This window comes from Arctopsyche grandis, chromosome 3 (assembly GCF_051622035.1).
Source record: "Arctopsyche grandis isolate Sample6627 chromosome 3, ASM5162203v2, whole genome shotgun sequence".
In the NCBI taxonomy this organism is placed as follows: Eukaryota; Metazoa; Arthropoda; class Insecta; order Trichoptera; family Hydropsychidae; genus Arctopsyche; species Arctopsyche grandis.
In genome coordinates this window covers 36,962,708-37,106,886 of record NC_135357.1, presented here as the reverse complement: position 1 = coordinate 37,106,886, position 144,179 = coordinate 36,962,708, and the positions used below count along the sequence as shown (strand labels likewise).

At 35.6% G+C, this 144,179-nt stretch overlaps 6 protein-coding genes across 9 annotated transcripts in view; 3 read left to right on the top strand and 3 right to left on the bottom strand.

Moving 5' to 3' along the window:
* Positions 1–8,126, bottom strand: part of LOC143909339 (uncharacterized) — a 15,141-nt gene extending 7,015 nt beyond the window's left edge. The window contains exons 1-10 of the mRNA XM_077427263.1: positions 8,048–8,126; positions 7,165–7,213; positions 5,900–6,090; positions 5,611–5,817; positions 4,405–4,572; positions 4,203–4,321; positions 3,945–4,124; positions 2,144–2,312; positions 1,859–2,077; positions 1,357–1,411 (exon numbers count right to left, since the gene is read on the bottom strand). Coding sequence (XP_077283389.1) covers positions 1,357–1,411; positions 1,859–2,077; positions 2,144–2,312; positions 3,945–4,124; positions 4,203–4,321; positions 4,405–4,572; positions 5,611–5,817; positions 5,900–6,090; positions 7,165–7,213; positions 8,048–8,096 — 1,406 coding nt within the window. The 5' untranslated portion in view covers positions 8,097–8,126. The remainder of the gene's footprint in view (positions 1–1,356; positions 1,412–1,858; positions 2,078–2,143; positions 2,313–3,944; positions 4,125–4,202; positions 4,322–4,404; positions 4,573–5,610; positions 5,818–5,899; positions 6,091–7,164; positions 7,214–8,047) is intronic.
* A 5,148-nt stretch (positions 8,127–13,274) lies between these two features.
* Positions 13,275–26,405, bottom strand: LOC143909343 (modular serine protease-like). Of its 2 annotated transcripts, none has more exons than XM_077427274.1 (14): positions 26,302–26,405; positions 25,581–25,760; positions 20,923–20,962; positions 20,534–20,796; positions 18,608–18,632; positions 18,329–18,534; positions 16,737–16,800; positions 16,459–16,658; positions 16,155–16,361; positions 15,914–16,075; positions 15,269–15,396; positions 15,014–15,193; positions 13,761–13,929; positions 13,275–13,610 (listed from the first exon to the last, which is right to left on the bottom strand). In XM_077427274.1, the coding sequence occupies exons 2-14, from the start codon at positions 25,654–25,656 to the stop codon at positions 13,402–13,404; spliced, it is 1,929 nt and encodes a 642-aa protein (XP_077283400.1). In that variant the 5' UTR covers positions 25,657–25,760; positions 26,302–26,405; the 3' UTR covers positions 13,275–13,401. The 2 variants fall into 2 exon arrangements, with proteins under 2 accessions (XP_077283400.1, XP_077283401.1); XM_077427275.1 differs by lacking the exon at positions 26,302–26,405 and adding an exon at positions 25,860–25,923.
* Positions 26,406–30,723: 4,318 nt separating this feature from the next.
* On the bottom strand, positions 30,724–55,594 carry LOC143909342 (modular serine protease-like). Its single transcript, XM_077427273.1, has 14 exons — positions 53,547–55,594; positions 48,017–49,649; positions 46,560–46,599; positions 45,831–46,093; positions 42,120–42,144; positions 41,828–42,033; positions 39,671–39,734; positions 39,393–39,592; positions 39,053–39,259; positions 38,809–38,970; positions 32,482–32,609; positions 32,227–32,406; positions 31,298–31,466; positions 30,724–31,152 (listed from the first exon to the last, which is right to left on the bottom strand). The coding sequence occupies exons 2-14, from the start codon at positions 48,090–48,092 to the stop codon at positions 30,941–30,943; spliced, it is 1,932 nt and encodes a 643-aa protein (XP_077283399.1). The 5' UTR covers positions 48,093–49,649; positions 53,547–55,594; the 3' UTR covers positions 30,724–30,940.
* A 1,818-nt stretch (positions 55,595–57,412) lies between these two features.
* On the top strand, positions 57,413–77,053 carry LOC143923091 (zinc metalloproteinase-disintegrin-like MTP8). The gene is made up of 23 exons (XM_077446598.1): positions 57,413–57,516; positions 57,740–57,849; positions 60,270–60,425; positions 60,497–60,629; positions 61,563–61,696; positions 61,788–61,961; positions 63,092–63,261; positions 64,685–64,833; positions 64,913–65,057; positions 65,145–65,322; positions 65,409–65,549; positions 65,624–65,739; positions 68,310–68,568; positions 68,652–68,769; positions 68,871–68,963; positions 70,028–70,082; positions 70,995–71,200; positions 72,874–73,080; positions 73,151–73,315; positions 73,389–73,510; positions 73,591–73,770; positions 76,490–76,658; positions 76,802–77,053. Exons 1-23 carry the CDS (start codon positions 57,465–57,467, stop codon positions 77,008–77,010), a joined length of 3,441 nt encoding a protein of 1,146 aa, XP_077302724.1. The 5' UTR covers positions 57,413–57,464; the 3' UTR covers positions 77,011–77,053.
* A 3,510-nt stretch (positions 77,054–80,563) lies between these two features.
* LOC143910034 (ovochymase-2-like) lies at positions 80,564–111,015 on the top strand. Of its 3 annotated transcripts, XM_077428373.1 has the most exons (21): positions 80,564–80,701; positions 87,142–87,184; positions 87,375–87,565; positions 88,024–88,233; positions 90,161–90,194; positions 90,667–90,857; positions 90,937–91,143; positions 97,588–97,749; positions 97,831–97,949; positions 98,058–98,237; positions 98,311–98,479; positions 98,564–98,785; positions 99,003–99,057; positions 99,166–99,372; positions 100,853–101,043; positions 102,363–102,569; positions 104,360–104,527; positions 104,618–104,745; positions 104,825–105,004; positions 105,136–105,304; positions 110,649–111,015. In XM_077428373.1, exons 1-21 carry the CDS (start codon positions 80,653–80,655, stop codon positions 110,855–110,857), a joined length of 3,291 nt encoding a protein of 1,096 aa, XP_077284499.1. In that variant the 5' UTR covers positions 80,564–80,652; the 3' UTR covers positions 110,858–111,015. The 3 variants fall into 3 exon arrangements, with proteins under 3 accessions (XP_077284499.1, XP_077284501.1, XP_077284502.1); XM_077428375.1 differs by lacking the exon at positions 100,853–101,043 and having other exon boundaries at positions 99,166–99,368; XM_077428376.1 differs by lacking the exons at positions 100,853–101,043; positions 105,136–105,304 and having other exon boundaries at positions 99,166–99,368; positions 110,649–111,008.
* Positions 111,016–122,050: 11,035 nt separating this feature from the next.
* On the top strand, positions 122,051–140,050 carry LOC143909354 (uncharacterized). The gene is made up of 3 exons (XM_077427294.1): positions 122,051–122,284; positions 138,782–139,582; positions 139,659–140,050. The coding sequence occupies exons 2-3, from the start codon at positions 138,796–138,798 to the stop codon at positions 139,916–139,918; spliced, it is 1,047 nt and encodes a 348-aa protein (XP_077283420.1). The 5' UTR covers positions 122,051–122,284; positions 138,782–138,795; the 3' UTR covers positions 139,919–140,050.
* The last annotated feature ends 4,129 nt before the right edge of the window (positions 140,051–144,179 follow it).

Below are 144,179 nucleotides of genomic sequence, written 5' to 3'. Positions count from 1 at the left end.
TTGCCCTTACACAAATGGCTCTTCTTTGTCTTTCGATGTCACGGTCATCAGATAGATCCTCCGTCAGCAAGTGGCCCAGATACTTGACTTCCCTAACAGTTTCAAGATTACGCCCATGTAAAATAATGTTGGGGACGAAATGAGGACCTCGACCGTATCGGAAAATCAATACCATGGATTTACTCGTATTATACCGCATATTATGTTCTGCAGCATAACTCGAGCAAACTTCCAGGAGGCGATTCAGAGCTGACGGAGAAGGCGCCAAGATCACCATGTCATCCGCATAGCTGATGTGGTTACTGCATTTTCCTCCTATGTGGCAACCAACTCCAGTCTGTCGAAGGCGATGTGAAAGTTCATCAATGTAAAGGTTGAATAAGCCAGGAGACATTGACCCACCCTGTCTAACCCCGCACTTCAAAGAAGCGGGATCAGAGTATGAATTCCCTCAGCGTACAAGGCGATTCAGCGTCTAGAATTTTAGATAAAATGGTGGCTAGAGCAATAGGACGATAGCTGTCAATGACTGAAGCATCAAGCTTTGATGACTTGAGGACAGGAACAATATTCGTCCTTGTAAACTCTTCAGGTACATGTTCATGCAAATCATCACATTGAAAAGCCTTGCTAATATGATGAAGAAATTCTTACCACTATGCAGAACATGATCCGTACTAATGCTGTCCCAACCAGTTGCTTTCCCTCCAGACATTGACCTTAACGCAGTTTCAACTTCGTCGCCAGTTATGACGAAAAACGAATCTTCTGAGATAGACATAACCACAGCAGCCCTGCCCATCAAATCCGAAACAGACTCTTTGAAATGCTTGCTAAACATATTGGCAATACTCCGATGGTTGTAGATTCCATTAATATGTACCGGGATAGTACTGTTTACTGCTAAAATAGCATTTGTAGCATTCCAAAATTGCTTGAAGGCTTTGGAGACTTTTCTTCTGAAATGGCTGGTTTCGGAAAGAAACACGAATTACAAATTACGAAGTGATACGTCCTGTGCATCACCGACTTCAGACCCCCCCCCCACTTCACCGCTACCACACTACCCCGCTACACACCCTGCATTTGATTTGAATCCCCGCGTCTAGAATACTCGGCTGTGATTGGTTCCCCATACTTGTCCACGTTCTGTCCTGTACATATTTACATCGCCTCGGTTTTTATATATATTATAATTAGTCACCAGGCCCAGAAGGTACTGCGTATTGTTCAAAGGTTGTAAATGCATTGTTAAAGGTTTGCCGAACCTTTTTTACAAAGGATGCACAACAATGGAACAATGGATAGCACTGTGACTATCTTACCTCTAATTATAATACTGAAATTTTAATTTACCCTGGCACGGGAGCTGTAGAAACTTCAGTTGTGAATAGTGCAGGTTCAACGAACTCTGTCAATTAAAAAAGTTATTAAATATCAAGGCTGTATATATAATTTTATAATATATATAATTTTAGTTATAATATACATATATAATTCTATATTATTTTTTTTCACTGAACAATGTATGCATGTGAATATTAAATTACTAACACGTGTTTGTGACGAGAGTTACTCGACAATACTGAATATGCATATCCGATTGACAGCGTTTCTATTATATATTTGTATTTTTCTCGTGTTAAGTTCAAATTGAAGAATGAACCGATATTTGACAAATCTTTAAAATTTTATTAGTTTAATTAAAAGTTAATGATTATAGGGACTTAAAGTATTCGAAACTATTTTTTATCGCAGTTGGACTCGTTTTTTTTTTAACGACTCCACAGCCCTGTTATATAAACAAATACATAACCATGAACTTGAAATCACCAATTATTTAATAAAAGTGACTCACGGGAATATTTGTCGTAATTATCGAATGCATCGAGTATGAACTTCCTATTGTTGTAGAGACTAGTTACAACAGTGCTGGAGTTGGCCAGGCAAGTATCCCTTAATGGTCCCCCAAGGGCCCCCGTACTGATTACACCTATCAGGTACCACCGAAAGGTACCTTTAATCGGAACTTTGACGAGTGTACCGCCACCACTGTCTCCGTTGCATAAGGTCATATCTGCAAAATCATAATCTGATCGTAACGGTGCAAAAATCAACTTTGCCAGCTCACTTTCAAGCTTACTTTTGTCTGCACCGGTGATGCAGATCTTATTTGTTGTCACATGAGGGATGAACTCTTCTGGAATACTTTTTAGGCAGTCTTCACGACCGATTACTTTTACATCTGCCCGCAATAGCATTTTAGAAGACGACCTTGTGTCTCCCTCCTTTGTAATTCCCCAGCCGACCACCTATAATTTACCATTTCTAAGTTGTTTGTGTAGTACTGTAATGTGAAGATTGGACGATCAGTGCTCGTTGACCAATGGGTGACCGACATTCATCGCCCAATCTGTGATCGGAACTCACAGACCACTCAAAACACTCAAAACTGGTACACGAGAAACACAAACTTGTCTTTAACTATAAACTTCAAGTCAAGATTGACAATTCATACAGAAACACTCTCAGTGAGACCAAACTCACGTTTAATTAATAATAATATAAGACAAATAGAATTATGTAAGTAGGAATAAATTAGCATAAATAGTCATTTGCTGAAGACACTTACACCATTCTAATAAATATAACAATTGCGGATAACTACTAAGCATACTAATAAGCTACCCATGTTCAGGGATGGATTCAGGGATGGCTACCTATGTACATGAAAAGAAGTGCAGGAAAACTCTATAAAAATTACGCAACCACTGGTATACACACACTAACATTAAGCTAATAAGTACCGATTTTTAAATTTATATTTATCATTATTACCTGAGTATTTATTGTAATTAATAAATTTACGATGTATTAATTAAATTTTCTACTAATATAAAAATATTTTTTGTATATTAGAGTTTCCAACTGATCTCTTTTTAAAAAAAACTTGTCCTCTTTTTTGACAAAATTCTTTTGTTTTCTTTATTTGTCAAATATCCTCAGAATATTATCTTTTTTTATCCAGCTGACTTCAAAATATTTTGTAATTATTGAATTAGCATTTACCAACAATTAAAATATGATCTTTCCAATATTTATTTTTAATTTACAAGTACTACATTTGTATATAATTACTGCTATATATGTATATAATTACTACTGCGTATGAATATAATTACTACTTCATATGTATATAATTTACGTTACACTGTTTTGTAAAATAAAACGCTTCTCAATAGACTAGATTTTCTTATGTTAAACTGAACGTGAATGCACCAGCAAATATGAGATTTGAGATTTCAAGAATTAGTAAAATAATTCGGCTGTGGCGCTAAATATACAAATTGCTATTTTCTGACCATAATTTTTATAAATTTGAGTTTGTATTAAATTAAACTGGCATTTATTTCTATTTAAACCGTTTCGAATTTTTCGCATAAAATTAAATATTATTTTTAAAGAATGTCCTCTTTTTAACTTCTCAGTTGGCATCTGCATTAAATATGTTTGTTTATTTTAATATCGCCCCCCCCCCCTTGAAAAATTCCTGGATCCGTCACTGTCCACGCTCCGCACATACATACATACATAATATCCAATTTTGTTAGATAGATATGTAGGTTTTGGAACTTGCTTCTTTAAACTATAAATAGTAATCGACCCATTTAGGTGACGTCTATTATTTGTAATAACCAAATAAAAATAAATTTCCGCCACTCCCTTGTTTTTTACTAGACATGAAAAACTGACAACAAATATTGGTCTTTAAATATTCATATAATAATTAATATAAAATGTTTATCTTTTATTTATTTCAGAGTTTGGGAAAAACCAATCTATCGCCGGAAATAAACAGTGTCAATTTAAATTTGATATCTTAATCAAAAATACCAGGTTAATATAAACGGGTAGAGTATTAATATAATATTAATTTAACTAACTTTTACTTGGAGCGTTGAAGTTAAAAGGTATTCGTAAAAATCTCTATCGTTGATGTCAAGACATGCAGCATGAACCTCATTACTAAATTCGAATGGGGTTTTTAAGAGCAACATGGCGACATCAAGCTGATAATAATCACGATTTCCAAGATAAGACCTCGGAATGTGAATAGCTTTCACCTGTAGAATGGAAATCAAACAAATTAAACAATGAGGTGAAGAGGTGAGAATATCGCGAAAATCTAAATGCAACTATACCGAAGAATTTTGAATGTAATCATATTGATCTTTTTCTTGATGATCCCATTGCCTGTAAATCTTCCCAGCTGCGACGGCATACAAATTGTCATCTCCAGGGATATCGAAACAGTGTGCAGCTAACATATGTGCATATGTATGTATAAACATAAATTAGAATAATTAAATACATACAAATTAGAACAATTCCACAGAATCTTACCACTAATGACGATGTTCCTGGTGATGATCGTACCACCGCAAAACTGTTCATATGTTCCATTATTTTTGTTATACTTATAGACACCTAAGTGCCAAGGGGAAAATTTACGGTGCTCTGTTTGTCCTCCAATTACTAATCCAGTACCCAGACCATTCTCTTGACCACAATCTGGTTAGAATAACGCATATCTTCATTGAAATGTATGATAAAACCGCAAACGAAGAATGCGGACATGATAGAAGCACATCGAAAACATAATCGCACAACTAAAAATTTTATTTTTGTGTGTGCGGTTTTTCACACTTCTTGGACTAATCTCGCTTAATCAGTATTAATCGATTATACTGTTCGATAAATTACGACTTTTTTTTTGGTTCAGGGACGAGATATTACTTTTCTTATAGATCTATGCCCAGTGAATACGAATCTGGTAATAAAAAATGTTGATTGGCTCGAGATGTGTTTTTTAAATCACGCGATTTTTCTATATCTTGGTGTTGTTCGGTTGATCTCTCAAAATCTGTCAATTTTCTGTTCAAAATGAATATTGAAATCTATAGTCGGGTATTTTATCTTTTATTTTTAGTACTTTTTAACTTTCAAATCTCTCTAAATCGTCGTCCAGTTCAAATCAAAAGTCAAAAGTACGTATTTTCATTTGGGATTTTTTCCCAATGTTAATACTATTTTATATTGAGTATTTTCTATTGAAATATGTTTATTGGGATAGTGTTATAGCCACACTATTTTTTGTTTTCGTTTAAAAGGGTTAATTAAAAGTGTGCTGAATTTTAAATCGGTAAAATTCTGTTGATAACTGGCTTACCTCGATAAAATAAACTAATTTTTGTTATTAATCCACAAGAATTGTCGAAATGTGATTTTTCTAAGTGGAATTTTATTTAATTCTAATATAAAGACAATTTTATATATTATCCCTATTAATTCAATTCAGATTTGTGTAAATACTAGTACGAGCTTTTAGCTCGAAATTTTCAACATTTTTTATTACCAGATTCTTGTTTACTGGACATATGTAGATCTATAAGAAAAGTCATATCTCGTCCCTGAACCATTTTTCGTGTCGAACAGTGTTATTATTATCTCGCTTAATCGATTTTTTTCTATGTGCGCATTTTTTGGTTAATAATACAGATTTTATTGTAAATGTTTCTCTATTGAATATTTCCATCTTGGGTAGCTTACCGGGAGTGCATTCGTTCAAAGCTTTGTCCCATCGACCTCTTATACATGTCAACGTGTTGAGCTGTCTATTTGGGTATGTTGTATGATGTGGTTTGCAGCTAAGATTGACAATGGTGCCGTTTTTCATCGGTTTGCTGCAATTGATATAATCTCCTCTGAGGGCACAGGTGAAATCAACCGTTAAAGATCGCGGAGGTTCGCATAACTCTATAACACACAGACATGTCATGTTTAAATATGTATATAATGCATTTTATCCAGACACACATATTTTATTGATGGCTCTCACTCGTGCACTCCATATAAGAGTTCCAGGTTCCATCTGGACGACAGTAGAGGCTTTCACCACCCGTTTTTGAATAAACGTCATCGCAGAAGTATGTGAGGACCGAATAATGGCTAATGTTTGAAGCAACGGCTACAGTTTTACCATTGATCAAATAATATCCATGTTCAAGTCTTGGGGGAGCAAAGCAATTCCTAAAGCATACACAGGTTTTATTGAATTGGATATGTCAAGTACATATATATGTATAGGTACAATCGATGGTCTTTTCTATATTTCATGTGAAGATTATTTTTTTGACTAGGTATACCTACATATATCAGTGGTGGGTTTTTTTTAATCAGTTGCCAAATGGAGGAAAATAATATTTAAATAATTCAATTTTAATCTTCTGATACATCTGAATATATATGTATGTACATATGTATATAAACAGAAGATTTTAGAATTTTAACGATTATAGCACAATAATTCAAATGTATTTTCTCACTTTTGCAATTTAAACTTGACCCAATTTGTAATACTTTTAACATAATACACGTATAAAAATTCATTTTGAAACAGAAGATAAGATACGATTAGTGCTTATTTCATTTTAATGTCAAATTAAGTTATATTTTAATCGAATTATTTATTTATTATTTATTTATTTTCTTATTTTAAATGTTTGAGCTTTTCTTTTTTTTACCTATATGTGAAAATTATTAATGGTTTACTTAACATAATTATATTTTTTTTACTATCAATCTATGTAACTTAATAAACTGTAAATTTTCCAAATAAATAAATAAATAAATTATATTGAAAAAAAAAATTAAGAGTAACCCATGTATTTTGTATGTACTTTGCTTCTACATAGCTCAAAAATTTCCAAGTTATTTGACAAATTGATTTCGTGGGAAATATTATTTTGGTATTAGACTATTTTCTTCATTAAAATTATAATTTATTTTTAACAATAATATAAAACAATTATGTAATTTACAAATATTCGCATGTCAAACAAATTTTTCAAAATGCTTCGTGGGTTGTATTTCTTCAATCAAATAACAGATAAAATTAAAATAAAATACAATTTGCTCGAAACGTTGCATTTTTGCGCTAAAATAATATTATTTAAATAACATATTGCCCAAGGGAAACTATAATATTAATCAATAGCAACAAACATGGGTTCAATGATAAAAAAATGTTATTTACTCCTCCACATTTGACAGACATCTATGTATACATATATATGTTATAAATAATACATATATACTTTTTACCTAAGAAGTGAAGATCTATTTCCTTCTTCCCAGATATTTGAATTTGAAGCTGAAATAATTGAATGAGGTTAAGCCAGGTATTTGTATATAAAATTAAATGAATAACTATAATAATAATGTTACGTACGCTGCGGATTAAGCGAATAGAATCCCAGAGACTGTGTGACCGTTCAAGGATTATCTGTTTAACGGATATCTGTTAACGGATTAACTAAGTGCATACCGTGCGACTGGTATGATTGATTTCAAGGATTAGCGACAGGCTAAGTGCAAGTAAGCTAAGCAATGATTGCACTTCTCATACCGTGGGAATACATATCCGAATACGTGACTATACAGTAGGTAAACAGAATATCTCCTAAATCATCAATAAATGCTGTGAAACGACTGTTGGCCTTTTACTTGGATCCTCCACCCACCCCTACGCAACAATAACATACAATGAATAACTTCGACCAATTATTATCTCAGAATAAATACATTGCGTTTGATTTTACAACAAAATATAGATATTTTCTCCGACAATTCATAATAAAAATATACGCTTAGATTAGAACTCCCTCACGTTCTTATGTTATAGTATGTAGTTGCTCTAAAAATGCGAACAAAAGTTGTTCCATTTAAATTATAATATTTAAAAATGATTTTACAAATATCAAGTTGCCCACATCTCTTTCGGTACGAAAGAACCCCACACTGAAAATCACAGAAACACAAAAACCATATACAAAAATCCATACACCAAAAATTGCCCACGCGCACACGATAAAAAAGCGGACGAATTAAAAGTACAACATTTTTTCCATGTAGGTGTTTTTCCATATACGTTTTCATCACAAAACCATATATTTCATATGAACGTCGTAAATAAATCATAAATCACCTGATAACAGAAGCAGCAATGGGAGAACAGACAATGTACTCGACACCATGACTATTTATTGCTGGAGCTGAAGATGAATAAATTGAATCGCCTTGTAAATCTGCGGTTATTTTGCACTAGCAATTATATTTATCATCACATTTGATAACATTTGACCCACAAATAAAACTTACGTGTGTAGATATAAATTTCATATAGAAAACTGGAACAATTATTTTGATGAAATTTTTCATTCCACCTATTTCTGGCTTAAAAAATGCATCGAAATGTGTCTCGACTTTGGAAAAACTCATTTGGGGAATCAAATTATCAATTTCATCCAGTACAAATTCGCGCACTATTACCTAGTCGAATCCTACTCAATACGTTAAGGCAGCGGTTTCCAAACTTTATGCTACACGCCTCCCTAAAAAAAAAATTTTTTTGCCGCGCCTCCCCACCTTTTATTTTTTAATAGATATAATAATATAGACACGCTTTAAATAATAAACCTTTATTTTAAAAAAAATACTTAACCCTACAATAGACAGAAGATTAAAAAGGTTTTGTTATAACTTAAATTTATACAAACACGTATATTTATTTTTATAATAAACTACATCTAACACATCAAAATTTAATGCGACGGATGTTGTTGTTTGTTGGCACAAAGTTTATCAAATCTTGGGGGCAATATGGAGAGTGCCACTCGTAACTACTTTTCGACTATTAACCTGGCTCGATATTTGGTTTTCATTGCAGCTAGTGCCGAAAAGCCCGTTTCGCATAAATAAGATGTTACAAACGGTAGAAGCACTTGCAATGCTTTTCAATACAAAGATTCATCCAAAATTTAATTATGGTTTCATTTTGAAACTTTTGTTTTAGTAAGCTATCGCATGATAATTCTATCAATTTTTCATTTTCGATGGTTGTCAGCTCGAATTCGTCTTCTTCATTGTAATTAAATGGATTCTGTATCCATAAAAACTTTGAGAAATCAAGGTCTTTGAAATAATTGGAAAAATGCAGCACTAAACCATCCAAGTGGTCAATAAAAAGATTTTTACTTGCTTCAATATTGGCTGTGGCCCAGAAATCTTTGGAAAGTGAAAACATATCCAACTCATTCTTTTGTAAATTTGATTTCCATAACTTCAACTTTTTAATGAAAGCTTTTACTTTGTCTTTTTGAACAAATGGATGTATTTATGATCCCTGCATTGATTTATTTAAACCGCTCAATTTTCCAAAAATTTCAACCAAATAGGCAAGTTTAACAATAAAATTTTCGTTCGTCCACAAATGTGCCTCTTCATGTTGGTTTTCTTCGAGAAAGGTTGCTATTTCTTCTTTGAGTTCAAACACCCTTTGAATCATTTTTGCACGAGATAGCCAGCGAACTTCACAATAATACAAAAGTGAGGTATAATTAGCTTCCATATCAGCACACAGCTTTGCGAACAGCCATGCTCTCAAAGGACTGTTCTTAATGTAGTTTATAATTTTTATAACTTTTGTAAAAATGCTGTTCAGTTCCTCGCTCATATTTTTTGACACTAGAGCTGCTCTGTGAAGCATACAGTGCGTCCAGATAGCATGTGGTGCTTTCTTTTTGACCAATGCTTGAAGACCTGCTTTGTGTCCGGACATTGAGTGAGCTCCGTCGGTACACAATCTAACGCAATTATTCCACTTTATGTCGTTTTCTTCAAAAAAGCTGTTTATTATATTAAAAATTTCAATGGATGTGGTCTTCCCAAGAATGGGTTTGCAAAATAATATATCTTCTAATAATTATTATTCGCGACATATCGAACATATGCTATTAAATGGGCATCTTTAGCTATATCAGTTGCCTCATCTACTTGTATTGCGAATTTTGAAGTACAAAGCCGAGAAACTAATTGATCGCAAATATCTTCAAATATATCATTGATTCTCCTTCCGACTGTATTATCAGCTAGTGGAATTTTTCTCAACTGTTTTGCATACGATTCGCCGAACATTATTCGAACCATATCAACAGCTGCTGGTAAAAGTAGGGTTTCTCCTATTATATGTGCTTTCTTACATTTTGCGATTCGGTAAGAGACATAGTACGAAGCCAATAATGCGTTTGGTGTAACTGAAAGTATTTTTTTGAACGTTTGCTTCTGAATATTTATCTCATCCAATTTTCTTTGAAAAAATTCTATGGGCTTTTCAACGTATTCAGAATGTAGAGTTTCTAGGTGCCGTTTTAATTTGACTGGTCTCATACTATCTGAAGCCAAAACTTTCGAACACAACAAACACATTGGTTTTTCCAAACCATCTATAATAACACTTGTGAATCCTAATGATAAATACGATGAACTGTATAGTCTTTTCTTCGAAGCTTTATCTCCATGTCCTTTTTTGATTTTATTTCCACTTGTATAAGCATCAGTATCTTCATCATTGTCGACTTTTCTCTTGTAATCACTCAAAAATTTATCCATTCGGCTAAAAAATATTTTATTGATATAATTTAAACAAATAATAATGAAATGTAATTATAAAAATATACTAACTATTATTTTCAGAAAGAAATCACGATAAAAACAATATCACATTCCGACAATACGCTTCAGTTGACACTTCAGCCACGAGTGACTTTTAAATTTGAGGTTATTGTTTCATGCAACTAGCGGTCGTTTTGTGCATTACCGAAAAAGAGCGTTTGCAAAGGCGCGATTTTTAAAATCTTCCTCTCCAGATATTTTTTATAGGAATTAAATGTAGATATAAAAATGAAAGAAAAATAAAAATAAACATTCATGCATTGAATTTTTACTGTTAAGCTACGATATGAAGTTTTATTTATTTGTAGATATTATGGTATGAAAATTATTTTTTTATAAAAGTTTTGGCGCCTCCCCTGGCAATAGTCCGCGCCTCCCAGTTTGGAAACCGCTGCGTTAAGGTCTAATGATAGGCTTAATTTACAACAAAGTTAACGATTATTGAAAAAATTGCGATCATGTTTATTAAAAATAAAATATTACATAGATACTGTAAAAACATGTGGTGGTGTTCTCTGTTATTATAAAAAAATTAAGGGTCGCAGAATAGGAGGCATATTCTGACTTATTTACAGCCACAGCAGGAGTACCACAGGGAAGCATGATAGGACCTCCTGATATTTCCTGAGTCGCAAGCGGAGGAGGAGTGGACCAAGGATTGAAAGATAAAACTTGACGAGCTCAAATCAATGCAAGTCACATTTACACTGTGACGAAGTGATATCAGACTTTCATCAACGGGTTACAAATTCCACAAGCTTATTCAGCCAAATATTTAGGACTGCATTTCGACTCAATGCTCACATGGAGGCGTCACAGTGTTTCTTCACAGTGTTCTTCATAATATGCTCTATTTTTTATAGAGCATATTCAAATCAATCAATAACATTCAGTATGCGGATGAAACTGTACTACTGGCCACTAACATAAATGATTTGCAAGCAACACTAGACGCAATTGTTTTGTATATGTAGCTCTAGAGCGGGGTTAAAATTGAATGTCAAAAAACTAAATGGATGATATTCATTAAACAAATAACTCTTTAAAAATTGACTTGATGGAAAGAATCAATCATTTCAGATATATTGGGTGCTATCTGGGTGAAACGTGTGAAAGTAACTATGAAATTCGTGTTACAGTGAAGCAGGTAGGTTTTAGTAGCACTGACCACCAACAAAGCTTTTTTATCACATTTTATCATTTAATCACCTTTTTGGGTCATTGGCACACAAGACAACTTTTAGACATCTCAATTTTTATCTGAGGTGGGGGAGGAGGTTAATGGTAATTTAACGGAAGACTACGACTTATAATTACATACAATATAAATATGAAGATATACTATGTATGTATGTATGTACATATGTATCTTTGAGATGAGAATATCAGAAATAAAATATTCCTTATTCAATATGCTCAGCAATAAAAAAACATGCCTCATCACCTGTGGGTCTGTATTAAATGTTTATACACAGCCTAACCGTTGTAATTGAGAGTGTTTTGTTTGTTTTGAAGTTTGTAATGAGCCGTTATAATTGAAAGTGGCATAAGTATACTTTTCTTAATTTCGAGAAATATTTCGCAAAACATTAAATATTAAAATTAATGTTTTGCGTTTAATAGTATTTAAAAATACTGGTGGGCTGTAATATGTTTATTCTGCTTTTCCAAGACTCTGGACATATAGAATTGAAAAAGTGATAACAGTTTGTGAATTTAGTTAAACAGAAATAGTGTTTATGGAACCCAAAATTGGACTACCACCAATTTCAAATATTACGGCTCATATGTATGTACATATGTAATAATACAACTTAAATTTGTTGTCCTAAAGGTCGGCCGACTTAAATTTTCAAATAAAAAAACATTATAATTATTTTTACTTTATTTTATAACAGAATATAATTTTTATCTAAACATTTATAACCACACCCCTTCTAGTTGGACGAAAATTCTGCGCCGATGATTTATTAATATTGTTGCGTAGGGGTGGGTGGAGGATCCAAGAAAAAGGCCAACAGTCGTTTCACAGCATTTATTGATGATTAAGGAGATATACGTACTGTCACTGCTCCGTCCAGAATGACATGATATCGCCTACGTACCGCCTTATAAGGGGTAGATCTCTCAGGACGTCTAATCTGTTTACCTACAGTATAGTCACGTATTCGGATATGTATTCCCACGGTATGAGAAGTGCAATCATTGTTTAGCTTTCATGCACTTAGCTCGTCGCTAATCCCTAAAACCACTTACACCGGTCTCACGGTCTCTCAGGACGTCTACCCGTCTTAATCCGCTCGCAGTTACTCGGCGGCTCTGTTTAGTATACGTTACAATATCTTAACATTTTCAGCTCCAGTAATTTATAAATTAAAATATCATTTACTGCAGCTGAAAGTCATTTATAATGTTATATTGAATCGAGTCTGCTCCTGAACTTTGTTTTAGTTGCAACATAATGTGAAAATCCAGAATCTCAAATTCGGAATGTGCTGGAAAACATACAGAATTATTGTGCTCAACTGTGGAAATTCAGAATTTCATAACTTTTTGGAGAGAGATGAAATTTTATCTTTTGTATTTAATAATTTTTATTAAATACTAGCTGAACCGGCATACGTTGCAATACCACAATAACGCATGCACTTCCCGTTCCCGTTCCCATTACCGTTCTTGTTCCCGTTCCCGTTACCGTTCTCATTAAAACTAAGAAGGATTTGTGATTCGATGAAACATACGTACATACATACATCCATACTGTTTAAAATATTCATATTGGAACTAAGATGGATTTGTTTGAATCGATGAAACATGTGATGGGTGATATTATTCATATTTATTTATTAAAGTGCTTAAGAAATTTCGATGCTTATATATAATAGTAAATATTGTATAGGAATTGGGTCGACAGGTTGTTCTGGTATCGTCAAGAGCTCCAGCACTGACTACACCCCTGATATACCATCTTGTGACACCTTTTTCAGTAGTGTTAAAGACTATGCCTCCGCCACTGTCACCACTGCATACTGTCGTACCTGCACAAAAAAATCAGTCACATCAACAACTAGAAACACACTAGGTTCATATTGCTTCATAGTCCCAACATCCAAAATTCAGAAAAAAGAACCTGAAATTCAGATTGACTTGTGATATGTCGGGACTACGATAAGTAGTTATGTACTTGCCTCTATCCAAGAAGCCGGCACAGAATTTGTCTGAAGTTATATACTTTTTGAACTCCTCCGGTATCCCATCTATACACTTGTCGTATTCCACCACCGGTACTTCTGCCAATTTTAATTGAGGCGATGCAGAGTTAGTATTTCCTGCTTCGGTCACACCCCAACCAACGACCTGTTAAATAATGAACAAATCTATTTACAGATTAACAAACCTAGTCTTCGTTAGACATCTGTTAATGAGATAATTCGCCAAATATTTGTTTATAGCTGATAATCTAATATATATTTTTTCGAAAGAGACTTTGTAAGTATTATTGGTTAGGATTCGGTTGGGAACTTCGAAAACAAATCAAAATTTTCATGATATGTGGACGGGGGACGGGGGGCGCCGGGGGCGAAGACCCGAGGGGTGCTGGAGGCGAATGTCCCCGGTGACGCGCTGGGGGCATTCGCCGAGGGGGAACTTCGTAAAAAAAACAGTTTCTATGACGATTCGATATATATTTTTTTCGATTCAAATAAATTAAATAAAAAAAATATATATATTTACTATTAGATTCACCATGTTTAAGCTGTTTATATTACAAATACTGAGCGAAGCCGGGTAAAACAACTAGTCTAATATATAATTTCGAAAGTGACTTTGTAAGTATCGTTGGTTGGGCATCGGAAACAAGTCAGTTTCTATGTCGATTTAATTGGTTGAATTTATATTTTTTTTCGATTCAAATAAATTGAATAATAAGGGAAACGTAAAGGAGGTTTGTAAAAATACCAATAATTTTATTTTACTACCGCCATCTATGTTTAAAACTAAAAACTGGATAGACGTCAATCACTTTTTAGAAATTCAAATTTCAAACGCGTCTTACACGATATTTTTGCACCATCGTAATGGCGGAGGATCCATTTACTTATATTGATGACCAACATGAGCAATATGGCAAAGTATGAAAACGATCGGATAAGAGTCAAATTTAAATACTGAGCGAAGCCGGGTAAAGCAACTAGTTTTCTATATAAAAAAAGTCTTTAGAAAAAAACAATTTTTTTCATAACATGAAAATCAAGTAAATATACATATTATTGAACCTTTTTTACTATAAAGTTCATTGGCGTCCAACAAACTTCCATGTAATTTTGTAGTCTAAATTCGGTATTTAATTTAGTATTTACCGGTTTACCTGCCGGTAAATTTACCGGCAAACCGGTAATGAACTTTCAATGCATACAAATATGAATTCAGCTTTACACACTTTTCCCACGTTTCCAGGTAAGAGCTGTAGGTTGTTGAAGCCTTGATCGATAAGATCGATGCAAATGGCATGCACCATATTGTGAAAGTCGAATGGAGTCTTGAGAATCAAAACGGCGAGATCTTCTTGCAGGCTGTATTTGTGGCCGCCGTATCTGACCGGGACTTTAATCGTCTCAATCTGGAATTATAACTGAAAATTATACACGGCAAACAAACAAATTGTAAAGCATTTGACACACTTTTAATTATTTACGTCAGATATTTGCTTATACGACGCGTTGTCGTCGATCTCATGTATCCAATCTCTGTAGTATTTTCCAGCAGCAACAGCATAATTTTGAGCATTCTGAATCAATCCACCGATGTCGAAACAATGAGCAGCTTCGTTTGAAATGAAAATTATATTATAATTAGACTCTCAATAACTATTATATTATATATAACAAACGAATCGAGTAAGCAAATTTATCAAATCGTTAATAATATCAAATATCCAGGTCTGACCAGCAGCACAACAGATATACTCAGAAAAATATTTTCAATCGAGGTCAGCTCATGGGATCGAACCTCTCGACGCTAAGCAGAAGCTTAACGATCGAGCTATGCTGCTGGCAAATATGTTCAAAGCATATGTTCAAAACACAACACAATCAAACAGATGATTCAAGTTACAATTATGTGCGTATGTAACAATGAAGTATATAATCTTTTACTATCGTTTTTTTTTTGTTTTTGAAAATATTCTCTAATACAATAAATTTTTAAGAAATAAAGCATTTATGTAGAGTTTGCCGATGAATTTCTACGTTTGTGGTTACTTTTAGTTTGAGACTATTTAACCGACATGCAATAAAGCAATTACTAATACATCTTTGGGTTCAAATTCAAAATTACATACCGCTGATGACAATCTTTCTGCTGATAATTGTTCCACCGCAAATTTGAGAGAAAACTTCATCCGTGCCGTAGCTATAGATGCCGACGTGCCAAGGCGACCCACCAACAATCTCTGCTCGGCCACCTAATACATTTCCAGCACCCTCTACTATCTGCCCACAATCTGTCAAAGACATATGCGTATTTGTCAAACATTTATATAAATATGTGTCTAAATAAAAAAGCTCGAAATTAATCAGCACCTGGTCTGCATTTTGGAGTTCGGTTGTCCCATACGCCGTTTTTGCACGACAACACTATCAAATTTCGTTCGAATGTAGGCACGTGGTATTCCTTGCATATTGTGGTGACAGTTGTTCGATCTGGCAATGTATTATTGCAATCAATAAATTCACCTCTATACAAACATTTGAAGTCAACTGTCGACGACTCAAGCGGCGCACAGAATTCTGTAAGAATTTCAAAGTTTCGTGAATATTTTATCAGGAACATTTAGTCTTTGATCGTTTTGACGTTACATCTACAAAATGTAGGATTAAAACTCACTGACACACTGCACTTCATCGCTCCATTTTCCACCTTCTTCACAAAATATATTGCTGGGTCCATGTAGACCGAAGCCAGGATTACACGTATATATTACAATTGTGAATGGATCAACCAGTGCTCCAGGAGGCATCTCTTGATTTCCAACCTTATATTTACCATTTTCTGGATAAGCTGGCAACGCGCATTTGTCGGATCTCCTTAAAACAAATCAAAACAATTCATGTAATTTAAGTATGTGTTATATGACCAGCTACTATAAATAATTGAGTATATACCCTGTTGTTCGTGTGTCAAGGGTCGTTGGTTTACTGGTTGTGGGAGATGGTGGAGCGTTATCACCTGTCAACATGCATGTGAATTTTATACAATACACCGTCTCAGTGGAAATATTAGAAAACAGGTTACTTAAACTATGTAGAAACACTTGAAATTGATAGCTGTCTCCACTTGTTCAATCTTCGTGCAGCTTGAGCGCATGCGCTTTAGAGTTTTGACAGATTACACGGGAACTGGTTGGTGTCTTGCAACTTTTCGTGCGTCATGTCACGTTACACACGTCAAATCAGAGGAAATAAGTTTAGTGGACTGATTGGAGACATAATAGCTAAGCGAAGCCTTTGGTTTTATTTTTTTTTATTTATAAAGTAAGTACATGTCGATTTTCTTTGGAATAACTCATCATCCATAACTTGCCTCTTTATTTTTAATATCCAATGAAATTAAAAATAGAAAAAATATTACTGTACAATAATTAAAGTTGAAAGTAGCACCAGTCCACCTACTATTTTATATGTATTTAAGTTATCGATTATTAATTAATCAGTGAGTAAGGACAATGTGTAATTTATGCATAGTAATATGCAAGGAAAAAATACGATTGTATTTTTTCAGCGAGCAGAAGTTTTTTACTAGCGTCTCTTAGCTCGCTTTAGATTTTTTCGTCTGACGAAATTTGGGTACTTATCCGATCGTTTTCAATTTTTGTCATTTTGCTCGGTTTGGTCATCAATATACGTGGAAATCAAACCCGCCATAACGATGGTGAAACGTAATCGTAATAGACACGTTTGAAAATACTCCATTATCGTTTTCGGTGACTCTTCCGATAGTTTTTTCCCTTTTCGCCCCCCTCTCGCTATGTCAGATTTTAATTATTAAAACGCCTATAAAATTTTCTTTTTTCCCTCGATATTTTATAATATTTGCATTATATGCTCTCTTTATCTCTCTTATATATTTTTAATTCACTCGTAGGTTGTATAATGAATGTTAAATAGCGTGATGTTTTGTCGAATAGCGTGGTGTTTCGGCCAAAAGTCGAATGACGTTTATATCTGTTATTTATATCTACGCGTGCCGACAGGTCCTAATCACGTTACTTCATACAGGTTTACATACATATAATTAGTCATTCTGAATTACATATCATCAAATACGATGGTCTTTTTGGACAGTACGATACTTTATAGTTCTATTCTCGAAACTTCTGACCATTTATTCAAAAATATACGGTTATATTTCAGCGATAGTGGCTTTGAGAACACGAACGAATAGTAATAGGAAACCATGCATGAAACGTTTGCCAAAAAAGATGAAAATAATCGATATGATTATTACAATGTTTAATTAACATTTTTCGCATACCGTTAGTTGCTAATCGCTGCTTTAAACGATTATGGCTAATACTGGGTTGACACGATGCAAGTAGCTTGGGCGAGTTACTTGGATCGGATAACCTGTTGCCACGCTGCGAGTAACTTCCAAGCTACCCATCCAAGTTACTCGGTCCACGCTACTCGCATCTTGTCAACTCGGTATAAATGACGTTTCTTTCCCCGCAAAAGCTGAATTTAAACATGGTACTCACTCTCGCATCGAACGGGCTCACCCCAAGAACCATCTTTCCGACAGACGACGAAACCCTGTCCAACAAGATTATATCCATCTTCACAACTATAAGCAATTTGGGTGAAGGTGGAAACACGTTCGCCTGCAGTCACCGGAGTTGTGGGCCCAATTACGTCATAATAGCCATTTTCCGGTTGTTCTGGTAGCACACACGAATCCGTTATGCTACGCAATTCAAACTCAAAATTAAAAAATTAAAAAATCAAAGTAAGTGGTTGGATGAGAAACGGAAACTAACTTTGAGGTGATCTTGCCAGTGGTTTCTGAAAGAAAAAAACAAACCGAAAATCATTTTTATAACAACACAATTTTCATTTTCAAAAACACGTCAAGTAGCAATTGAACTCATGCATTTTCAATTGCTATATATTATTTGAAAATAAGAAGTACACAGTAATAATCCAGTGCATCTCAAACTTTTCAGTTTGGTGGATCAGTAAAAAAAAATTCCAAACGGTGCCGAATAAATTAAAAATTTTTCTTTTTTTATGACTTTTAAATTTGTAATATTAGCCAATTCTATAAGGATCTATTAACTATTACATTTACTAAAGAAATGCAAAAGTAGTTTTTTTTTTAATTTTATGAGATTAAATTATTTAATCTCACAAAAATTAAATATTTATTTATTTAACATACTTGGGGGAGGCGGAAAAGCCGATAGATCCAAGTGGTTTGATTTATACATATGTAAAGTAAATGAGAAAAAAGTAAAAATACATTCAAAATGACTATGAATAGGAGAGAAAAAAGTAAACAAGAAACAGAAATAAGATATTGGGAAAGAAGAATTACAGAAATCTTTTAAGTTTAAGAAATACATCAAGCTTATTCTTAAACATATTGTTACGTACGCCGCGGATTAAACGAATAGAATCCCAGAGACTATGTGACCATTCAAGGGTTATCTGTTATCGGATTAACTAAGTGCTTGCACTTAGACCAACGGATATCTGTTATCGGATTAACTAAGTGCTTGCACTTACTTCCAGGATTATATCTGGACTCTAAGTGCATTTAGGCTAAACAATGACCGTTATTAGGCTTTTCTCAGAATCGGTACGGGGAGACCCAATGTCGTGGAAATACATATCCGAATACGTGACTATACAGTAGGTAAACAGATTAGACGTCCTGAGAGATCGACCCTTTATAAGGCGGTACGTAGGCGATATCATGTCATTCTGGACTGAGCACTGCCAGTGCGTGTATCTCCTTAATCATCAATAAATGCTGTGAAACGACTGTTGGCCTTTTACTTGGATCCTCCACCCACCCCTACGTAACAATATTAAGGTTATCCGAAATTAAAATATTATTGGCAAGACTGAAACCACTCTGTTTGAAAAGAAGGAATCTCTGATCAATTTATTAGATTCAAAATAAGTCAAAGCGAGTGACCTATGAGGTGAATTTTTTCGTTGAATGTAATTTATTTATTTATTTATTTATTTATTCTAAACAGACCATTGTGGCATAACAGGAATTCCTAAAGCGCCACAATGGTCAAAAAATATAACACAAAAACAAAATAACAATTAAACATAAACATAAATACATCCATACATAAACATAAAAAATAGCATTTATAATAACAGATAAAGTAAAAATATCAAATAAAATATAGCATAAGGAATGCCTTGCACCTACAGCCAGTTTCAATAATTCAAAAATTGGACATATGACATTTATAATGATTATTTAGCATTTTAAAGACCTCGATTAAGTTATTCTTCTCGTCTCCAGTGTCGTGAGATTCATTCTTTTCAATCTTTCGTTATAAGACAGTGAATTAAGTTCAGAAGGAATCTTTGTAATTCTCCTTTGTACCCTTTCGATACATATAACATATTTTTTAAAAATTGGATTCCATATGCTAAAAGCGTATTCTATGTAGTTTAGGTCTGATAAAAGTTTTGTATATGTTTGATAATAATAGATACAAGGCTAGAGTGCAAATAAAAAGGTCCATCATAAAAATTAACAAAGCACGGCAAACAATTACCAATGAACGGCACGCTTCCGATCCTATCTCTATTCATGAGCAATACATTTCTTTATTTACTAAGAGCCAAATCAACACCCTGTACACGACCCTAGCCTGCGCATATTTTCTGTGTGAAATGGAACAACCTTTGCATGCAGAGAATTTGAGATAACTCACTTTTGCAGATGATGTCGTGACTCCACTTGCCTTCGTTGAGACATACGACAATACCTCTGAACGTGGAATCTCGCGCCATCAATTCGTATTTATCATTACAGTGGTATACCAGCAGGGTTGTTTGTTGCACCTTGTCTCCGGGTGATCCCTTCTCTCCGATCATGTCATAGTTGCCATTTTCGGGCTGGGCGGGTAACGTACAACTTGGACTCTCCGATTTATCGACATCGCTTATTCTACTGGTTATTAGGCTCCCGGGCTCGCTAAAATTACAAATGTTCTTTTAGCATTTTCTCAATCACTTGATTGAGCAAGTATACATACAACAATGCATAATATTAGATGCGCAATAAAATCTAAATTTTAAAATTAAAAAAAGCCATCAATACCCAAAATAGACTCTGTCATCATTCTGTGGAGCAGCAAATCCTTAAACAAAAACAAAAGTTTTTTATTCATTGAATTAAATTATTTTTTTGTTCTTAACTGAATGAATTGTTACGTATACTAAAAAGAGCCGCCGAGTAATTGCGATCGGATTAGGCCGGGTAGCGTCCTGAGAGACCGTGAGACCGGTGTAAGTGGTTTTAAGGATTAGCGACAAGCTAAGTGCATGTAAGCTAAACAATGATTGCAGTTCTCATACCGTATTAATACATATCCGAATACGTGACTATACAGTAGGTAAACAGATAAGACGTCCTGAGAGATCTACCCCTTATAAGGCGGTACGTAGGCGATATCATGTCATTCTGGACTGAGCAGTGACAGTGCGTGTATCTCCTTAATCATCAATAAATGCTGTGAAACGACTGTTGGCCTTTTACTTGGATCCTCCACCCACCCCTACGCAACAGTATCATATGAGCCGTTATATTTGAATGTGGCTTGAGTCCAATTTTTAGAAAAACGAGTTTAAGCTAGAATTAGGTAAACACAGATATATTTTTGTATATTTACGAAAAAAATAGTATAATATCCTAATGAAATTAAAAATAGATAAAATATAATTGTACAATAACACTGTTCGACAAATGACGACTTTTTTTTGGTTCAGAGATGAGATATGACTTTTCTTATACATACATAGATCTATGCCCAGTGAACACGAATCTGGTAATAAAAATGTTAATTCGCTGCTCGAGATTCGGAGATATATACACCATCCAAATAAAAATGTTTCAATAGAAAATACAATGTATAGATATAACTTTCCTATAAGTAACATAGTGCTGTTTACTCAAATGTTCAATTTCTTCTCGTACATGAGCAGCAACACTATTTATCACATTTATCGATTTAATAATTCCAACAAATATACAAGATATAGTTTGACCAGAACACTATCCCAATAAACATCTTTCAATAGAAATACTCAATATAAAATAATATTAACAGTGGGAAAAAAGCCCAAGTGAAAATACGTACTTTTGACATTTGATTCGAACTGGACGACTACTTAGAGAGATTTGAAAGCTGAAAAGTATTACAAAAGAAAGATAAAATACCCGACTATAGATTCCAATATTCATTTAGAACAGGAAATGGTCAGATTTTGAGACATCTACCGAACAACACCATGATATAGAAAAATTGCGCGATTTAAAAAACACATATATGTCCGAATCTCGAGCCAATCAACATTTTTTATTACCATATTCGTGTTTACTGGGCATAGATCTATAAGAAAAGTCATATCTTGTCTCTGAACCATTTTTCGTGTCGAACAGTGTAATTATATGTAGTTGAAAGTGGCGCCAGTCCACCTACTATTTTATTCTTATTTTTATATGTATTTAAGTTATCGATTATTAATTAATCAGTAAGTAAGAAAAATGTGTAATTTATCTATAGAAATATGCAAGGAAAAAATACGCCATTTGTCAGCGAGCAGAATTTTTTTACTAGCCACTTCGTAGCCCGCTTTCGATTTTTTCGTCTGACGAAATTTGGGTTATTATCCACACTCTTCCGATCGTTTTGCTCAGTTTGGTCATCATAATATGTATGTGGAAATCAAATCCGCCATTGCGATGGTGAAAAATAATCGTAATAGATACGTTTGAAAACACTCCATTATAGTTTTCGGTGACGTCTATAAGAAAGTTACCGTATTTATCCACACTCTTACGATCGTTGTTTACCTGTTCGCCACCCTCTCGCTATGTCAGATTTTAATTGTATAAACGCCCATAACTTTTTATTTCTTCACTCTATATTTTATAAAATTTGCATTATAGGCTCTCTTTATCTCTCTTATATATTTGTGCTTCACTCGTAGATTATATAATGATTGTTAAAATGAATGTTAAATGGCTGGTGTTAAGTCGAATAGCGTGGTGTTTCGGCCAAATATCAAATGTCTATTACTATTATTTTTTATGTCTATTACTATTATTTTATCCATCGTACTGGCAGAATTGATTTAAATATCCATCGTTGACCAAAGTTTCAAAACGATCGAAAGAATGTAGGAATTTCGCCCGAACCATTAGCGAAATGAAACATACATAGGATTGTAAATAAGAGATAAGAGAGATAAAAAATGACGACTTACACGAAAACCATGTGAACTGTATAAGAGGTATGTAAAAATGGCAAAGTATCAAAACAATCGGAAGACTGCAGGAATATCGAAGTGACACTGAATCGATATCGAAGTGAAAACATAGTAAATTGTAAACATAGTAGGCTTGTAAAAATAGATTGACGTCACTTTTAATTATAACGGGTTTTATGACGATTTTAGGGTAATTGGACTATTCGTCACATTGGGGTGGTCACAAAGAAAATTTTTGCCATGAAAATCGCGAATACACAATATTTGGCACTCAAGTTCTCGTTACTATGATAGTTATCGTTAGTATGATGGACTTTTCGGCTGCCAGATGTTCCGTTATAGAGATTTTAGTGACTTTGTGACGAGTAATTTGTGACCAGTAATCACCGAACCCGATTTTAGTTAGCATTCGCATGTAGATAACTTTTAATAGGTTATCGTATATACATTTTTATGTATAGTGTTATTAATCCAAAATAATAAAAAAATTAGTATATTCTCACTTCTATTTATGCTCAATTATATGTGTGTATGTACATACATATTTATACATACATATAGACGAGGAAAATTTGTCTATATATTCATTTTCAAAAAACTTACTTAGTACTTACATGTACATATGTAGTATGAAAATAATAATATTTGGTGCCTCTTTAGTATGCGGTGTAGCTTCACATTTTTATTTTAATATGCGGTCTCACTTTTCAGTTCTTGCGTGTGACAGTGACACTGAATAATATCGACCCAAACAACCTAATCTTAAATCAACAAGGCCAACCCTAACTTAACCTAACCTAACCTATCCTGACACTTAAATAAATAGGTGTTGGCTGATAAGATTTTCTTTTTTGTGAAACTATTGATGAAATAAAACTTAACAAAAATACCAATAATTTTATTTTACTACCGCCATCTATGTTTAAAACTAAAAACTGGATAAACGTCAGGCACTTTTCAGAAATTCAAATTTCAAACGCGTCTAAAACGATATTTTTTCTCCATCGTAATGGCGGAGGATACATTTACTTATATTGATGACCAAAATGAGCAATTTGGCAAAGTATGAAAATGATCAGATAAGAGGCAATTTTTTTCCTGAATTGTAATCGTAAGTGAAGTATAAAAGAGGTGTGCAAAAATTATAGTAAACAGGTCGTTGCTACGATACAAATAAAAACAAAACGTCGATTCAAATGTAGATCGCATACTAAAGTAGCACCCAATATTTTATCGTATACTTAGCGTTATCACGTAAATTCAAAAGCAACAATACATACCAATATAATATATACATACATACATGAGTAAATAAGTTAAATTAAGTCTGTTCTTAACGCACCGGTTTAGGTATATAGAAAATAAATTATTATTTTTAAATTTGTATGCCGAACGATATTCGATCTTCCAAATAGTATTTAATAATTATATTCATATTCAAATGAATTTTATAGAATCAATCGTGTAGTGAAACGACCAATGATAAGAAATGTCTCGTACCGAAACGACCAATGATAAGAAATGTCATTTCAATAAACAAATTTAAGATTGAAAAAAAAATAATGTAAAAACATATGGTATGCACATATTTATATGTTACAGTGAAAGCATATTTCAAGTGAAAATATATATTTCACCAATTCAAGCAGTGAAAATGTATCATGTAATGAATTTATAACGTTTAAATCAAATTTAACCCAACATAGGGCCAACCCTTACTTAACCTAACCTATCCTAATCCTTAAATAATACCAACACTACTAAATCTAATCTTAAATGAATAAAACCAACCCTGAAAATGTAACTGGTTATGATTTTCACCGAAATGTCAGTGAAAATATATTTTCACTGTGACATACTCGTATATATATACATATGTACATATGTATAAATATGTACAAAATTATAATGAATAAATAAATATGTATGTACATATTATATATCAGATTATATTGATTATAAGGATTGTAAATAGGTTTTTGAGTTCTTTTTCCTATTATGCTGTAGATTAACATTAGAATAATATAATACTATGATTACTAACCAAATTAAATTAAATTGTAAAATAGAAAATGATCAGTAGATCAGTAGCTATTAAAATAGATATAAGATGTATTGTGAACTTATATAATTTCGTAATAATAAAAAGCATTTAAAAAGAAAAAAAAGAAATATTATATTGACCGTGTACGAATGTTCAAGAATAAAAATAAAATATAAAATGAAGGCCAAATATAGTTTTCAATATATGATTTGATTGCAAATGTCACTATTTATCAATTTTTTTTTATCAAATATTAGTTATTTAGCAATATAAACATACATAGTACATACGAGATACGATACACACATATATGCCATTAAAACTGTTTTTTTTGCTTCGTCGGTGGAGCGAGAGAAAAAACAATACATAACCACAAATGAATGAATTCAGTTAGTGGACAACGATGTGATGAGAAGTGATGTTATGAAGGTCGTCGTGATCACCTGGACCTGGGGATAGTAGCGAGGTCAGCAGCACCAACTTCACTATTGATCGAGGATTCCATTTCAGACGATCCATGCTGACCAGCTCCGGAATAAGACTACATGAAGTGTGGCTCTCGTATCATGGTAACATTCCGCCTGATAATGTTTGACCTGACGATACCCTGACCTGACGACGCACTGCAAAGAAAACAGGTTTCATGTAACACTGAAATGACCGCAGAAATATACATAAACCAGTTCTCAGTGCAAATTTGTTTCGATTTCAAAATAATATACGATTTTGAACTCGGCTTCAGATACACGAATGAATCTAAAGCAGCCTGTACCTAGTGTTGTAAGAGAATATTCTCGGATAACGAGAATATTCCGAGAGTATTCTCCAAAAGATTATTCGAGAATTTTGTTTTTTCTTGGTTATTTATAGTTTATAGTTTTGACCATTGTGGCATTACAGAAAGAACAATGGCCTAAATTTGATAAAGAAGAAAAACAAAAGATAAAATACATAATATAAAAATAATAAAGCAAAAGCAGAAAAACATGATAAAATAAAATAAAAACATCTCTAGATGTTGTTTAGCTTTTTAGATGATTCTTTGACATTTTTTCCTTCTGACGACACTGAGACACCACCACCATGTACGTTTTCCGCGAAATTCTCACAAGAATGCTTGTTAACTCTGGAAGCAATAAATTATACATATATATTTTGACGAACCTCTTTTTAGTTCAGAAACGATTTGGTCGTGTGACAAAGTTTTTGGTCGTGTGACACTTTTCCGTAAGCTGCCCAACCGTACGAAATTATATGCGAACCAGAACAAATGATTCGATTTTTTTTTTTTCGATTCATAGACGCCGATTTGATTTTTTTCGATTCAATGGATTCACCCCCGCGGGGGCGCAAGGGGTGTAGTTCTATGGGGACCCGCCAGGGGCGCCACAAGGGGCGCAGCCCCATGGGGCCCCGAAGGAGGCGCAGCCTTATGGGGCTCCGAAGGGGGCGCAGCCACATGGGGCCCCGAAGTGGGCCCAGGGGGGCGCAGCCTCATGGGGCGCAGCCGTCATCGAACAAATGATTCAATTTTTTTTTTCGATTCATAGGCGCCGATTTGATTTTTTTCGATTTAATGGATTCAAAGTCCGAGCGGGGGCGCAAGGGGTGCAGTTTCATAGGGCCCCGCCAAGGGCGCCACAGGAGGCGCAACCTCATGGGGCCCCGAAGGGGGTGCAGAGGGGCGCAGCCTCATGAGGCACAGAGGGGCGAAGCCCTTAACAGAAATTGCTCATGGGGGCGCAGAGGGCAAAGCCCTAGAAGGCAAAAGCTCAGGGAGCGCCGTGGGCGAAGCCCTAGAAGGAAAAAGAATTTAATTTTTTTAATTTTTTTTTTTTAATAAAATGTTTACTATTAGATTCGTCATGTTTAAGCGGTTTATATTATAAATACTGAGCGAAGCCGGGTAATACAGCTAGTAATAATATAAAAAATAGTTTACATATTTTAAGTTGATTTTTTGTGTATTATTTATTAACTTTTCCGACTATAAATTTGCTTTGAAAAAAAAAGTAGGTGGTGCTCGCCGTCCTACCGATATTTTAGAATGTGCTCTAGGGTACAAAAAGGTTGGGAAGCCCTGCACCAAGCCTTCACAAAGGTTTTATTACGCTCATAAGATGTTGCACATTCTTAATTCGAAGAATTATCCAAAGTTATGTCATTTCAACAAATTTGTAAAGTTAGGTGGCTATCGAGTCATTTTTCGTAGTTATTATAATGTTTTAATAGATAAGTGCAAAAAAAATTCTCAAATTCGCGTCTTGATAACGATTTTGAATTATGTTTTGGATGAACTATCATCAATGTGCAAATATTTTCAATAGAGAACTATGACAAAATTCCAATTTTTACTATTTTTAAAAAATTCGGAAAAGTCAAATAAACTGGTAAAAAAAAGACTTTTTATTTCAGACAGTCGCTATTTTGCGAAAAAATTTTTGTTTGACTTTTCCGTAGTTCATGCCATAGCAGCATTTGTTTGGATTAAGAATTAATTTGCTTTTTTGATTTTGAATTACTAGGAGGGTTGGAATCGTGTTAACCAGGGCGCACCGTTTTTTTGAGACCCCTCACTTCATCAGCCTGTAACTTTTTGAATTTTGAATTTTTCCTTTGATTTTTTTTATTTATTCTTCAAATATTAATAAATATTTGATAAAATAATGGCTACTAAAATATTTTTTGTTTTTTTTTATTGCAACTGAAAAAATACCTAAAATTCATGCATCTAGACTAGAATACCCCCTTAAGGTGCACGCAGATTATTATATTATTAAAAAAATGGCAAAAAAAAGTTGGTGTACTTTGTAGGTTAAGAAATTATTAAGTATAAAAAGTAAAATATTAATATATAATTGTATTGTATGGCCTCATACTGTATATTGCGCTACGGTGCTTAATCTACGAGTATTTAGTGGATTGTGTATTGATAAACTGCAGAAAGTGCAGAATAGAGCAATACGTGCAATTTTGAATGTGAGGAAACGTAAGAATGTTAGAAGTATGTTAGATGAATTGAAATGGTTGGATATTAGAAATAGTCTTAAATTAAGCACTTTAAAATTTGTATATAAGCTTGATAAGAATATATTACCCAATTTAATATAATCATATAGTTAAGAATAGATATATTAGATATTTTCCACAGAGGTGTTCAAATATACAATGCCCTTTCTGAGAGCATTACATTGAGGAGCTAGTAACATTGGTGCTTTCTTGAGGTGTGTTAATGGATACCTCTGTAGAAGATATGGGTGTTAATTTTTACGTATTATAATTATATATGTAAGTTTAATAAAATGCTATGTTTGGAATTATATTATATTATTTTAGGATTACTAATTATAGTTTTGTTAATTTTGTCAACTGTGTTATATTATAGTTGTTAGTTTTAGTTTAAAATTGTTGATTGTGAAATTGTGAAATAATTTTCTATTTAATAATAAATAAATTAAATTAAAAAAATATATTATATCTTAACAAAATCATTTCCTTAGATTCATCTATATCACCAAAAGCACGCAAAGTAATTTTGGAATACAAATAGTATTTTTAGTGCTGATTTAAAAATCTGTAGTAAAAAGATTTTTTTTTGTGGGTTAAAACATCCTAGCTGCATAAGTCTGCTAATGATAATGAATGTATCGAGTCTGCTCCTGAACTGTGTTTTAGTTGGTACATAATGTGAAAAATAAGTATCTCAAATTTAGCATGGGTTGGAAACCAATCAAATATATTCAAATATATTCAACAGTGGAAATTATTTATTTATTTATTTATTTATTTTAAACAGACCATTGTGGCATAACAGGAATTCCTAAAGCGCCACAATGGTCAAAAAATATAACACAAAAAAGAAAAAAAACAAAATAACAATTAAACATAAACATAAATACATCCATACATACATAAAAAATAGCATTTAATAATAACAGATAAAGTAAAAATATCAAATAAAATATAGCATAAGGAATGCCTTGCACCTACAGCCAGTTTCAATAAATATGTAAGAAACAACTACAAATACAAAACATCCCTGTAAGGCCCAAATGGAAGAGAGTTAATCAAAATTTCACTCATAAATCACAATCAATCATGAAAACAATGATGAGCGCAGACTACCAGATAAATGGGTTAGAGTAATTTCCGACAATTTACGCTCACTAAGGTGGAAAATATCACATTCAGTCTCGGCAGCAACGATTTCATTAAGAAGTCGGATAGCTCTTGGAATAGGAGCCATTCGAAAAAGGACTGTGCGGGCAGGAGGTACAGCCAGCAAATGATGATGTCTACCACGCACATAGTGATTAGGGACATAAAGCCCCAACTGCTCCAGCAACAACGGGCATGACGTATTACCACGTAAGAGCAGGAGAACGAAACGAATTAATGAGAAGTTTCTCCGAAGTTCAAGGGAATTATACCCAAGCATGCCCAAAAGGAAAGGAGTGGGGTATAGATATGGGTAATACCCATATTCTTTCCTATATAGGAAACGAAGAAATGCTTTTTGCACTTTCTCAATCATCAGAGAGTAATTTGCTTCATGCGGATTCCACACAATCGCATTATACTCTAGCTTACTTCTCACAAGCGAATTGAAAAGCAAGCGAGAAGACAAAGGATTGGAGAATAATCTTGCATATCTCAAAACAAATCCAAGTCGACGAAAGGAAACGTCAGCGACTTTTTTGATATGGTTGTGAAAGGTGAGCTGAGGATCAAAAGTTATACCCAAATCGACAATAGATTCCACACGCTTCAACAAGACGGATCTAATGGAATATCCGTGACAATAGAGTGAATGTGCACGTCCATAGCTCATAATTGCACATTTGTTTAAATTAAGTTCAAGGCCTAAACTAGAACTGAACTCCAAGACAGCGTTAATATCAGCTTGAAGGAGAGAGGCTTGCCTCTAATCCTTGACAGCAAAAAATAATTTAACGTCGTCAGCAAACAAGAGACATGATGCATTACATAAAACTCTAGGGAGGTTATTAATAAGAATTGTAAATAGTAATGGGCCTAAAGTGGACCCCTGAGTAACACCAGATCGAGTAAAAAATGAAGGAGATTCATAAAGACCATATCTAACAAATTGCTTCCTATCACTAAGATAAGAAGCAAAGAGTTTAAGAAGACGCGTTGAAAAACCCACTTCAGCTAACCTGATCAAAAGAGCGTCATTATTGACTTGATCAAAGGCTTTACGAAAGTCAAAGTAGGCTACATCAACTTGCTGACCAACGTCAACTTTAGACATGATCAAATGTGTGAAGCAGGCGAGATTAGTGGTAGTGGAACGACAGGGTGTAAAACCATGTTGCTCATCACACAATAATCTTTTAAACTGCGCAAGAATCAAACGGTGAAGGATGATGTCAAAAATTTTGGGATTAATAATTAATATTTAATAATTATAACTGGTTATAATATTTAATATTATAACTGGGTATTTGAAGAAATATGAAATTTCATCTTATGATTTCAATATGGATTATATTTTCGCAAAATTCTTGTACACTGGGAAAATTTAGGAGAAGCTATATAAAAATTTAAGACTATAAAAACATACACATTTTTTTATATTAAGTGTGTTTTTATTATTGAAAAAGTACAAATGTGCAGACATACAAATAATAATATTTTAAATCTTAATATTAATATTAAAACTAAGAAAGATTTGTTTGATTCGATGAAACATACGTACATACATATATACAGATTATAATATTTATATTGAAACTAAAATGAATTTGTTTGAATCAATGATACATTGGATGGGTGATATGTTTCATATTTCATATTTATTTATTAATTTGGATAAGAAATCTTTTTGACTAAATATGGAAGTAAAAATTGTATAGGAATTGGGTAGACAGGTTGTTCTGCTATAGTCAAGAGCTCCAGCACTAACTATACCCCTGATATACCATCTTGTGACACCTTTTTCAGTAGTTTTAAAGACCATGCCTCCGCCACTGTCACCACTGCATACTGTCGTACCTGCACAACAAAATCAATCATATCAACACCTACAAAAAAGCGGACTGACTTCTAACTGCTGCATAGACCCAGCATTTAAAAATCAGAAAAATTAATATAAATTTCAGATTGATTTTGATATGTCAGGACTACGGTAAATACTTGCCTCTATCCAAAAACCCAGCGCAGAACTTGTCTGGAGTTACATACTTTTTGAACTCCTCCGGTACCCCATCTATACACTTGTCGTATTCCACCACTGGTACTTCTGCCAATTTTAAATAAGTCGATGCAGAGCCAGCATTTCCTGCTTCGGTCACACCCCAGCCAACCACCTGTCAAATAATGAAAAAAATCTATTTACAGATTAACAATCCTAGTCTTCGTTAGAACATCTGTTTGCCAAATATTTGTTTATAGCTGATAATCTATAAACTTAAAATCTTAAGTTTATATATATATGTATATATATATATATATATATATATATATATATATATATATATATATATATGTTTATATATATATATATATATATATATATATATATATATATATATATATATATATATATATATATATATATATATATATATATATAAACATATATATATATATATATATATATATATATATATATATATATATATATATATATATATATATATATATATATATATATATATATATCAGTGGCGTGCGCTGAAATTCTCTCTCTTTTTTTGTCGTACAGTCTTACTTAATGTGCACGAACGGGATACAAGAGGAACAGGCTGTTCCTCTTGTATCCCGTATATGTACATACTATTGGAAATTTTTTACTATAAGATTCTTTAGCCTCCAACAAACTTCCATGTAATTTTTCAGTCTAAAATCGGTATTTAATTTAATATTTAATGTATGTATGTACATACATACTTAATAAGGATTCAAAATGAACCATAATTTCCATTCACCGGTAATTCACGAAATATTCGTTTAAAACCGATAATATTCTTTTAGAACTATTTATAAACAGAGCATGACTTTGAGTAAATTTACTGGAACTTTGAGTAATGAATAAAAATCCACTATGCATAAAAATAATTTACACACTTTTCCCACATTTCCAGAAGCCAGCTGTAGTTCGTTGAAGCCTTGATTGAGAATATCGATGCAAATGGCATGCACCATATTGTGAAAGTCGAATGGAGACTTGAGAATCAAAACGGCGAGATCTTGTTGCAGGCTGAATTTGTGGCCGCCGTATTTTTTCGGGATTCGAATCGCCTCAATCTGGAATTATAATTGTAAATTAAACACGGCAAACAAATAAATTGTGAAACATTCGACACACAATAAATTATTTACGTCAGATATTTGCTTATACGTCGCTTTGTTATCGATCTCATTTTCCCAAACTCTGTAATATTTTCCGGCAGCCACAGCATAATTTTGTTCACTCTGAATCACTCCACCGGTGTCGAAACAGTGAGCAGCTTCGTTTGAAATGAAAAAGATATTATAATAAAACTCTCAATAACTAATTATTATTATCATTATTATCTTATATATAAAATCGAAACAGCGTCTGTAATTCGTTTCTGATTGGCTGGATTGGTCAAAGACGTTTGAAATTGGTCATTTAAATATTACATATAATAAAAAAAACCTATGATTTATTCATGGTTTTCATTTAATTTCCATTTACCGAGTGAAGCCGGGTAGCACCACTAATATAATATAATAGTATACGTATATCATACATATTCAATTAGAAAATTAATCAAATTTTTCATTGTATACATACATTTTATAAAATTGGTTTATTTATTTACATTAGACCGTGTATTTAATTTTTATACATTCTTCTTCTTCTTGTTAATGCCTTGTCCGCATCCGGACGTTGGCGACCACCTCGTCGATTATTTGAATATATCCGCATCGGTCTTCAGCGGCTCGGAACAGCTCTTCGGCGCTCATATCGGTCCACATGCGCATGTTTCGAAGCCAAGATAACTTTTTCCTGCCAATCCATTTTTTTCCTTCTATTTTCCCCATGGTTATCAAACGGAGAAATTCGTATTTTGGACCCCGTATCATGTGTCCGAGGTACTCCATCTTTCTCCGCTTGATGACAGAAACAAGTTCCCTTCCTCTCCCCATCATGCCGAGGACAGCTTCGTTTGATATCTTTTTGGTCCACGGAATCTTCAGCATACACCTATAGACCCACATCTCAAAAGCTTCAATGCGGCTGATCATCTTGGTTTTCAGAGTCCACGTCTCACATCCGTGTAGTAATACTGTCCAGACGTAGCTCTTCGCGAATCTCAACCGCGTATGAAGATTGAGATGCTTGTTTGTAAGGGCCGCCTTCATTTTTACAAATGCTGTTCTAGCCATCTCGATGCGGATTTTTAGATCTTCATCTGGGTCCATCTCTTCATTCAGCCAGGTACCCAGGTATTTGAATCTTTTTACTCTTTCTATCACCTCTCCATCCAAGGTTAGATTCCCGGTGTCTGTTTGCATTCTATCTACTATCATAAATTTTGTTTTCTTTAGATTTATGCGCAGACCTCTTCGATTGCTTTCTTGATGTACACGGTCTAGAGATCTTTGCAGGTCTGCTAAATTTTCAGCGACTAGTGCCGTGTCATCAGCATATCTTATATTGGTGATCGTCTCGCCGCCCACCTTGATGCCCTCCGCCTCTTGGAGAGCATCGTGGAAGATGGATTCGGTGTAGGTGTTAAAAAGAGTAGGTGATAGGATGCATCCTTGCCTGACGCCCCGTTCTATAGGAATCTCATCAGTGAATTGATCATCGACACGTACTACTGCAGTCTGATTCCAATAAATATTTCGTAGCAATCTGACATCTCTGTCATCCAGGCCAATATTTTTTAATGTTTCCATCAGGCGAGCGTGTTGGACACGGTCAAAGGCCTTTTCAAAGTCTATAAAGCAGATGTACACAGGTTTACGGACTTCTCTGCATCTTTGGAGTAGTGTTTTCATACAGAAAAGGGCCTCTCGGGTACCCAAGCCTTGTCTGAACCCAAACTGCTCTCTGCTAATCGCCTCTTCACACCGTGAGTAAATTCTGCCCTGTATTATCTTTAGTAGGATCTTCAATGTGTGACTCATTAGGCTAATTATTCTGAAGTCGCTACACGTCCTCGCGTTACTCTTTTTGGGCAACGGGATAAATATGGATTGTAACCAATCGCTAGGTACTTCGCCTGATAAATATATTTTATTATAGAGTTTTGTTAGATTTTCTATGTTATCGTCGTCCAATAACTTGAGAAATTCGGCAGGAATCAGATCCGGTCCAGTAGCTTTCCGACTCTTTGCTAGTTTTATAGCATGTTCCACTTCGGATTTCAATATATATGGTCCCGTTTCTGGATCTTCAATATGCCCTCCGGTTTCTCTATTGTCTTTAAAGAGCAATTTTGTGTACTCGGTCCATTCTGATTTCTTCTCATCCATATTTAAAATGATTTTTCCATCTTTATTCCTAAGGAGTATGAAATCTTTTTTTCTGAATGATCCTGTTGCTTCTTTTAGTTTTTTATGTACGTTAAATTCGTCGTGTTTTTCTTGTAATTTTTCAATTTCGTTACATTTATTTTCCATCCATTTTTCTTTGATTTCTTTAATTTTCCTTTGAATTTGGCGGTGAATATTTTTATATTGTGTTGGATTATTATGTTTGTGTTTTCTACGTTCTTCCATTAAATGTATAATTTCATCCGTCATCCAAGGTTGTTTTTTATTAATTATTTGATTTGTTTCAAGAAACTTTTTCCCAGATTGGGTCATTGCTGATTTCATACCTTCCCACTTTAAGTTTACATTACTATTTTCTTCAATACATTTTTGTTTAAAATTTTTATTGAGATCTTTTGTAAATTGTTCGTGGATCGTAAGATTTTTAAGCAGCTCTAAATCCAATCTTGGTTTAGGTTTTGATGCTCTTAAAATCTTTTTCAGTCTTATCTTCAATTTCCCACAAAGTAGATTATGATCGGATGCCACGTCTGCACCAGGGTAGGTTTTCACCGATTTTATACTATTTTTAAATCTACTGTTTATCAAAATAAAGTCAATTTGGTTTCGCACAATATTATCAGGACAGTCCATTGGGGATTTCCATGTGTATAATCTTCTTTTAGGTAGCTTAAAGAAAGTATTCAAGATAACATACTGCTCTTCCTGGCAAAACTGAACTAGTCTGTCTCCTCTCTCATTTCTTTCTCCAAGTCCGAAGCGACCAGTTATACCCATTGTTTCTTCGTCTCCAACTTTGGCGTTGAAATCTCCCATTATAATGTTAACATCATGTTTTTTCGTATATGTCATCAATTCTTTGATTTGTTGATAAAATTCTTCAATCTCATTTTCTTCTTTATCAAAAGTGGGGGCATACACTTGTATTATGTTAACATTTATAGGTTTTCCTGCTAATTGTATCATCATGACTCGTTCAGATAACGGAATAAAGTTTCTCACACTTTTACTGATGTCGTCTTCCAGAATCACAGCAACACCATTCTTATGAGTGCCGTCAAGCGATCCCGAGTAGTAAGTCGTATATCCATTGCAATGCATCGTTTTTCCTGCTCCAGGCCATCTAGCTTCGCTTATGCCGAGCATCTGTATTTGGTTTTTTTTCATTTCTATTTGCAGATTTTCAATTTTACCTGCTTGATACATGGTCCTAACGTTCCATGTACCAATTTTTCGTATGTTTTTATACATTGTAGATACCTATATTGTTCAATAATATTAAAAATATTGCACATGACCTAGGGGATAAAATTGTTTCTTTCCAAGCGCAGTTCGCTTCAATGGAATTATATACAATAAATCCAAAAATAAATTTTAATAATTATATGAGATTTTATTAAATATGTAGTTCGTAAATATTTTTATCTCGATGTCCAATTTGTGCCAAAAAGGTAGAAGACCTTTAACCAAATGTGTGTAAATCAAATTCAAATTAGTTCATAGGATATTGCCAGCTATTTCAACATACTAATTTATTTTTTTTATAAGTAAAAATTATTGATGTATTATTTATCACTTCAGTAATCTATGAGTGATTAAAAAAAATTAAATTAATATCTAAATATATTTGTATTAGCAAAGATCAAACAACCATATAAATAGTATAAATTAAAAGTTTTTATAACTGTAAACATAATTTGTCTTAAGAGTACAATGTTAACCGCTTAGACGCCCAGCCGACGCGCTGAGCGTGTAATAGATACAGCTGTTTGCGCCTTAAGGCGCTTTGGGCAGCTAAGCGGTTAATAGACCACGAAAAAAACCAAACTCGAAACTGAAACTGTTAATCGCAGCTGGGGTTTCGCAGGGGAGCTTGCTTGGCCCACTCTTGTTATTCATATATATAAATGACATACCTATTCCAAAAAACCGTCACATAACCCTATATGCAGATGATACCGCTTGCTTCACAAGTAGCAAAAAACCAGACACTTTTCGTAAAAATCTTGAATTTGCAATTAAAACAATGATGGAACACTTCACTAAGTGGAAAATTCAAATTAATCAAACCAAAACAGATGCGATATTCTTTAGTATTAGAAAGTATAAGCCAAGTTCAGATCTGAAAATCCCCTCTAGAGAAAGTCTGAAATGGCAATCAGTAATGAAATATGTAGGAGTAACCTTCGATAAAATAATGATATGGGCACCTCACATTGAAGCAGCGAAGTGCAAGGCGATGCGGGGTATATCCTCAATATACCCAATATTTAATCGCCATAGTTCCTTTTCAACTCAAAATAAAATAAAATTATATCGCGCGCTCATATTACCATTATTAACATATGCTTCACCTGTATGGAATAACGCCTCGAATACTAACATTTTCAAGCTCCAAATAATACAAAATAAATCCCTAAAAATAATTTATAACACACGCATATATACTAAATTGAAAAAACTACATATCATAAATAATATTCCGTTAGTTACAGACATTAATAACAAACTAACCAGTAGATTCTACGACAGAATCACTAATAACCATACTAACACACTTGTGAAGAGTCTCGATGATTACAACAAAATGTCTATACCAGGTATAAACACAGATTACATAAACACGGTCTGCTTTAGATCGTCGACTTTAGAGTCTTTAATTAATATTATGTATTATGAGCATTTATAAGAATTGTAAGTAGGTTTTTGAGCTCTTTTTCTTATTATGCTTTACATTAACATTAAAATAATATAATACTATGATTACTAACAAAAAAAAATGTAAAATAGAAAATGATCAGTAAATCAGTAGCTATTAAAATAGATATAAGATTAATTGCGAACATAATTTAGTAATAATAAAAAGCATTTAAAAATCAAAAAAAACACTAAATTGTGCACGCGATAAGACACCGAAAATTGTGGATTGATTGGCCATCATTGGCTAGCATTTCTAATTGAAATACATACATGTATGTATATTGAATATTTGAAGCAGCTTCATGAGTATATGCAAGTTAGATTTAATGATATTATATATCTAAATATTCCAGATTGGGTGATTGATCCATCTATTATGAATGCAATTGATATTGATATCGCATTGCAAGAAAGTCTGATAGATCTGCAAAGTAATATGAATGCACAAGTAAGATTTAAACTAAATAAAGATATTTTTTGGATCAGCACTGAAATAGCGAGTATATTCTTACAGCTTTGTTAGAAGGCAAGTTTGTATTTCACTGCATTTTCTACATCTTATCTCGTCGAATCTGAATTTAGTCGAGTTATGCATCTCCTCTCAAAAGCTCGTAACCGTGTTGATATTGTAAAAAGCCTGTAAAAACCCTTGATATTGTGAAAAAATAAAAAGTTATAGGCGTTTAAACAATTAAAATCTGACATAGCGAGAGAGTGGCAAAAAAAGGGAAAAAACGATGGAAACGGTGTGGACAAATGCGCCAATGTGGACAATAGACGTCACCGAAAAAGATGATGGAGTATTTTCAAACGTGTCTATTACGATAATTTTTCACCATCGTAATGGCGGACTTCATTTCCACATATATTGATGACCAAACCGAGCAAAATGGCAAACTTTGAAAACGATCGGATAAGAGCCCAAATTTTGTCAGACGAAAAAATCGAAAGTGAAGTAAGAAGAGGCTAGTAATAATAATAATAATAATAATAAAATGTATGTAAAGATCATCATCTCGTATTTCATTATAAGTTGTGTTCATAATGAAATCAGCCACAAGGATCACACTAAATAAAATTATCTTTCAATATATTACATATTGAAAAATTTATGATGCTTAAAAATATATTACGTGTGTTCAAATTTGTAATTATAAAATAAAGTTTATATAATATATAATATTTTTAATATGTACTTTTTTTTTTAGAGAAAATATGAGGTGGGAGGCACGGAAAAATATTTAAAGCAAAAGGGGGCCACGGTCCAAAAAAAGTTGAGAGCCACTGCTCTAGAATGTTATTCAACAAACGATCTTTTTTTATGAAATTTTTGTCAAATACAATTAATTTCTTAGAAATTACGTATTTGCCGATGAATTTCTACGTTTGTGGTTACTTTTAGTTTGAGACTATTTAACCGACATGCAATAAAGCAATTACTAATACATCTTTGGGTTCAAATTCAAAATTACATACCGCTGATGACAATCTTTCTGCTGATAATTGTTCCACCGCAAATTTGAGAGAAAACTCCATTCTCGTCTAAGCTATAGACGCCGACGTGCCAAGGCGACCCACCAACAATCGCTGTTATACCACCTAATACATTTCCAGCACCCTCTACTATCTGCCCACAATCTGTCAAAGACATATGCGTATTTATCAAACATTTATAAAAAATATATGTGTCTAAATAAAAAAGCTCGAAATTAATCAACACCTGGTCTGCATCTTGGTGGTAGTTCATCCCATACGCCGTTCTTACACGACAAAAGTTTCAAATTTCGTTCCAATGTAGGCACGTGGTATCCCTTGCACACTGTGGTGACAGTTGTTCCATCTGGCAATGCTTTATCACAATCAATAAATTCACCTCTATACAAACATTTGAAGTCAACTGTTAGCGACTGGAGTGGATCACAGAATTCTGTAAGCATTTCAAGGCTTCGTGAACATTTTATCAGGAATATTTCGTTTTTGTTCATTTTGTCATTACTTCTGCTCAAACACTTTTTGAAACAATGAAGGAAATAAATAGAAAATGTAGGATTAAAACTCACTGACACACTGCACCTCTTCACTCCATTTTCCATCCTCTTCACAATATATATTGTTGGGTCCATGTAGACCGAAGCCAGGATTACATGTATATATTACAATTGTGAATGGATTGACCCGTGCCCCAGGAGGCATCTCTTGATTTCCAACCTTATATTTACCATTTTCTGGATAAGCTGGCAACGCGCATTGGTCGAATTCCCTTAAAACAAATCAAAACAATTCATGTAATTTAAGTATGTGTTATATGACCAGCTACTATAAATAATTGAGTATATACCCTGTTGTTCGTGTGTCAAGGGTCGTTGGTTTACTGGTTGTGGGAGATGGTGGAGCGTTATCACCTGTCAACATGCATGTGAATTTTATACAATACACCGTCTCAGTGGAAATATTAGAAAACAGGTTACTTAAACTATGTAGAAACACTTGAAACTATTTTTTTTTCGTAAATTGGAATTATTTATGTAATTTAAGTAAATGTTATACAACCAGGTACTATAAATAATTGAGTATATACCCTGTTACTGGTGTGTCAACGGTCGTTGGTTTACTGGTTGTGGGAGATGATGGAGAGTTAGCACCTGTCAACATGCATATGTACATATATTACATATATGTACAATGCACCGTTTCAGTGGATATATTAGAAAGCAAAGTTATTTAAACTATGTGTTACTACTAAGAAACACTGGAAACTTTTTTTTTACGTAAAGTGCGCATCGTGTAGCATCACTATTATTACTTAGAATTACTATCTGAATGGTCTTTAAATAATAATCTACCATTCAGCCTGATTAAGTGCCATGTTATTTCCTTCTCAAGGTCTCTTTCCCCTATTGAGTTCAGTTTTTTAGCCTTCGGAACTATCAATTAACACGAACTGACTCAACTGTTGATCTTGGTATACTGTTTAGGAGTGACTTCAAATTTTCGACTCATATTTCAGATATGTGCTGTAGGGCTACCAAAATGCTTGGATTTGTTCTGCGTAATTCTCACTTCTTCCAAGATCTGAATATAATGGTGTTACTTTATTGTTCGCTTGTCCGGAGCATATTGGAGTTTGAGTCTGTAATTTGGAGTCCTACTGAAATTAAATTCTCTCTCTTGATAGGAAGAGTTCAGACGAAATTTCTACGATACTGAAGAGTATTCAGAGGTAAGTGGAGTCAGGTCGAGGTACAAGAAAACACGCAGGCAGGTTCCAAGTCTTTATTGCTGCTCGTCCGGTGGAGGTCAGGATCCGAATGCCCCCGATCGAGAGCGTACCATACTTATATCAGAGAGCGCTCAGCGCATACACGTATTATCATTGGTCAAGGAGTCTGGCGCAGCCATTGGCCGCAACGCCCGACTCCACCATTGGTCGGCGTCACCATGACGTCATCGGTCTACGGGCGTCTGTCTTCATAACTTTACAATACCTATACTTGAAAAAGTATGGGTATTATCCGTATTTATTTCCCACAGCATTTCTGCAAGGTACATTGGGCTTTAATTCTCTGGCTTCTAGAAGGATTGTTGCCATTTCCAAATACTTCTTTGAAGTTTTAAATGGAGTTGTTGACAATCCTTCGATTTTATCAGAGCTTAAGTTTTGGGCTGAGACCGGTAGAGCGCTGCGTAATCGACGACTCTTTCGACCTATTTTTACAAGAACGGATACTTTCAAGAACTCGTCACTGGTGGAAGCTATCCGGTTCCTTAATGTGATTGATGAGCATTTTGACCTGTTCAACTGGCATGTTGATAAGCTGGTTAGTTTCTTGAGATTCAATACGAGACTATTTGAATGAGATGAATGATTGGAATTTTTATTGCTTTTTCTTTGTTATTTTCTTTCTATTTTTCTTTTTTTTGTAAGACCGGTGTGATGCTTTGGGGCAACCTGTCAGGTCACACTGGTCATTTTATTGTTGTTATTATTTTAAAATAATAATAAATTATATAAATAAATAAATCACATATGGAACTTGATAGCTATGTCTCCACTTGTTTAATTTTCGTGCAACTTAAGCGCATGCGCTTTAGAGTTGAACGGACAGATTACTCGTGACGCGCACCCACTTCCGAACTGGTTGGTATCTTTCAACTTTTCATGCGTCATGTCACGTTACACGCGTCAAATCAGAGGAAATAATAAATTTATTGAACAAAGTGGAGCGAAGCCTTTGGTTTTCGTGCACATCGTGTGTTTTTATTTATAAAGTAAGAACATGTCGATTTTGTTTGGAATAAAACATCATCCAAATTGCCTCCTCGCCTTTTTCTTACAGACTATCACTCTATGCTCGAAGCCTTTGACCATTTATTCGAAAATAAACGGTTCTATTTCAGCTTGGGCGAGTTACCTCGTTCAAGCTACTCGAATCGTGTAAACCCGCTATAAATGACATATATTTCCCCGCCAAAGCTAATTAAAAATGGTACTCACTCTCACATCCAATGGGCTCACTCCAAGATCCATCTTTCCGACAGACGACGAAACTTTTACCAACATGAGTATAGCCAGATTTACAACTATAAGCTATTTGGGTGAAGGTGGAAACACGTTCTCCTGGAGTCACCGAAGTTGAGGGCCCAATTATGTCATAATTTCCATTTTCCGGTTGTTCTGGTAGCACACACGAATCCGTTATGCTACGCAATTTAAACTCAAAATTAAAAATTAACAAATTGAAAACTCAAAGTAGGTGGTGGTTGGATAATCGAAAATGGAAACTAGCCTCGAGGTGATCTTGCCATTCGTTTCTGAAAGAAAAAAAAAACGAAAATCATTTTTATTAAAACATAATTTTCATTTTCAAAAACACGCAATTTAACAAGTAGCAATTTAACTCATGCCTTTTCAATAACTGTATATTATTTGAAAATAAGAAGTATAAATATTTTTTGCACTATCCTTCCTGATACGTTAATTCAATACATCCCGAACTTTTCAATAAAATGATTATCCAAACAGTGCCAAATAAGTTAATTATTTTTCTTTATATGACGTTTATATCTGTAATATAAGCCAATTCTGTATGGATATATTAACTATTACTTTCAGGGGTGACTCGTCCATATGAACTTCAGATCTACAGCACCCCAACTACTGTTTCTTCTCGAGAATAATGTCAAATCGAGAATTCTCATTTCAAAGGGGTTTGTGTATTTGATTGCAAAATTTGTTAACAATTATCAAGCACTCACATCTTTGCTTAGGTAATAAATCAAGCCATTCGGATAAGAAAAAGGTTAGTGCCAGATGTTTGAAAATATGGATAATTTCTTGTAAAGTATTCGAAATGTAAAAAAAATTTGATGATTTTCTATTACTCTATCCGGCCTTATCTTTCCTTTGGTGATCTAAGAACGCGCTGCGATAAGAGTCGGAAGAATATAAAATTATTTAGGGATAATTTTATTTTTAGGAGCTTTTTTCGATAATCCAAAAAGGACTATTTTTATATTGTTTTTGTAAAATCAGCTTTTCCATACAAAATAATCTCCTGAAAATCTTTCAAAGCAAGACAAAGAACATAATAAAATAAATTTGGGAGTTAACATTTTTTTTCTGGGAAAAATCGACGTGTTTATTATTGTTACGTACGCCGTGGATTGAGCGAATTGTACTTAGACCAACGGATATCTGTTATCGGTTAACTAAATGCATGCACTTACTTCCAAAGCTTATATCTGGACTCTAAGTGCATTTAGGCTAAACAATGACCGTTATTAGTTATTTCTCAGAATCGGTACGGGAAGTCCCAATGTCTTGGAAATACATATCCGAATACGTGACTATATAACAGGTAAACAGATTAGGCGTCCTGAGAGATCTACCCTTTATAAGGCGGTACGTAGGCGATATAATTCATTCTGGACGGAGCAGTGACAGTGTGTGTAACTCCTTAATCATCAATAAATGCTGTGAAACGACTGTTGGCCTTTTACTTGGATCCTCCACCCACCCCTACGCAACATTATACTCGAGTGTTCTAGAGAATTTCAATGATCTATTTTTGTTGGTTTCGTATTTTTATTCAAATTCATAATAATACATTAAACAACGTGGATAGTCCCGTTCAAATTAGCCAGCAGTTTGGCTTTATGGTAGCGTATATATTTAGCACAGTGGTGCTAAATATCGCAGTGGCGATCGATGGTTCGACTCGCCAAACTGCTGGTTAGATTTGGGGGTTTTGTGACTCCAAATCGATCGTTTCTCTATCAGAGTTTGCCAATTTTATATGATCATTGTGGAAAATTGGTAATAGATCATTTCCTGTTGTCACGAAAATCTTTGTGTATAATTTGTAGAAATTATGCACAGAAATTTTAGATGTCTAGATAGATGTCTCTATAACTTCGTGTTTATTATGTGTATAAAAATTGTAATAATAATTGTGCACAAAATCTAAAAATAATCCATAGATGTCTCTATGATTATTATTTCTGTATTTGATCAATTATTGTACATATTCGATGTTTATTGAACGTACTTTATACGTTGTTGACTGACCGTTCTCGTACACTCGTCGCATTGGAGCGATCTGTAATGACGAGTGTACATTGATTGTAATAAAAAAAAATAAAAAAAATAAATCTAGGGAGAGCGGCTGTCCACCCCAACCCCCACCCCCCCTCCACAAATGACGCCCCTATGTTAAATAAAATTATTAAATTTTATTTGTGAAAATAGTAAGTCATCCGAAATATTTTGTGAATTATTAAAACTTAATTTAGTAATTTTAAGTAAAGACTAATTGGCTTATTCTAAAGAAAAAATGGGGAGAATGAAGTTTATATTTACGTAAATATATGTATCTACATAATTTAAATTGGGTTGGCATTTGTTGATTTCATGCAAAACGTCTTTATTTAATTTTTGATTTGTGGTTTGTTGTGAATGAAATTATTTATTTTTAATTATACAACATGCAGCACCTCCAAAAATATTTTCAACGAGCCACCAATTATTATACACCATAATACTAGTAGTTATAATTTTTGTTCATTAACCCTTTGAGTGCTGACGTCTTTTCTGTTGAAAGCCCGCCACGCTGAAAATTTCACCAATATTTCCAACTAGAATTATTTAGAAATCAAATAGAAAGCAGGTATAAAAATTTTAGCTAATCCAAACAAACCCTAGATAACTTCCGTCGAAGATTTCGAGTGTCGTAAAGGTGTGTTTAGACTCTCTAATATATCTTGCAACAATATAAATTAAACAAAAAAAGTACATTAATCAATGTATTTTTCCAAAACTAGTTCCATCTTCTTCATTGTTGTTAAAATGTAATGCTCACAATCTAAATTCCAAGCCACAATCTAAAATACTCAACAGTTAGGAATGTATAAATTCAGAAATCGCGGTGTTAACCAATCTTTATTAACATTCACACAGATTACACGACCCATGATCAATGCATTTTTTTTTTTAAATGCTACCTGGAAAGATATAGCGGGTAGTATTCTTGTTTATTTTTTACATACTCAAAATACAACGCCGTATCGCCGTATCGCCGTATCGCCGCCGATCGGCGTATTTCAGGCTTATGTACTTGTTGGCAAAATGCCAATTGGGGTTGGTCAGCATTCAAAGGGTTAAATATCTTAAAAAATGCAATAGTTGTTTTTTTTTCGTGACATTTAATTATAACTTAATTCTCGCTGAAAAAAGGAAATGTAGCCAATTTTGGAAAATGATACCAAATTATATATGTATTTACATTTGAAAAGACAAAAAAACTTATGCATATACATGCAGACAAAAAACCTTATGCAAAATACATATGCATATACATGCAGAGTCGACGAGGGGGGGAGGGGAAAGGTTATGCAAATAACCCGGGCCAGGATTTTGAAGGAGGCACAGGGCCCTCACAAATAATATGTACATTTTTAGCAAAAGTATAAAAGCATTATTTGGTATTTATACTTTTAGGGTTTTTTGGACACTAAGCAAAATGGTAAAACTGCTTACCTACTTATAGTAAAATATAAGTAAGCATAGTAAAATTTAGGGAAAGATCTGTTTTGGTGTTCAGAATGGTCAGTTCCCTCACCACAATATCCAAAACAAATTAGTAAAATAACCTTTGGCCGATTCAGGCAGGATGTACTAGATATATTATGTATTTTGTAAAAATCTATAATTGGGCTCAGATGTTGTTTTGTTATATTTATTCTTTGTTTTTATGAATGTCTACATATGAGGCCTGTTGATTTTTCAATAAATAAATAAATACCGATACGTTAAATATCATGCAATATTGAAAATTTTTATCATAGTATCATGAACTTTTAAATGAATAAAGAATTTTTGAGATATTTTTGAAGCAAGATTGATTATGCTTATAACATAATTGGCAAGGGGTGACGTTTTATCTTTGCCAACGTTTTATCTCTGAACAACCCTTGCATGCAAAGAATTTGACACAACTCACTTTTGCAAATTATGTCGTGACTCCACTTGCCGTCGTTGAGACAAACGACAACTCCTCTGAAAGGGGAATTTTGCACCATCAAATCGTATTTATCATTACAGTTGTAAACCAGCAGGGTTGCTTGTTGCACCTTATCTCCAGGTGATGCCTTCTCTCCAATCATGTCATAGTTGCCATTTTCGGGTTTGGGGGGTAACGTACAACTTGGACTATCCAATTTATCGACATCGACTATTCTACCGGTTATTAGGCTCCCGGGCTCGCTAAAATTTCAAATTCGCTTTTTAACATTATCTCAATCACGTGATTGGGCAAGTATGTACATACATATATGTTACAGTGAAAGCATATCTCAAGTGAAAATATATTTTCTCCAATTCAAGCAGTGAAAATGTATCAGAAAATGAATTCACAACGTTTAACTCTATAAATTTAACCCTAACAACCCAATATTAAATTAATATGGCCAACCCTTACTTAACCTAACCTATCCTTACCCTTAAATAATATCAACCCTAAAAATTTAATATTAAATTAATAAAACCAACCCTGAAAATGTAACTGGATATGATTTCACTGAAACATCAGTGAAAATATATTTTCACTTGAAATAAAATTTCACTGTCACATATGTACATACATACGTATATATAAAATACATAATATTAGATGCGTAATGAAATCGAATTTTAAAAAATTTAAGAACCTATGAAAACAAATAATCAATACCCAAAATATAATCTTTCATCATCTTGTGCAGCAGCAAATCCTTAAACAAAAAAAAAATATATAAATTGTTATTATTACATGTGATTTTTTGTTTGCAACATAATATATCATATTACCATTTAATAATCATATTTATCGTATTTAGATAACTTTTAATAGGTTATCTTATTTATTTTGTTATTAATCCAAATAAAAAAGTTAGTATATTCTTCACTTCTATTAATGCTTTGTTATATGTACGAGGAAAATTTGTCTTTATATTCATTTTTTTTGAAAATTCGAAAAACTTGATAGGCTTTTTCTAATGCCGAATCCGTATTCGGATGCAGACGACTTTCATGGACAGACATCTATAATAGATCATCTTATCGATAAGATCGATTATCGAACTTATCAGTAGAGGTGGGCGCGGAAGCGTGCTTTTTCCAGGAAACAGGGCGTTTTGGGTCTATTTTCAAGGAAACAGGGCAAACTACAAAGCTAGAGAGCATAAAAAAAGTTCATCATAAAAAATGAACAAAGCACGGTGAACAATGAATAATGAACACCGCAAAGTTGGTCCGCTCTTTACTTATCAGTAAAGCCCGGACCCAGAGGGTGCCGCGTATTGTTCAATTGTTGTAAATGCATTGTTAATGGTTCGCCGAACGTTTTTTTTTGGACTCTAACTTTGTAAATAGAGCTAAACCGCCCCGATTCCTGGAAAAAGCACTGTGTCTATCCGCAGTCTACTTATCAGTAGAGACCGGCGGAGAAGATGCTCGACGGCTAAAAAAATGGTTCAGTATTGTCATTTTCTAATGTCAACCACTTTTTTTTGCTCTCCTGCTTTCTCGAACAATGGAGAGGTCTATTGTTATTTTTTGGCGGAAACCTGACCGCTTTACCAGGATGCTTTAACCCACCAAAAATGGTTCACTATTGTACTAAAAAGCAAGAGAGCAAAAAAAGGTTGACAATAGTAATTGATAATAGTGAACCATTTTTTGTGGGTTAAAGCATTCAGTCCGCCGAAGTCTGCGTATCAAAAGGGATGAATTAATGGTTGAAAAAAATTTTTTTATTGAAAACAAAGGTGATTTACGAAGTAGGAAATCCTCGTAGTCAAACCACCAATGATAAAAAAAAATCTCATTCAAATGAATGAAAATATTAAAAAATGAGATGTATGTATGTGTGTATATATGTATAAATATATATCGAATTATTGACAGTTTATGAATGTTCAAAATAAAAATCAAAATAAAAGCAAAACATACCTTTCACGATGAAAAAAAAAAATTGGTTTGGATTGACAATTTCTCAATACCATATTATCAAATATCAGTTATTTGGCAAAACATATACATATATTATGTACATTCATACAAGATACAATAAATAACCACAAATGAAATCATTCAGTCAGTGGACAACGATGTGATGTGAAGTGATGTGATGAAGGTCGTTGTGATCACCTGCACCTGAGGATAGAAGCGAGGTCAGCAACACTAACTTCACTATAGATCGAGGATTCCATTTCAGACGATCCATGCTGACCAGCTCTCGAATTATACTACATAAAGTGCTCTCGTATCATGATAACGTTGTTCCTGATAATGTTTGACCTGACGATACCCTGACGACGTAATTCAAAAAAAATGATTCCACGAACACTGAAATGTCTGCAGAAATACATATACACAAACTAATTCTCAGTGAAAATTCGTTTCGATTTCAAAATAACATTCGATTTTAAACTCTGCTTAAAATACATGAATAAAATACATAATCTAAAGAAGCCTGCATATACCTACCTGATATGTTATCGGAAACAAAAACGATATACAGGTTTTCCATCTAAAATACAAATACCTTCCATTTCAAATTAAATATTTATTGATTGCGGCTGTGAATATTGATAGAAATGTATGGCATGAAATTATTCAGCACGCCACAGTTAATTCCAATGTTTTTTTTTTGGGACTTTCTTGACAGATTGAGTAATAATCTTGAAAAAGTATGGTTAGTGTTAGACAACAGCAGCATCCACCGTACCCTAGAAGTGCGTGAGCTGGTTGAACGTACAAACCATTTTTTAATTATCTTACCTCCATACTCACCAATGATGAATCCCATTGAAGAAGTATGTTCTAAGATTGTATGTTCTGCCAGGAATTTGCTTGCAGACCCATCGATCAGATTAAATTTGGTGGAGATCATACAAGATCAAAATATTTAATTTGAAATGGAAAACTACAAAGGTATAAAACAGTACAAAAAAGTATTAGTAATGTTGGAATCTCCGTTTGAAAATCGGTATTAAGTTCATTTATTTTGTTTATCGTAATTTCTACAGTAGATTATAGAACTGACATTGTCAAGCAATATAAGGCTTTTCGCAAAGAAAATTACGTCAATTTTCGATAAACCGGTTTCACAGCCTGCTCTGCATATTAATATACATATTATATATGCAGCAGTGAAATGTTGGTATTATTGGGTACTTATTTTAGAATTTACAGCGGTTGTAAATCATGTATAAATTAAATTAAAAATAAAAAGAAATACATTGAGAGAATTATCTGAAAATCTAATAAGAAATCCAGATTTTAGATTTTTCTAACACCAGATCGACAATTCCATACCTTTTCCAGGAAGGAGGAAAAGGAAGTAAAAAATGTCGTGCGTTGCAATCCGAATTTGCCAGAGGCTGACGTAAAAGATGATATCGTCAGACAGGGATTCCCAGTATCCAAAGTTATTCATATTGTTACGTATACTAAACAGAGCCGCCGAGTAATTGCGATCGGATTAGGCCGGGTAGCGTAGCTAAACAATGATTGCACTTCTCATACCGTGGGAATACATATCCGAATACGTGACTATACAGTAGGTAAACAGATTAGACGTCCTGAGAGATCTACCCCTTATAAGGCGGTACGTAGGCGATATCATGTCATTCTGGACTGAGCAGTGACAGCGCGTGTATCTCCTTAATCATCAATAAATGCTTTGAAACGACTGTTGGCCTTTTACTTGGATCCTCCACCCACCCCTACGCAACAATATGAAGAAGAAGGAGCCTAGGAGCAACGCCACAGAGCTATACTTGGTGAACGATAGCTTCAGGAGCTGTAATGTGTGTGTGTATGCTGGGTGACCAGTGGCTGTGTGTGTGTGTCGTCGTCTCTATGTGTGTTCAGCTCGCTCTGGAGCACGTGCTGGAACAGGGCGGGGTGGGGAATTAGACAAGTCAGCTCGGGTTATCCTCGTTTATTGACGCATAGAATGGCGAGCCGGGGAGTTTGCCGGCGCCTGTGCCCCTCTATGGCGGGGGCTGTGGATGAGTACGCTGGCTGCAGCTGGTCACTGGTCAGGCAAGGTAGACCAGCTACGCCAGTACCGTCTCGGCCGGCGGATGGCGGGCGTCTCGTCCGGCGGATGGCGGGCGTCTGGTCTGACAGATGAGCGCGCCTCGTAAAAATGAGTGCGCGCCCGTAAGAGCCCAAAACACGGCCATGTGGGTTTGTTGGCTCGGACATACTCCCCGGGGTTGGAATATTCACAATATTTCAAGAAAGTTAACATAATAACAAAGCAGACAACAAACAAACAGAGCAGTGGTAACAAACATCTTCTTAGGAACTAAAGCCAGCCCCCATGGTTAAAAGTGCAAAAAAAAACATTATAGCACACCGACAAAAAAAACCAAACCAACTACTACAAGGGTAAAGTGTCATTAGCAACCAAAAGAAAACAAAACAAACTTAATGGATACAGCGTCAATTAGCGCACCACAACCAAACCAACTACACTGGCACAAACACAAAATTAACTTAAAGGATCAAGCGTCAATTAGCGCACCACAAGCAAACCACTACTATATTGGCACAAACATTTTTGTTATAAGTTTCACACAGAACAAGAAAAAACACAAAAGACAAAATTATATGAGGGAGGGAGAACAGTGAGTGCACCCAGGCCTAGTCGGCTGGTCAGGGGGCCAACGAGCGTCTCGCCAGCTGCCCTGTCGGTGATGCCCCTCTGAGTGCACAGGGTGATAATTCGTGCGACGCCGTCGTGCCCAGGAAGCACCAACGTGACTCGCCCCATGTTCTGCATGCCGCTCGGTCGGTAGTCGAGCTACTCGTTGGGCTGACTTCCTGGTGTTGCTGTTGAAGGAGTGTGCCGCACTCCTCCAGCCACCATCTCTGCCCGCTGCTGCAGATGCTGGTGCGGTAGCGCCCGTGCTGCGGGCTGATTGAGCAGATCCTCCCGCTGTTGAGCAACCAGTGGTTCGCCAGCTAGGAATTGACCAGGAGTTTTTGGAGCTGGGTTGGGAAGGTCGGATGAAATGAGGAACAACGGGTGCGGGTTTACCGCGGCTTCTTTTAGAAGCGGGTTCCCTAGGTTTTGGCAACGGAACTCTTCGGTCCGCCGACGGATCACGAGAAGCTTTTTGATGGCAGTTCCCGGAGCGGTTGGTTGTTGGGACTGAGCCCAGTTCCCCACTAACAACCCAGCCGAACGAAGTGTTCAACAGGTGAATGGTAGAGCCCCGTTCGCTGGCGAGTGAGGGAGGAATGGAAATATTCCTCCTACCGTTTTTAAGGGACTGATGGAATGCCAAGCATCCGAGGACCATGTCGACTGCCCCCGGCGAATCAAATGTGGGGTCAGCCAGGTAAATACGCTGGGGCAACCCCAGCCGTAATTCCGACAGGTCTCTGGATGGAACATTGTTCGTGATCTTAGGGATCACTAAAAACTCCATCTCCTTTATTTTGGCATGGCTCCTCGACCCCCGAGGAGCAACGTGCAAGACTACGCCCTGGGAGATTGGCGTTTCCTTACAGCCTACCCCGACCATGCTTGCATTCAATGCATGCGGTTGGATGTTCAACCGCTGACGCAGGTCATTGGAGATGATGTTCATCTCTGACCCACTGTCGAGCAGTGCTCGACACTTATGCCAACGCCCATCGCCTCCACGGGCAGACAACACCACTGTGGATAACAGAATGGTGCGAGGGGTTGTTGCTGCCCTGACGGTTGAATGCAGGGAATGAAGGCTAGGCGCGTGTGGCGCTTCGTTAGCGACGCTTGCAGCCCTTGGGACAGGAGCAGCGTTGAAGTGTTTTGGAGTCCGAGTAAACTCGGCGTGCAAAAGTGTGTGGTGTAGGTTGCGACAGTGGGAGCAACGAGTTTGGCTCTTGCAAGCTGTCGTCTGGTGGCCAGGACGCAGGCAGTTCCTGCAGAGGTTTGCCCTTCGGACCAGGCTGATTCGCTCTGGTGGGGCCAGGTCCCGGAACGAGGAGCATGAGTGGAGCACATGTTCACCCCGACACTTAGGGCAGGAAACTGCCTTGACTCTCTCGTGATGAGCGGAAGTCCCGGTAACCGCCTGTATGCACGGACGCGGCTGGTGCATCCTCTCGATGGCCTCGCCGTTCATCTGCACTTGGCACTGAAACCGGAGGAACGTGAGAAATTTGTCGAATGTCCAGTCCTCGTACTTGACCGATTGCTTGTCCCATTGCCGGGCAGTGTACCGGTCCAGCTTGGACGACAAGGAAGATACGAGGATGTCGTCCCATGTGACGACGGGGACGCCCATGGACCCGAGGGTGCGGGTATGCATGGTGATGTCATCCAACAGCCGCCGCAACCCTTGACCGACGTCATGGCCCACAGGCTCAGCGTTGAGCAATGCCTGGACGTGTCTCTGGACCAACAACCTCTTATTGTTGTACCGGTCCTCGAGAATGGACCAAGCGGTGGTGAAGGCCCCTTCCGCACAGTCGAGGCCGCGGAGAATGTTGCGGGCCTCACCGGTAAGACTGGCAGTAAGATATTGGAAGCGGACTGAATCCACTTTACTGCCGTCTATTGCGGCTTGGAAGCGTTGGGAGAACTGGGGCCAATCTTCGAGCTTCCCATCGAATGTTGGCAGTTCTAGTGCCGGGAGACGAATGGGTTGGTCCACTGGGGGAGTAGCGAGTTGGTCAACAGTGCGACGGACGGTTTGATCGACCGGGAAAAGGTCGCTTGGGGGGGAGGTTCCTCCCGACAAGGTGATGCTCTTTGCGGCATCTAGTTTGTCCAGCACTGCATCTGTATATGCCAAATAGGCGTCCTCAAATTCGTCCCATGTCAGCGCGGACTCCTCCGCCTCTTTGAGCTCTAACGCTTCTAACTCGGACTGCGTGTCCAAGAAATCGAGACGCAGCTGGCGCGCCTCCTCGAGCTTATATTCGAGTCGGGTCACGCTCGGCGGTAATTGGTCGACCAGATTCGTGAGCTTCGTCAGCCTTCCCCGAAGGGCGCCACGACGACGTCGCAATTGAGTCGTCATGACTTCGAGAAACTGTGAGGGGTGAAATGATATCACGGGGGGGGAAACCCGCGCCGTGAAACAAAAAGGGGGGGAAAAACCCACGCCGTTAAACAAAAGGGAAGCGGGATTACAAGATGGCGGACAGCCAACACAAAGGAATAACGGGAGAGACAAAATGGCTGACGACCAACCTGGTATGCCGACGACAGAGTCCAGCGCTGTAGATCATCCCGACTCGAAGGACCATGAACGATAGCTTCAGGAGCTGTAATGTGTGTGTGTATGCTGGGTGACCAGTGGCTGTGTGTGTGTGTCGTCGTCTCTATGTGTGTTCAGCTCGCTCTGGAGCACGTGCTGGAACAGGGCGGGGTGGGGAATTAGACAAGTCAGCTCGGGTTATCCTCGTTTATTGACGCATAGAATGGCGAGCCGGGGAGTTTGCCGGCGCCTGTGCCCCTCTATGGCGGGGGCTGTGGATGAGTACGCTGGCTGCAGCTGGTCAGGCAAGGTAGACCAGCTACGCCAGTACCGTCTCGGCCGGCGGATGGCGGGCGTCTCGTCCGGCGGATGGCGGGCGTCTGGTCTGACAGATGAGCGCGCCTCGTAAAAATGAGTGCGCGCCCGTAAGAGCCCAAAACACGGCCATGTGGGTTTGTTGGCTCGGACACTTGGTGTTCTTCGAGCCATCGGTATTGGCAAAGAAGATAAAAGAAATTTGTTACACAAAGGTTAGTGTCGTTAAGTACACAAACAAATCACAAAATGTTACTCAATGTTTCAGATGCCAAGAATATGGACACGCTTCGAAAAATTGCAAGTGCGTCAAATGCGCCGGCGCTCACCTCACCGCACAATGCAGTCAATGGATAGTTACCCCTGCTGTCTGCTCAGGATGTTCAGGATCTAACCCCGCTAACTTCAAAGACCGTCCGAAAAGACAGAGCTATCTGAAAATGCTGGAATCGAGGAAGAATCGAGCATCAGTTGTCAAAGCCAACCCCTGGAAACTCCCAGTGGTGCAGTCACAAAATATCCCGGTCATTAACGATCATAACTTCCCAAAGCTACCTACCATTAAAACTCCTACACCAAATATCCTAAATATCCCTAAAAACCTCATCAACCAACCAATCCCAACATTCAACCAACAACAGACCTAACTTCCATGGCGTCTATGGCGAAGATGTTGAAGATCCTCCAGGAGATTCGTGCCAAGGCCAGCGGTTGCACCAACAAACTAGAGCTGGCACTCATGCTTGTCGAATATCTCGATATCTTCGATTAACGGAAGGCGCCTGAAAATAGCTTGGAATGCTCGTGGACTTAAGAATAAGATTGACGAACTAGAGTCGGCGATCGGTGAGACCTTCTTAAAACCTCATATCCGTATTAACCTACCTATCTTTAACTGCTATCGCGAAGAACAGCATGGAGGGGGAGTTGCCATTTTTATAAAATCCTCAATTAAACATTGTTGCGTAATAACCCCGCCACTAAAATATCTAGAACTAACCGCCATCGAACTAACAATTAACTACACCCGTCACATAGTAGCATCCGCTTACAATCCTCCCCAAAAACGATTATTGGTATCCAATCTTAACAAAATATTTAACATTGGTAGTTTGGTAGTGGTAGCTGGTGACTTTAATGCCAAACATCCGTTATGGAGTTGCGTAAACACTGATCAACAAGGCACAACTCTTTTTAAATACATTCAACTAACAGATACAATCTTACTTCATCCGGATACATACACACACTATCCCACAAATAACTCACAACTATCCACACTAGATCTTGTCCTCTTTGCTACATTTAAAGAATGTATAGGAATCGGTTCGACAGGTCGATCTGCTCTCGTCAAGAAGCCCAGAACTAACAACACCCCTGATATACCATCTTGTGACACCTTTTTCGAAACTTTGAAAAACATGCCTCCGCCACTGTCCCCATCTGCATACTTTCGTACCTGCGCAACAAAATCAGTCATGTCAACAACAACAAACACACTGACTTCATACAGCTTCATAGTTCAACATCCAAAATTCAGAAAAAATAACCTAAATTTCAGATTGACTTTTGATATACCGGGACTGCGATAAGTACTTGCCTTTATTTAAAAAGCCGGAGCAGAACTTGTCTGGAGTTACAAACGTTTGGGACTCTTCCGGTATAACCTCTTTACACTGTTGGTACTCCACCACTGGTAATTCTGCCAATTTTAAATAAGGCGATACGGAGGCAGAATTTCCTGCTTCGGTCACACCCCAGCCAACCGCCTGTTTAGTAATGATAAAATCTCTTAAAAGCTTTTCAGTCCCAGTCTTCGTTATAAATCATACATTATGTATGATTTATGACGAATGTATGATACTGTTACGTACACCGCCGAGTAGTTGCAATCGGATTAGGCCGAGTAGCATCCCAGAGACTGTGTGACCGCTATAATTGGTTTAGAGGATTATCTCCCCCGAATGCACTTAGCGGGGGTAGCGATAACTCGGGGTCGCATTCCGATAGAGTTCTCAGAACCCACAGCGGTAGCGTGGGACATCTAGTACGTGTCCATAACAATAGGCAAGCAAACCGGACGTTGAAGATGCCTTAAGCGACCGACCCGTTATAAAGGCGGTACTTAGGCGATATCAAGACATTCTGGACGGAGCACTGCCAGTGCGTGCATCTTCTTAATCACCAATAAATGCTGTGACACGACTTTGGCTTTTTAATTAGATCCTCCACCCACCCCTACGCAACAATACATATGTGAAGAAAATATCATATTATAGATTTTTTTTATTTTTGTCAGAAAACTTATATGTATGTATGTACACAGTGGTGTCACCTTAATTTTGGAACAACGGGTTTCCATTTTTTTTTCTATATTATTTGTTTTTTTTTCGAGTCAGCATTACGTGAAAATTTAAATAAATTGAAATTAATTTTTTTACGTAATAGTGACTTGGGTGAAAATTTTTCTTATATATTAAGTGAATATTATAATATTTCAAATAATTATTTGTAAAAATCCATGCAATAACATACAATACAACTTACAGATAATTTTCCTTCCCAATCGACATTACACTAACACAATAAAGATAAATTTTACACTAAATTTTAGTCTAAATATGTATGTAAATGAAAATAAAGTCTAATAGAACCGAAATAAAAAAATACGCCCATTTCGAATTTCCACAAAGAATTTTGCACGTGCTTGAAAAAAAATTGGAGTCTTCGGCTTTCTTTGGATGTTAAATTACGACTTGAAAAGTGTTGAAAATTGAAAATTTTTTACCTTCACCTTTACGAGACACGCGTAACTAAATAACACGGTATTTATGGAATTGACAACCTTCTTAATTACGACTTTTTTTCTTTTTATTTCTTAAGTGTTCCTTAAAATTACCGTACAAACAGATTCTATTCACAGATTTATTTTAAGTTTGAGGTATAACGAAAAGCCGTATAAACAGAGGTATATACGGTGTGGGTGTATTTACATTAACTTGCTAATATTCAAATACAAGAGAACCGAAAAACGAAAACCGGAACTGAACCGATATATATTTTTTAACCGAACTGGAACGAAAAAAATAACGGTTCGGGTCCCTGTCCATAATCGCAATTTACATTACTGTTTTTATTATTTTCAATAGATGTCACTAGCCAAATAAAAGTAAGTCAAATAAAAATCATTACTAATTTTCTCTCACTTGTAATAATTTAGTTCTTGCAGTGTTTCATAGGTGTCACTTTAAATTTAAAATTTGGAAAAATAATACTATAATATCTTAAAAAAAAATTAAATCTTTTATATATTAAGTACATATATGTATGTAACTATGTACGTACATACCTATATATATTTTGAATTAAAAGGACAGCGTAATTGATTTTATCCCAGACAAATAAGCAAATATCTTTTTAAATCTTTATACGTAGTACTAGTGGTTTTACCCGGATCGATATTTGTATTATAAACCGCTTAAACATGGCTAATCTAATATAGTAAACATTTGATTAAATTTATTTGAATAGTTTTAATTTATTGAAATTTATTTGAATATTCATTCGTTTTTTTTTTATTAAATTGATCGTCACGGATTCTACGAACCAAACAAACAAACAAACATACATATATACAAAGTCTCTTTCGAAATTATATACATATTAGATAATACATAATAATCGATTACCATCCATAGCTATATGAAGGCTGTTTTGAGCAACTCTCGTCCATGTCATCCAACACATTTCTCTAATTTCATCCAACCATCCCCCTTGTGGCCTTGCAACCTTTTAAATTCTCTCGGATACCATTCGAGCCCTTCTTTCCCCCATTGTTTTCGCAAGGTGAACTGCTTATTTCCTTTTCGATCTCTACAATATTAAACACATGTAAAATTATAAAATTATTGAACAAAATTATAAAAATACATAAAGATATCTGGGTTTACGAGTATTTATTAAGGGGTCAATGGTTATCAAATGTTATTGAATACGTACGTCTTAAATAACATACGGACAGTGAGACATTAAATCAAAAAGAAATCAGTCCATCTTCGGCTTCGGCAATAGTCATGATGCTATGGACAAAATCTGTTCCTCGAATTTTGCTGATTTTGGTCTCAGGTGAGAAAATGTCCAACTACTAGTCAATGGTTATCAAATGTCTAACTACAAGTCCACCCTGCTAGTTACGTCCATAGTATATCTATGACAGTTCCAATTATGTACATATACACAGTGATTTTTTTTTTATTTGGACATTTAATTATTACAGTTTTGTTTTTAATCAAATACTTGATTTATTTTATAAATAATCAATTAAGGTCTTTGTTTTGTTTCGTTGCAGTCCTTGAAATTGCAGGACAGCCCTCTGCAGATTTTAGAAGACACACAATAGTACATCCAAAAATATTTCACGGAAAAGAAAAGAGACAAATTTCGACAACTTTGCAACAGGTAATTAATATGACCCGAATTTTCTAGGCGCTGATTGATGACCCGTACTGGGACGATTAGAAAAAAATGTATCACTCTGGATACCAGCAGAGGTTTGTCCACGCTTAACGTAAAATATTGATCAATTCATTTTTACCACCTTTCAAATGGATTTTAGAATCATATCTTGTTATTTCAAATAATTACGTGTAATACATATGTATGTGCGTGGTAGAAGTCGTATGTAATTATGTGGCTTTTCCGCTTACCGCACGGTACTTTGGCGGATGGCTTCTATCCCAATAGCCATATACAATGAATTGTATTTATGTATGTGCTTCGAAATATTGTATCCCGATTTCGTCCTCCTCTCTGCTTGTGAATTGTCTCACAAACCTAACATATATAGATATGCTATTTATGAATCTAGATATGGTATTTATGAATCTCCTTCATTTTTTACGCGATCTGGTGTAACTCAGGGGTCCACCTTAGGCCCTTTACTATTTACAATAGTCATTAATAACCTCCCTAAAGTACTACGCAATGCTTCATGTCTCTTGTTTGCAGACGACGTTAAACTATTCTTTTCTGTTAAGGATGAGAGGCAAGCCTCTCTCCTTCATGCTGATATTAACGATGTTTTAGAGTTCAGTTCCAGTTTAGGGCTTGAACTGAATACTATTAAATGTGCCATTATGAGTTATGGACGTTCGAATTTGCTCTATTGTCACGGATATTCCATTGGATCCGTATTGTTGAAGCGTGTGGAATCTATGGTCGACTTGGGTATCACTTTTGATCCTCAATTCACCTTTCACAACCACATCAAGACAGTCGCTGACGTTTCCTTTCGTCGACATGGATTTGTCTTGAGATATGCTAGATTATTCTCCAACCCCTTGTCTTCTCGCTTGCTTTTCAACTCGCTTGTTAAAAGTAAGCTAGAGTATAATGCGATTGTGTGGAATCCGCATGAAGCAAACTACTCTCTTATTATCGAAAAAGTGCAAAAAGCATTTCTTCGTTTTCTTTATAAGAAAGAGTATGGGTACTACCCATATCTCTATCCTACTCCTTTCCTTTTGGGCATGCTTGGGTACTTGGGCTTTCCCTTGAACTTCGGAGGAACTTCTCGTTAATTCGTTTCGTTCTCCAGCTATTGCGTGGTAATACGTCATGCCCATTGTTGCTGGAACAGTTGGGACTTTATGTCCCTAATAATTATGTGCGTGGTAGACATCATCATTTGATGGTTGTAACTGCTGCTCGCACAGTTCTTTTTCGAATGGCTCCTATTCCAAGAGCTATTCGACTTCTCAATGAAATCGTTGCTGCCGTCCCTGAATGTGATATTTTCCACCTTGGGGAGCGTAGATTATCGGATGTTATTGTAACATATTTATCTGGTAACCTGCGCTCATCATTACTTTCTTAATTTGAATGTGATGAATGAGTGGAATCTTAATCTACTCTCTTCCATTTGGGCCTCGCTGTGTTTTTATTTTTTATTCATATTTTGTTGATTTATTTTACTTTTTCTTTCTCCTTTGTACATTTTATGTACTATTTTATTTGTATTATTATTTTCCTTTTGTTACTTTTTATTATTTTTTTATTCTGTTTTCTAATTTTTCTGTTTTTTTTACTTGTATTATCTTTGTTAAATGTAGGCCACTGTGGCGCATTAGGTTCTTCCTGTAATGCCACAATGGTCCAAAACTATTAATAAAATAAATAAAAAAAATAATATACCTATATATGTATACATATGTACATATATGGAGAATCTCTCTGATGACCGTGACATCGAAAGACAAAAAATAACTATTTGTGTAAGGGCTAATATGCTGGCAAGACGGTTTTACCACTGCAGTATGGAGGTTAAGAGACAATTATTTATGTCATTTTGTGCTAGCCTTTATATTGGAGAATTATAGACCAGATACAAGCGGGAAACGATGATGAAGATAAGGGTACAATATAATAACTGCTACCGTACTCTCGTACACAAATGTTTGTGGAAGGGCATGTGCCTCAATTTGAGGCCATTCTCAGGATGAGAGCGGCCTCTCTACGTCTTCGTATATTTTTGTCTTCTAATTGTCATCTTGCTGCTGCATCTTCTCATTTGCTTTCTTCACTAAATGTTCGATTGATGGAGCTACTCCACCGACCGCCTTAAATGGACTTTGAATTGATTGTTTGTTCTTATTATTATTATTTATTATTATTATCATTTATTACTATTATTTTTCAATAATGTTCTTATCTGTATATTATTTATATGGGCGTTAGGGATTGCACTATTCTCCCTATCGCCTGGAATAAAAACTTATTATTATAATTATTATTGTATGCTTGTATTAAATATGTGACTTTTGCATGAGTAAGTTTCACTTAATGAAGTGAAAAATAAAAAAATATTTTGATAATTTTAGGAAGGTCTCCATGCTCATACACTCACAATCAGTTATGACATCAACGGTGAAAAGTATTTACTTGATCTTCACCTAAATAGGGAATTGATACCGTCTAATTTTTTTGTACGTCATCAACTTCATGGAAAACATATTGTTCAAAATTCGACCGAACTGGTAAAGTTGTTTTATATTTTGGCTATAAATAAATTGTATTTATTTTAATGGAAAATATTTTATGTATATAGGATATAGATTTGTGCCAATATGTTGGTAAAATACGAGGAATAAAAGACTCTTGGGTTGCTCTATCGACTTGTAGAGGATTGAGTGGTGTAGTGTACGATGGAAAGACTATGCATTTCCTTCAACCCGGAAAAGGTATAAAGAAAATGTCTATTTATTTGGTCAGTAAATATGTATATCTACAGTACACTGTTATTATTGAATTTTTTGAAAAAAAATTTTTTTTAACTTCTTTTGAAGTTCAACCTTTATAATCTAAAAATTCTAATATATAATTTCGAAACAGACTTTGTAACTATGTAAGTATGTAAGGTTGGTTAGTAATATCGAAAACAAATCAAACTTTCTATGACGACGATTCGATATGGTTTCGATTCGATATATTTACTTTATTTTTTTTCGATTCAAATAAATTTAATAAAAAAAAACAAATGAATATTTACTATTAAATTCGCCATGTTTAAGCAGTTTATATTAAAAATACTGAGCGAAGCCGGGTAAAACAACTAGTAATATACATATATATAAAAACGTACGCGATGTATGTATGAATTCGGGTATGTGGCGGACGCATCGATCAGTATGTAGAAGAACAAAATTTAGAATGCCAGGAGTATATGTACATACATATGTTGTGCCTAAATATATATAATATAATATAATAAATACACGTAGGGCGCACAATCAATCAGCGTGCAGTGATCCACGTGGACTACGGTTTAGCGGGGAAGTGGGGGGTGTAGAGCGTCTGAGATGTGCTCCTGATATTGGGCACCTGACATGGACCGGGTGACGTCAACGTTATATGCACTGCGCGGGAACGTACACACATAAACATCCACGAAGGCATACACACACACACACACATTATATTTATATATTACATATAACTTTATTTTAATTCCTGTATCAATTCCTTTCCGAAATCACCTTACGCACAACACATAGTTTAAAATAATTTTGCGCATAAGTGCACGCAATTTTTAGTTATAAATAAAAGTTTGAAACAAATCTAGTCCTTTTTCAGTAATAATGAAAAAACTGTAAATGATTGTTCTTGTGTTTCAGAAAACAATTTGGATGATGCTCACTTTCTATATAGACATGACGATTTAGTCACAAATCATAAATGCGGATATGTAGGACGCCATAATGAATCAGAAAGCTCAAATCCAGAAAACGAATTTAAGAGTATTCCTCGAGTCAGTCATGATGTTTCAGATTACAAAGCATCCAAATTGTAAAATGCATTTTTTTACCTTAAACATACATAATACAACATTTTATTTTCAGCATAAAAGAGCTCCATTGAGTGCTGGATCTTCAATAAGGGGGCCGTACAATGCGAATGAAAAATCGCGCTATCTCGAATTAGTAATGGTAGTTGATAATACAGAATATAAAGCTTTGGGAAATCTCACTCGGGTGTATCAACGTTGCAAGGAAATGGCCAATATTGCTTATTCGGTGAGTTTAAGGTGGGATTTGTCGGCAGACATATCTTTCGCACGGTCTCTGGCTACGACATTCATCGTTAGCAGACCTGACGACAGACAAATCTCTTGACTTAATTTCAAAACTTTCTTGTCTATTGACCAAAGTGCATATGTATAATTCAGTGCTGTCAGAAACAGTTCCAGAATTGTTCCAGAGTTCCGAAATTGGGGTGACAGCACTGATAATATGTACATACATATGTATGTATGTTGACAAATAAAATCCTGATCTACGAGAAACCAATACGACTGACAGCTTGCTTAAGATCTGTCAGCCGATTTTCCTACAAAAAATCTCTTTGTGAATGATCTCCTGATACTGAGCACCAAGTCAGTTGCTCAGTATCAGGAGCACATTTCAGATGCACTACACCCCCCCCACTTCCCCCGCTAACTTGTTACCCCTCGTCTCCTCACCTTTAATGTTAAAATGGATGCTTAAAATGCACCTAAATATTTGTCAGAATGTATCGTCGTTTCTTTAATTGTTCAAACGTTATAGTCCAAGTGGACCACTTTAATTGATTGTGTGCCCTGCGTGTATTTATTATATTATATTACATTTTACATATATATATATATATATATATATATATATATATATATATATATATATATATATATATATATATATATATATATATATATATATATATATATATATATATATATGTATATATATATTTAGGCACAACATATGTATGTACTCCTGGCATTCTAAAATTTGTTTTTTTTTCTTCTCCATACTGATCGACGCGTCCGCCACATACCCGAATACATACATACAGCGCGTACGTTCTTATATATGTATATTACTAGTTGTTTTACCAGGCTTCGCTCAGTATTTGTAATAAAAAAAGCTTAAACATGGCGAATCTAATAGTAAATATTCATTTGTTTTTTTTTATTAAATTTACTTGAATCGAAAAAAATATAATATTCAACCAATCGAATTGTCGCCATAGAAACTTTGTTTTGTTTCCGAAGTTCCCAACCAACAATACTTACATACATACAAAGTCTCTTTCGAAATTATATATTAGATACATACATACATATGTTACATATCCACATTGTCATTCAAATAAATGCTTTTTTTAGCTATATGCTCCACTCAATATATTCATTGCACTTGTGGGTGTAGTTGTGTGGACAGAACATGATGAAATAGAATTATCGCCAAATGTAGATAATCGTTTGAATAACTTCTTGCATTATAGAAGACAGAACCTTGCTATTGATCACCCGAATGATAACGCACAGCTTCTGACGTAAGACTAACATACCATAGCGTCGATCCGATATAGCGTGACATTTATGAGAACCTAGCATGCTGTCGCATTCGTGCAATGTGTTGTAACATTAAAAGGACGTGAAATAATTTCTTTTTATTTTTTTATTAGCTCTTATGTAACTATTATATGTATATAATACAGCACCCCAACGTATTTTCATTTGGGATTTTATATTGAGTGTTCTATTAGAATATGTAGGGATATTTTGACTATTTTGTTTTTAATCCACAATAATAGTCGAAATATGATTTTTCTAAATGGAATTTTATTTAATTTTCATATAAAGACAATTTAATATATTATCCCCATTAATTCAATTCAGATTCGTATAAATACGAGTAAATAATAGTACGAGTTTTGAGCTCGAAATTTTACCGATTTAAAATTCAGCACACTTCCAATTAACCCTTTTAAATGAAAAAAAAAATAGTGTAGCCAGAACGCTATCCCAATAAATGTCTTTCAATAGAAAATACTCAATATAAAATAGTATTAACAGTGGGAAAAAATCCCAAGTAAAAATATGTACTTTTGACTTTTGTTTTAAACTGGACGACTACTTAGAGATATTTAAAGGCTTAAAAGTACTACAAATAAAAGATAAAATACCCAACTATAGATTCCAATATTCATTTTGAACAGGAAATTGACAGATTTTGAGACGTCGACCGAACAACACCAAGATATAGAAAAATCGCGCGATTCAAAAACACATATATCTCCGAATCTCGAGCCAATCAACATTTTTATTGCCAGATTCGTGTTTACTGGGCACAGATCTATAAGAAAAGTCATATCTCGTCTCTGAACCATTTTTCGTGCCAAACAGTGAAATCATTATTACCATATATCTATACATAATAATTTCATAAAATGCGAATAAATTGATTTGATAATGTTTATGATTTTCTCACTGGGGTCCATGAAATGTTTCTTAACTAAAATTTTATTCTTAAGCAGGGTTTCTAAACCGGGCAGCCAAAATTTTTTGTATTAAAATAGCTTTAAGCCTTTAAGCTATCCAAAATTTTACGTATGCAGGGTTTTTAAACTAAGGTTGGCAAATCGATAAAAAATGGGAGAATACAATTTTTCATATTAAAATGTTATTAATGTAAATATTTCAAAATACGAAACACAAACTCAAAGCCGAAAAAAAATAAAAACCAAATTCTACCAATCGCTACACGCATAAACAATGTTATATGTATTTGCTGACCAAAATGCAATGCGAAACTGAAACGAAACGTAATTGGCCATCGCGGGTCAAGTGGGGGATGAATTCGATAGCATGTACATTTTACATGAGTCTCATGCTAGCTCGGTTCGATGATAAAGTTGAATATTTCAGATTACTTTTAAATAGTTATTTGATTAAAAATTGTTATTTAAATTTCAGTCGAGTAAAATTTGATGGCGAAATTGTAGGGAAAGGGTTGAAAGGACCAATGTGCACATACGAATTTTCAGGTGGAATTATATTAGATCATTCAGCAGTGGTAGGACTTGTGGCTACTACTATGGTCCATGAATTAGGGCATACTTTTGGTGAAAATGCATTTGATTTTTTTTTACTTTACTTTGTTTCAATTTCAATGTTTTTCATCTAAAATTTTATATTGAATAGGAATGGAACACGACACAGAATATTGCGATTGTCCTGACAAACAGTGCATAATGAATCCAATATCTCAAATTTATACTCATTGGTCCTCTTGTAGCTCATCATCTTTAGCGATGGCGTTTGAACACGGAATGGATTATTGCCTCAGGTTAAAAACTTACCGCTTAAACCACCAAATCCAGAGAGTAACGTGACACTTACTGTAACTTTCCGAAATAATTTGATGACGTTCCAGAAATAAACCAAAAACACTATTCGAGTTTCCAACATGTGGCAACGGCTTTGTAGAACCTGGAGAAGAATGCGACTGTGGTTCATCAAAATCTTGCGATGGAAATAATTGTTGTAATCCCACAACTTGTATGCTGTATGCGAACGCAACATGTGCTACAGGCAAATGCTGTAATGTGACGGTAATCATTTACATTGTACATATGTATATGCTTATGGTGTATATATTATATATAATATAATATCATTTTGAGCATCTTTTCCGAAGACTTGTCAACTGTCAAAAGCCGGAACCATATGCAGGAGTGCGGATTACGAGTGCGATCTTCCAGAGTTTTGTTCTGGTCAGTCTGAATATTGCCCTGATGACGTATTCAAAATGGATACTTCAACATGTGAAGGCGGAAGTGTAAGACTCGATAAAAATTTCACAATCTCTGCAACGATAAAAAACACTATTTATTGAAGTGAAAACTTTTTTAGGCATTTTGCTACCAAGGTACTTGCAGGACTAGAACTGATCAATGCAAATTGCTTTGGGGTCCAACTGGAAAAGATGGCGATGATAAGTGCTACCTCATGAACAAAAGTGGAACTAGGTATTTTTATCATTGGTGCATTTTTGCGATGTATTTTCTAACCATGTCTTTTTTTACATACCTTTTAACTTTCACTTACGATTACTATTAAGGAAAAATTTTGCCTCTTCTCCGATCTTTTTCATACTTTGCCATAATTGCTCATTTTGGTCATCAATGTCATCCGCCATTACGATGGTGAAAAAAAAAATCGTATTATGGTGGGTACGCGCCAGGCCAACGAACGGCACCACAAGTCAACTTTTAAAACCAGTAGCGTACAAAATATCGAAATGAAAATTAAATTAAAAAATTGAAATTAAATATTGAAGAGTATTCAGAGGTAAGTGTAGTCAGGTCGAGGTACAAGAAAACACGCAAGCAGGTTCCAAGTCTTTATTAGCTGCTCGTCAGGTGGAGGCCAGGATCCGAATGCCACCGTTCGAGAGCGTACCATACTTATATCATAGAGCGCTCAGTGCATACACGTACAGTCAATGGTCAAGGAGTCTGGCGCAGCCATTGGCCGCAACGCCCGACTCCACCATTGGTCGGCGTCACCATGACGTCATCGGTCTACGGGCGTCTGTCTTCATAACTTTACAATATCAAAATTAAAACTATTATTATTATATTAAAAATAAATTCAAATCCCAAAATAAAATTATAATCATTATATTAAAATTAATATTAAATATTGAAAGTTAAAAAAGAACATACACAATTTAAATAAATTTTCCAGTTTGAGCTAAAATTAGATCATCAACAATCATATACAGGTAGTCCTCGACTTCACATATCACCGCTACTGTTCACATATGAGAGTTTATCATGTAATAGTATGGGTAATCGTTCGTTCATCGATAATCCGTTGTATAGGCGGTAGATCAAACGGTTTTTTATTACAAACCTCCTTTACGATTCACTTACGATTACAATTCAGGAAAAAAATTGCCTCTTCTCCGATCGTTTTCATACTTTGCCATATTGCTCATTTTGGTCATCAATATAAGTAAATGGATCCTCCACCATTACGATAGAGATAAAATATCGTTTAAGACGCGTTTTAAGTTTGCAAATTTGAAATCTGTGTGACGTTTATGTAGTCTTTAGTTTTATACATAGATGGCGGTAGTAAAATAAAATTATTGGTATTTTTATTCAAAATAATAATTTATATATCTTAATATTATATACAAAACTAAAAAAGAGGTTTGTTTTTAAAAAACTTTTTTTTACAAGGCTATTTTTTTTTTTGTTCTTCAATTGGTTCTCTCGTCGAAATGATAATATAGATTATTTTTATTTAGGCCTGGTGTGTACGCACCATTAGACACGTTTGAAAATACTCCCACGAAAATCTGCCTGACGTTTATCCAGCATTTTTAAGTCTTCTCACTTTTCGCCATGTCAGATTTCAATTGTTTAAGCGCCTATAACTTTTTCTTTTTTCACTCTATATTTTATAAAATTTGCTTTATATGTTCTCATTATCTCTCATATATATTTTTAGTTCACTCAAAGTGTTATTAATTAATAAAGGGTAAAGGATTTTTTTACATATTATATTTCGTAGAGAAATAATTCCAATGACTAAACCAATAGGATAGAGTCTACCTCGTTCCACCAACTTGCACTATCTCAAGACTCGTTTTTCCAAAATTTTCGGTTATTTCGTCATCGATTTTGTATATATAGTTATACAAAACACATACGAAAGTGTTTTACATAGTAAAATACTTATTTTACGAGATAAACATTTACTATAAAAAAATATATAGTGAAAATTGTTTTTTTTTTAATATTTTAAAGGTGTGTCAATAGATTAAAAATCTACGAATAATAATAATATGTCACGTATATTAAATATATTACATACATACATACATATAAACAAAAAATATAAAACTTGTGTCACCGTGCTCGTCTTGTATTTCCATGTGCGCTTTGTGTCTGAACAACCAGACCGGTGAACAGAAAAAAAAGAAAGAATGATATGAGGCTTGATATAAGGCATCCGTCATATCGTTCCATATGAACATACATATGTATTGTTGCGTAGGGGTGGGTGGAGGATCCAAGTAAAAGGCCAACAGTCGTTTCACAGCATTTATTGATGATTCAGGAGTTACACGCACTGTCACTGCTCCATCCAGAATGACATGATATCGCCTACGTACCGCCTTATAAAGGGTAGATCTCTCAGGACGCCTAATCTGTTTACCTGTTGTATAGTCACGTATTCGGATATGTATTTCCCCGATATTGGGTCTCCCCGTACCGATTCTGAGAAATAACTAATATCGGTCATTGTTTAGCCTAAATGCACTTAGAGTCCAGATATAATCTTTGGAAGTAAGTGCATGCATTTAGTTAATCCGATAACAGATATCCGTTGGTCTAAGTACAATTCGCTCAATCCACGGCGTACGTAACAGTATGTTTGTTGGTGAACCCCTTGTGCCTGCATGCCTCGTGTCTCCGTGCATGCCTTGTGTCCTAATATTGACGCAGTTTTACATTTTTTGCAACTCCTTTTCAAAACCAAAACCATCAACGACACAACACTAACTGTTTCATGTAAATTTTAGAAACGGAAATTGCGGATATAATCTCGTTACGAAAATTTTCTCAAAATGTGAAGATGAAAACATTTTTTGCGGCATCCTTCACTGCAGTCATTTGAACGAACGTTTGGAATTTGGAATGGAGAGTGTTGCGATTTTGTCACACTCATTTATCAATAAAGAGGGTTCGATTATACCTTGTCGAACTGTAATTGTGGATTTGGGATTAGACCAAGTTGATCCTGGCTTGGTTCCTAACGGAGCAAAATGTGGCGATGGAAAAGTATCGGATATTTCAAGCATATTAATTCTTTGTAAAAAAAAATGTATATATATATATATATGTACACATATTTTTTCTTCTAGATGTGCGTCAATCAGAAATGCGTAACGCTAGATTCATTAAGACTAGAAATATCGAGGTCTCATGAAAATGGGATTTGTCCCTCGAATTGTAGTGGTCACGGCGTTTGCAATTCATTAGGTATAGCACATATTACATATAATAAGATAGTAAATTTGATTCAAATTTGTAAAGTTTCCTCTGTTTAGTTTAAAATATATATTAATCGTTAATTTTTTTAGGCCACTGTCACTGTGATACAGGATTTGCACCACCTTTATGTAATCATCCTGGACCTGGCGGTAGTTCAGATTCAGGCCCAGCCAATCTAAATCGTAATAATCAAATCCACACATTATTTTTAGATTTACATACGAATTCAATTGTTGAATTTCAGCGATCTAATAAAACTAGTCGGTTAAAACTAATTTGCCTAAGCAAAAATTTTGTAATTTTAGTTTAGACTTAATTCATTGATTTTTGAAACATATCTGAGTTGCCCACTGATATTTGAGATATTTGTTATCAGACAAGTTGCTTGTTAATTAACTTTGCTAGAAATGTGGTGCTGGAGACGGTTACCTGACAACTCGTTCACAGACTTTCCGTAAACCGATGATGTGCTCCAGGCATTTCGTATACGGCCATCTCTTTCTCACCCCGTCTGCTCACCATGATCTCGTTTACTATGCCATTGCGTATGCAGTCATCTCTTTCACAGACCGTCTGTTATCGGTGAAAAAATGGTCTGTGAAAGAGATGGCTGCATACGTAATGGCAGAGTAAACGAGATCATGGTGAACAGACGGGGTGAGAAAGAGTTGGCCGTATACGTAATGCCTGGAGCGCATTATCGGTTTACGGAAAATCTGTGAACGAGTTGTCGTGTCACCGCTGGAGACGGATTCTGCGCATACCATGGACCACAAGACGCACAAACATTTCCATCCTCAAAGAGCTGGCAGTCTCGGAGAGTCTCTCCACAATACATGTGTAGGAGAGTCTTTCAAACTTTGACCATATAACCAAGAAGACTGAGGAGAGTCTGGAGAGGCTGGTTGTCACTGAAACGCTGGAGGGAAAGCGAGCGATAGGACGATCTTCCAAGAAATGGTCTAACCAAATCAAGGAGCTGGTGGGAAAACATCTACGATAAACAAATTGCTAGAGACATATCTTCTGCATATTTTCTGAAGAAAAATCTTTCTCTCAATGGGCAACTTAATGTTTTAAAAATATTTCCATAGCTTTTTATTGTTTGTAACGAAAATTTCGTTTTTAAATTATTTACTATTAAAGGAAGAAATTTAAAAAAATGTAAATTTAAACTATTTATTATAATGAATTGTTAAAATTTATAATAAAATTTATGTGTAACAATAATAATTTTGATTGCCAGATTTTGTTGAACCTGAAATTTCCACAACCGAAGCCCGCCCAACTTCATTGACAGAGTAAGTTAAAATTTTAATTTAAAAAAATCATAAAAACCAAACGGATTAGATGTTGGTGGGTAATGATTGAACGATAGTTTCGGGAGACCCCTATCTATCAGTCGAGTTAAAAAATATCAAGCTCGCGTTGATTAACTTGTGCGTGGCTGGCATTTGCTTGCTAAGTAGTGGTGGCTGAAAAACTTAAAGAGTTATTGCGTTTACTGTGGGAAGTTCTTACAAGTAAATTTGGTTAGCGTTATATACATACTGTTATTATATGTTTGTGGGGTGGTTAACTTACATTAAGATCTTAAATACTTAACGCAGTGAGCGCTCATTGGTCAATTAGCGGCGATCGCTTATTGGCTGATAATCTTATTGACCGTTGTGCGCTGCTCGGTCATAGGCCATTAAGTTCCGATCACCAATTAGGCGATTAATGCTGATTATCCATTGGTTGATGAACTAAAATCATCCAATTTTTATGTTACAACTATTCTCAAATCATATGGAAATATCAGTATACTTTTATATAATTTAATTCATAAAATTAGGAAATAACATACATACTGTATGTCAGAGAAATCTCTGCTGTATGTATTATAAAGGGATACAAAACCAATTTTAGCTACACCGATCGGTTATCGACTTTCTAAATATACATAAAGTGCAATAAAATATATAAAAATACACATAGAATAAATTATATTGCAATTTATATTGGTAGCTATGAATATATGTATGTAGTACTCTACTTGCTTTATTTACCTTCGTCTTTAAAATGTGGAAAATTAATCCTAATAGCTTAAGTTTTCATTCTTCAAGTAAAAGTTATACTTTTATTCGTAATATTTTTTGGTATAATTAAATATAAAACCATTACCTGGTTTTAAAATATAAACTAATTTTCATTTAACTATTCATTTTAAGGAGTTATTTGAATAAACAGTGCACACTGCCGCCATTTCCGAAATATGGCAATTATTCAGGTGGTCAAAGACAAATGTTTCCTGGCGTCCTCGTGGATCGATTCGTACTTCTGATTTACTCCTGCGATGCTGGTTTCGGCTTTCGAGGTCCCAACATTATATATTGTACCGATAATGGTACGTGGAGTGACGAGGTCCAGTGTTTGAGTGAGTCTTTTTACTGAAGTTAAATTACCACTAACAAAAAAAAAAACAATATTTCCGTACCCTTTTCCGTAACGTAAATTTAAAAATAAATAAATAAATAAATGAAATAAAATAAAAATCATTCAGTCGTGCATGCCCCCTGATGAGAAAACTTGAACTTAGCGAATGTATCAAATTAATCAGTAATAATTAATTTGAGAAACCCTCACTCATCACACACAAAGATGTCAATCTATTATAAATACATATAATACATATACATATGAAAACTTTTGAAAATACTCTTCTTCGACCATAGCCCATTTAGCTCATATTCTACATCAGCCTTTCTCAAACATTCGAAAAAAATTGGCGCATGATTATTTTTAGTTGAACATATTGAATAAGGATAATATTTTATTTCTCAATAAGAAATACTTTTGGAAAATAAAAAAATTACTAACATAGGGGCGCAAATTTTTCCTTTTACCTCAAGTAACACTTTTACCTTTTACCTCTAGTACCAGCTCTGATATTTATGCATATAATGTGTATATATATATATATATATATATATATATATATATATATATATATATATATATATATATATACCTCAAGTAACACTTTTACCTTTTACCTCTAGTACCAGCTCTGATATTTATGCATATAATGTATATATATATATATATATATATATATATATATATATATATATATATATATACCTCAAGTAACACTTTCGATTTATTTATTGTCTTTTGTTTATAAGTTAGATCATAAGTTATTACCTAAGTATTTTGATGATTATATAATAAGGAATAGAGATAAACATAGTTTTTATACTAGAAATAAGGACAAACTAGTTGTAAGTAGAGTAAGAAAGAATAAGACGGCTGGGGGTGTTTTTCACAGGGGTGTGCTCATGTATAATGCCCTCCCTGAGTGCGTCAGGTCTGCTAAAAACATGGATGCATTCCTGCGAGGTGCGAAGAGACACCTCTGTGAGGGACAGTACATATAAGTTAATTATAAATTTTAGAGTTAAGTATAATAATTAAGATGTATTTTTTTTAAATTAGCTTGATAGCTAAAATATATATAAATAAATAAAATAAATAAATAAAAATAAAGACTGTAGGAATTTTAGCTCAATTTTTTGCGAAGTAAATCATAGAATAGGCTTATAAAAATCCAAATGTTGTCAGACGAACGAGCGAAGGCAAGCTTAGAAGAGGCTTGTAAAAATATTAAAGCTTCTGCTTACAGCATAACCACTAAACAGATGCACAATCAGGATGTTTTGCATTGGCGTTGATCGAAAACAGCAAATTATTGGAATTTGGAAACAGCGTATGTTAGAAAAAATATTCTGTATCATTAAGGTATTTGTAGAAAATAATAAAAATAATATCACTACCAGCAAATCAAAGTTTGTCAAAATCGTTGAAATGACCAATTTTGGTCGAATGATTATTTATTTAAACTCCAGTTTGTCAGTTTGATTTTTAATCTATCTCGACGTATTTATGGCACCAGTTTGCATATAAAAAACATCATGTAAAATTTTTTTTCATCGTTCGGCATTGAAAACATTATGAAACGACTTAAACTCCAGGATAAGTGCGTTTCCAAATCTTGCTAACTGCCGATTTGTCTACTGCTACTGAATTAAATCTCTTTTTTTTTTACAGAATTGTGTAAACCGCTCCAGTCTTTTACAGTCGACTTCAAATGCTTGTACAAAGGTGAAATTCTCGAATGCGACAAACCACTACCAGATGGCACGACTGTCACCACATCGTGCAAGGAATACCACAAGCCTACGTTTGAACGACATTTAAAAATTTTAACTTGTACTAATGGCGAATGGGACAAGACGACGCCAAAGTGCATACCAGGTCTTACTTAATTCCCTGCACTTTTTCTTAACATACATTTGAAAGTGTTTGACAGACGTATCTTCGACAGATTGCGGACAGGTAGTAGAAGGTATTGGAAATATTATAGGCACACAGATGGAAGCCCCGGGTGGGTCTCCTTGGCACGTGGGTATCTACTACACCCTTGACAAGAATGATGCTTTCTCTCAAATTTGCGGTGGAACAATAATCAGCACGAAAATCGTAATAAGCGGTAGGGAGTCCATTCACTAAATAATCAATGAAAATTCCAAACAATTATGATTACTATTTTAATTCAAATAAAGCTGCTCATTGTTTCGAGATCGCTGGAAGGATCCAGAGTGAACAGAATTATGCAGTGGCGGCAGGAAAATATTATAGGAACTGGGAAGATGTGAACGATGAGAGTAGTGTGCAGAAATCTGACGTGAATTACTTTGGTATTCGGAATAGTGTGTTTCAAAAGTCAGAACATTCGCAATTTCAGTCTTCGTTTGATGGTTTTAGATTGAAAAGATTCGCGTCCCGACCAGATACGGTGGTCATAAGTACAGCCTGCAAGAAGATCTAGCCGTGTTGATTCTAAAGACTCCATTCAACTTGAACAATTTCGTACACGCCATTTGCATTGACATATTTGATCATAACTTCAACGAGTTGCAACTCAGACCCAAAAACCTTGGAAAAGTAAGTAAAACCGGATTTATGTACATACATTTGTGCAAATGTACTTACATATGTGTGTATGTATGTACATATGTGTGTGAGGCCAGAAATGCGGCTCGGTGGTTGGGTTTATGTTTAGAGCCAAGAGATTATTGGGTTCGATGCCGTGCTAATACTGTGGGTTAGACTTGGATATTTGTGAGCCCAAGTCGATCGTTTCTTATCAGAGTTTGCCAATTTCATCTGATCATTGTTGAAACGGTTCCTTAAAATTGAAAAAAATGTCACAAGTCTTCTGTATTTAATGTTTATATAATTTAAGTTTACAAAGATCTCTAGACCGTGTACATCAAGAAAGCAATCGAAGAGGTCTGCGCATAAATATTATTTATTTATATAGCAAACTGCTAATACATATAACACAAAATAACAAAATAATAACAAAAAATTATTAATAATCTTTCACAAAGGTATCCATTAACACCCTTCAAGAAAGCATAAATGTTATTTGAACTTCTAATGCCTTCAGGAAGGGCATTATGCATTTGAACACCGCTGTGAAAAACACCTCCTGCAGTTTTAGCTTTCTTAACTCTACCTATAATTAATTTATTCCTATTTCTCGTTTTATAATTATGTATATCTCTATTCCTAACTATATGATTATTAAAATATTTGGGTAATAGATTCTTATCTAGCTTATATATAAACTTTAAAGTGCTTACTTTAAGACTATTTCTAATGTCCAACCATTTCAATTCATCTAACATACTTCTTACATTCTTACGTTTCCTCATATTCAAAATTGCACGCATTGCTCTATTCTGCACTTTCTGCAGTTTATCAATACACAAACCACTAAATAGAATGAGCACTGTAGCACAGTATACAGTATGAGGCCGTACAATACAATTATATATCAATATTTTACTTTTTATACTTAATAAATTTCTTAACCTACAAAGTACACCAACTTTTTTTGCCATTTTTTTAATAATATAATCTGCGTGCACCTTAAAACTTAATTTACAATCCAAATAAATGCCTAAATACTTAATATTATCTACTACTTCTACCACTCTCCCATCCATAATCACATCACTCACAACTCTTTTATTATTCATCCACATCATCTTAGTCTTACTTAAGTTCACTTTCAGTTTATTCTCACATAACCAATCACTTAAATACTGTAATTCCCTAGATAAAATATCACTCATAACTTGCACATCATCACCTACAATATAAACTAACGTATCATCCGCAAAAATATGAACTTTACATATATCAAATACTTTCACCAAATCATTAATACATAGAAAAAACAACAGAGGTCCTAATTTAGAACCCTGTGGTACTCCAAATGGAACAATCAAACTATTAGAAACTCTTTCATTCATTTTTACATTCTGTCTTCTATTATTCAGATAACATTCAAACCAACTCAATACTTTCCCACCCAATCCTAACTTACTTAATTTATCTATCAATCTTCTCATATCTATGGTTTCGAACGCTCCAGATTAAGTCCAAAGTCCAAGATTAAGAAGACAAAATTTATGATAGCAAACAGACACCGGTGATCTAACGTTGAATGGAGAGGTGTTAGAAAGAGTGAAAAGATTCAAATACCTGGGTACCTGGCTGAATGAAGAGATGGACCCAGATGAAGATCCAAGAATCCACATCGAGATGGCTAGAACAGCATTTATCAAAATGAAGACGGCGCTTACAAACAAGCATCTCAATCTTCGTACGCGTTTGAGATTCGCAAAGAGCTATGTCTGGACAGTATTACTACACGGATGTGAGACGTGGACTCTGAAGACCAGGATAATCAGCCGCATCAAAGCTTTTGAGATGTGGGTCTACAGACATAAACACCCAAGCCTGAACAGCAGTATAGCGGGCTTGAACCCAATAATCACTTGGTGCTAAGCATATGTAAATGCTACCACTGAGCCATACTGCTGACTATTTATGTAATAAAAATGCTGCAATGTTTGTAAGTAATTGTCGAGGAAGGTGCATTATGGTCTACCTGTCAGGCCTTCCTGGTATATATCTACATATGTAGAATAACATAAATAAAAAATTTAAACCAAATCAAACAAACGGCAGTAGAGCTTTTGTCTACATTTGCACTCAATTTGTATCGAAAATGCTCTCATAGCCGGTATGTGTGAACGTGTATGTACATATGTTTCATTATCAAATTTTATTTTTTATACTTCTTACATTCCTCAAATACATATGTACATATATAGAGTCGTAGGTTGGTCACATCCGAATTATTTTATAAGCTTTTCATATTTAAATGATGCAAATACCTTAAAATACATAATATATTTTTTTTATATTATAAACATTTAAATACTAATACGTTCATAATTGGCTGGGTTTTAATATTTATTAACATCTTCGTGTGCCTTTCTGTATTCTAGGAGATATTCCGTAATATTATTTTTTTAGTTATTATTGGAATTCGTATAAATAAATAAATATTCAAATAAAAACTTTGCAGGCTATATAAAAGACAAATAGAAAAAAATTCTCCTGAATACAGAACTCCCAACCAATATTTAGAAAATTTCTCAAACTTTACATCCTCGTGACGTCATCAACGATTCATTAGTTAGTTTTGAGCAAAAGTGTAAAGGGTTAAATTGAAGGTTTCATTTAAATACAATGAAATAGAAAATACTATTACTAGTTTCACTTTTTTTACTCTATTTATCAGGTGGTCGGTTGGGGTATAACCCAAGCAGGAAATGTTACTTCTACATCGCTCATATTGAAGGTAGCAGAAATACCAGTGGTGGAATACGACCAGTGTGTAGATGGGATACCGGAGGAGTTCAGAAAGTATATAACTTCAGACAAGTTCTGCGCCGGCTTTTTGGATAAAGGCAAGTGCTTATCGTAGTCCCGACATATCAAAGGTCAATCTGAAATCTAGGCCATTTTTTTTTTAATTTTGGATGTTGGCACTATGAAGTAATATGAAGTCAATGTGTTTCTGGATGTTGATATGACTGATTTTGTTGTGCAGGTACGACAGTATGCAGTGGTGACAGTGGCGGAGGTATAGTCTTCAAAACTATTGAAAAAGGTGTTACAAGATGGTATATCAGGGGTGTAGTTAGCGCTGGAGCTCTTGACGACAGCAGAACAACCTGTCGACCCAATTCCTATACACTCTTTACTAACGTCTTTTTTCATAATTTTTTTTTGACCAATTTAATAAAAAAATATCGATAAATGACAGATTAAATATGCGAACCGTAAATTATTCGATTGAAAAAGCTACAGAAATAAACCTCGATAATTTTAATTATAAATTACATATAATTAATTTCATAATAAAATGTACTAAAATATAAAAAAATAAATATAAAATAAAATAATAAAAAGAAAATTTAAACAATATATGTATCAATGTTTCAGATTTCAATTACAATCCCGCCCTAAATAACAGTCTTAGTGGAATATCTTGTAATGATGATTAAGATTTCAATCAAAATTATGATCCCGCTTTAAGTTAATCTAATTAAATATATTACCTAAAGCCTTGGGTCGCTTTAAGTAATATATTTAGGTATGAACTGATATAAAGGCGTATAAACCTATGTATATGTAGGCCATTGTGACGCATTAGGTTCTTCCTGTAATGCCACAATGGTCCAAAACTATAAATAAATATGTATGATAGCGTAAAAAAACGCATTTTTTAAACGCACTTAAATCGATTGTATTCTCGCCTGCTGCAGCTATGAGATGCGCGAGTTGCGATGAATTTTTTGCGATGAGTAATGGTCATATGAGCAAAAATACGTTGTAGGCGTTTCGATGCACCCGGTTAATGTGCATACTTCAACCAAAAAGATCCCATGTCAACGAGTTGAAAACAACAACAAAAAGATCGACCGATTCATACAGTGATATGTGAGTCACCAACCAAACGTCACACTGACAATTGACCTGGGATATTTGGCCATAACAAGCATATCGAATCACCATTATAATGTAAACATTTTAACATTAAATATATAACCTATGAGTGAAGTAAAAATATATAAGAGAGATAATGAAAGGCTATAATGCAAATTATTTATTTATTTATTTAACGTTTTTAATCATTGTGGCATTACAGGAAGAACCTAATGCGCCACAGTGGCCTAAATAATAAAATATCAAAATAAGAGAGGGAGAAAACAAAAAATAATAAAAAAATTAATAGATTTATTAATTAACAAAAAGCAAAGTTAAAAAATTAAGGAACAAAAAAAGTAAAAAATAACAGCATTTAACACAATCATAAAAAACTTTAAAGTAATAATTAATAAAAGTAAAAATACAAATAAGGGAATATCTTGCACCTGCAGCCTGTTCCAATAAATAAGAACAAGCTACAAATACAAAACATCCCTGCGAGGCTCAAATGGAAGAGAGTAGATTAAGATTCCACACATACATACATACATCACATTCAAATTAAGAGAATCGTAGTTTACCAGAAAAATATGTTAAAATAATATCCGATAATCTACGCTCACTTAAGTGGAAAATATCGCATTCAGGCACGGCAGCAACGATTTCATTGAGAAGTCGAATAGCTCTTGGAACAGGAGCCATTTTAAAAAGAACTGTGCGAGCAGGAGGTACAACCATCAAATGATGATGTCTGCCACGCACATAGTTTTTAGGGACATAAAGTCCCAATTTTTCCAGCAACAACGGGCATGACGTAGTACCACGCAGTAGCTGGAGAACGAAACGAATTAATAAGAAGTTTCTCCAAAGTTCAAGGGAATTATACCCAAGCATGTCCAAAAGGAAAGGAGTAGGGTAGAGATAAGGGTAGTAGGGTAGAGATAAGGGTAGAGATAAGGTAGTAACCCATACTCTTTCTTATATAGAAAACGAAGAAATGCTATTTGCACTTTTTCGATCATAAGAGAGTAATTGACTTCATGCAGATTCCACACAATCGCATTATACTCTAGCTTACTTCTAACAAGCGAGTTGAAAAACAAGCGAGAAGACAAGGGGTTGAAGAATAACCGAGCATATCTCAAGACGAATCCAAGTCGACGAAAGGAAACGTCAGCGACTGTCTTGATGTGGTTGTGAAAGGTGAATTGAGGATTAAAAGTGATACCCAAGTCGACCATAGATTCCACACGCTTCAACAACACGGATCCAATGGAATATCCGTGACAATAGAGCGAATGCGCACGTCCATAACTCATAATGGCACATTTACTAGTATTCAGTTCAAGCCCTAAACTGGAACTCTAACACATCGTTAATATCCGCTTGAAGAAGAGAGGCTTGCCTCTCATCCTTAACAGCAAATAATAATTTAAGGTCGTCTGCAAATAAGAGACATGAAGCATTGCGCAATACTCTAGGGAGGTTATTAATAACTATTGCAAATAGTAAGGGGCCTAAAGTGGACCCCTGAGTTGCACCAGATCGTGTAACAAGGCGGTTTAAAAATAGTTAGAAATCCTTGTGGAACGGTCAGTTTTAGATTTAATGGCGAAAATCACAAACACAACACACCGCAATGGAACTGTCAAACTATTGTAAAAGTACCGTTAGCAGCGTAGGTAGTCATAAAAATCGAATGTACGGCCAGCATCTTCTGACGATCGCATATATCACTATCAACGTTCAGAACAATATGAGTGACCTAAATATATAAGAGAGATAATGAGAACCTATAGAGCAAATTTCATAAAATATAGAGTGAATTATAGGCGTTTAAACAATTAAAATCTTATATCGCCATATCAAGGCGAACAGGTTGAAGATACGGGACGAACGCTTATTAAACGTCAGGAAGATTTACTTTCCGCGTGTTTAAAACGCGTTGTATACGATATTTTATCTCCAACGTAATGGCAGACGATACATTAACGTGTATTGATGACCAAAATGAGCAAAATGGCAAAGTATGAAAATGATCGGATAAGAGATAAAAATGACCACTGACAAGAAAGCCATGTGAAACGTAAAGGAGGTATGTAAAAAATGAAGGAGATTCAAAAATACCATATCTAACAAATTGCTTCCTATCACTAGGATAAAAAGCAAAGAGATTAAGAAGACGTGGAGACAAGCCCAGTTCAGCTAAACTGATCAGAAGAGAGTCATTATTGACAAGATCAAGGGCTTTACGAAAGTCGAAGTAGGCTACATCAACTTGCTTCCCACCGTCAATTTTAGACATGGTATAATTTGAAAAGCAGGCAAGATTGGTGGTAGTGGAACGACATGCTGAAATTTCATGTTGCTCATCACACAACAATCTTTTGAACTGCATAAAAATCAAACGGTGAAGGATGTTATCAAAAACTTTGGGAATAGCCGAGATGATAGCAATAGGTCTATAATTTTCAACCTCATTTTCAGAGCCACTTTTGTGAATAGGAATAACTCTAGATAATTTGCACTTTACAGGATAATTACCAGAACCTATAATAAGGTTAAAAATAAAGTGAAGATGTTCTAAGAGCGAATTACAGCATGCCTTTAATACGTCAGGGGGCACACCGTCAGGCCCAACAGACCCCTTCAGTTTCAAGATTGCCATCTTAACATCTCCGAGCGAGACCCGCAATTATATAAGATATAGTGTGAAAGAGATAAAGTTATAGGCGTTTAAACAATTAAAATCTGAAAAAGCGAGAGGGTGGCAGACAATAAATTAACTTTTCCATCCAATTTTATTTGGGATTCCACTGTTTCGGGGTCAAATATTATCTTATATGCATATACATATAAGATAATATTTGTAATATAGTATATGCATATACATATGTACATACATATATGTAAGTGGTGAATGCGAAACGGTTCAGTTCTTTCAACTTCATCTCCAAGCGACAAATAGTCATGGCTCTGTGGACGTTGCCTGTTCTATCGCTGCTACTGATTGTCTTGGGTAAGAATAATAATAAATAAGGAAGGAATGTCTTGCCAACGTACTAAATGAAACTAATAAAACCTTGTAAAAAGGCTGAGCAGACCAAATAAAAAAAAAAGTGCAGATTTTTACTCCTATACAATCTTCAATATGTCTTACATATAAGAATACGTGTTATAGAATTAAGATTTTAAAAATTAAAATGTAGATACATACATGCATATATACATACATTACAAAATTTAGTATTTTTCATTCAATCATCAAACTAAATTCACGTTCACAATCGGCACTTGATGCTTTTTCTTCAACTACATATGAAAATAACTACATACATACATACATAACTACATACATACATACATATAATATATCATTCAATGTTTCTATACAGTCAGTTATATCATACTTTCATTTAATAAAATCTTAAAATCAATATATTGTTCCATTATTTTGTTCGCATGACATTACAATAGGGGTCCCCAACCTACGGCCCGCGAGCATTTTTCATCAGGCATTCAGCTCTTTTGACTAACTTATGAAATTTTATACGAGAAAAAATATTTAAAAAATGTGCCCTTCACGATTTCGGTAGAAGATATGGCTTTTAGGGTTCCAGGTAATAAAGCCCAAATCCCAAGAGAAGTTTTAAGTGAATCCCAAATGTCGTTTGGGATTCCGTCAATTTAGCATAATAAAAACCAACACCTTATTGGATAAAAGGCACAGTTTAAATGTTGCACATGCACACTCCGAACATTCAAGTTTCCGGACAAATTTTCTTTTATCACTTTATCAGGATAAGTGACGATTTGTCCGAGTGGTCGGATTTATTTTCTAAAATTCATTTATTGTTAACGAAGATTAAAGATTGGAAATTATCGATTTTCAAGCAAAGAAATCATTATTTAAAAATTGAAATTTGATCAAATTTATACCTACTCTTTTTAACACCTACACCGAATCCATCTTCCACGATGCTCTCCAAGAAGCGGAGAGTATTAAGGTGGGCGGCGAGACGATCATCAATATAAGATATGCTGATGACACGGCACTAGTTGCTGAAAATTACATGACCATGTACATCAAGAAAGCAATCGAAGAGGTCTGCGCATAAATCTAAAGAAGACAAAAATTATGATAGTAGATAGAATGCAAACAGACACCGGTGATCTAACGTTGGATGGAGAGGTGTTAGAAAGAGTGAAAAGATTCAAATACCTGGGTACCTGGCTGAATGAAGAGATGGACCCAGATAAGATCTAAGAATCCGCATCGTGATGGATAAAACAGCATTTATCAAAATAATGAAGCGGCGCTTACAAACAAGCATCTCAATCTTCATCAGAATCGCGAAGAGCTACGTCTGGACAGTATTACTACAGGGATGTGCGACGTGGACTCTGAAGACCAAGATGATCAGTCGCATCGAAGCTTTTGAGCTGTGGGTATACAGGCGTATGCGGAAGATTCCGTGGACCAAAAATATATCAAACAAAGTTGTCCTCGGCATGATGGTGAGAGGCAGGGAACTTGTTCTGTCATCAAGCGGAGAAAGATGGAGTACCTCGGACACATGATAGGCGGTCCAAAATACGAATTTCTCCGTTTGATAACCGTGGAGAAAATAGAAGGAAAAAAATGGATTGGCAGGAAAAAGTTATCTTGGCTTCGAAACATGAGCATGTGGACCGATATGAGCGCCGAAGAAATGTTTCGAACCGCTGAAGACCAATGCGGATATCTTCAAATAATCGACGAGGTGGTCGCCAACGTCCGGATCCGGACAAGGCATTAAGAAGAAGAAGAAGAAATTTATATCAATTTTTGATCGTACGTACATATGGGAATAGACGTTTTCCAAAATTAAATTTACTAAAACGATACATACATAACATATATCGATCATGCTTAATCGTGAAGAATTTTTACATCATTTTTTAGTTCTTCAAAACAAGCGCAAACAAAATAAAATCTACGCACATGTTCCATCAATATTACATAAAAGTACAAACATACATATTTATGATATGTATGTACATTAGACCCGGTTTTGTTTTTTTTGAAAAAAAATTACGTTTTCCTTCTCAAAATCAATCAAAATATAAAATTATTTGAAAGTAACATTATATTAAGCAAATAGTATTAGTGAGAAACAATATACATATATGGAATATTGGTAGTGGACTGGAGATGCGTTCAAATTTGTTCAAACTGGATTCCAATAAGATTTTTTTTCATCCAATCCACCATTCATTTTGAAATTCCGAGCCGGGCTTTTTCCCAAAAAGGCTCAGCACCCCTGATTTTTAATAAGAAATAATGATGCAATCATTTCTTATTAAATGTTGATATTTTACACATTAACGTTTTTTATTATCTTAAGTTGTTTTTATTATGTTCGTCGTCTATATCTTCGTCTGGAAATCTTGTATCCAAATAATCACAAAGCAGTTGAATAAATCTAAGAATTTCCAAATTATTTCTGTATATTATTATTAATATTTAAAATATTTTGAACCTCAACACTTGGAACATGTCATAAAAACTACTCTCTTATTTTATTTATTTTAGACCTTGCAGATTGGCGTGCTTACAAATGTTAAATTTGTCTTTTGCAAATTTTTGTTTAACGCTGCTAATTCCCCAAATATGTACATATATGATTATAAAGAATCATACAGGCGACTCAATATTGTAGACCTTTAAGATATTTCAAGCAGTATTCATCAATTGAGTCATTATACGAGTATTCTTCTACTTGCTCAGCGCAATAATCTATCAAAAAATAATTACTTATCAATTACATGATGAGCGCCGTAGGCAAATATTTTTAAAAGTTACTTTGGATAATTATATTTTAAATTGAATCCTTAATTCAGACAAAAATTATGTAATTAATTATGATAAAAATATCATAATTAGTGCCATAGGCATTTTTTTTAATTATACTTGAATTTAGAAAAAAATTATATTAATTTTTTCAATATCATTAACCAGGCACCTGTTTCCATGCATTATCTATTCTTACAATGTATAGATAGATCTTTTCTATGAGTAAAATAGTGCTGTTTACTCAAATGTTCAATTTCTTCTCTTACATGAGCAGCAACACTATTTATTTTTCCCAACATTACAGAAGTTCCATCGGTTCATTTTTTGCAAGTTATTCTCATTTTCGACTTTTTTATCTCTCTCACTACAGCAAGACTATCACAGTTATCAATTTAATAATTCCAACAAATATACAAGATATAGTTTGGCCAGAACACTATGCCAATAAACATCTTTCAATAGAAAATAGTCAATATAAAATAGTATTAACAGTGGGAAAAAATCCCAAGTGAAAATACGTACTTTTGACTTTTGATTTAAACTGGACGACTACTTAGAGAGATTTTAAAGTTTAAAAGTACTACAAATAAACGATAAAATACCCGACTATAGATTCCAATATTCATTTTGAACAGGAAATTGACAGATTTTGAGACGTCGACCGAACAACACCAAGATATAGAAAAATCGCGGGATTTAAAAAACACATATACATACATACATGTATGTCCGAATCTCGAGCCAATCAACATTTTTTATTCGTTCGTACCAGATTCGTATTTACTGGGCATATATCTATAAGAAAAGTCATATCTCGTCTCTGAACCATTTTTCGTGTCAAACAGTGCTATTTATAATATTTTTCAATACTTTAAGATAAATGTTATTTTTCTTGAGATAAAACACTATTTAAACATTAATTTAAAACAGAGGTTATCGTCCTAATATGTAATATCGAGGTAGCTATCGATGCTATAAATTAAATTCGATATTATGTACGTACATATTAGGGTTTCTGATTTCCCGAACTTTTTCAATTCCCGGGACACGAAACGGAGTCCGGGATCGTTCCCGGGATTCCCGGGATCCCACTTAAAGGACACATGTAAAATAAACATTTTTTTTTGAATTTCATTTATTTTTAATTAATAAAAAAATATTTATTTATTTACAAAATATAAAAAAGTAAACAATGCATAATACATTATATTAACTGGAAAAAATGTAATTATAAAAGTAAACATTATATAAAGTACCTTCTTAAGAATACTAAAATATTTAAATGAGAATCCGAAAGCCTATTTCTAGATTTGGTAAAAAAAGGTCAATGGGCAAATAGTATGGGAGGAAAACCCACGGCGGACAGAAATGAAATTGTAAGGATATATAGATAAATGTCTCTAGTTTATCATGGTAAGGGCCGCTTTCTTGTGGGTCTAGGAATATTGAAAAAAAAACTTATTCATATTTCACATTATTTATTCGGCGTGATCAATGTATTAGCATGTATATTTTAATATATAAGCATGTATATTTTAATTTCTTTTTTAAAATCGAGGTTATTTTCATTTACGTTATTTTGTATATTTGTATTTGATAACTCCTTATTTAATTCTTCATTCATCGTCAAATTTTTTCATCTTCATCCGAATCTAAAAGGGTTTCTACCACTGTGGAATCGTCAATACAAGAAGGATATACTAATAGTTTCAATGTAGGATACACATTCGCTTTTATTACAACACTCAAGAATGTTTTGTTCGGTATAAAATTAGAATTATTTAAAATTTGTGTTAAAAAATCAGTTTCAGGCTTCCTCTTTCTTTGATTTTAATTTTCAATTCTCGGAATAATTCATCGGTAAGGTCAAGTCCTTCGATATTGAGATTTTCCAAATATTGAATTACAAGAAACGATTTTGGCCAAACGCACATAACCATTATGCTTATAAAACTTCCACGTTCGGGGAATGCGCTGTACTTAGTGCTAAACAACAAACCTTTGAGAATATTTTACGACTATTTGTGTTTTTGATTTATTATTTCCCTTCGTGCACACGTGAAAATGTTGCATATTTTCAATTTTTTTTAAATCCAATTCCCGGGATTCGAGATAAGAATTCCCGGGACACGGGAAAACACAAATTCCGTGAATTCCCGGGATTGTCTGTCCCGGATCGACCCGGGTCAGAAACCCTAGACTACAAATGTATGTATGTACATAAGTCAACTTCTGATCTTTTGCGATGTACATATTTATTCCGATTTAAATAAATATAATTGTATTTGAATTTGAATCGTTTATAGAATCTTTGATTGCTAATTGTAAAATATGTGCCACACATTTTATTTCGATGAGATGAGGGAAAGAACAGTTTTCAATGGAAAATAGCATATTGGCTTCAAAATCTCTTTCATAATTAATATTCTGGTTTTCTTCGACTATTTCGGTTGCTAACAAGTTGACAAATTTGATTTTATTATATTAGCTCCATTATATTTTATCATATTTTTATATATTTATATATTTTATATATTTATCATGTATAGGTATGTACATTCCTATATATTCCTGTATATTCCATTAATTATATCATTCCAAAAGTATACATATACTTAAATCCACCGAAACGAAAAAACGAACCGAAAAAAATTTCGGTTCGGTTTCGGTTTTCGTTCCAGTAAAAATAAAGGTACATATATTCGGTTTTCGGTTCGGTTCCGGTTCCGGTCACATTGGAACTATCTGTAAGACGAGTGTATGTATGTTCATGATAATTTGAATAAGAATAAAATAAATATATAGATATTGTATAGATAAAGAGTCTCGTTTTTTCTGTCTGCCTTTATGGTGTCGAGACGTGGACCATGAAGGCGGCGGATAGACGGAGAATCGATGCCTTCGAGATGTGGTCCTGGAGACGGCTACTGCGCGTGCCTTGGACCGACAAACGCACGAATGTGTCTATTCTTGAAGAATTGAAAATCAAGGATAGATTGTCAACAATATGCCTGAAACGTATATTGCAGTTCTTCGGCCACATTGCACGAAGAGTTGAGGAGAGCCTGGAGCGGTTGGTTGTGGTTGGTAGCGTCGAAGGCAGAAGAGCCAGAGGCAGATCCCCCGCACGCTGGACTGACCAAGTATCTGCAGCGACGGGCGCTTCCACGGTAGCAAGTCTTCGCCTGGCTGAATTTAGAACTGAATGGAGGCAGCTGGTTGACCGCACATCATAGTCACGATCCTCAGTGATGAGGGAACCGACAGCAATAATGTATGTACATATATATACATAAATAAATATATATTGGTCGGCAGTGTCAGCACTGACTCGCTGACACTGCTGACCAATCACCGTTCAGCCGGACGCAATCGGTCTCTGGGGTACCAACTGTTAATAACTAACAATAACGTGCAACAACTAATTCAATCTACTATTACATTAAGTAATTATACATCAATTCTTACATATATATATATATATATATATATATATATATATATATATATATATATATATATATATATATATATATATATATATATATATATATATATATATATATATATATATATATATATATATACATATATACATATAAACTTCGCTTAACTTGTTTCAGATTCAAATAATGTGCAAAGCAGAAGTGGATTACCATCTCTCGGGTAAGGAATAATTATTATTCAATTTATGTATAGATAACTTCTACTTAATACTTCAGAAAGCAATTAGGAATATTTTAAATGGCTAAAATTTCGTTAAATTATGCACATTTTAATTTTGTACAATTAAAGCGTGCATCACACAATTTATTATTCGAAATATTCCCTCGAGGTAAATGTAGTGACGTTTCAGAAAGTGCATTGCTCCAGCTAAGCCGAAGAATGGCGATTACTTCATCAACCATGATGCAGTGAACGTAGGTGATCTCGTAAACGAATTTTCGATAATAACGTACCAGTGCAATAAAGGATATTCGATCGATGGGCCGGATGTCATATATTGTAGACCGAACGGGACATGGAGCGGTGCTATGAATTGTTCCAGTAAGTTTGTCACTATGAATAATCTAAAATTATGTCAAATAAGTATAAACAGTGGCGTCACTAGGGGTGATGTCATCTTGTGCCGTAAAGCAATTATCTCCCCACCTTCCCTCATTACAAACTTCCCCATGGAATTTCCTTTCATTTTAGACCATGCAAAATCAGGGTATTGCATGCAACAACAACAACAAACCTTTGAGAATATTTTACGATTCTTTGTGTATTTGATTTATTATTTCCCTTCGTGCAGTCGTGAAAATGTTGTATATTTTCAAGATTTTTTAAAATCCTATTCCCGGGATTCGAGATAAGAATTCCCGGGACACGGGACAACAAAAATTCCGAGAATTCCCGGGAATGTCTGTCCCGGGTCGACCCGGGACAGAAACTTTGTCACCCAAAAAATGGTATAAAATAACTTTTAATCTTTATCATATGTACATATGTATATATTGCAGGCCTATGTGAACCACTACATTCGTTAACTTTGGACTTATCGTGCTCATTCAACGATAAATTTATCAATTGCAACAAACCCATGCAAAGTGGCGCTTTTGTACATTCCAAATGCAAACATAATCACAGAAGAAATGATGCTAAAAAACCAAAATCTTCCAAATGCGTTGGCGGAAAATGGAACAATGTTATTAGCGAGTGTTCGCCGAGATGTTAGTATTCGATATCAAAGGTTTATCATAGCTTATGTGTGCATGAGAGTTTTGATCTATAAACAAGGTAAAAATTCATAATGTTCTTTTGATGGCTTATATATGTATGTATGTACCTACATATACATATATATTAAATACCTGAAAGAAATCCATTTTTTAATTGAACTGAATTTAATTGAATGTGTAATTATAGCCGTTGCGGCAACTAAAGATTGCAATACCGGTTTACCGGTATACCGGTAAATCGCCAAAATTTCACCATCGGTAAATACTGGTCTTTATTTATTAAACCGGTTTTTACCGGGAACTATTTTATCGCGAATTAATTACGTATAGAGGGATAATATTGTATTAAAATTCATATAGTGGATTAAATTGTCTAGAATTTGTTTATTTTCAGTATTAATATGGCAATTTCATATTGATTTCACTGGAAACACAGACCAACCAAATCGAAAAAAATGTGATCTAATTATGATCTAAACTTCCAAATTTTAAATAAATAAATTATTTTATTTTATTATGTAGGCCATTGTGGCGCGTTAGGTTCTTCCTGTAATGCCAAAATTTATTTATATAACGTCAAAAAACGTAAAACGTTATATAAATAAATAACTGGTTAAATATAAAATGTATGAATCACCTGAGATTTATTTTTAATTATTTACGATTCAATCTAGACCAGTCCTACTCAAACTTTTTCAGGTGGCGGACCAGTATTTTTTTTCAGTAATTCTCACGGACCAGCATCATATTTTAAAATAAAAAAGTTATATATGTTTGTACATATATGGTTGAAAACTTAAACTTGTAAACAAATAAAAATAAAATAAAATCTAAGTAGTAAAATTTATTTTATTAAATTCAAAGAAGTACAATATGTATATACTTAGACAAAGATAAAAAATGAAAATACAAAAAAACACTAATGATACATACATATGAGATTGTTTGTTATTAGATAACTTATCCAGTCGTGGTTTAATCGAAGACAATGCCACACGCAATGGATCATAGATAACTATTACGATGTTTTGTTTTAATTGTACTCATGGTTGAGAAACCAGTCTCGCAAAGGTAAGTTGATTCAAATGGTAAAAGAGTTTTCACTGCAAGTTCATAAATATATGGGAATTCTACTTTTAATTTTATCCAAAAGCCTGTGAAGTTGTGGTTTCAAAACATTTTTTTTAATTCTTGATTTGCAGTCAGATCAATTAGTTTATCTTCCAAATTAGGTGATATATCATAATTCTTTGGCAAAAATGGATTTCGTATCCATCCTTTTCCCTTTCGTGGATCGTCATCTGGTGGAAAATAGAAATCGAATCGCTCTGATAAATGTGTCAAATGACAACTGATTATATCGCGCAAAGACGTCATATTAAGCTCCTCTCCTCCTTCGTAAATAATATCAGCCAAATTGTGAAACATGTCATAGCAATCTTTTGAAACGCGAATCTTCCATGCTTTTAGTCTTCGTTTCAACCCATCTGTATTGTCTGCCATTGTGAAATAAGATGACATTCTTCCTTGCATGGATAAGTTAAGGTCATTCAAAATGCAAAAAATATCTGTCAAATAAGCTAGCTTGGCTATCCAGTCTATATTTTGAAATAGTTCTGACATAAGCTATTGTTTTATTATTTAATTACGTCTTTCTCCGTGGACCAGTAATGGGCCGCGGATCATAGTTTGAGTAGCACTGATCTAGACTAACGTTTTCAGAACAGTTACAGTTTCGTTTATTCTAAAAAACCGGTGTACCGATAGTAGGAAAACCTTTGACCGTTTACCGATTTATGAAATTTGACTATAAATTGCAATCCCTAGTGGCAACTTATCTTTATATTGTTATACTGTAATAAAGTTGTAATTACTAAATTTACTGTGAAAACTATATATGTAGCTTGCTTTTTTTCAGATTCAGACGATACAATTACAGCACGAAATTCACGGTAATAACGATTCTTTACAAACCTCCTTTATGTTTCACTTACGATTACAATTCAGGAAAAAAATTGCTTCTTATCTGATCGTTTTCATACTTTGCCATATTGCTCATTTTGGTCATCAATATAAGTAAATGGATCCTCCGATAAAATATAGTTTAAGACGCATTTGAAGTTTGCAAATTTGAAATCTGAGTGATGTCTATGTAGTCTTTAGTTTTATACATAGATGGCGGTAGTAAAATAAAGTTATTAGTATTTTTATTCAAAATAATAATTTATATACATATCTTAATATTATATACAAAACTAAAAAAGAGGTTTGTTTTTAAAAAAAATTGTTTACAAGGCTATTTTTATATACATCAATTATTTCTATATGCTCTGTCAATTGATTCGCTCCTACCCCTCCCCCCACCTCAAGTACACGAATGCGTGCACGAGGCCATTTCATGATATTTTAATTTTCATATTTTAGCAATTGCTTTGCCCCACCCAATCTTCAAAACGGAAATTACTTAATAAACGATAAAAATGTTACCGTGCACTTGAGATTCAGTCCATATTCGGTTTTGACATACAACTGCGATGATGCTTACTCAAAATCAGGTTGTGATATACTCTACTGTCGTCCTAATGGAACCTGGAGCGGTACCATGGAGTGTTTGAGTACGTACGATCACTAATCAATAACATGTGTAAGTGTATAAATAAAATGTATTATAAAAGTGACATGTCTGTGTTGTAGAATTGTGCGATCCCCCACAATCTCTAACTGTCGATTTCATCTGTGCCCTTGGAGGAGAATACGTCAATTGCAGCAAACCCATAAAAAACGGCACGGTTGTCAAACTCAAATGTAAACCCCATCACACGACATACACAAATACTAAGCTTAACACGTTGACATGTGTTAATGGTGAATGGGACAGTGTTTTGTCGGAATGCACTCCCGGTAAGGCCCCATACGCACTTGCGACCTTCGATCGCGCGACATTTTTCTTGCGCGACAGAAACCATACAAAGTGGCTGTGATTATTTGGTCGCATATGGTCATACGGTCGTACTTAAAATTGGTTCCACGACATAAGGTCCAATGATATAAGATCCAACGACAAAGGTTCCACGAAAGAAGATCCAAACGATAGAATGTCCACCTGATAAGTTCAAGATCCAGACGATGAAAAACCCAGATGATAATAATCCGACCGAAAATCGTCCAATCGGTTAAAAGGGAGAAAACACACAAAACTAAGGAAGAACAGCACGTCGTGTTCTTGACTCCTCGCTGTAGGGAGTCTCCTACATTTCTTCAAATATGGGATACACCGTTATCGATCACTGTCAAGCAAGGATAAATACAAGGATACAATTTTACCGAAAACACTCCAGGGGGTGATTTTGTGATGTTGTGTGTTGTGCGTTCCATGAATATGTGCAAAGCACTCCACATTTTTTACATACCTCTTCTTAGCTTGTTTGCTTTGTTTAAAACCATCTAAAAAAACCATGTGCCACGTTCATCGCTGTGTGTTTTCGCTCTAAGGCCCGATGAAAAACATTGTACGACTGCGCACATATGCGACTAAACAATCGCAACCACTTAAAATATGCATCCAGTCCTATTTTTCGACCGACGCAATTGTCGCAAAATAAAATGAGTCATATAGACAAGAATGAGTCATAAAGACAAGAGCGTCCCACTTCAGTTTTTTGTGAAGATCGTCGAACCTTTGATTTGAATTCAGTTTATTATATATTATGTGTGAAAACGGAATAATTTGGATTAGTGGAATAACTTCCAACAACCATATACATAACCAGACTTGCTTATACCAACAAAAAATGTTTCAATATTGTCAACTATAATTGTCCTTCAAAGCAAGAGAGCAAAAAATTTTTGACAATATTAATTGACAAATGTGAACCATTTTTTGTGGGTAAACGAATCCTGGTTGCCTAAGTCCGCATACAACATCAACCCCGACCCCAATAGCTTCAAAAACCCAAGCAACTTGCTTGTGCCAAAACCTATTACTTAAAATTTTCAAATGAGCTTTTATCTCCTAAAACTCCAGTATATGTACATATGTATGTATATGTGATGGTCTTTTTGATTTATCAAATAAAGGAAAAAGTTTCAGTAATGATTAAATTTACTTTAAGCTCGGCAAATTAATATTACATTTCAAAAGATTTGATTTTATATATTGGTATTCTTCACGTTCTCATATATTTTTTTATTTATTTATATATATTTTAGCTATCAAGCTAATTTAAAAAAAATACATCTTAATTATTATACTTAACTCTAAAATTTATAATTAACTTATATGTACTGTCTCTTGAGGTGTCTCTTCGCACCTCGCAGGAATGCATCCATGTTTTTAGCAGACCTGACGCACTCAGGGAGGGCATTATACATGAGCACACCCCTGTGAAAAACACTCCCAGCCGTCTTATTCTTTCTTACTCTACTTACAACTAGTTTGTCCTTATTTCTAGTATAAAAACTATGTTTATCTCTATTCCTTATTATATAATCATCAAAATACTTAGGTAATAACTTATGATCTAACTTATAAACAAAAGAAAATGTACTAATATTTAGACTAATTCTAATACTCATCCATCCTAATTCATCTAACATACTTCCAATACTCTTAAATCTACTCACATTCAAAATAGCTCTCATAGCTTTATTCTGTATTTTTTGCATTTTTTCTAAATCTTGGCCACTAAACAAATTAAGCACAGTGGCACAATAAACCAAATGTGGCAAGACAATTGAATTAAACACTAAAATTTTACTTTTTTTACTTAAAATATTTCTTAATCTACATAATACACCAACTTTTGTAGCCATTTTTTTTATTATATAGTCAGCGTGCATTTTAAAATTTAGTCCTGAATCTATGTATACACCTAAGTATTTTATATTTTCAACTTTTTCAATTAACTTATCATCAATTCTAATTTCATTCAATATATTTTTATTTTTACCATTCAACCACATCATTTTTGTTTTATTCACGTTCAACTTTAATTTATTTTCACACAACCAGTCATTCACATAATTTAATTCTATATTTAAAATCTCAGACATTACATCAACATTCTTTCCAATTATATATATCAATGTATCATCTGCAAACAAATGTATTTTACACATCTTACACACATATTACCTTAACAATATCGTTTATATATAATATAAATAATAAGGGTCCCAATTTGGACCCTTGCGGCACTCCATGAGGTGTTACAAATTCAGAGGATAACACCTTATCAATTTTTACTATTTGCCTTCTATTATTCAAGTATGATTGAAGCCACTTTAATACTATACCATTTTTTCCTAACTTATATAATTTTTGTAATAAAATATTCCTATCTACTGTCTCGAACGCTCGCTTAAAATCTAGAAAAACTGCTCCAACAACCATGCTAGATTCATCCATCGCCTCCATCACTCCATAAACCACCAATTGGATAGCGGTTTCTGTTGAATGTTTCACTCTAAATCCAGACTCTTCCACAACCAAACAATCATTTATACTAATGAACTCTTTCAATTGAATCATAACGATTTCCTCCAGCATCTTCTCAACAATTGGTAACATATTGATGGGCCTCATTTCACTGGCTTTATGTGTGCCAGTAACCTTTGGTACCGGTACAATAGTAGACACCTTCCATGCATCCGGGACGGATCCCACTTCTAACGATTCATTTATTAATTTCAGTAACTGAGGTCCAACCATGTCCCAAGTGTTGATTAAAATATCTAGAGTCAATCCATCCATACTAGAAACTGATTTCATGCCCTTCAATACACCATTAAATCCCCCCATTTCCACTAATTTAAACCTTTCAAACATATTTAAACCCAAATTAATATCATCACTCACACTATTATGCCTTGTTTGTATTGAATTAACTATATCATTCACACTATTGATGTAAAAATCATTCAATCTTTCAACCATATCCTCTTTATCATTATATACTACCCCGTCGACTTCTAATTCATTCAAAGAAACATTTTTTCCCCCGGAAATCAAAGTTTTAATTATTCGCCACATTTTTGTGGGATCTTTTTTTGCATCATCAATATTTCTTTCATGCCAATCCCTCTTCGCATTACGCAAAACATTCACACATTTATTCCTCTTTCTTTTATACTCTAGCCAAGCCTTTTCTAATTGGATTCCTTCCATAGCCTTAATAATTTTATATCTTTTATAACTAACATTCTTATCAACTAAGCTTTCCTTTACTTCCTTGGTAAACCAAGGTTTCAGCTTATGCTTATGCATGATTCTTGTGGTTTTTACGCATTTACTTTTAGAATATGTTATATTACGATACATTATCTCCCACATTTCATTCACACCATCACCATCCTTTCCCCATACACACTCCTTTAACAATTCACCTCACCTGCATACTTTCAAGTCCTCCGTTACTAAACCGCTGTCCCAAAAACATGTTGACAATAGAATGGTCTCCTATTTTCGGTACATCCTTCACCTCACACCGCAAATCCATTATATTTGTTATAACCAAATCAATGAGAGAGCTTGATAAATTATTCACTCTCGTTGCTTCCGTCACTTTTTGTTTAAAACCCAATTCATTTACCCAATTTCTCAACTTTTTTACATAAAATTCTTCTGTCTGTAACCAATTAAAATTCCAGTCCCCAAACATAATTATATTTTTACTCACATCTATACTTCTTTCACTCAATTCTTCTAAAAATTTAAGAAATCTTCCACTTCTACCATTCGGAGAGCGGTAAATTACTAGCAAAAACACAGTAACTTCATTCACAAGCACATCCACACCAATTGTCCAAAACTCACCATCAACCTTATTAACTATTACATTACCGTAACTTAAATCATCCCTTAAATACAATAGTACCCCACCCGTATGTCTAGAATTAGAGTCACACCTCAAAACACAATATCCATCTATATTCAGCTCAAAATCTTCAAAATCACCAGTTACATGCGTTTCACTTAAACCTATAAATAATGGTTTTTGACTTACAGTTAAACTCCAAACCTCATCCTTGTGAGCAAAAAAACTTTGTACATTTATACCGATACCTTTTGGTGGTTGCTATATATTATTATACTTAATTCTATTTCTCATTAATTCTATATTTCTTTTATATACACTGCACTTAGTGTCCAACGGTCCGTGATTCGTGTTCAAATTTAATTTTAATTTATTATTACTCTTAAAGCAATTAATACATTTTATTATTTTATTGTTACATCCCTCGCTTTTGTGCCCTTCTTCTCCACATTTCGCACATGTCACCTTGTTTTTACAATCCACCGCTTTGTGATTAAATCCGTAACAATTTAGACATCTTAGAATATTAATTTCTTCAAAAACCATACATCTATCCCAATTTATATTTACTTTTCCATCTTCAATTAATCTTTTAAATGTATTGCAATCTACTTCCACTATCGCATTATATTTATTATTTTTTCTACTTTTCCATATTTTTAACACCTTCAATTCACCATCATTTATAACTTCTTGATTTTGATTCATCAAACACTCAGCCAACTGTTCACTTGTAAGTTCCTCCGACATATCTACAATTTTAATTTTGGAATTTTTTAATTCCCCTCTTTTAACATTGTAATTCTCCCCTAATTTATTTTTTACTTCTTTTATTAATTTAATACTATCCTGTGCACTGTTACACGTTACAACGATACCCCCTTTATCGATTTTTTTAACCCCTTGTATTCCTATTTTTAGTTCCTTGGGTTTTATTACATTTTTGCACTCTTCTTTTGTTTTGTCCGTTTCTTGAATTTTTTTTGGAACAATTATTGTTACGTCTTTATTATTATTTTTAAGTGCATTTGCATAACTTAAATTATTTTCATTCTTATTTCCACCCCTTTTTAAAATGTTTAAATCACTGTTGCTTTTTAATATATTTATGTCTTTTTGTATATTGTTTTTCAAATTTTTAAATTCACTTCTTAATTCACATATTACATCCAAAAATTGTTCCTTATCATTATTTTCATTTTCACAAATATATTCAACAAATTTTTTTACTGATGTAATTAAAAATGTCTTATTGTCATTTGATATACTGTTAGTTTTTGTGGTCAAAATGTCCATAATTTTTTTTCAATCGTTATTACTTCACTTATGCGTTCTGATGCCATTATTATACACTTAGAACGTACACATAATTATATATTACAAATTTATTTTATTTTTTTAATTGTTACAATTTCGTTGCCCAAATCGCCACACACGTAATCAACGTCTGTACACGAACTAGCGAATTAGCGATTATGCTCATACATATCTTAATACTTCCTCCATTTCGTGTATTTGTATACTATTCTATATCCAGGTATATGTAGTGATTCATCAAAGTTCCTAATACTCATTCTATAGAAATTAAAAAAAATATTGAGATGAATTTTATGAAATTGTTCTTTATGAAGCCTCTGACTGTTTTCAGAGTGATTTCAGAATGCTTAAAATCAAAAGAAAAGTTTTTTGATTTTAAACGCAACAAAAGTCGCAATACAGCACGTTTCTGTTAGGCCCTATACGCACTTGCGATTTTCTGTCCCGCGATCATTTTTTCGCGCGACAGAAACTTTTGCATAAAAATATTATATTACGGTGTGCGCACTTTCGACTAACAGTCGGAACTTTGTCAGTTTCAAAATGGATTTTACAGAAACGCGCTGTGTTGTGGCTTTGTTGCGGCTCTATTGTTGCGCTTAAAAGCAAAAGAACAGACTTCTAAAAGGACTGTTTCATAAAATTCAAGTCATCCCAAGAAATTTTTCAAAACAATGGTTCGACAACGCTCTTCGCTAAGTACTGTAGGGCGACTAAGCTGCAGTAAGTGCGCGTGGTTTCATACTTGTCTACATACATATATGACGCATTTTATTTGCGACAATCGCGTCGCTCGAAAAGAGGCCAGTTACATATTTTCAGTAGTTGCGATATTTTGGTCGTATGTGTGTTCAGTCGTACTGTTCTATTTTTGCAACTTAAGGTCTGACCGCACACTTAAGAACGAACGATCCGACACTTCACAACAGTGTGCGATAATATTAGGTAAACCGCAATTGAACGACACTACGCAGTAAATTATGTCAATCATTCGTTCGGTACCTCGGAGCAAGATGGATCGTTCGGTTGTCGCATAGTGCGGTCAGACCTTTAGTCGCAATTGCGCGCACCATAATATTTTTGTGCGATTGTTTCTGTCGCGCGAGAAAACAATCGCGCGATCAAAAATTGCAAGTGCAAGAAAGAGTTCTATACTATTATTATAAAATATTCAATCGAGAATATAACAGACAACATATATTTTTGAAATCAGATTGTGGTCAAGAAACAGGCGTGGGTTCGCCATATATATATGGAGGAAAACCAGCAGACCGTGAATTTTCCCCTTGGCACGTAGGTATTTACATCCTGAAGAAACAAGGATTCGAGCAAATTTGCGGTGGAACAATCATCACCAGGAACATCGTCATTAGTGGTAAAACGTAGTGAAACTGTTGCAATTTATCAAAAGAAACAACACGTAATAATTTTAACTAATGTATTCCATATATATAAGCTGCACACTGTTTTGAATCCCCTGAATACGTAGACTTGTACTCGGTAACAGCTGGGAAGATTTACAGGCAATGGGATCACGATGAAAAGAACAAATACGATTTTATTCAATACTCATCGGTACAATTTAGATTTTGATAAACCTTTTTATCATCTCACTCATATTATAATCAAATTAACCTAATCAACATCATTCAATCGATATTTATTTTATTTGACATACTTCAGGTAAAAAAAATTCACATTCCAAGTTCTTATCGCGGACCCCGTGACTATTATCAGCAAGACATCGCCATTTTGCTCTTAAAAATTCCCTTCGAATTTAGTAATGAGATTCACGCCGCATGTCTAAATCTCAACGAGGGAAGATTTTATGAAAATATGATAGCTTCAAACGTTGAAGGAAAGGTTAGTTCAATTGTTATTATATAATTAATTCTTCAATACAACACTAAAAATTTTCGAAAATAATGTCATTCAGGTCGTCGGTTGGGGCATAACAGATAAAGATGATCCGAATTCGGCTTCTAAGAAGTTATTGCGGGCAGATATAAAAATAATCAATCGTGATCAATGCCTTAGAACTATTCCGGATGAATTCATTCCTTATGTGACATCTAACAAAATCTGTATCAACGGTGCTGAAAAAAGTGAGCTTAAATGAAACAGCACTCATGTACATATGTTCATACGTTCAGTTATTACGCTAACGATTAAACGATATGCTTGTGCAGATATGACCATATGCATTGGAGATAGTGGTGGTGGTACATTAGTAAAAGCCAATGATATTTCAATGAACCCACGGTGGTACCTGATTGGTGTTATCAGTGCAGGAGCCCTTTGGGGAACTTTAAGGAATACTTGCCTGGCCAACTCCAGCACGAGTGTCTCCAGCCTCTATGACAATAGGATATTTATCCTTGACGCATTATATAATTATGATCGATATTCCGGTAAGTATACGAGTATGCAAAGGACACTCAAAAGTAGTGATAATTTCAATTTTAAAAATTTTGTCATAAAAAAAACGCGTTCATGATTTAATTCCCTTCTCCGAATATTTTTTTGATTTTTTTAAAAAAATTCTGCTACTTTTGGGTACTCTTCGTTAACATGTTCATAATGTGATCGATGAATTTAATTTTATATTTAACTATTTATAATTGACAGAATTCGTTGGACCCACGACAACCGCAATAATGAATACTACAACTCCAAAGCCAAAGTCGATTGAAATATTTTATATAACTCTTGCATGATTAAATTAACAAATATTATTATGTACATATATATGTATATTGAACTTTATCGAAATAATTTGTTTTCATTTAAGAATAACTGTCGAATGCGTGCTACCACCTTATCCGGAACATGGCAAATATTATGTAGTCGGCAAAGATAAACTATTTCCAGGCGACAAAGTGAGTGTTTCTGCAATTTTAAATTACACATGTCAAGTTGACTACATTTTGATTGGACCACAGAATATTCTTTGCACGGAAAGTGGCACTTGGACTGATAGCGTTCAATGTGACAGTGAGTATCTTCCATTTATTTATGAGGCAATCCAAGAGAGCACAATTTCACTGTTTCAAAACCAATTTTTCTTTATAGGAAAGGATAAGATCAGGCGAGTTTCAGTTTCGACTTACATATATGACCGTTTTCAACTAGAATTTTAATTTTAAATCGATATTATGTAGCGAGGTGGATTCGTGTGTGCTGCCTCCATATCCCCAGAATGGTTACTACATAGTGATCGGTTCCAATATTCCTACGTGTGCTGGTGAAATCATTCTAATCTTTACCGTAATAGAGTATAACTGTAATAATAACTTTTCCCCGGTAGGTCAGGGTATCGTCGTCTGTAAACCAGACAGAACTTGGAGTGGATCAGCTCGATGCGATACAGTTGATTCATACTAAGAAACTCCATATATTTCTATTTTCCTATTTAATGTCGGGCAACACATTTGTAGTAGTATAATATTATCACAAATTGTTTGGTGATATCAAGAGATAAAATTTGGCCCTAACTAAGGGCGAAATCAAACAGCGCGGGATGTGGTATGTGGTACGTCGACAAGTTCTCCTATATTTCTTAAAACCGTTATCGATCACTGTCTAGCAAGGATACATACAATAATACAATTTTACCCAACACAACCAGGAGGTTTTTTTTTTTGACGCTGTGTACCGAGTATCGCCTGAATATACAGGGTATAGCATGAAGGATGCCCATTTTTTTCCCACGTTTAAAATTATTGTTGCGTAGGGGTGGGTGGAGGATCCATTATTATTAAGATAGATAAAAATTCATATTAATCAATTAAAATATTTCAATATCATTGAAAAGTGTGGTGTCACGATGATATTTTTTCAACCAACTAACCATGTGATAAAAGTTTTATCGATGTTTATAATTTATACTGGTCAAAAATATTTCATGATAAAATATGATAGTGTCGATAGTAGGATAAAATATGATAGTGTTGAAAATATGATAGTAGGGGTGGGTGGAGTATCCGAGTAAAAGGCCAAAGTCGTTTCACAGCATTTATTGATGATTAAGGAGATACACGCACTGCTAGTGCTCCGATCAGAATGTCTTGATATGGTCAAAGTTCTGCCTTATAAAGGACAGTACGCTCAGGGCATCTTCGACGTCCGGTTACTTCCCCATTGTTTAGTCACATACTCGGATATGCAGTCCCACGCTTTCGCGTTGCCAGTTCTAAGAACTCCACGGGAATGCGACCGAGTGCCGTTACACTTGGGGGTCTCTCATTGTTAGCCGATTTGCACTTAAGCCTGGAGATAATCCTCGAAACCAATTATAAGCGGCGGCTCCTTTTAGCATACGCTACAATATCTACAAAAAACCATGTACCACGTCCCGCCCTGTGTGATTTTGCCCTAAACCTCCACCACCAATGCTGGAGTACATATGTTCAGTTCTTAGTATTTATGTCATTTTTACACAAATTCATAACTATTTGAATTGTTTTAATTTTTTTAAGTTTGTGTGTGCTGCCATTTTATCCAGAAAACGGAAAATACTTGGTTTTAAATCAGGAAATGGCTCCCGGCGTACTGGTTGATCCATTTACAGTTATAATCTATACATGTGATCCTGGTTTCAGTGTATACGAGACCAATAGCATATATTGTGACGAAGATGGCGCCTGGAGTGACGACGTGCAGTGTGTCAGTTAGTTTTTTTTATCTGCATTTGATGTGTTGAAGTTGATACGATTTTGAGTAACTTTATGATTAGAATAACTTTATGATTCTTAGAGTACGTAGAGTGACTCTATGATTCTTAGGGTACGTAGAGTAACTCTATGATTCTTAGATTTTAACTCTTCATAATTTGACAATATTTTGACATATCTTTGATTTTGTTTGTTGAATCTTGGTACAATTCTTAATCATTTGAAATACAATGAGCTACGATCCATAAGATATTCGTCAATCTCAAAAAAAGGGAATTTCAAAAGTGAAATTTAAATAATCAGCCGAAGAATCATTTCCGGATCTGATGTACAAAGGATTAGAGAGTATGTTATTCTGTAAAAAAAAGTATGTACATAGACTTTCTTATATATAGTACATACATATGTATGTATAAATTATTATAGTACATACATATGTATGTATAAATTATTATAGTACATATGTATGTATGTATAAATGTCCCACTTTATATGTACTTTACATAAATGTTAATGTATATTATGTTACTTAAACTATTAAACTATAGGGTTTTTTTTGTATTTCCTTAAATATATTGTATTTATATTGTTTACACCGGGAAATGGAAAATTGATTTTTTTTTCGTCAATTAGGTAACTGTATGTGGTTACTTTTCTAAAAACGTTAACCTAAACGTTAAATTGAATCGTAAATAATTAAAAATTAATCTCAGTTGAATAATGTCATATGTAGGTATATATAAATGCATTAAAGCAAAGTTGTATTAGTAAATAAATTATATTTTTTATTTTTAACCAATCATATTTATTTATTTAAATTATGGACGATTTGAACGTTTCGATCATAATTAAAACAACCGTTTGATCGCATTTATATCAATTTTATTTGTCTGTGTTGCCAGTGAATTTGTCAATTTGAAATAGTCGCATTAAATAGTGAAAATAAAAAAAAAAACCAGACAATCTAATCCAGACTACGCCATTGCCATCGATTTTAACAAACCTCCTTTACGTTTCACTTATTAATGTAATATCATGCAATTATATGCCTGTATATGTAATTAATTCCCGATAAAATAGTTCCCGGTAATTAACGGTAAATTAAAAAAATTTGCGATACTGACCAATGGTGATATCTTGTCGATTTCCCGGTAAACCGGTATACCGATATACCGGTATTGCAATCCCTAGTTGTTACTTATTTTGCATTCCTCATTCAGATACAATACATTTGTGTTTTATTAACAATTTTCAACACTATTATGCAATATGTATGTATAAATGTATTATATTAAATACCAATTAATGTTTACAGAATCTTGTGAGCCGCTTCAATCGTTGACAGTTGACTTCGAATGCACAAATAGAGGTGAATTTATTAATTGTGATGAGGCATTGCCAAACGGAACAACTGTCACCACATCTTGCAAGGCATACCACATGCCTACATTGGAACGAAATTTGAAAGTTTTGTCATGCAAGAACGGCGTATGGGATGAACTACCTCCAAGATGCAGACCAGGTGTTGATTCATTTCAAGAATTTTATCTTTTATTACTTTATCTATAGACATGCGTAGTAACAATAGATGAAGTTTTGTGATCATGCGCAAATTCTAACTCGAGATTTCGACTGATTCCAACTCAGAATCGATTACTGATCACGTTTTCATGATCTAGAAAAAATGTGTGTGTGTGTCTGTGTATTTTGGGGATTTTTTGAACACCGTTAGTTCTATCAAACTGAAACTTAGTATCGGTTACTGAAATTTTTATCGACACCACGTTAATTTTTTTCAAAATTTTATATCGACTGTAAATGGTACTTTGCCTTATAGGTGTCCTCTTTTTTTTTAAGTTTTTGAATTCAATTATCTCCCAAACCGCTAACTGGATTGGACGGAAATTTTTTTACATAAAATAAAATATTAATTTTTATAACTTTATATTTTTTAAATATTTTTATCTGAACCGGAAGTAGTACTTTTATTCTAGAGAATCGATATTTTTTATGTTTTCCTCAGAAACTTTTTGATTTATTGAACTGAAATTTCATATCTAGAAGTTTAAGCATAATAACAAATTATGTATAAAATTTGGTAAGCATCTCTTAACCAAAAGTGGCAGTTTACTCTTGTTCGATTTTTCTTCCACCATTTTTTTCGACCTCTTAAACATGTTTGTTCTTCACGAAAAAAATCAAGTATAATTCTTGTATCAATAAAAATTATTAAATTTAATAAACCGAAAGTGGGATTTTTTCATCTTAGAAAAGTCCAAAATTTTATGCTCACTACTCTGTCCACACCCCTGAACGTATCAAGCTTAAAATTTATATTTGTAATCTTTATGTACTAACTTAGAGCTGATAAGATTTTGGTCAGAATTCGTAATCTGGAAGTGTCATTATTTTATTTTGACCTTTTAAATTATTTTAATCTTTTTGATATTTATTGTGTATAATACTGATAGTGATTTTAATTATTGAAAAAAATTTATCAAAATCCGCCAACCGGAGGTAGAACTTTTGTCTTGTGCAAGTTTCCATACATTTGCGCTCAATTTGTATCGGAAATGCAGTCTTAGCTATTAATATTTCATAATGCTGCCGGTATTTTTTGATTTTTAAAAGCTTTTTATTATTACGAAATTATGTTCACAATACATCTTATATCTATTTTAATAGCTACTGATCTACTGATCATTTTCTATTTTACAATTTAATTTAATTTGGTTAGTAATCACAGTATTACATTATTCTAATGTTAATCTAAAGAATAATAGGAAAAAGAGCTCAAAACCCTATTTACAATCCTTATAAATGTTCATAATACATCTAATACATAATATTAATTAAAGACTCTCTAAATTCGATGACCTAAAGCAGATTGTGTTTAGGTAATCTGTGTTTATACCTGAAGGGTATAGACATTTTGTTGTAATCACCGAGACTCTTCACAAGTGTCTTAGTATGGTTATTAGTGATTCTGTCATAGAATCTACTGGTTAGTTTGTTAGTAATGTATGTAACAAACGGAACATTATGTATGGCATGCAGTTTTTTCAGGTTAGTATATATGGGTGTATTATAAATTATTTTTAGGGATAATGCTGCCGGTATGTGTGAATGTGTCTGTACGGTCCAATATAGAATTTTGTTTTGTGACTTTCTTATATTCCTCAAATACATAGATAAAGTCATGGGTTGGTCACACCCGAATTTTTTTTTATTATTTCCACACATATCTTAGAAAGTGTTTGATTTCCACACCAATACATATGTCCATACATATAATACGTATGTCTTTGACAGATTTTGGACAGATATCAGAAGGTACTGGATTAATAATAAGTGGCCAAGAGGTGATTAAAGGTTTCTCTCCCTGGCACGTCGGTATTTACAGCTTAGACAAGAATTTGAAGAAAGTTTTCTCTCAAATTTGCGGTGGAACAATTATCAGCAGAAATATTGTCATCAGCGGTATGCAGTCTATATATTATATTTACTTAACGTTCTAACGTTATAATAAAAAATCAAACAATTAAAATTATTATATAATTTCAAATGAAGCTGCTCATTGTTTCGATAACCGTGGGGTGATCCAGAATGTATCGAATTATGCGGTGGCTGCAGGCAAATACTATAGAGATTGGGACCATGAGCACGATAGAAATAAGCCGTATGTTCAAAAATCTAAAGTAAATCATTTTGTTCTTCAATTCGTCTGTTCTATAAATACAAAAACTCGTGACGAAAATCATAATTTTATAATTTTAGATTGAAAAGATTCACATCCCGTCCAGGTATGGTGGTTTCGATTTCAACTTTCAAGAAGACCTCGCCGTTTTGATTCTCGAGGCTCCATTTGATTTTAACAATATGGTGATGGCCGTTGGCATAGATCTTACCGACGAGAAGTTCAACTCGTTTCAACTCGCACCTAACAATATTGGAAATGTGAGTAAAGACCAGAATGCTGAATCTTTTTCAATCAATATCAATTTTCCATCAAATAACAGTTTTAGTTTTCGAACATATTAACATACATACATATGTACATATGATTCAACTGAAGCATTTTATATCAGGTAGTTGGTTGGGGTGTGACAAACGCAGGAGATCCCAGTTCTTTATCGCCCCAATTAAAATTGGTAGAATTACCAGTGGTGGAATACCGAAAGTGTTTTGAGAGGTTATCAGAACAGTTTCATAGATTTTTGACTTCAGACAAGTTCTGCGCTGGCTTTTTGGATAAAGGCAAGTACTTAACATACGTACAATACAACATACTGTAACGTTACATAGAGAGACGCCCCGTAGACCGGTGACGTCATGGTGACGCCGACCAATGGTGGAGTCGGGCGTTGCGACCAAAGGCTGCACCCGACTCCTTGACCAATGATAATACATGTATGCGCTGAGCGCTCTATGATATAAGAATGGTACGCTCTCGATCGGTGGCATTCGGATCCTGACCTCCACCGGACGAGCAGCAATAAAGACCTGGAACCTGCCTGCGTGTTTTCTTGTACCTCGACCTGACTCCACTTACCTTTGAATACCCTTCACTGGTGTCAGAAGTGGGATCTACATGGTTGAGACAAGGAGCCACAAAGGTGCGGATTCGGGGTCTTCATCGCTGCCGGAAGAAATGGAGCCGAATCGAGAACAAAGCCCTGGGGAGCTGAGCAACGGAGGACGGAGACGGGAGGAGCAGAGGAGCCGGGTGTCGAGGAGCCGGGTGCCAAGAACACCGGAGCCGAGCTACAAGGAGCTAAGCCAGGGAATGGCGAGCTGCCAAGAGCAAGTCCAGTCCCTGCAAAACACCTTCGCCACGTTTTTGCAGTCCTGGGAGAAGTCTGCGACACCAACGCAGCCGAAAGCCGACGTACATCCAGAACCACCGAGGAGATCAGAGGTATGTTACGAGGACAGGCGGACCACACAGCGAGACACGTACGGGGTGCGGCAACATTCCCACCGGTACGACTACACCACGTTCGACGGTACTGAACGGTGGAAGGACTTCCTCAACCACTTCGAGTTTGCTGCATGGCTGAACAAGAAGACGACGAACCTGGAGGACCGACTGTGCTGCCAACTCCGAGGTGCGGCCGCCATTTTCGCCAGTCAGCTGCCATCGACGCTGAGCTACGACGAATTGACGGAAGAGCTGGCACAACGTTTCAGACGACAGGGCACACCGATTGCATGCCATGCGGCAGCGGAACAGAGAAGATGGAGTGCGGAAGAACCAGCCGCGGACCACGTAGACGCGATACGAGCCCTCTGCGAAGACATGCTGGAGGGCGTCCACACGAACGCCGAAGCAGTCGAACGCATGACCGTGTGCATAGCGGCGAACTCCTTCACGTACCCCAGTCTACGGGCCAAACTTGGCGCGCTCCGGATCACCCCGACTACAGCGGACGTGATAACCAGAACCGACGCAACACGACAAGCCGTCATCTTCGAAGCGAAGGAACAACGGTCGGCACAACCAACGTCGAGAACGGTACGTCCCGACGCGGGAGAGTTCAGACCATCTCGACCGGCCGTGCGACCCCCACGATGGGTGTCATCGGACCAGACAGCGCGACCAGCCACTACTACTCCAACGTGTTGGAACTGCGGACAAACGGGACACATTAGCCGGTTGTGCCGCAAGAAGAGGGTCCGGAAGCTGGAGCCAACGAACGAGGAGGATGAAGACGACGAGGAGGAGGCGGCTTCGGGAAACGAGCAGTGATCGGCCTATTACGGGTCAGACCGATCACCGGTGCACGCAAAACACCCGGAGTGAACAAACTGGACGGCAGCGGCACGGCCGGCTCGTTTGTCGTGAAAGGAGAGATCGGAGGCGTGCCGTGTCGAATGGTGGGGGACACCGGGGCGTGCATCACGGTGATCAACCCGGAACTGTTCGCGAAGATCTCTCCTAAAGATTACACCGTCGTGAAGGGCCATTACAGCAGAGCGCGGCAAGCGGCGGGCCAAACCATCAAGATCCACCGATGGATACGGGTGACCCTTAATCTGCAGGGCGAAAAGTTTCCGTGGAACGTAGCGGTGGCGGATATCCAGGATCCCATATTGTTGGGACTGGACGCACTGAGACATGTCCGAGCTACGTTCGAGTTGGGCGGAGAGGAGAAGTGTATCATCAGGGGCGTGCAACGCGAGAAAGGGAAGAAAAACTGTCAAGAGCATCCGCGGGGAAGTACCCCACCCGAAGATCACGGCGTTACTCGAGAGGGCCGATATTCTGCCAGAAGAGAAACGGCGCCTCGAGACCATGATTCGGGAAAATCGGAAAGCGTTCGCCCGGGACGAGAAGGACCAAGGAAGGACCACCAAGGCGGTCCACACCATCGACGTGGGAGACGCGAAGCCGATGAAACAGCCGCCGAGAAGGATACCGCTAGCACGGAAAGAGGAAGTACGCGCTATGATCGACGACTTACTGAAGCAGGGCGCGATAGAACCGGGGCACGGGCCGTGGGCGTCACCGGTAGTTCCGGTCGCCAAAAAGGACGGGTCGCTAAGGATGTGCGTGGACTACCGGAAACTGAACACCGTCACCAAAATAGACTCACACCCCATCCCGAGGATCGACGACACTTTCGACCAGTTGAACGGAGCGAGCTACTTCAGCACACTGGATCTGCAGAGCGGATTCTGGCAGGTACCGGTCGCCCCGGAAGACCGCGAGAAGACAGCGTTCGTAACAGAGTTCGGTCTGTTTCAGTTCAAAGTGATGCCATTCGGGTTGTGTAACGCGCCAGCGACGTTCGTATGGTTAATGACAAAAGTGGTCGGTGACATAAGCAATGTCCTCGTGTATCTAGACGACATTATCGTGCATAGCAAAACTTACGACGAACACTTGGTGCATTTAAACAATGTGTTCGAACGGATACAGGCAGCCGGCCTTAAATTGAATGCAGACAAGTGTCGATTGTGCTGCCGCGAGGTCGAATTTCTGGGACACCGAGTGTCAGCCGAAGGAATTTCGACAGATCCGAAGAAAGTCCAAACCGTGCGGGACTGGACGACTCCGAAAACACAAACCCAAATGCGCAGCTTCCTGGAACAAGCGTTCGAAAAGTTGAAAGAAGCGCTGACTACCACGCCAATTATGTCGTATCCCCAGCCGGGAGAGCGATATGTGTTGGACACCGACGCCAGTCAACATAGCATCGGTGCAGTTTTGTCTCAAGTTCAAGGGGGGGTGGAGAAAGTGATCGGGTATTTCAGCCGGACAATGAACAAACCCGAACAAAACTATTGCGTGACCCGAAAAGAACTATTGGCGGCAATTAAAGCCATTCAACACTTCCACCACTACCTATCGGGCTCGAAGTTCACGTTACGAACCGACCACTCAGCGTTAACGTGGCTGAAGAACTTCAAAAGACCGGAGGGCCAGTTGGCGAGGTGGCTGGAAATTCTGGGCCAGTACAACGTGACCATCATTCATCGACCGGGGATAAAGCACGGGAACGCGGACGCACTATCGCGAAGGCCGTGTACGGAAGAGTGTCCCAAATGCTCACGCGCAGAGACAACCGATCAAGAAAACGACTCGGCCCGAACGGAACCAGTAGAACCCGCAGAACCGGAAGCACGAGTTGCCCTCGTAGGGATCTTGCCCAACGAGATGACAAACTCGACGATCGACAAAATCGTCGAGTGGAAGAACGCCGGAACGAGACCACCGTGGGAAACAGTATCTGCTGAGGAGCAGGAACTTAAAATACTGTGGACTCAATGGGACGCATTGGAGGTAGAAGGCGGTAAGCTGTACCGGAGATGGGAGAACACCGCGGGAACACGTCACACAAAGCAGCTGGTGGTGCCGACTGAGAAGATACCCGAAATCATGTGGGAGATGCACAACGCGCCCACGGGGGGCCACTTCGGTATCAATAAAACGTACCGAAACGTGCGCCAAAAATATTACTGGCCGACGTGTCGAATCGACGTCACCCAGTGGTGCGAACGATGCGCACAGTGCGGGGCCCACAACGGACCACACCGAAGGAATCGCGGGGCACTTCAACCGTACTTTTCGGGGACGCCACTACAACGAATGGCAGTCGACATTCTGGGTCCACTCCCGGCCACCGAACGAGGAAACCGATACATACTGGTGGCCATGGACTACTTCACGAAGTGGCCGGAAGCGATTCCACTACCGAACCAGGAGGCAGAGACCGTAGCAGACGCCCTGGTAGAACAAGTGTTCACGCGGCTAGGCGTCCCGAACGAGCTGCACTCTGACCAGGGACGAAACTTCGAGTCGAAGTTGTTCCGGCAGTCACTGGACCGGCTGGGCGTACACAAAACGAGAACAACACCATACCGACCTCAGTCCGATGGAATGGTCGAGCGACTCAATCGAACCATGCGGGCGCACTTGACGAAGTTCGTCAACGACGAGCAGGACGACTGGGACACGCTGGTTCCGCACTTCCTCATGGCATATAGAGCGGCCCAACACGATGCGACAGGAGCATCACCAGCAGCCATGATGTACGGACGAGAACTGCGCATGCCGGCGGACCTACTATATGGGGGCCCTCCACCAGACAGCGAACCTCAGGATCCACACCGATATACCACGAAGTTGACCGAAGACATGGCCAAGGTACATCGGTTCGCCAGAGCCCACCTCCGGATGCAGAATAGCCGTATGAAGACGCGATACGACGTCCGCAGAACCGAACCGGCGTACGAAACAGGTGACCGAGTATGGCTGTACAACCCTGCCAAGACTCCAGGGCTTTCACCAAAGCTGCAATCGCTGTGGGAAGGACCGTACACCATAGTGACCAAACTTAGTGACGTAGTTTATAGGATACGCAGGGAATTCGACGGCTCAAACCGATTAATGGTGGTGCACCTGGATAGACTCGCAAGGTATAAGGCCGTCGAATATTGACTGTAATTGTATGTAACTATTTTGTAATTGCTTAAGTGTAAATTAATGGGTCGATCGGGACGATCTCTCTTAAGAAGGGGGTTATGTAACGTTACATAGAGAGACGCCCCGTAGACCGGTGACGTCATGGTGACGCCGACCAATGGTGGAGTCGGGCGTTGCGACCAAAGGCTGCACCCGACTCCTTGACCAATGATAATACGTGTATGCGCTGAGCGTTCTATGATATAAGAATGGTACGCTCTCGATCGGTGGCATTCGGATCCTGACCTCCACCGGACGAGCAGCAATAAAGACCTGGAACCTGCCTGCGTGTTTTCTTGTACCTCGACCTGACTCCACTTACCTTTGAATACTCTTCAATACCAATTTGTAATTGGACAATTTTGAGTATGAAATTGTTCTTTCGGAATAGGTTAAGTTTTTCCGTATTTTGAATGGTGTGACTATGAAGCAGCACGAAGTCAGTGTGTTTCTGAATGTTGATATGAGTCATATCAACCTGGACCCTGAGGGGGCTGTATATTGTTCAAATGTTGTAAATGCATTGTTAAAGGTTTGCCAAACCTTTTTTACAAAGAATTTACAACAATTGAACAATAAACGGCACGCTTCCGGTCCTACCTCTAGATATGACTGTTTTTTTTTTGTGTGCAGGTACGACAGTATGCAATGGTGACAGTGGCGGGGGTATAGTCTTCAAAAGTATTGAAATAGGTGTTACAAGATGGTATATCAGGGGTGTAGTGAGCTTTGGAGATCTTGATGAGAGCAGAACAACCTGTCGACTGAATTCCTATACACTATTTACTAGTATATTTTCCCACAATATGTTCTTAACCAAAATAATAGAACAATATCTATAATATAAAGTCAATCCATATCCATCACATATGTAGATGATTCTTTAAAAAACCCCAACTACTACTCCAAATGAGTTTTATGGTGTATAATATATGAGAATTGTAAATTACCGGATTGAAATTCGATTAAAAAATAAACCTCAATAGTTTTGTTAAATGTTTACTTTCTCCTTAATTTTAATTAGAAATTATGATGAATTTCAAAAAAAAACAAACTCACACATGTACAAAAATACAAACTCACATATCTATGTGACAAAACTCAGTTTTTGAGACAAGATTAAAAAACCCAAACTGTTGTCAGACGAAAGAGCCAAGTGAAGTGTGTATAGAAGAGGCTTGTAAAAATTCGAAATTCACCAAACCAAATGCTTAACTCTCAAAGTATAATATATTGAAAATTACGATGCGTTTTAAAAAAAAGCGTATTACCAAATTCTTTGCACTAACTATGTACATACATATGTATATCCGAACCTCATTAAAATATAAAAATTATGATATGCTTGGTTTGCAAAATATTGCTGATGCATTTTATGAATATTCAACATTCAAGTTAATACGATGAACGCTGATAATATGACCGACAATCTTTGGTGATTTTAACAATGCATTTATTAAAATCAAACCCAAAATGTCAACTGATCCGATTTCATCTCAGCGTTCGTCCTAACAAACTGCCAGAAATATCTAACTGAAACTCTTAGACTTATTGTCTTAAATCTTGAGTTTTTCCAGATCAATGGAAATTCTATAAAGTGGTTTTTAAAAAGGGTCACAGGCCACTAGTAGACCTACATACATATGTAAAGCCGTTCGTTTCGCTTTAGCAAAACTCTTTGAGATATTTATCCACAGATACCTTTATACATAGGTACTGTGATTTTTCTCTCATTAATCAGCAGGATGGTTTGAGGCGGTCCACTTAACAGTGAAAATTTACTCAGTCTGTCAAATTTTGTTACATAAAAGCTGAATATCGGAAGACAGGTTGATATTGTTGAATACGGATTTCAAGAAAGCCTTTGACCTTGTTTATCACAAGATTTTTCTTGCAAAATTAAGCTGTCTGAAATTTTCCGATATTTTTTGAGCCTTTATGGAGCTTACTTTGAAAACCCAAAGCAATATGTTTCTCACTCAGAATATATAATTGGACTTCATTTTTGACCTTAATTGCACCTTAATTCAGCTGATTTTCACTTTAAGTTACTTACAATTCACTTGGTACACCTTCACTTTATTTTTATATATTTATACCAGGAAAGCCTACCAGGTAAACCTAATGCGCCTATCTGCCCAATTTCAAAGAGAAAATAATAACACTGAGCAACAAAAAAAAATACCAGAGCGGAGACTAGTCAATCTTTACTAAGTTTGACCCACTGAATTCGAATATGATATTGATTTTTGTTGGTGGGTGATCGTTTACGAGATATGAGCGTTTAAAAAAATGCGCGATTTTTACAGTTTTTTGGCTTTTATTTTATTTTATTTATTTTATTTTATTTAAATAGGCACACATACAGAATAAAATATAAAAAGAAAGTTATATAATGAGACAAAAAATAATAATAAACATAAATAAAAATATAATATTCCATTAACAGTGAGCACCACATGGTGATATAAAAAAGTAAAATTACAAAAACATCAAGATTTAAAAAAAAGAAAAAGATACAGATAAAGTAAAAAAGAAAAAGAAAAAGAAATACTATAAGGGTTGTAACGTGGGGTGAAGTGGGTGGCTTTGACTGAACAGGGAAAGACCAGCAGAGATGGGAGTCTAAAGGAAACGACAGTTCTCAGAGAAAGCTGTGGTCCGACTCGACTTCCGAAGGAAAGGGCGCTTCTTTTATAGCTGAGAAAGTAGCGGTACTTTCTCCCACTCCCCAGCATCCGAGGGCGGGGGTAGTTTCCCCCCACTCCTTCGGCTGCGGGGGCGTACGTTACACTGCCCTCTCCTTCAGGATCGGTCGTCTCGAGCGATTTATTAATGTACAAAAGCATATACAAACAAATACAAGGAAATACAATAAATAAACAAATACAAGGAAATACAATACGGGGTTTTAATTTTAGATCGGATCCGGTGTTGCGAGGTATCGCGCTAATCTGTTGACGTGTACCACCAGATACCGGGAGTTCCCTGTTTCCCGGCGGATCCGATAGACAACGTCGCTGATCCTCTTAATAATCCGGAACGGACCTTCCCAAGGGGATTGGAGTTTAAGGGTGCGACCGGGCTTCTTGGCTGGGTTGTGCAACCAAACGCGATCGCCCTCTTCGTATCGTGGTTCCCAGATCCTCCCGTCGTAAGCCGCTTTCATTCTTTTATGCGTCTTCTGGAGGTGTTTCCGAGCGAATTTGTGCGTTTCCGCCATCCCTTCTATGAGATTTTGGACGTATTTGTGGGCTGATTGCTCGGGTATACTGTCCGGGGGTCCGCCGTAAATAAGTTGGGGCGGAAGGCGCATTTCCCTGCCGAACATCATCAGGGCTGGCGACTCTCCTGTCGCGTCGTGTGGGGTTGAGCGGTAAGCCATGAGGAACGGGGACAGCATCGTGTCCCAGTCTCGTTCTGCCTCCTCGTCGTAGTAGGACAGGAATTTCCGGAGGTATCCAAGTAGAGTGCGGTTTAACCTCTCGATCATCCCGTCCGACTGAGGGTGGTAAGGGGTCGTCCGAGTTTTGCAGATGCCCAATTTATCCAGCGTTTCGGCAAAGACTCGGGCTTCAAAATTACGGCCTTGATCGGAGTGCAGTTCTCGAGGTGTGCCCAGTTTGGCGAAGACATGGGTTACTAGGGCTTCCGCTACCGTTTCCGCCTCTTGGTCCGGTAAGGGAATGGCTTCTGGCCACTTTGTGAAGTAATCAGCGGCCACTAGCACGTAACGGTTCCCCCTATTGGTAACCGGTAGTGGTCCCAATATGTCGATCGCCATTCGGTCCATCGGTGCCCCTGACACGTATTGCCGCATGGCCGCCCTGTTCCTCGTATGTGGTCCGTTTTGCGCTGCACACCTGGGGCATTTTTCGCACCATTTTATAACGTCGGGGCGGCATGTTGGCCAGTAGTATCGGCGGCGGACATTCTTTAGCGTTTTATTGACGCCGAAGTGTCCGCCAGTCGGGGAACTGTGCATCTCCCATAGGATTTCATTTGTGTGGCTCTCGGGAATGACCAATTGCAGGATCTGACGCTCGCCGTTTGGGCTTTCCCATCGCCGGAAGAGCTGACCCTGGTCGACAGTTAGTGCGTCCCACTGGGCCCATAGAATCCGAACTTCGGGTTCTTCTGCCGAAACTTCTTCCCACAGTGGTCGTCTCCCGGACTCTTTCCAGGCGATGAAGCGTGAGATTGTGGAGTCGGTGGCCTGGGGACTTTGTGGGTTCCCTAGAGTGACGAGTTTGGCTTCGGGTGCTATTTGCTCACTCTCTATTTTCGCGCATTTCGGGCAGTCTGGGTCACATGGACGTCTAGAGAGGGCGTCGGCGTTGCCGTGTTTCTTCCCTGCTCGATGCTGTACGTCCATGTGGTACTGTCCCAGTCGTTGCAACCAGCGGGCCCATTGACCTTCAGGTTTTCTGAAGCTGCGGAGCAACGTCAGTGCGGCGTGATCGGTTCGGAGTGTGAAGGGGCTTCCGTACAGGTAGTGGTGGAAGTGCTCTACTGCGTCGACGATGGCGAGCAGCTCTTTCCGGGTGACGCAGTAGTTCCGTTCCGGTACCTTCAAGGTGCGACTATAGTACCCGATCACCTTCTCCTCGCCGTCTTGAACTTGGGAGAGCACGGCTCCGATGGCATGTTGACTGGCATCCGCGTCCAGAATATAGATTCCCTCGGGTCGGGGGAATGCCATTGTTTCCGCATTTGTCAGAGCGTTTTTGAGGGCATTGAAGGCATGCTCGCAGTCTTGGTCCCACGTGAAGACTGTTTTCTCCTCCGTGAGACGATGCAGTGGTTTCGCCGTTTGCGCAAACCCTTGCACAAACCTCCGGTAATAGGTGCAGAGGCCTAAGAAGCTGCGGAGTTGTGCCTTCGATTTGGGGGTGGGCCACTCTCTCACGGCTTTTGTCTTCTCTGGATCCGTGCAGACGCCGTGGGAGCTGATTTTATGGCCAAGGAAGCAGACCTCATTCCTAAACAGCTGGCACTTCCGCGTATTTACTTTGAGTCCGACCGCAAGTAGGCGTTTGAGGACCGTCTGGATGTGTTCCAAGTGGGCCTCCGGGGTCGGACTAAATATTATGATGTCGTCGAGGTATACCAAGGTTGATCCGGTCAGGTCGCCGAGAATGTCTTCCATTAGCCGGGAGAATGTGGCAGGCGCGTTGCAGAGGCCGAAAGGCATAACACGGAATTGGAACAGACCAAATTCAGTGGTAAAGGCGGTTTTTGGTCGGTCTTTCTCTTCGACTGGGACTTGCCAAAAACCAATCTGCAGGTCCAACGTCGAGAAGAATTTGGCGCCCGCGAGTCTGTCCAGGACGTCGTCCATTCGTGGCATCGGGAACGAGTCTTTCGTTGTCACGGCGTTTAACCGACGATAGTCAACGCAGAGGCGCAACTCGCCGGTCTTTTTCGTGACCAATACGATGGGGGAGGCCCAGGGACCGGCTGCTGGTTCGATTATTTGTCTTGTCAACAAGTCGTTGATGAGGGACCGTACCTCTGTCTTCTTGTGCAGCGGTATTCTGCGAGGGGCCTGTTTGATGGGGGCGGCGTCGCCGCTATTTATTCGATGGCTCCCTTTATGGACTTGGCTTAAGTCCCGTTCGCTTTGGGCGAAGGCTTGTCGATGTTGGAGGAGGGAGTTGACGATCGTCGACCGTTTTCCAGGTGGTAGGTCGATGATAGCAACGTCCAGTTGGCGGGGCAGGTCGTCTTGTCGCTTTCCGTTCAGTTCGTGTCTTTTTATTTCCTGACACGAATGGACTGAACTTACTGGTCGATGGGGCGCAATGTCGTTCCGGAAAGTGACCCTTGTCGTGGTTCCTCCCAGTTCGACGATCGTATTGAGGTGGCGCAGGAGATCCATCCCCATGATGACCTCTGAGGAGAAATCAGTGACGGCAAATTTCCATCTCGCTTGTGTGCCTTTAATTGCCAACGTAGTCTCGGCCCATACGTAGATCGCTACGTGTCGACCGTCTGCGACTCGTATTCTTTCCCTTTTGTCGTTCACCCTTTTTCTATGTTCGCGGGGAATTTTGGCGAACAGTTTGCTGGAGATAACGGAGACGCTTGCCCCGGTATCCAACAGTACCCTACATGGTACTCCTCCGATCTCGCCTTCGGTGTCTAATACGAAAGGTGAGTCGCCGACGCTCCCTAACACTGGGACGGGCTTTTCTTCGTCTTCGATGATCAGTCCTGCCCGTGTGGAACTGACCATTATTCTTTTCCCGACTGGGATCGCACCTCTTCCTCGTCGGAGGCGTTCTCGACTGCCCGTACCTTCGGACAGTTCCGCCCGCGACATTGTGGGCTTCCGCAGTTTCGGCAGTTCCTTTGCCCTTGCCAGGGCGGTCTGTTGCCGTTACGGCCCTCCGCTTGCCAGGGAGGTCTGTGACCGTTACGGCCCTCTGCTTGCCAGGGAGGTCTGCTGGCGTTTCGAGCTGCGGTATTGAAGTGAGGCTGGTGGTCTTGGGCTGGTCTGTTGGCCGCCCCCCTCCCTTGACTCCTCAGCCGTTTCGCATCCCTCGCGTGTTTTGCGAGCCGTAACAGCTCCTGCAGTGGGGTCGTCGGATCTGCGGTGAAGACGGCAGCGCGGATATCCTCGTCGTGAAACGACAATATGAGGAGTATCTTGTCTAGGACGTCCAACGGGATAGGCTCTGGAAAGGCCTCCATCCTTTTTCGACGGATGTCCGCGAACCGAGCTTCTATATCGTCGTTGTTGCGGATCGACGGGGAAATTAGGTCACGGAATGCGTCGTACGGGTGTGGCGAAGATTTGAAACGCTTCACCAGCCTCTCCCTCAGCTCCTCGTACGCTTCGTACGCTTCTTTCGGTACTTCGTCGATGAGGAATATTCTCGCTTGACCTCGTAGAGCGAGAATGAGTGAGTTTGCCGTCGGTTCGCAGCGTAGGGCTCGTGACACGATTTCAAATTCGCGGATGAATCGTTCTACGTCGCCCGTTCCGTCGAAAACAGGAAGCTCGGTCGGTTGCTTGTGGATGGTGCTTCCTAGCATGGGGTCGGTGACAGGTCGTGGAGTAGCGTCGTTTCTGCATACTGATGACGAGGGACTCAGTGTGCTCGCCGGAACCGCTGGGACCCTCGTTGAAGGGCTTGCCGGAATCGCTGGCGTGCGTGTTGTGGTGTCCCTCTCGAGAAGCGCGACGAGTCGCGCCATCTGCTCCTCCAGACGTTCCACACGTGATGGTTCGTCCAACTGGTGAGGAGATGCCTGTCTCCTTTTTGGGGGCATCTTTGCGTGGTGTATTCCTTTTGCGGCTCAGGTCAAACACTTCTGACACCAGTGTAACGTGGGGTGAAGTGGGTGGCTTTGACTGAACAGGGAAAGACCAGCAGAGATGGGAGTCTAAAGGAAACGACAGTTCTCAGAGAAAGCTGTGGTCCGACTCGACTTCCGAAGGAAAGGGCGCTTCTTTTATAGCTGAGAAAGTAGCGGTACTTTCTCCCACTCCCCAGCATCCGAGGGCGGGGGTAGTTTCCCCCCACTCCTTCGGCTGCGGGGGCGTACGTTACAGGGTGAAGAAGCAAATCAACCACATATTATTTTCTTCACCTTTGTCCTAGAAATACTAAAAGACCAGTCTTATAGGATAAATGGCGCAAAAAACGCTTCTGGATTGTTTCTAAATGCTCAATGTGAGTTTGGTAATAGGGAGACCATATGATTGAGGCATACTCCATATTACTACGAACCAAACTGTAATAGAGTAGAATCAGAGTATGGGGATTCTTAAAGGGCTTCACAACTCAGCAAATAAATCCCAAGAGTTTATAAGATTTAGTAACAATATGATTAATATGTTCATTAAATGATAGTTTGGAATCTATAAGTATACCTAAGTCTCTGGCACAATTTTTTGCTTTAAGATCTACGTTATTAATATTGTAAGTAAAGTCAATTAGGTTACGATTTCTGGAAAGTGTCAATGAGAAGTATTTAGAAATATTGAGATGCATAAGGTTTACATTACACCATTCAGATATTATATCAATGTCGGATTGTAATTTTAAGCAATCCGACTCACTATTGATAGGATGGAAAACCTTAAGATCATCGGCATAAAGTAAGCATTAACACTTTAGTAGGGGGATTAGATCATTAATAAAAATAATAAACATAGGTGGTCCAAGGTGAGAACCTTGAGGAACTCCTGAAGGGATTATTCTAGGAACAGATGAGAAACCCTTAATTGTAACCAATTGACTTCTCATATTAACATAGGAAGTTAACCATCTAAGTAAATTGCCATGAATTCCAAATTTAGATAATTTACGAATTAGCAAACCGTGATTAACCTTGTCAAAAGCCTTTTGAAAGTCTGTATATATAACATCTACTTGTGTACGAGTATTAAGATATTTATAAATTGTGGTAGTGAATTCAATAAGATTAGACACGGTTGATTTTTTTTTAACAAATCCATGTTGTTCCTGTGCAATTTTAGGCACTACATGAGAATAAATATGATTATAAGTTAAACATTCAAAAATTTTAGCAAAACAGGATAAGATACTTATTGGTCTATAGTTATTACGTGATTTATCGCCAGACTTGAAAATAGGTACAATATTAGCTAGTTTCCATTTAGAAGGGAATACACCAGCAGATAAAGAATTGTTAAAAATTATAAATAAGGGTTCCACAAGTTCCAAATAACAAGTGTTAATAAAGTATGGAAGTATGCCGTCAGGTCCAGCACCCTTATTTACATCTAAATTTAATAGGACATAAATAATCTCCTTTTTTTCAACATATATTTTACCAAGGCAGTACGAGCAATTGTCAATGTGAGCGTCCACATATGAAAGGGAGAAATCATCATTGCTATGCACAGATGAAAAATATTCCGAAAACAATTCACACATATCTAAGCCAGATGAGGCACAAATGTTATTAAATTTTAAAGTTACGGGCAAAGAATTACCCTTGCATTTAGACTTGGTGTAAGACTAAAAGCATTTAGGGTTCAGAGAAATGAGGGATTCAGAATAGGACAAGTAGTCAGTATGGCATTTGGACAACAGTCTCTTGGAGCGAGTTCTTAATAATGCAAAGGTGTCGTAATCTCTGGGATTACCAAAGACTTTGTACCTTTTATGTCCTTTGGCTTTCTCCTTAAGACATATCACCAATGATTTACTGAAGCAGATTGGATATCGGCCAGTGTCAGATACAATCTTCTTTGTAGGTGTATTGTCACCAATAATACTATATAATGTGTTGTAGAATACACTGACCGATTCATCAATGTTCAAATTATTAAAAAGATCAGACCAATCTATTAATGATAAATTAGTTCTGCAATTACCAAAATTACATCTTCTGTAATTCAGTACAATGTTATTACATAAGGGATGCACAAACGCTTCTGTTGCTTCAATACGCATTCGGGAACTGAACGAAAATCTTTCTTACGCAAAAACCACTCGAGTTAGTGCGTTTAGATAAAAAAAAAATATTGGGATACAAAACCAATCCTTATAAACGTGGTGAAATAAAAAATTTGCCAAATAAATGAAAAATAGCACGGGAAAAATTCCGTAAAAAAAAATATATTTTTGACTTTTAAAATTCGCTAGGCAATTAATTAGAAGTATTTTAAAGCAATAAAATATAAATATATATATATATATATATATATATATATATATATATATATATGTATATATATATATATATATATATATATAATAGTTATTGCATGCCTGATAGCATTTTATTAGATGATAAAATAGTAGGAGTAGTAAATAATTATTTATATTAATTTATGTCAAATAATAGATATGTCCGGAAGTAAAGAAGAAAAAAAATGAGACGAATGAAATAAGGATGGAGTGCATTTGGACGAATGAATACGGTTTTTAATAAATCAAAAATGCCACATTGCCTGAGGAAAAAAAAGTTTTTTAAAAACAAACCTCTTTTTTAGTTTTGTATATAATATTAAGATATATAAATTATTATTTTGAATAAAAATAGCAATAATTTTATTTTACTACCGCTATCTATGTATAAAACTAAAGACTACATAGACTTCACCGATATTTAAAATTATCAAACTTCAAACGCGTCTTAAACGATATTTTATGACCAACATAAGCAATGATGGCCAAAATGAGCAATATGGCAAAGAATGAAAACGATCGGATAAGAGGCAAATCTTTTCCGATCGTTGTAATCGTAAGTGAAACGTAAAGAAGGTTTGTAATAAAAAGATCTTCGATCAATGTATTTTGCCAGTGATGACGTATGCATGTGAAACCTGAATATTCAACCCTGAGTTGCTACACAAAGTCAATGCACTCAAAGAAGTATAGACCGCTGTATGCTCGGCATAATGAGGAAAGACAGGAAACGGAACACGTAAGTGAGAAGTATGACAAGAGTTGCAGATGTAGTGGATATAGTGAAGAGATTGAAATGTCAAGGGTAGGCCATGTGGCTAGAATAAGGGACAAAAGGTGGACAAAAGAAGTGCTAGAATGGTACCTGAGAGAATGCAAAAGGGTAAAAAGAAGATCGTAGGGAAGATGTATGGCCGAAATTAGGAAAATGTGTGGGGTGAGATGGGTGAGAGTTGCGCAAAACAGAGACGATTGGAAGCGTGTTGGAGATCGTCGTTAGGGTAAAATAAACAAGCAATTGAATAATTTCATATGTGTTCGCCGCCTGCCTTTTTCCGACAAATTATCATTACTATAATTTGATTTTTTTATAAGTATTAATTTGAAACTGAAACATTCACTTATCGAAACACATCGAGAAATGGGAACGGGAACGGGAATTTCATGCGTTATTGAGGCATTTTAACGCATATATGTACATACATATGTACAATAATATTTAAAAAAAACTAGAGTAAAAGTACTACTTCCGGTTCAGATAAAAATATTCTAAAAATATAAAGATTATTATTTCTATTACATACAAAAAAATTTCAGCCCAATTCAATTAGCAGTTTGGGAGATAATTGAATTCAAAAATTAACAAAAAAAGGGGACACCTATAAGGGGAGGTACCATTTCCAGTCAACTTAAAAATTTGAAAAAAATTTACGTCATGTCCATAAGAATTTCAGTAACCGATACAGTTTGATAGGACTAACAGTGTTCAAAAAATCCCCAAAATACACAGACACACACACACACACACACACACACACACACACACACACACACACACACACACACAAACACACGTTTTTTTCTAGATCATGAAAACGTGATCAGTAATCGATTCTGAGTTCGAATCAGTCAAAATCTCGATTTCGAATTTTCGCATGATCACAAAACTTCATCTATTGTTACTACGTACATATGTACATAGATAAAATAATTACAATAAAAAAAGTTTTTTAAAAACATACCTCTTGTATAATTTGTATATAAAATTATTATTTTGAATAAAAACACCAATATTTTTTTTTTACTACCGCCATCTATGTATAAAATTAAAGACTACCAGCTGTCAACGAGATTAAAAATATTCGGACCAGAAATGCTTCTTATACGATATTTTATCTCTATCGTAATGGCGGAGGCTCTATTTACTGATATTGATGACCAAAATGAGCAATATGGCAAAGTATGAAAGCGATCGGATAAGAGGCAAACTTTTTCCTGAATTGTAATCGTAACTGAAACGTAAATGAGGTATGTAAAAATAGTTCAGTGTAAATATACAGTTTGGAGCCATTCAAAATATGTTGCTTGACATAACTGTATGATGCAGTAAAAACATCAAGTCAGTCAATCAATGTGATGAAAATAAAATAAAAATCAGTATATTTAATAAACTTTAAATGGGATTTTTCCTCTTAGAAAAGTGAAAAATGTTGTGACCACATATTTACACACAAGTAGAACTTTAGTCTATATGTACATATAATTTATTCATATGTATCGTATTAAATATAATGTAATCCAGCAGTTTGAGAACCCGTGGCGTATGCCCTTTGGCGAGAATCGTCCATGTGACTCGAAGGCTTTAGTGGCTGAATGACGTTCGTTTGGATCGGACGCGAATCCCTCACCTTCACACGTATTTTTACTTTATTTTATATATGTACATACAAACTTAAAAAATCGTATAATATAAACGAATTGTGAATTTATTTAACAACAATTAAAATGTGCACAAAGTTTAGAAACCACGCCGAGCCGCATTTTAAGAGCTGCGCGAAAATACTTCGGAAAAACACAATCGGCGTAAAGTAACCAAAGGTAAGCCACAATTTTCATTTAAACTGTTTCATTTTCTTAATACATACGTGATCATCGAAACATCGATTTCTCGAAGCAATTTATTTCCATTCTTTTTTAATTTCTAAATGCTTTTTATTATTACGAAATTATGTTCGCAATACATCTTATATCTATTTTAATAACTACTGATCTACTGATCATTTTCTATTTTACAATTTTAATTTAATTTGGTTAGTAATCATAGTATTATATTATTCTAATGTTAATAATAATAGGAAAAAGAGCTTAAAAACCTATTACAATTCTTATAAATGCTCATAATACATCTAATACATAATATTAATTAAAGACTCTCCAAAGTCGACGACCTAAAGCAGATTGTGTTTAGGTTATCTGTGTTTATACCTGAAGGGTATAGACATTTTGTTGTAATCACCGAGACTCTTCACAAGTGTGTTAGTGTATGGTTATTAGTAATTCTGTCATAGAATCTACTGGTTAGTTTGTTAGTAATGTACATATGTAACAAACAGGATATTATATATGGCATGCAGTTTTTTCAAGTTAGTATATATGGGTGTATTATAAATTATTTTTAGGGATTTATTTTGTATTACTTGGAGCTTGGAAAGGTTAGTATTCGAGGCGTTATTCCATACAGTTATTTCCATTATAAATATGTGCATACATATGTATTGTGATCTTCACTTAACCATAAAGGAGGTATGTAAAAATATAGCGTACAATTAAAACATAACTTATCAACATACAATGCATAAAATACGAGAGATGATTTTAGTATTTCAATCAAATCTTTCATAGCTTAGATATGTTCGATTTTTCATATACAAATAAACAAATCCACGCATTTGTATATAAGGATATTCGAAACATATGTATTTCATCTCCGAAGCATGTTTTCATTTTATATTATGTATTTTATTTTTATCACAGTGTCTTCACAGTTTGCCCCAATATGGCAGTGTAGCCAAATAACATACATGTTATGTATATAAACATATGTACATATGTATGTTCATACGTATAAAATATATAAAAACACATTTTATTTCATTTAACAAACATTCACATGCTACCCAAAAATTTGAAGAGAGAAAAAACAAGAAAATAAAAATAAAAAATTTAACAAAATTTAATAGGTAATAACATTCAATATAAAACCTATGAGTGACGTAAAAACATATATGTATATGAAAGATCATGCGAACCTATAATGCAAATTTTATAAGATATAGCGTGAAAAAGATAAAGTTATAGGCGATTAAACAATTAAAATCTGACAAAGCGTGAGGGTGGCAGAAAGGCAGATACATATTGATTTTTATTTTTGAATGCTTTTTATTATTACTAAATTTTGTTCACAATACATCTTATATATATTTTAATAGCTACTGATCTACTGATCATTTTCTATTTTACAATTTAAATTTAATTTTGTTAGTAATCATAGTATTATATTATTCTAATGTTAATGTACAGCATAATAGGAAAAAGAGCTCGAAAACCTATTTACAATTCCTATAAATGCTAATAATACATCTAATACATAATATTAATTAAAGACTCTCTAAAGTCGATGACCTAAAGCAGATTGTGTTTAGGTAATCTGTGTGTTATACCTGAAGGGTATAGACATTTTGTTATAATCACCGAGACTCTTCACAAGTGTGTTAGTATGGTTATTAGTGATTCTGTCATAGAATCTACTGGTTAGTTTGTTAGTAATGTCTGTAACAAACGGAATATTATAAATGGCATGCAGTTTTTTCAAGTTAGTATACATATATGGGTGTATTATAAATTATTTTTAGGGATTTATTTTGTATTACTTGGAACTTGGAAAGGCGGAAAGTATTCGAGGCGTTATTCCATACAGTTGAAGCATAGGTTAATAATAGTAATATGAGCGCGCGATATAATTTTATTTTATTATGAGTTGTTAAAGAACTATGGCGATTAAATATTGGGTATATTGAGGATATACCCCGCATCCCTCCCTCAATGTGAGGTGCCCATCTCATTCTTTTATCGAACGTTACTCCAAAATATTTTATTACTGACTGCCATTTCAGACTTTCTCCGGAGATAAACATGGTAACGACAAGATGGTCAAAATTGTAGAATTTTTTAAACTTGTCTATTACGATTATTTTTCACCATCGTACTGGTGGATTTGATTTGAATATATATTGTTGACCAAACCGCGCGAAATGGCAAAGTTTCAAAACGATCGGAAAAATGTAGGATATCAAATCCTAATACTGTCAGACGAACGAGCGAAGGCAAGCTAAGAAGAGGCTTGTAATAAGAGATAAGAGATATAAAAAATAACCACTAACACGAAAACCATATGAACTGTATAAGAGGTAAGTAAAAATAGGTAAAATTGAACAAAATTTAATACCAAAAGTAATTTTACTCAATAAAAATAATTCAACCCCGGAGGATGTTTTTTATCAATAATTTTATAGAATTTCACGTAATTTTATAGAATTTCACGATTGCAAAAATCTTTCAACTCACATATTCCTTGTCAGCTAACTTCCAAAAATTAATTACCCCTCATATAAAACTATTTTGCATTTCAGAAGCCCTTAAACGCCATCTCCCCCTCCCCACTTACGGAATTCAAATATGTACATTTAAATTATTGCTATGTTGTATGCTTAATAGACAATTCTTCGGTTGATTTTTGTAAATCGGCAACAAAAGAAAAAGCTTCATTTATATTCATTCTGCTAATCTACATATTACACGCAATAGTTTGTCAAAATGGTGATAATTTACATTTTCAAAAATTCTTCAGGGGTCACTTTAACGATATTTCATCGACATATTTACATGTATTTTGTTTCTTTTTTTTTTCTATGTACATAGTTACAAATTCGACATAAACGAATGGATATAGGAAACCGTCCCATGCCACGTTTGGTAACAAAGATAAAAATAATCAATAATTGGGGTACACACATGCTGTCTTTTACACCCCATTTCGACCAATAGCATTTCGTGCAGACAGTACATAGAACATTGTACGCGTCATCTTGTCTCGTAAAGGATTTCCGGTTGCTTAATGTGATAGATGAACATTTGGACCTGTTCAATTGTCATGTTGATGAGCTGGTCAGTTTCATGAGATTCAACACAAGTCTATTTGAATGAGATGAATGATTGGTAATTTGTATTGTTCTTTTCTGTTTTTGTAAGACTACTGTGACACTTTGGCCAATCTGTCAGGTCGCATTGGTCATATTATTGTTATTATTATTATAAAAATAATAAATAAATAAATAAAGCGGATGAAACCGTGTACAAATATTAATTTCAATATTTTCCCAAAAAAATAAATAAGAGAAGACCTTGCACAGGAACAGTATATAAAAAAAATAATTTTTGTTACCACAAATTGTGTAGTAAAATTTTTAAGTTTCATTTTTTAGTGGTTAAAAATGAAAGATATATGAACCATCTTATATATATAATATATGTAAAATCTTATATAAATATATGAGCCGTAATATTTGAAATTTTCCCACTTTTCTTCAGTTTGAGAAATTTAATTTTTTGCGTTTTACAATATTTAAAAATAATGTTAATTGGTAATAAAATTCCTGGCATATCTAATTTAAAATAGTACCTTTTAACAATATGTGAATTTAGTCAAACTGAAGTAGTGTTTCAAATAGATCAACACCACTTTCATTTATAATGAAACTTAAATAAAATATATAATACAAACACAATATAAAATTTCAATTTGTGTCATTTTCTCAGGTGTAGTTTTATAATGTAACAAATCACAATTATCAAAAAAAAAACATTAAATAAATATTTTTTTATAGACAACTATGCGTTTTCGATTTTTTATAGATTAAAAAAAAAACCTAATTCTAGCTTTTTCAACTATTTTTTTTTCAAAATTGGACTTTCAAATGTAACGGTTCATATATACATACTCATATAAACTTTAAACCAGCTAATTAGGTTCAACCTTTGTCCCCAAAACCACGATATAAGGACTGTTTTTGACTTTCGATTCCTATTGACCGCGATGGCTATTAATCAGAATACCTTTGCGTAATGTAATATAACTTTTTTTATTCATTTTGAAAATTTATAAAAATGTTTCATTTGTTCATTTAATAAATTGGAAATTTTTACGTCGATTAATTGTAATTGGCCTGATCAAATATTGAATCGAATTTTCCCGAATTACTTTTATCAATATAACATTTATGAGTGTGTAGGTTTAATATATGTACATATATTAACATATATACATATATTTTGTGTATCCGTTATCGGAAATATTGCTTCAGTACAAATTTTATTACGAATCCTTATTTTTATATGTACAATACGGCGGCCATAAAGCGTAAATATGATAACTCCGTTGGTAAACAGTAATAATAAGTCTTTTGCAATACAGTTGTCAGTTTTAACTTTAATCAGAAACTAAAGCATCAATTCCTTTCAAAAATCACTCATTCAAATAACAATTAAATCGTATATTATTTAAAGATATCCGCATCGGTCTTCAGCGGCTCGGAACATCTCTTCGGCGCTCATATCGGTCCACATGCACATGTTTCGAAGCCGAGACAACTTTTTCCTGCCAATCCATTTTTTACCTTCTATTTTCCCCATGGTTATGAAACGGATAAATTCGTATTTTGGACCCCGTATCATATCCGAGGTACTCCATCTTTCTCCGCTTGATGACAGAAACAAGTTCTCTGTCTCTCCCTATCATGCCGAGGACAGCTTCATTTGATATGTTTTTGGTCCGTGGAATCTTCAGCATACGCCCTTAGACCCTCATCTGAAAAGATTCGATGCGGCTGATCATCTTGGTCTTCAGAGTCCACGTCTCACATCCATGTAGTAATACTGTCCAGATATAGCTCTTCGCGAATCTCAACCGCGTACGAAGATTGAGATGCTTGTTTGTAAGTGCCGCCTTCATTTTGATAAATGCTGTTCTAGCCATCTCGATGCGGATTCTTAGATCTACATCTGGGTCCATCTCTTCATTCAGCCTGGTACCCAGGTGTTTGAATATTTTCACTCTTTCTAACACCTCTCCATCCAACGTTAGAAAAAACAACTAACCAGAGTTATTAATCGTAAAAAAAGATCGTTTTTATATCCAGTGCCTGATTGATTACAATTTTCAAAACTCTGTCCTGGTCAATTAAGTCTTGTGGAGTTATCATATTTGCGCTCTATGGACACGATATTTGCTCGTATAAAACAGACAGCGAGGAGTAGTATACATGACTTTTAAAGTGCAATAAAAAATAAAGCAGACAAAAATACACACATATATACATACATACATATGTACATATATATGTGTATAATACTTTATGCCGAGAGGTTTGTATTTCCAACTTTTTATACTTCAACCTATTAAATGTGCGAAACTGTGTTGTTTTACCTTCGCATATTGCGATACAAAAGGACACGCTTTTAATCAAATATGTATATGTACATATTTGGTTTTAAAAAGTACAATACGACCTGACGTAGCGACATTCTTATTCTCAATTTTTTTTTAAATGTACGTTTATATTTTTAAATAATACAATTTAGTTCTCCCCATTTTTAACAGACAAATGAAAAGTAAACGTATTGAAATCCATTTTTTTATATTAATTTATACTCAATTACATTTCAAATTCATACTATTATACATGCATATATACAGAAAGTAAATTTTTTACACGTTAATTTAACAGATAATTTCGATTCTGAGAATTACCCGAACTGTCCATCCTATTTTCAATCGATGATGTTATGATTAAACATGCATATTCATTGATATTAAAATAAATGATTTTAGTATTGCTGAATGAAAACAAATTGAGATTTTATTTTAATATTTTTCAAAAATTAAATTTTGTATTTGAAAAGGTTATAAAATTATTTTTATCGCCAATTCAGCTCTATTAGTTTTCTGATAACGAACCCTTCAGTTCTGGCTCTTACAATTTCTATATTCAGGTATTAAATTAAATTAAAGAAAAATGGAAAAAAATGACAAAGTTACATATATTATGTATGTACCTATACATACATATAATATACTGTGTGTACATACATATGTATATGCTTAATTTACTTAAATATGTTAATCGTATAATATTAAACATATTATACGATTAAAATTTACTTTATTTTTTTATTGAGTGTACTAATTCAGATACATTACAATAATACAATTAATAAGAGCATTTTTATACATTGTGAATTCATACAAACATCATTCACAGTGACATCTATGGAGAAATTCTATTATAGAAATTGGCGAACCTCAAGACGATGAATAGCTTGAGATTTGCAAGAGAGATTGGAAAGGAGATACCAATTTACAGGAACCGTTTCAATGAAAATCAGAAAAATTGGCAAACTCTGATAGGAAACGATTGAACTAGAGTCACAAACCAAAATCTGGCCGACAGCATCATCGAACCGTGATCACTCTGCTCGAAAGCATTATATTCTAAACTTTAGTCCACGCTGCTGGCTATCTACATATAAGGGATGCCAAACCATAACGTTGCAAGTGCCATTGAATGTAGAATATTTTTCTCGCACATTCGTCCTAAATGTGTGAGGAAAAAAAACCAGTGTGTCCATAGATGACACTATTGTATTATTAGGAGGACCGGAAATTAATCAAAAAAATATTTCCCAATTCCCTCTCTGTGCAATTTTCCTATGCGACGAAGATGATCTTGAGCTATAGACCATGGACAACCAATCTTCGACGATAATTCTTCGATGGTTTGACGAGGATGTAAGGATATCATCATCTAATTTTTGAGCTCTTCTTTTCGTGCGATCTCCTTGATGTCCCTATTCCCATTTTTAAATTATTTATACCACCGATGACAATTGTTTAGTTTCAGAATATCTCGTAAGTATCGGTGATTTTTTTCACCGCTCATTACTAGAGATCGGCGGATGAGCGTGCTGAAATGGGTTCCTATTGTCAATATCTATTGTTAAAAAAAATCTATTGTTATTAAGGTTAACAATAGAAATTTACTATAGGAACCCATTTATTTCGAGCCGGCATCGAGTTGCGCCGGTCTTTACTCATTACTTAGTCTAACATAAATTTCGTTTGCCTGCATTACTTGGTCTAACATAAACAGCATATAATGACGCAAGTGCCCTTACTCTATTATTGGTCTCGACATCCTTAGCGATAAATTTACAACAATAACTTCAACACAATAACAAAACTTAATTGTTTACTGGACAGTGTCTCGACACAAACTGACTGCGAAACAGCTCGTCGAAAAAATTTGATTACTGTTCGGTCCCCCTAATATAATAAGCACTTATGTACAAAAAAAATGACCTAGGCAACCTGTCATGGTACCCATGATAGAAACGTACATATGTATAAAATAAAATAATGGCTTAACTATAATGACACAATCGTCCCTTTCCTCGTGTCCTTTGATATGTATATTCTTCATCTTCTGGGTGTCGATGCCACCCTCAATCAAAAGTAAAAATGGTTGAATTTTGAACACGTGGTGGAACGTCATTTCAAAAGTTTGAATCGTGGGAGGTGGGGTGGTTGGGGTTAGAGATAATTTAGAGTAGGGGGTGGCCAGGGGCCGGGCCCGGGCCTCGGGCCTGCGCAACAGGTGGGCCCGATCGATACTCGCCTGTTGCCCGCCCACCACCCACCACCCACCACCTGCCACCCACCGTCAAAGGACCAACCCTTTATTCGAAGCCACAAACATAAACTTCTACTGCATCGACGTCCCATTCAACCAACTCGCATCTAAGAAAGTATCGTAGCAACGCACGGTGGTACGATACGTAACTTTTTTTTATTTTATTTTATTTTATTATTTTTATTTATAAGTGGGTTTGTTGAATGATTCAAACTATCGTATATAATAATTGTCAATGTTTGTCCACGTACATGTGTACGAAGTACCCGCTGTTAACAAAATGCTCCGTCTCTCTCCCCTTGGAATCGTATATCGAGGAAAGAGACGCGGCATATTTTTATTTATTTTTATTTTTTATTTTTTTATTTAATTTACACCAAGAAAGCCTAACAGGTAAGCCCAATGCACCTTCCTGGCCAAAGACAATTATATAAACATATATGTACACCATTCATATATACACAAATACACATACATACATACATAAATATAAAAATACACATATATACATATACATGCATACACACCTACACATTAATTATTATTAGAATTATTTAGAAATCCAATAGAAAGCAGGCAGTGGTGTCACCCCAATTTTGTTACAACGAGTTTCCAAATTTTTTTATACAAATTTATATATATATATATATATATATATATATATATATATATATATATATATATATATATATATATATATATATATATATTCACATATACATACACATATACATATACATATACACATACACATACATTACATACAAACATTATACATGCATATACACATAAACACATAAATACACATAAATAAAGATAAATTACTCATATAAATATAAAAATAAAAAATAGCATACATATATAAATAAAGATAAAACCAACATACATACACATTATGCTAAATAATAAAATTACAAAATGAAAACAACATGTGTAAATATGTATGTAGCTAGAAGTCATTTAAAATATGCTGCCTGACAGAATTGTATGATGAAGTAAAAACATCAAGGCTCCCAGAAAGCAGGTTAAATAGTCGAATGGCTCTTGAAAGGGGTGAGTCATCAAGCACATTAGCTCTGGCCCGAATAGGCAGGAACAGAGTTCTGGAGCGAGATTCTCTCAGTTTCTCAGGTACTCTAAGTTTAAGATTACACAGAACATCAGGAAGAAGACATTCACCCCTTAGAATTTTTAGAAAAAGCTTACCAAGATGATTGTTTCTACTTGAAGCTAAGGAGTCAAAGCCCAAGGAGCCCATGACAAACTTACTGGGAAATAAGTAGGGATAGCGCCCAAACTCTCTATTGTGAAGAAACGCAGCATAGTGTAAATAATAGACCAAACTTTTTATTTATTTATGTCAAATTTTATTTATTTATTTATTTATATAGCAATCTGCTAATACACATAAAACAAAATATCAAAATAATAACAAAAAATTATAAATCATCTTCCACAAAGGTATCCATTAACACCCTTCAAGAAAGCATCAATGTTATTAGAACTTCTAATGCCTTCAGGAAGGGCATTATACATTTGATCACCATAATTAATTATTTGAACACCAGAGTTAAGCCATAGTTACCTTTAAGGAGGCCACTTACGGAACAATTTATCGAATGGTAGGTTGCTTGCTACTAAATCTATCGTAACAAACGAATCTACGAGCAATTTATCGACAAACGAATTTCTTGACTTACTTTCTAGGAATCTATTATTGAATAAAACTTTTTTTATCGAATGTAAATTAGACTTAGTAAGTAGCCTTCTTTATCATACCGTGAAATAGTATCTCAAATTATTGCGGTTTCAAACAATTTTCATTCTCGTTCACTACAATATTAAATAAATAATAGAAAGGTGGTAGCCCTGCTATTACAATATTACAATCAGCTTCTTCGGCGCATCGTAATCGCGACAAAAGTTGACACGCTCTGTAAATATTTGAAAAAGCTTCCATCCAACCGCCGAAAAACAGTCCTTTCGCGGAATTTTATCGTCCCATTTCAATTATGGAGCACTTCCATTTGCGAAATGGAAGGGGTTAAGTGCTCCCTCCGGCACTGACTTTTTCGTTTCAATTAAAATATCGCCTGTAATAACTCTAAAATATATAACAACTCTTTTTTTCCATCACAACGTCTCCGTTTTTTATTAATGTACTCCGGTTAGCCCATCAAATGTCATTTTACAATCATTTTAGTATGCATTTGAAATGCCAATGGAACCGAGTGCTGCTTTTTATTTAAAATATAATGTGAGATGATTTTTTTTACTTTACTATTAATTAATGCCTATTTATTTATTTCAAGAATATTGAATGTTAAACCCGACTGACTGTCCGTCAGTTACGTGTCAAATTATAGCCGCCATTTTATCGCTGTTAAAACATGACAATTGCGGTACATTTTAAAATAGCGAATTCATTAAATCATGTAAACGTGATGAGTTTATCTTTATATACATACATATGTATCGACCAACATATATGTATATCACTAAGCGGCGTGGACTAGTGGTTAGTATTATTTATTTTATTTATTTTACATAGATCCATACAATATATACCAGGAAGGCTTGAAAGGAAGACCTTCCTTAACAATTAATTACAAACAATGCAACATTTTATTACTACATAAATCAATGTATTTCGAGAAGCTAAAGAACACGAAATAACAATTAATTAATTAATAAATCAATTGAGATATCTATGGATTTAGATGTGTACATAATTTTTACAAATTGTACATACAATAAATACAGAAGATTTGTGATAACAGGAAAGATGATTTTTTTTCAATTTTGAGGAACCGTTTCAACAATGATCAGATAAAATTGGGAAACTCTGATACGAAACGATCGATTTGGAGTCACAAATACGCCCAAATCTAACCAGCAGTATAGCGGATCGAACCCACTGATCTCTTGGTGCTAAACATACACGCTACCATTGAGCCAAACTGCTGGCTAGTATATTATGCTTTCGACCAGAGTGGTCACAGGTTCTAGTCCCACTAGAGTCCCGCTGTGGGCCAGACCTTGGTTTGTGACTCCAGGTCGATCGTTTCTTATCCGAGTTTGCCATTTTTTCTGATTTTCATTGAAACGGTTCTTGTAAAATTGACATCTCCTTTCCTATCTCTCTTGCCAATCTCAAGTTCTACAGCGTATTAAGGTTCGCCAATTTTATTATAAAATGTTGCAAAAATTTCTCCATATATGTCACTGTGGATGATTGTATGAATTCGCATCGTATAAAATAATTATGTACATATATTGATTATATTGTATCTGTATAAGTGCACTCATCCCTTTGGAGCGATCTGTTTACGCGAGTGTTCATGTTCTGTGAAATAAAATAAAATGTATGTTCGTATATATATAATATTTTTAGATGTCACTGTGAAGAAACCAAAATTAATTTCGATTAATAGCCTTAAATACGAAAGAGCGTGCACCGGTGCGCTTATGGTGAAGACGCGGTTAAGATTAGATTGTTAGGGTTGGTATTATTTACGGGTTAGGATAGGCTAGGTGAAGTAAGGGTTGGCCCTATTCATTTAAGTTTGGGTTGTTAGGGCTAAATTTATAGAGTTAAACGTTGTAAATTCATTGTTTCATACATTTTCACTTGAAATATACTTTCTCTGTAACAAATATATGTACATACATACATACAATTATCATTAAAATTTGTTCATATATTACAATCAAATGCAACACATGGTGCTATACCGTTACGAAAGTGGTAACGAAAGGTAATTACTAGAGGTCGGACCGGAAGCGTGCCGTTCGTTGTTAAACGTTGGTGTGCTTTGTTCAATTTTATGAAGAACCTTTTTTTTGCACTCTTGCTTTGTAAATAGACCCAAAATGCCCTGATTCCTGGAAAAAGCACGTTTCCTAACCGCCCTATAGTAATCACCAGTGAGCGGAGGTAGAATGCGCCAGCTCGAAATATATGGGTTTCTTTTGTTAATTTCTATCGTTCACCTTTTTTTTGGTCTCTAGAGAATAAAAAAAAGGTTAACAAGGTCAGCGTATTTTCGCGCCTATCTCAGTGCAATCACAGTGCAATTTTATCGAAAAATGTGTCAAAGGTAAGGCGTGGAAAGCAACCGACGGGCGGCAAACACGAATGTTTCATTACATGACGTCACATCCTTTTGTACTCTTGTCTTAAAAGTTCACAATTCAAAACTCTTGGGGTGGCGCGGGGTAAGACCGATTCTACATATTTAGTGTTCTGGAAAATTCTCATCTACGAGTACTTACACCTAAAGCGGAATCGCAATTAAAGTTGAGCTGTCAATGGCGGGCTTTGTGGCCTATTTGCAACCGGAAAACCGATTTACTGCCCGCTGCGATTTTCTATGAAAACCCCGAGTCTGGTCGGTTAAATCGTCTCCATTGTTCCATCTCAGCATGCAGTCTTCCATTGTGCTCCAACTAATGGAACATGCCTAACACACTCACTTATGTATAATACATACAAACATATACATAATATATTGGAAGAAAATTGTTTAAAAATAATAAAAAATTTTAAAAAATCCCAATTGCTGTTTATAAAATTTATATTTGTCACATTAATACAAGGACTATACTTGAAATTTCTCGTGAAGAGCACACATATTTGATATATGATATTCCATTGGATCCGTGTTGTTGAAACGTGTGGAATCTATGGTCGACTTGGGTATCACTTTTGATCCTCAATTCACCTTTCACAACCACATCAAGACAGTCGCTGACGTTTCCTTTCGTTGACTTGGATTTGTCTTGAGATACGTTTGGTTATTCTCCAACCCCTTGTCTTCAACTCGCTTGTTAGAAGTAAGCTAGAGTATAATGCGATTGTGTGGAATCGGCATGATGCCAATTACTCTCTTATGATCGAAAAAGTGCAAAATGCATTTATTTTTTTTCTATATAAGAAAGAGTATGGGTACTACCCATATCTCTACCCTACTCCTTTCCTTTTGAGCATGCTTGGGTATAATTCCCTTGAACTTTGGTGTATTGAAATTTCAGTTCAATACACCAAATGGTTTCTAATCTATGTATATATAAAAATGAATGTCTATTTGTCTATCTGTCTCGTATAGGCTTCTAAACCACTGTACCGATTACGATGGAACTTTCAGGATTTGTTGTATGCATGTCCGGTAAGCTTACTGTGAAAAAAAAACCTCTTAATAATATTTGCAATTACGATTTTACCGACGCGAAAGTTTGAAGCGCCATTGTGTAGTGAAGGAAATGTGTTCGTTGGTAACCACGTTACCAGTTGGTTTATGACGACAAATCTTTTGCCGCCTGATGACATTGCTATTCGCCGCCTGCATTTTTCAAACAAATTATCATTACTGTAATTTAATTTGATTATTAAGATTATTAAGATTATTTTAATTTGAAACTGAAACACAACGAAAAACGGGAACGGGAATTGCATGCGTTATTGTGGCATTGCAACGCATACTGGGTTCAGCTAGTAAAAACATAAAATACCTCAATTCTCTAGAGTAAAAGTACTACTTCCGGTTGAGGTAAAAATATTTAAAAAATATAAGTGTATAAAATTTATATTTTTTTTTACATTTAAAAAAGTTTATCAAATGCATTGAGTGGTTTGGGAGATAATTTAATCCAAAAACTTAAAACAGAGGACACCTATGTATAAGAGTAGGTACAATTTTAAAATTTACCAAAATTTTACGTCGTATCGATAAGTACATAGCATATGTATTTCAGTAATCGATGCCGAGTTTCAGTTCGATAGAACTAACGGTGTTCAAAAAATCCCGAAAATACACAAACACACATACACACACAGTTTTTCTAGATCATGAAAACGTGATCAGTGATCGATTCTGAGTTCGAATCAGTCAAAATCTCGAGTTCGAACTTTCGCATGATCACAAAACTTCATCTATTGTTATTATGTACATATATACATATAGATAAAGATGTCAGAAGACAAATGCTGTCAGAAGAACGAGCGAAGACAAGCTTTGAAAAGGCTTGTAAAAATATTAATACTTCGGTTGACATCATAACCATTAAACATATGCACAATCACAAAGCTTAATCTACATACATACATATTATTACTACGTACATACAGATAAAGTAAAAACATAGTAAGAATTGATTTTTAATCGTTTTTAAATATTTAAAATTAGTGTTAATAGATTAAATATCTATGATATTACATATGTACATATATGTATACAAAAAACATTTTTGTACACAATAAACAAACTCCCGTTCAAACAGACGAAAAGTTGAGAAAACGAGTCTCGAGAAATTGCAAATTACATATGTAGTTATTAAAAAATTTATTCCAACTTTATTACGACCAAGTTTTGCAAACAAATGTTGTTGACAGTTGTTAAGTATTTTATTTACTGCAGTCTGGCTATTTTCAATATTGAATAATTTTGATGGACATTTTCGCCTAGAGATTATTTCACGTTGAGGGTTTCAATGGTTTTAACTTTGTTAAAACAGCTTAAAATTATGTTTATTTTGTTCTTAAATATGTATGCATGTATATAATGACGTTGAGATTATTTGTTGGATAAAATTTTTGGTCTGAAAGAAGTGGCCCAAAAAAGTTGGACAATTTATCTCTCGTTACGGTGTCCCGATTAATCGGGATTGTCATCAGTTTTATGTCTCGTGTCCCGGTGTCCCGCACAAACCTCTCGGGACGCCCAAATGTCCCGGTTTACTACTTTTTAAATTCCTACAGAAGTTTTTAACTCGGAATTAAAAAATATGTAACATAAACTATGAACAAAAAATCGATGACAGATGAAATAGATAGACTTTCTGTGGATACTGTTGCAAGTATTTTAAAATGCATTGAAAACTATGATTTAAATTGTTGCCAAATGTATCTAATTACAAACAAAATACTCTTGCAAAAGGCTAAACCTAATGACAAGTATAACCTATTATTAAAAAAATTGTATTATTTTAATTTAGATGTTTATGGTTACTTTTGTTCCTATTCGTTAGTTTACATATATTATATTGTCAATTGTTTTTAAATTTATTTTTTTATGACTACATTCGTTCCTATTTAAGTAATTAATATAATTAAATTATTTAATATAAATTAAAAATTATTTGATCTGGTATTTGGGGGGGGGGATGTCCCGGTTTGACTTGCATGAAATCTGACAACCCTAGCTTACCACAATTTGTTGGCTACGATACAACATTTGATCGATAAATCCGGGAAATTATATTTGACCCTAGCAATGTGCCACTTACATATGGAAGAACATACAGTGTGGGTATATTGAATATTTGCTCTCAGACCGAAAAAATTCCAATGACCCGTTTTCGACGTTATTTGACTTTGAAGGGAAAGTGGCAAATACTTTCCACCTACCGGAAACGGATATAACCTTTACGCGCCTATTGTGCTGCCATCTCTTTTGTGTTCCAACAATGGGTACTCATTCATCAGATATGCAAAACGCAATCGATCTACTCGGTTCGTACAATTCGAAAAGAAAAAGGAAAAAAAAGTGAACAAGAACAATAAGTGTTCAACTAGCTTTTTATTTGTTTAAAAGCGGAATAATTTATTAAGGCATAGAGTGGGGGGGGGCGTGCGCTGATCAGAGCATGTCCCCCTACTATTTTTCCTCGTTAAAACTTTTCGTAAAAAGTGGTGTTCTAAATATATTCGGTACATATATTGTAGTTAGATTAGCGTTTTGCCGACAAGTTCATGGGCCTGCAAAAAGCCTATAGGCGTTGTACATTGAGCATGTACAAAGTAAACAAGAATACTACCTGCTAAGTCTTTAAAGGTGGCATTGAAAAAAAATGCATTAAACATAGGTCGTGTAATCCGTGTCATTCATTTGTCAACGTTTATAAAGAGTCGTTTACACCAGAATTTCTGAATTTATAACCATAGCAGAATTACCCGATGTAAATCCCTAGCTGCTGAATATTTTACATTGTGGCTTGGAATTTAGATTGAGAGCATTACATTTTAACAACAATGAAGAAGATGGAACTAGTTTTTTGGAAAAATACATTCTTACTTAATTTTTGGAAAAATACAGACTTCTTTTGTTTATTTTATATTGTTACGAGATATATTAAAGAGTCTAAATACACCTTTACAAAACTCGAAATCCTCGGTGGTAGTCATCTACGGTAGTGATCTGGGGTTTGTTTGGATTAGCTACAATTTTAATACATGCTTGAACTATTGGCGAAATTTTCACCGTGGCGGACTTTCATTAGAAAAGACGTAAACAATCAAAGGGTTTTTGTTTGTGTTTTTTTGTGTGTGTATGTGTGTGTGTGTGTGTGTGTGTGTGTGTGTGTGTGTGTGTGTGTGTGTGTGTGTGTGTGTGTGTGTGTGTGTGTGTGTGTGTGTGTGTGTGTGTGTGTGTGTGTGTGTGTGCTTGCTTATGCACGCATATACATACATACATACATGTATGATTACTTGAGGTGTGCGTGCATTCGCACGGCACATTTCAGGTATTATTTCCTAACGCATGCGCGCTTTATGTGTTCATGCGTTGTTGTTTATTTTGTGCGATATTCATGAACAACCGTCTCGTTCTCCGACGAAAGGGTCTCTTAGACTGTATTTGTTGGGGGGTGGTGGCCTCATGTTGAGGGCTTTAAGGGTCAAATTCCTTGACCTTTAAAGCGGGCTTAGTACTCAAAGGGTTAATAGTTGGTGTGACTATTTAGTATTTTCTACTAAATAAAAGTTAATCACATTTTGTTTTCTTTTTTTCCGCAGGCCCTGACTTCAAAATGGCGATAAACAGTCCAGGATCGTTCGGTTCTCAGATATCGCCGAAACCGCACACTCCTAAGAGTCCTAGACACTTTGTGTTCCCCCAGAAGAGTCCATCGGTTGTGTCTAGTGGCTCTTCAGGATATTACACTCCTCAATCAGGCTGTAGTTACGACAGAAGTCCTAATGCGTACTGTAAACCTCCTAAATCTCCGAAGATAGTCAATCTGCGCAGTCCCAAGAGTCCGATACAGTTCGACTTTGGCAGCTCAGAGCAAAGTAGTCCCGTGCTAGAGTGCCCTTTTCAAATGCCACCCAGAAGTCCAAGCTCGACTACGGTTTCTTCTTCACCCATCTTCAAATCCTTCAAGAAGACCCACAAAGTCAGAACCCCACCAGTTCACATACACACCAATCCAGGATACGTATCTCCGAGCAACTGCTCTTCGCGTTGCAACTCCAACTCGACGCTGAACAAGAAAAGTCCCTACTCGTCCAGCAACAATTTGATGAACGAAAGTGACAGGGACAGTGAGAGATCGGTCCGAAGGTGCAGGAAGTCAACTTCGGACCTCACCGAGGAGACAGACGACACTCCAATAACCAAATCGACCAGTCTAAGCAGACCATGCTCACCGATGAGAAGAGGCTCCATGAAGGGTGGTCTGGCATATTTGGCAAGCAGGAGAGGCTCCAGAGACTCTGCAGCTTCCAACTGCTCCAAAGAGGACATCGGACCTCTCATCTTCCAAAACACGGTTCGAGGCAGGCAAAGAAGGACTTCCAACTTTCTAGAATTACCAGGTACGAAACTTATTCTCACACACCACTGCTACTCTTATTGTTTTACTACAACTTCACTGTGTGTGTGTGGTTGCAGTGGTTGCTCACGCTCGTCCAAGGGTGTGTTCACTTCCCGAGCAGCCTCTCAATCCGAGGATCTCTGAAGATCTGTACAGGCTAAGGACTTTCTCCATTACTAACAAAGGCAGCGTAGTCAATTGTGGCGACTCCATCATCAGTCGTCGATCCCGTTCCAACACCAGCGTCAACACAACTGCTAGCAGGTACAGATCATTGTTTTTCCTCTTAGAATTCGTTCCATTTACCCTACTTCACAGAAACGATGCCCACTGCTAGGTTCTAAGGGTTCCAAAAAACCGCCCGAAATAAAAAGCTGGTTTTCAGTTTTTTTACAAATAAAAACCGGTTAAGCGACATTCACCAATTTCTGAAAATTAAGATTTTTTTTAAGTTTTAAATTTTTATATCAAAAAAAAAAAAAAATTGTAAATACACATATTAGATTACGCAAAAAATAATTGCCCATAAATAAAAGTTTTTGACCTGGTCTTCGTCAATTACTAAATCTCAAAGCCACCGCTGTAACTTATTTGTTGTTCAAAGAAATATACGCCAATTCCCTAAGAAAGTTTGGATATACACATTTTTTTTGATCTTTCATAGAAATTTGAAATTCATAATTGTTAGTTTTGAGACAAAAAAACATTAATTCAAGAAGACCTTAAAAATCCGGTTGATCGAGCCAAAAAAGCCGGTTTTCGGTTTTATGAAAAATGGTCAAAAAGCCGGTTTTTTGATTTTGGTTTAAGCCGGCTTGGAAGCCCTAGCTTGGTTCATATACTGGCCTTCGTGTTTGCAGTGTAGTTTTTGCGAATTGCCCAGACGACAAATCAAAATTAGGTGTAAAAAGCTCAAATTTTTATTTATTTATTTTTATATTTAATTTATACCAGAAAGGCCCAACAGGTAACCTCAATGCACCTTCCTGGCCAGAAACATTGTACATTTGATACAAGTATTATTAGTACTATACAAAGTAAATACATATCAATTAACATCCACAAAGGCATTTTATAAAATGGGTACGGTTGCCAATTTTTAGGTACCGTTTCAATTAAAATCAGATAAATTGTCAAACTCTGATTGGAAATGATCGACCTGGAGTTACAAATCCAAGGTCTGACCAGAAGTAACCCGTGACCACTTTGTTCGATGCATTATGCTAACCACTCGTCTATTCTGCTGGGTAAATGATTTCAACGTCTACATTTTCCAATTGAGGTTCTAAATATAATACTTCCACATATCTCTGACAAGGTCATTTTTCCTTGTAAAAAAGTTTTGACAGTGATCAAACCAAGATGTCTAATAAGTTATGCAACTTGTTTGCAAATCATTCCATCTGTGTAGATGGCAACCTACACCATGTATGTATATATATAGGTAAAAAATGAAGCAACACCATCATGTGACTAATAATTCTATGTCACTAAAAAATGAACGAGTCTAGTCGAATGTTTTCCGCAAAGTGGAACGCTTTTCCCAATTTTCGTACCCTTTCACTCTTGACACGTAGCACACTTTTCCCCCTTCCCTCTCCCATATCCGTTTAACCTTTTCGTCGTTCGCGTGTGTTCGAATTCGCCCACTAGTTTTTCTGCCGTCGTATAATATTTTGCCACGATGGTCCCTTGTGTACTGGAATGACCTTCGGTAATTGTTGTTTTTGCACCACCCACCCCTTATCTCACCCCCATCGAGTATGTCAGCTTATTTGCAATATATCATCATATTATATACAATTCCCCAAGAGGAAGAAGTCTAAATTGTGCAAAAAATTCTTTTAGCATTAAATAAATACATGTCCAATGATGTTTACATTTTCATTCAGGGCTTCAACTATCATATTATCTCAATTTAAACCCAAATCTTCTATATATGTATTATTTACCTATAGAAAATGTTCATTTCTTCGCACTGGTTGAAGTTGGTTTATATCAGCAGAGCTCAGCCGGCAACTAAACGTCAACAACAGTACGAAAAATATTCTTTAATACATTATATATGTACCGCAATGTGTGTGTGTGTGTGTGTGTGTGTGTGTGACCTACCGAAACGGCGACAACCGACACGGTCTATTCATATTAAGAAGCAGCACATGTGACCGAAACGTATCAAGCAGAACTGGTTTTCTATGAAAATATTCATGCATGAAGTGACGTCATAGTGGCGAGTATACTCTAACTAACGAAATTGTTGCCATGTGCATATGAATATTTTCAAAAATGTATATTGGGACAATATCGACTCGATGATAGGATGCAAGCAATATTGTGCTATATCGTTGCCGCAATGTATAGAATGTAAGCCGACTTCGCCTTGCACTTGTCCAAAACAAGCATGAATGTGCCGAAAACGAGCGGTGCTGTATAGTATAGTATAGGACAGAAGTAGTTTTTTCCGTGCAGTGCTGTGCTGATAATATGCCGAGACGTGGATAATATAATGGAGACGTGGATAATAATACAAACGTCAAAACGTAATTTTGTAAATTTTTAACCCCGCAGCCGTATTAAGTGAACGAATGCGTGCACTTGGTTACTAGTATATTATTATATGTATATAGTAACCGTACCAAACATAGTAATTGGTTTGGAAGTATTTCAAATACCATGAGCAACGTTGTAAAAGTAAATTTTGACGGATTTTTTTTAAATATTTAAGTGGTTACGATAATGGTGAATTTATTTATTTTTTTTAAATCAATCATGCACACTCGTCTTACAGATCACTCCAATGCACGGAGTGTACTATACAGATCAAGAAATATCAATTATAAATATATAATCATATATTTTATATTAAACATGACATTTATGGCCAAACATTGTACAGAAGCATTGTAAGCATTATTCAAGACAAATACGACCAACATCCACAGATACATCTATGGAAAAATTTTCAGCATTTATACAAACCAGCAAAAAATCGAGATGCTGAATAAATCATATTTTTGGACAGTGTTGCTAATTTTGAAGGAACCATTTCAATAAGAAAAATTGCCAAACCCTGGTAGGAAACGATTGACCTGGAGTCACAAATCGGTCATAAAAGATCCGGTCAGCAACTACCAGTAGGACTTGAACCCGCGACCACTCAGTTTGAAAGCATTATATGCTAACCACAAGTGCATGCTGCTGGTTATTAATAATTAATTGTTTTACCTTATAAATTATTGTGCGATTTAGTTTTATAACCTAAAATAAAGCATGTGTGTATAATTAAGTTGGCATGCATGAGTAGAATGAATGACGGTTGGTAATATGTAATGTGAGGAGTAGTTCGTTGCGGCTCTCCAAGTAATAAGCAGTGTTTTAAATCGACCAACGTGTCTCATTTCACTTTCTCCATTATTATAAAATCTTATGATGCAACAGTCGTCATTCACTAAATAACATTGTGATATAAATATCTATGCTATGAAGCTATAATGTACAAGGTTGGCCGTGATGACGCATTGTAAAAAGCAGTCAAAAATACAAATGTTGAATTTGTCGAATAAATCGTCTAATTTATCATATTACAATAAAAACAACGATGAAATGTGAAACTCGTTGTGAAGCTTAATTTATCGTATTAAACGTAAACACTTTTAGTCGTTCAAACATTATTTTCATTTATTTGAAATTTATTAATACACATTAATTTTATTTATTTTACAGGTTATTTATTAATTAATTTACTATCCAAATTAAAATAAAATTACCTATGAACGAGTCTCTGATACTTTGGAGACTAGTTCATAAATTGAAATATTAATCATATAACATTTTCGTCGACATAAAATAAAAGTATATACTTACTTACTTGCAAGTATGTATGTATGTATGTATGTAGTATACAAAATAAATGTACACTCATAAACAACAACAAAAATGTACGTATTTGCTAAAAGCACTCTGAGCGTTAATGTGTTTTTTCGCCTTTTTTTGGTATTATTTTTTTTTCGTAAGCTCTTACAATAATCTTGGGGTAGATTTGGGTTCCGTCTTCATAATCGTAATGCTCAAGCAAGTTTTATTACACAAATTCATCACACAAAAATATTTTTGCGCGTAATGGAAAGTATACATTCATATATACATATATATACGTATGTATGTATGCGGATAATACTATTGTATAGGGAAAAATGGCATACACATAAATCGTCATCGTATATGATAAAAAGTTGATGGTCGAAAGGAAAACGCTTTCAATGGATTCTTTCAGTGATACTACGCTGAAAAATAACAAAAAAAAAATGCTAAGCCACGGTACATTAAAAAAGTTGCGACCGTTTTCGCATTTGAGAACGGTGAAAATTCTGTATTTTTAATTAGGACTTTGCAGATTTTCACCGAAACGCTCACGGGAAAATGTGGGTTTTTTCTCTCTTCAATTTTTATTAAAGGATTCTCTGACAAAAAATAATAAAAAAAAACACGTACCGGGGAAAAAAACTGCGGGATGACCCAAAAACGTCATTTCGGTCGAATTTTAGCTTTTATTTCGTGACAATGATTTATCATCATTGCACATGACACTATTAAATATC

Excerpts from the sequence above, each read along its gene's own strand:
- LOC143909354 (XM_077427294.1), top strand. The coding sequence starts at position 138,796 with ATGGCGATAAACAGTCCAGGATCGTTCGGTTCTCAGATATCGCCGAAA. Across the intron at positions 139,583-139,658 it reads CAACTTTCTAGAATTACCAG|TGGTTGCTCACGCTCGTCCA; the intron begins GTACGAAACTTA and ends GTGTGGTTGCAG.
- LOC143909342 (XM_077427273.1), bottom strand. The coding sequence starts at position 48,092 with ATGGATCGTCTGAAATGGAATCCTCGATCTATAGTGAAGTTAGTGTTG. Across the intron at positions 42,034-42,119 it reads AATGGCAAGATCACCTCGAG|CATAACGGATTCGTGTGTGC; the intron begins GCTAGTTTCCAT and ends TAAATTGCGTAG. Across the intron at positions 39,593-39,670 it reads CTTGACACACGAACAACAGG|GGAATTCGACCAATGCGCGT; the intron begins GTATATACTCAA and ends ATTTGTTTTAAG.
- LOC143909343 (XM_077427274.1), bottom strand. The coding sequence starts at position 25,656 with ATGGATCGTCTGAAATGGAATCCTCGATCAATAGTGAAGTTGGTGCTG. Across the intron at positions 18,633-20,533 it reads TCACGACATCATCTGCAAAA|AAACCACTGGCAAGATCACC; the intron begins GTGAGTTATCTC and ends TTTTTCTTTCAG. Across the intron at positions 13,611-13,760 it reads TGCCGGCTTCTTGGATAGAG|GTACGACAGTATGCAGTGGT; the intron begins GCAAGTACATAA and ends TTTTTTGTGCAG.
- LOC143923091 (XM_077446598.1), top strand. The coding sequence starts at position 57,465 with ATGATGCTATGGACAAAATCTGTTCCTCGAATTTTGCTGATTTTGGTC. Across the intron at positions 63,262-64,684 it reads GATAACGCACAGCTTCTGAC|TCGAGTAAAATTTGATGGCG; the intron begins GTAAGACTAACA and ends TTTAAATTTCAG. Across the intron at positions 65,323-65,408 it reads GCAAATGCTGTAATGTGACG|ACTTGTCAACTGTCAAAAGC; the intron begins GTAATCATTTAC and ends TCTTTTCCGAAG.
- LOC143910034 (XM_077428373.1), top strand. The coding sequence starts at position 80,653 with ATGGCTCTGTGGACGTTGCCTGTTCTATCGCTGCTACTGATTGTCTTG. Across the intron at positions 91,144-97,587 it reads TTTGTCGGAATGCACTCCCG|ATTGTGGTCAAGAAACAGGC; the intron begins GTAAGGCCCCAT and ends TTTTGAAATCAG. Across the intron at positions 101,044-102,362 it reads TGACGACGTGCAGTGTGTCA|AATCTTGTGAGCCGCTTCAA; the intron begins GTTAGTTTTTTT and ends TAATGTTTACAG.